The 122,047-nt window shown below is 47.8% G+C and overlaps 1 protein-coding gene and 1 long non-coding RNA gene across 2 annotated transcripts; both read right to left on the minus strand.

Moving 5' to 3' along the window:
* Positions 1-6,250: 6,250 nt before the first annotated feature.
* LOC103891270 (uncharacterized) lies at positions 6,251-11,130 on the minus strand. Its single transcript, XR_655518.3, has 3 exons — positions 10,337-11,130; positions 8,963-9,234; positions 6,251-7,133 (listed from the first exon to the last, which is right to left on the minus strand). It is a non-coding gene; the product is annotated as an uncharacterized LOC103891270 (long non-coding RNA).
* Positions 11,131-23,300: 12,170 nt separating this feature from the next.
* On the minus strand, positions 23,301-95,794 carry BLK (BLK proto-oncogene, Src family tyrosine kinase). The gene is made up of 13 exons (XM_002818802.4): positions 95,619-95,794; positions 44,578-44,701; positions 41,802-41,853; positions 39,754-39,847; positions 38,756-38,854; positions 37,625-37,728; positions 32,980-33,126; positions 32,381-32,533; positions 31,054-31,233; positions 29,869-29,945; positions 26,457-26,607; positions 24,799-24,930; positions 23,301-24,006 (listed from the first exon to the last, which is right to left on the minus strand). The coding sequence occupies exons 2-13, from the start codon at positions 44,698-44,700 to the stop codon at positions 23,801-23,803; spliced, it is 1,518 nt and encodes a 505-aa protein (XP_002818848.2). The 5' UTR covers position 44,701; positions 95,619-95,794; the 3' UTR covers positions 23,301-23,800.
* Between the last annotated feature and the right edge of the window lie 26,253 nt (positions 95,795-122,047).

The following is a 122,047-nucleotide window of genomic DNA, read 5'->3' on the forward strand; positions in this document are numbered from 1 at the left end:
ACAAGGAGATCAAAGCCCCTGGGGATGCATAAAACATGTCAGGGCGGGGAGTTTTACATCCATTAGAGCTGACAAATGCTTTGTCCAGCTGATGGGGTGGCCAGATAGCCACCCTGAGGACTGGAGGGCCGCGAGGAGGTGGCCTGGCTGGGAGACACTGGCTGTACGGATGCAGGTACAGAGAAGGCCAGGGAGTGGCGGGGGCTGAGAGAAGAGCGAGAGCTGGGCCCCCGGCCTTCATCAGCACCCTTATGTCTTTGATATGGACAATTGTTGTTTTCTCAATTTTTTTTTTTTTTTTTTTTTTTTTTTAAGACGGAGTCTCGCTCTGTCACCCAGGCTGGAGTGCAGTGGTACGATCTCAGCTCACTGCAAGCTCCGCCTCCCAGGTTCAAGCGATTCTCCTGCCTCAGCCTCCCAAGTAGCTGGCAAGAGCCTCAAGGCCCTTCTGTGTGGACATCCTGGAATCACCTCTGACAGAGAGAAAGCAGGCATGGAACAGGAACGAGAAAGCCTGAGAGAAAAGACGTAGAGAAAAGGAATGAGAACAAAGCAGGCAAGAAAAGAAACTGAATATCATCAATATTCTCCTTTGAAAGTCACAGGATTGTAGAATTCACCCGCAGCCTGGCCTGTCGCCATCATGGTTGCCATGGAGTGCCCCAATTCTTCCGGGACAGGCAGGAGTGTGCTCCCCGGATCCCGCTGGAGGGAGATCCATACACAGAGGAGCAAAGTGTCCCTGAGGCGGCCAGGAGCTCTCCTGATCCCAGGAAGGCAGAGACCATTGTTCATCCCCAAATAAGGGGAGGGCTTAAGTGAGAATGTTGGGGGGGGTGTGTGTGTGTGCGCACACACGCATGGGGGGTGGGGGTGCGGCACCCAGGAGCCATGCCTGCTGCTTCTCCTGGGAGCAGTAGCACAGACAGCACCTCTCGTAGGTCCAAGAGCCTGCAATGTGAGTCAGTGATATTCTTGTAGTTTCATAACTTGAGTGCATTCCCGTGGAGCCTCACGGTGACTGCAGGGCCTCATTGGATAGTCACATCTGGCTTCATGTTGCAAGTCTCACTTGGAAATGGCAAGTGCCTGGAAGTCTGTTGAATTGCCAGGGAAACCTTGCCTTCAGTTCTGTAAGCTGTCCTGCCCGGGGCTGTGAGCACAGCATGGTTGCTGTAGAGGTCACTGGGCCTCACAGTGGCTTGGGCTCTTGGCTCCTCTGTTGCTGTGTCCCTCAGTGTCCCAGTACAGGGTCCATGGTACTATTTCTAGAACCAGAAGCTCAGTCAGCGAGTCCTCTGTCTTCGTCACGTGAAAGAGCCATGCAGGCCGGATCCATTGGTCGGCTGTAATCCATCCATCTCTCCTGGTGGGCCCGTTTCAACCTTAAAGCTAAGGAAGTGATGATGTGGGGAGTGCCTTCATATGGATGGGTTCATTTGGAGCTAGTCACACACTTCCCTGTGGAAACAATGTAATGCTTCCAAATCCAAAAATCTCCCAAACCCATTTCCTAAAATGCCATATATTTCCAGCAAAAAATACATTTTGTTGCAAACTTGTATGTAATTTGAATCAGCAGTTCCCCAACCTTTTTGGCACCAGGGACCAGTTTTGTGGAAGACAATTTTTCCACAGACTGGGGAGAAGGGATGGTTTCAGGATGATTCCAGCACTTTACACTTACTGTGCACTTTACTTCTGTTTTTATTACATTGTAATATATAATGAAATAATTATACCACTCACCATGATGTAGAAACAGTGGGAGCCCTGAGCTTGTTTTCCTGTAACTAGACACTCCCATCTGGGGGTGATGGGAGACAGTGACAGATCATCAGGCATTAGATTATCATAAGGAGCATGCAACCCAGATCCTTTGCACGCACAGTTCACAATAGGGGCTTTCGGCAACCCTGCTGCTTCTCACTCCTATGAGAATCTAATCCCATCGCTGATCTGACAGGAGGCGGAGCTCAGGCAGTAATGCATGCGATGGGGAGAGCTATAAATACAGATGAAGCTTCACTCGCTCACCTGCCGCTCACCTCCTGCTGAGCGACCCAACTGGCCACAGAATGGTACCAGTCCGTGGCCCAGGGGTTGGGAACCTTTAATTTAAAAAAAATAAAACAATTTGATGAACCTATCATTTCCTTTCCCCAAATACTAGTTCTTGAGGAAAATTTAATTTAATCAAAAGAATGCAGAGGTACATACAGAGACTTATGCATTCATCCAAGAGTGCTTCCAAGAACCTGCAGGTGTTGTACTGTGAAGATGGATTGCTTTTTGTTTGTTTGCTTTTGAGATGGAGTCTTGCTCTGTCACCCAGGCTGAAGCGCAGTGTCGCCAACTTGGCTCACTGCAACCTCTGCCTCCTGGGTTCAAGTAATTCTCCTGCCTCAGCCTCCAAATAGCTGGGACTACAGGTGTGCACCACCACACCTGGCTAATTTTTGTATATTTAGTAGAGATGGGGTATCATCATGTTGGCCAGGCTGGTCTCAAACTCCTGACCTCAAGTGATCCACCCACCTCGGCCTCCCAAAGTGCTGGGATTACAGGCCGGAGCCACTGTGCCTGGTGTTGCTTGTTTTTTTTTATACTGCTCCACTTCAAACAGAATACATTTTCCTTTCATTAATACAGACCCTTCACTATCTCTTATCATTTATGATTGAGGTCATTAAAAAATCTCCCTCTACTCCAAAACAAAATGATGAAAAAAGCAAGAGAAAGCAAGGTAGGGTGGGGGGAGCCCTTCTCTGAGACAACTGGGTGAGAGGTCAGAGGAGACACAGGAGTAAGAGAGGATGCCCATATGGGAGCAAAGGTCTGATCTGAAGTTCAATGTGTTTTTTTGTTTGTTTGTTTTTGAGATGGAGTCTCGCTTTGTCACCCAGGCTGGAGTGCAGTGGTGCAATCTTGGTTCACTGCAACCTCTGCCTCCCAGGTTCAAGTGATTCTCCTGCCTCAGCCTCCCGTGTAGCTGGGATTACAGGCAAGTGCCACTATACCCAGCTAGTTTTTTGTATTTTTAGTAGAGACAGGGTTTCACTGTGTTGGCCAGGCTTGTCTTGAACTCCTGATGTCAAGTGATCTGCCCATCTGGCAGTGTCATGTAGAGTAACAGTGACAATTACACATTTAGAACCTCCATTGATATTGCATTGTCTTTAGGATGGAGTCTAAACTCCCAAAGGTGGTGGGTTCCTTGACCTCTCCCCGGTCCTCTCTGGCCTCTCCTCTTCACGTTCTTTTAATGTGCACCCTTCCTTGTAGCCTCTTTTAGCTCATGTTTCTGAGCCCTTGCATGAGCTTCTTCCTAGAATGTCCCTCTCCCAGCATCAGCTTGGCAAGACCCTCTACTTGATCTCAAAGCTCAGCTCAAGCACCATGTCCTATCGGAAGCCTTCCCTGATTGTCTGGCCTGGGAGGCAGGTGACTTCCTGTGTCCTTCCCTCCATTCCAACTCCTATCCAATTGTTAGGTTGCATTCCACAGCCCCTGCTAAACCAGTTGCCCATGGCATCCCCTAGACACTGAGTTTCTGGTGGGCATAGACCATGTCTCACCCATCTCTGTATTCCTAGTGCCGGACAGCACAGCCAGTCTCAGTGAATGAGCACAGTTTAATGAATCATTGAGTAATTCATGTGCATTCGAGTGATGTACTTAAGTGCTTCCCAAATATGTCCCAAGAAATTCCATTTCCACAGAATGGTAGATATTGTCGGACAAATGTTTTTTGTACAAAATTAATCTGACAAAATGCTAGATGAAGCAAATAAAACAGACATCTTTATTGCAGTGTTTTAAAAATCTTTTACTATGCTAACATGTATTAATGTCTAAGGGGCAGATATAAATTTAAGCATTTCCCAAACTCATTTGATCACTGCCATCTTTTCTTTTTTGTAAAGAAGTCCATCTTCACATAGGGTTCGAGGGTGCACGCTTTTGGGAAATTTCTTTATCAGTTCTCCTATGAAGCACGCTTGCTGGAAGACAGCAGCGGGATGGCACTTGGAAGAATGTCATCATCGCCACGGTGATGTGTGTTCTGCTTGCATATTTAATTAACCATGCATCTGCTGCACTTACATTGCCTTCTTACACTAATCATACTAGTTATTCATAATCTCTAAGATGTGTAGGAAACTCACTGAACCTCAAGCGAGGCCTTCTCTTAGGTGGGGATTCTCTTCTTTCTGGTTAGCAGATTGGATTCATTTTCCTAATTTGTGAGTTTTGCATTATTTGTTAATATTTTCCCTCTGTGCCCTTTTGCTGTACAATTATTTCTCTGGGTTTTCCATGAGTGACTCGGCAGTCACTAACTGGCCTCCTTTCCTTTTTAGGAACACACTCACCAGGGAAAGCTCCCGAGTGGCCGCTCACGCAGCCTGGCCCTGGAGCATCTCCAGGTAGCCTCACAGACTCCAGGAATCCCTGCAACTTGGGAAGGGCACCTCCCAAGGTCACATAACCCATCTCCTGCCTCCAGGAGTGGCCCCTTACTACCGTTAACATAGTGCCTGGGCTGACAGTCTTTGAGAGGTAGCTGAGTCCCACTCTCATCACTTCCCTCACCCTAGCCCTGGTGGCAGTCCCCGTCTGCTCTCAGAGCTCCCTCTCCCATTTCTCATGGGGAAAGAATTGGACAGTGGATGTGGGAGGTTTCAATCACAGTGAAAGAAACCGGGATTACTCACGGAGCAATGTCCCATCAATCACAGAGCATTAAAAACACGACCCAGAGGGATTTAAGAGCGCAGACACTGATTGTCTGCCACATTTATTCCTGGGGGAGGAGGATGAACAACATGAGTCCTGAAGGTCTTTGCCACTTGGGGCATCAGAGCTGAGTCTGCTCTGTGATGGCGATGGGGAAGGGAAGACAGTGGGTGGAGTGGGAGGTAGAAATAAGGTCAAGCAGGGGTTTTCCACTTGACCTTCTCAATTCATTCCCTCCTCAAACATCTGCTGAGCACCTACCATGTGCCAGGCACCGCCTCGGACACAGGGGACTCAGCTGCAAGTGACATGCCAGCTCTCTCCAGGCATCCACATGGCTGTCCCAGAGTCCAAAACAAAAATAACTTGTTCAGTGAACACTTTTGAGGGCTACTAATTTGCCAAGTTAGGCACCAACTTTCATTTTTTTAAAGTTTTGTTTTATTGTGATAAAATACACCTAAAATTTACCACCTTAACCATTTTTATGTGTACACTTCTGTGGCATTAAGAACATTCACATTGTTGTATCATCACCGCCATCCATCTCCAGAACTTTTCCATCTTTCCACACTGAAGCTCTGCACCCGTTAAACACTAACTTCCCATTCCCCTTCCCCCAGACCCTGGCAACCTCGACTTTGTCTTTGGATTTGACTCCTCTAGGGACCTCCTATAAGTGGAATCATGCAGTATTTGTCCTTTTGTGGCTGGCTTATTGTACTTAGCATGATGTCCTCAAGGTTTATCCATGTTATAGCATGGGTCAGAATTTCCTTCCTTCTTTTGTTTTTGTTTGTTTGTTTGTTTTTTGAGACAGTGTTTCACTCTTTTTGCCCAGACTGGAGTGCAATGGCATGATCTCGGCTCACTGCAACCTCCGCCTCCAGTGTTCAAGTGTTCTCCTGCCTCAGCCCCCTGAGTAGCTGGGATTACATGTGCCTGCCACCATGCCTGGCTGATTTTGTATTTTTAGTAGATACAGGGTTTCACCACATTGGCCAAGCTAGTCTCAAACTCCTGACCTCAAGTGATCTGCCCACCTCAGCCTCCCAAACTGCTGGGATTACAGGCATGAGCCACTGCACCCAGCCCCAATTTCCTTCCTTTTTAAGGTTAAATAATATTCCACTGACGGATAGACCATGTTTTGCTTATTCATTCATCTGCCAATGCACACTTGGGTTGTGATATGGTTTGGCTGTGTCCCCACCCAAATCTCATCTTGAATTGTAGCTCCCATAATCCCCACATGTCATGGGAGACCCAGTGGGAGGTAATTGAATCGTGGGGGGGCAGGTTTTTCCCATACTTTTCTCATGATAGTGAATAAGTCTCTCAAGATCTGATCGTTTTATAAAGGGGGGTTCCCCTGCACACTCTCTTGCCTGCTGCCATGTAAGATGTGCCTTGGCTACACCTTCACCTTCTGCCGTGATTATGAGGACTCCCCAGCCACGTGGAACTGTGAGTCCATTAAACCTATTTTTTTTTTTAATAAATGACCTAGTCTCAGGTATGTCTTTATTAGCAGCTTGAGAACGGACTAATACAGATTGCTTCTACATTTGGCTATTGTGAGTCATGCTGCTATGAACATGGGTGTACAACCAACATTAATTTTACTTTAACATTTACAACAGCTGCAGGCATTCGTCACTTCTAGGGGGAGGGGGGACATCCCTGAATTGCATGTCACATGTCAGCAAAAGGGACCGACTATATACGTGCTTTGTGGCTATAGCCTTGTTCTAGTAGATCTGAGAGACAGGGAATGGAAAGTGAGAGACCCAGGTGAGCCTTGCAAGTTCACGGAGTAGAGAGGTGACATGTGAAGGACATGTGAAGGACATGTGAAGCACAGAGTGAACCAACCTCGGGCTCTCCGCCCACCTCACTTGGTGAGGCCGGGTGAGCATGTTTTAAAAAGTGAGCTGATGGGGCAGGTAGGAGCCTCTCCTGTTTCCTTCCTTCCTGCAGAGACTGCCCCATAAATGGACAGCCAGGCTAATGAAAGGCAAACCTCAGGGTCTCATCCCATTTCAGAATTCTGCAAACTCGCTAGACTAGCCATGGTGAGCATGTGAAACCCAGCTTCTGATTGCTCAGTCAGGGACTTTCCAGATCCCTCATGTTCCCATCCTAGCATCTCTGGTCACCTCTGTTTGCTGCTTACTCTAGAATGTGTGTGCAGAGGAAAAGAAATGGCAGCAAATATCGATCCTGCAATGGAGATTCTTATGAGCAGTTCTGACCAAGGAGAGGAGATCCAAACCTCCTCCAGACATCCAGATGGGTTGCCTTCTCCTTCTATGGACCTGGAGGCAGGAGCATGGGCATTAGTCCAGGATGAGTCTAATCCCAGATTAAGTAGGGGAAACACCTACCTACGCCTTAAAAACAATGCAAATAACTAGTGAGAACTTTTTAAATTCATGAAGCATTTTCTTGTATTTCATCTCATTTGTGTGAGGTTGGTGGAGCAGGTGTTATTTTTCCAATGCCCACATGAAGACCAGGACACAGGCTCAGGGCGGTTGAGTGCCTGCTCCACAGCCACACGGCTGGTGAAATCCAACCTGGGCTCTTTAACTGAGGCCTGTTTCATTGAAATTGAATGTCTGTGTCCCCCTATAATTTACACATTGAATTCTGAATTCATATGGGGCCTTTGGGAGGTGATGAGGATATGAGGGTGGAGCCCTCACAAATGGGATTAGTGCCCTTATAAAAGGGACCCCAATGTGCTCTCTTGCCCTCTTTCTGCCAGTTGAGGGCACAGCCAGAAGTCAGCAGTGTGCAGCCACCCAAACACGCCAGCAGCTGACCTCAGACTTCTAGCTTCAGAGCTGCAAGAAGTAAATTTCCATGGCTCATAAGCTGCCCAGCCTCTGGCACTTCATTATAGCAGCCCATACTGATTGACCCACCCGGAGTCCTTTATAAAGTAGAGGACTGGACTGAGGACTGGACCAGCTCAGTTCTACAGCAGTCTTTCAGCTTCAAAGTTCTGGGACACCATTGTGACACTCTCCTCACTGGCAGATGCCACAGGCTGGACTGCCCCTGTGGCTCATCCTAGGGACCTTAGCATCTTGGAAAAAGACTATCAGAGAGGGCAAAACTTCTGGGTGCTCACTGGTATTGAGTGCTTCTCTGTGCCTGGGCACTGCGTTGTGCACTGTGCAACTAACCGAATGCTCATGACCGTTCCAGGCCATGGTAGGGAGGTAGGAGGTATTATTCTCTGTTTGTAGAAGAGAAGACTAAGGTTCGTAGAGGTTCCATGAAATTCAAAGGATAATATGGGAGCATGCCAGGAGTAAGTAGAAAGCCAGATGGGTAGCGTTCAGAGAACATCCCTGAACATGCCACATGCACAAGGTGTGTTAACACACCTGTGAGGCCCTGGGTCCTTGGATCAGGCCCTCCTAGGCTGGGATGTTGCCATTCTCAGCCAGGCCTGAGGCTCCCAGCCCAGGGAGACATGCCCAGCTCATCCAGATAGGCTGCGGATGCCTGGTGTTTACACCATCTTCACTGAGGTGACAGCCCCGAGGTTCCAACACAGCCCCTCCCAGCTGCAGGGAGAGTGGACATACCGGACCAGCTGCTGGCCCCGGGCTGACCCCCCTGACCCCAAAGCTGTCCCAGGGAGACAGTTATGCGGTGGGCCCAGACCACCAACGATGCAGCCAGACAAGGCGGAGTTGAAGCAAAGGGGGAGCCAGAGGGAAGGACCCCTCAGGCTTGATCCATTCTTGGCTCCACACGGGTGTGTATGAATGCCCACTGCTTGAGTGGACAGCAACCAAAACGCTGGCCAACCTCGACTGAACACTTCACAAACACCATCTCGAGTGTCCTCACCACAGCCCAGCAGGGTGGGCCTGTTACTATCCAGATTGTGCAGCTGTGGAAACTGAGGCACAGCAGAGCGGGTCAGCCACATGCCTGAGGTTACTACGCCCTGGGGAGGGGCAGAGCCAGGACCTGCATCCAGGCGTGGCTGCATCCAGGGACCCCTGGAGCCCTGCCTCACTCCACTGCCCGGGACGGGAGCCCACTGAAATTCCCTCTGGCGCCTTTCCAGCTGCCTCTGCGGTGGGAATGCCGGTGTGACACAGGCACTTGGAACACCAAGGGGGAAGATTGTGGAGTGTTTCATGGTCAGTGGGTAGAGGGCCCACCACCCATCCCACCCCAGCCCCGCCCCCCTCACGTGGCTTCCTCGACAGAACGCAGCTGTCGCCTGAGGGCTCATCCAGCCACGTGGGAGGGAACTTGTCCAAGACCACAAGTGGCCTTCCCAGGGTAGGGCGGCAGTGGTTGTAGTAACTCCTGAGTTCCCACCCTTGTCCCAGGAAGGCTGGGCACAATTGCAATTCAGCTCAAGAAACAAAGCATAGCATCCTTAGCTGCACAGAGGTCATTTCCATCAGCTCCCTGCCTCCATCCACAGGCCTGGCCTTTCTGATGAAGCCCTGTCTCATACTGCAAGAAAAGGGCAAGTCATGCATTTCGTGGGCTTCCCCCCAAGCACTATTAGGCTGAACTGTATGAAATTGCTAATATTCAATGATTTTTGATCTACAAAATTGCAGTTTTATATGGTCCAACTTCATTCTTGAGAGGTCCACAGTGGCCCAGCAGAATTTGCTGGGAAGTCCCGATTAGAACCCTTAAATCCTAAAGTATGCCAACTCCTTTCTCACATGGCTGACTCTGTCCCTGCAAAGTGCTCTCCAGGGCCAGCTGTGCTGGGAGCAGCTGGGCCCACCCTGTCGGCAAACCTTGCCAATGGGGGAACGCAGGAAGGACGCTGGACTGGAGGTCAAAAGCCTTGTGACCTGGGGCAATTCACGCAACTTCCCTGAGCCTTGGTTTCCTCATCCGTACTTTCCCACAGTGTTATCATACCATCCAGTGACCTGAGGCTTGGTTTCCTCATCCGTACCTTCCCACAGCATTATCATGCCATCCAGTGAAAGGATCTAAGTGAAGTGTCTCCCTCCAGGCCTGCACTCAGTGCCGTATAAGTCTGTGGGGAGTGAGTTGGAATCACCGAGAACCAAGTTCAGCTCAGAAAGTCTCCATGAAGATGCACGGCCAGAACAGAACGCTTCGGAATCAGCCACCCCTACCCCAGCTCCACTGCTGGGCCCTAGAGATGCCTAGGCCACCGCCAGCCACTGCAGTGGCCATGTTCACCTCTCTCCAACCAGCGCTCGGCCTGCTCCAACTCTTCTGCCCGTCTGCCTGGCTGTTATTTTGCCAGAGGCCCCACACACTTGTTCAGGCTTGCTGGGTTGAGGGTGCTCTGGACTTGGAAGATTGCTGCCCTCAACTCTAGTCCTATTCCTCTTGGACAGACCCCCACAGCCCACCCAGCCCTCTGAAACCCCACTTCTTATAACACACCTGCACTTTCACAGCACTTCCCATAACTCCCACCCTCATGGTACCATAGCCACCCGCCTTCATGACACCCCACTCCCCATGACCCACCCACCCCAGGACACACTCACTCCTGGGGAACACACGCATCCATCTTTGCGTCTTTCCTGGCCTCCCGGGGAGGGGTCCCACCACTTACCTGCCCTGGGAAATGATCCAGGCAGAATGGAGCAGCGTCTCCACCGGCCTCCGAGAGAACCAAGAAAGTGGTGAAGTTCCCCCAAATCATTTCCTCTAAGTCTTGGTCATTGTCTCCAAGAGTTAGAGGACATTTGATGAGAGCTTTCTAAGTGCCAGGTCTTGCCCTAGGTATTCACCATAACCCTAGGAGATAAAAACTATTATAATTTTCATAAAAGAAACCTGAGGCACAGAGAATTTCAGTAACTTGCCAGAAATCACAGAGGTTGAGCCCAGGCAGAGACCACTCTGCACACCTCCAGCTCTGAAGGTCTAAGGGTTCTTTCTGTGTTGAGGCCTGGAACAGCTTCCGGCACTCACCAATGGCATCAGAGCCCGGAGGGAGCTAGGAACAGATGCTCAGTCTCTGAAAACCGAGGAGACTTCTCCAAAGATCAGAGATTCCTGCTATCTAAGTTCAGTAAGGGATTTTATCCAGGATTCTCCAAAGCTCCCAAAATCTCAGACTTCAGGTGAGCCTGGACTCACAGACTAGGCTCTTGCAAAGGTGAAGGTTTGGAAAGTAAGGCTGTCCTGCTACTTTCAGGGGTATGAAGGAGCTCAAGAGAGATTAATAGAGTATTGTCAGGGAATTTCTTTGAAAGAGATTAGTGGTAAGTACATCCAGTAGGTTTCTGGAGGTTCTTGGAAGCCTTTACAAGGTTTTTCTTCCCCACTCAGGTGAAATATATTTCTCCATTTGCATTGGTTTGGCAAATCCTATTTCCTCAAAGAGTGTGCCAAAGAAACTCCACCTTGCTTTTTCAGAGTTACAAAGTTGGAAGAGACCTAACAGGGCTTCTAACCTTTCCTGTTAATGATGAGGAAGCCAGGGTCCAGAGGTTGACCCTGGTGCTGATGACGACAGTACCCGGTTCCTAACACTGGGGCCGGCTGGGTTCGAGGTGCCTGGTTTCCATGACGACAGTGCCCGGTTCCTGGCACTGGGGCCAACTGGGTTCGAGGTGCTTTGGTTTCCATGACGACAGTGCCTGGTTGCTGACACTGGGGCTGGTTGGGTTCTAGGTGCTTGGTTTCCATGACAACAGTGTCCAGTTCCTGGCACTTGGGCCAGCTGGGTTCGAGGTGCTTGGTTTACGTGACGACAGTGCCTGGTTCCTGACACTGGGGCCAACTGGGTTCAAGGTGCTTGGTTTCCATGACGACAGTGCCTGGTTGCTGGCACTGGGGCCGGTTGGGTTCTAGGTGCTTGGTTTCCATGACAACAGTGTCCAGTTCCTGGCACTTGGGCCAGCTGGGTTCAAGGTGCTTGGTTTATGTGACGACAGTGCCCGGTTCCTGACACTTGGACCAGCTGGGTTCGAGGTGCTTGGTTTACGTGACAACAGGGCCCGGTTCCTGACACTGGGGCCAACTGGGTTCGAGGTGCTTGGTTTCCATGATGACAGTGCCCAGTTCCTGGCACTCGGGCCAGCTGGGTTCGAGGTGCTTGGTGTTCATGTACTTGGCATCTCAGGGCTTGGCATACATCTGACATCTCCTTTACTCCCATTGGGACTTCTGCTGTACCTGCTTTACAGATGAAAAAAGTGAGGCTGGGAAACCGGACAGCTGAGCTCCAGAGGCCGTGGGCCCTCCCAGGGCTCTGACTCCATAAAGGGCTCTTTCCACCTGCCCCATTGCCGGGAAAGCCGGGAAGACTCCCATTCTCTGTTACTGGGCTCAAGTTAGTGATGCCTTTGCAAGCACCACTTCTCACCACCCGCAATGGAGAGGGTCCCTCGCTCACTGCCAAGGATAAGGGGGCAGAGTGTGTCACCACTTATCAGGAGGGATACTGTGGGAGAGCCAGGGTGGCACTAACTAGGTTCACCAGGACCCCTGCTTTCCGGGCAGAAGACTCTGCAGTGACCTGTCCCTGTGTTTGCAGTCACAGCACAAACCTGAGTTCTGGTGACCTGGTCCCGGTTCTGCTGTGTATCGTCTGGTGACCTGGGTTACTTACTATCTCTGAGTGTTTCCCCATCTCTGGAGCTAGTTAGGATTGTGTAAAGATGAAAAGGAGCTGGGCACGGTGGCTCACGCCTGTAATCCTAGCACTTTGGGAGGCCGAGGTCGGCGGATCACCTGAGGTCACGAGTTCGAGACCATCCTGGCCAACATGGTGAAACCCCGTCTCTACTAAGAATACAAAAATTAGCCGGGCGTGGTGGTGAGCGCCTGTAATCCCAGCTACTCAGGAGGCTGAGGCAGGAGAATCACTTGAACCCAGGAGGTGGAGGTTACAGTGAGCTGAGATTGCACCACTGCACTCCAGCTTGGGCAACAAGACCGAAACCCTGTCTCAAAAAAAAAAAAAGATGAAAAGGAACAAAAAGCACATCCCTTGACAGGCACAGTGGTTGGCCCTAGTAGGCAGCCATCAATGCCAGGCACCATGACTGTAATTGTAGGAAGTGGGGGTTCTGAAGAATGCTCTCCTTGGGATGTCATAGCCATGGAGTTGTCCCTAGTGGCCAGAAGTCTCCTCCCCCAAATTAGGATGCTGGCCTGGGTGGAGGGGAGGGACCAGTCCTCTCGGCTGGTGAGTGCACAGCCTGGGCCCCCCAGCAGCCTCTCTGGCGCAGGGACAGGGACGATAAGCAGTGATGGACTGTTCTGAGGGCTCTGCGGCAGGTACAGGGAAGGCAGTGTGGTGTGGGGTGGCCTCCCCACTGATAACCTGGGGGAGGGTGCTATCGGGAGAGGAAATGGGCAGGGACGGGCCAGAGGGGGCCACTAGAGCCCCGGGGCGGGACCCAACCCCAGGGGTCGCGTCATCCATTCTCTGCCACCAGGCACAATTGCACCGGACCATCCATCACTGCCTGCTGGCCTGGCTTTTTTCTTCTCTGAATGCATTAATGCACTCTCACTACAGAAGACTCCAGCAATGCGGGTAAAATGCCAGCGCCCTTCCTTATCCCTCTGCGCTGACAGCCCCAGCCGCTCCCTCCTCGGAGGTCACGGGGCTCTCTTTGGTTGGTATCTCTGGGATCCCTTTGCTGCACATTTACACAAATACGCATGTGTGCGATGAACATAAAATTGTGTGTGTCTGTGTACATCATGCTGTATGTGTTTTCTGCACCCTTTCCCCTCACTTGATAGTCTTGGCTATTTGTCAAAATCAGAACCTATGGACGTGCCCATTCATTTTTTTAAGTTCTTTTTTTTTTTTTAAATATTTTCTGTAGAGATAGGGTCTTGCTATGTTTTCCAGGGGCTGGCCTCAAACTCCTGGCTTCAAGAGACCCTCCTGCCTTGGCCTCTCAAAGTGCTGGGATTATAGGCATGAGCCACCATCCCTGGGCTGCCCATTCATTTTAATGGCAGAATAGTAGTTTATAAAATAATTATGCCCTTCTAGCTGGCCCTTCGGACAATTAAAAAAGGAAAAAAAAACTGTCCCCCATTTCTTTCAGCTACCCTCTTGTTGTACCATTAAGTTGTTCCATTGTAATTACAAACAAGTTGCAGTAAACAATATCGTATGTTTATCTTTGGGAATAAGGGCATATCTTACCGTAGGATAGTTTTCTAGAAATGTGGTAGCTTCATCAGTGTGTGTATGCATCAACATTTTGGAAGCCAAAAATGTCCCCCAAAAGGCTTTATCGGATTACACTGCCATTAATCTTTATGACAGCAAGAGTTTTCCATATCTTTACCAATATTATTGGATATTAGCAGTATTGCCATTTTGCCACCTGATGGTAAAAGTATCCGGCACTACTATTTCAATTGCATTTTTCCATGGACTGGTGTGGCTGGGCACTGTTTGCTTTATTTATTAGCTGTACTAGTTCTCTTTCTGTGCAATGCCCATTCTTATCGTTGGTTCATTTGTCTTTGGGTTGTTTAAGAACAGGAAGAACTTCTTCAGTTTTCTTTGCAGTAATCCTTTGTTATACAAGCACTGCAAATATTATCTTCCTGCCTGACACTTGCTTTAACTTTGTTCACAACGTCCTTCATCAGGTTTCCCTCTGCAGGATTAGCAACAATGCTATCCTCTGTTTCTAAGGGTTTAATCCACATTTTTTTTTTTCGCTGACATCCAGTAAAAATACTAACAACTTCCTTCTGTTGTATACCTAACTGTGCCAGGCATTCTGCTGAGCACCAGAGAGGTACTGTCTCGTCCACTCTGGGCAAGGCTGCTGCTTAGCAAATGTGCTTGACAAGTGAGGAAACAGGCTTAGGGAGGTGACTGCTTGCAGAAGGCCATGTGGCTGGGCAGGACTTGAGCCCACATCCATCTGGCCCCAGAGCCTTGACCACTGTGCTTCTCTTCCTTTCAACCTCAGCTGGCTTTTCTTCCAGCTCAAATCATCCTTGCCTGAGCCCTGACTGAGTGTGTAGTTTTGGATTAAGATGTTACCAGGTATGGGATATGGACAAAGAATAAGATAGTGACTTGTCCCTATTCCTTTGTGTATTTGACAAATATCCTTTGAGAGCACTTTCTTAATCTCAAGGGTGATGTGTGGGTGGAGTTGGGCCAAGTGTTCAATGCTTGGGGCTAGAAATGAGTAAGCTGAGGCCATCAGCCATTACATGGGAGCCTTGGAGATAAGCAAGAAACAACACAACCTAGGAATGATGCTGATGATGAAATGCTTGCACAATTCCACAACTGTTTCCTTCCTAGACACCCTGGTTTGGTTAGTTACACTTGTAGGCATACCCACCACAGGCACAGGTACACATGTGCATGCACACACCCCTCCCTGCTCCAGCCTCCAAGGCGCCGGGCATGTACTGTATCTGCTCTTTGGAGAGCCGAGGGCATGTAGCCCAGCCCTGCCTGTGCAAGACCAGGTCCTATTGGTCATGGGGAAAGGCCACTCGGTCCAGAGCAGTGAGCATGAGGCTAATTTTAACCAAGAGCAGTGGAGTGACCTTGGCACAGAAAAGAAGGCACCAACAGAGATGCCCCTAGATGGACCCCTGGCCCTTCCAGAGATGTCAGGCTGAGACTGGAGTGTTCTCCTTGCCCTCCTGCCTGTCCTTCCTCCCAGGCAAGGCTGTCAGCTCTGGGCAGCAGTCCCTCTTCACCTCATCAGTCCTCGGTAATCAGCCTTCAAACCCCCTGGGGCTGGCTCCCATCAGCCCCTGTCAGCCTCTGCAGCCCACAGGGGCCTGGTGGCCCAGGGGCCAAGCTGCTGATTGGAAATGGAGGAGGATGGGACCAGACTGGGAAGGGAGACCAGGAGACTGGCAGGCCGGGCTCCTGGGTGCCCCCAGGGAAGGTGCTGTCTGGCCTGGGCCTCTGTTGTCAAGGGTGTATGGGGAAAGGGAGTGTGCATATATTGACATCCTGCTGTGTGCACCCCATTGTGGCCAAAGCTTTATGACAGGACCTGCAACTGGCAAGGGGGCCAGGCCAGAGGGGAGTGGGCGGGACACAAGCCTGGCAGTGCCTGGGGCCAGCTCCAGCTCTGGCTCTTGCTCGCTGTGTGACCTGCAGCCTCAGAGCCTTGTTCCCCACCCCTCCCAAGAAGCTCTGGCTGGAGGCGGCTCTGCTGAGGCCCAGAAGGAGGCCAGGCTGACCTGGGCTTGTGTCCCAGCTGTGTGGGCTTGGCAGATGGCCTCAATTTTTGGATCCTCCATTTTTTCATCTACAAAATGGGATCAGTAACGATCTACTCCTAAGGGCGGTCGTGCTGGCTCAATGGGATCATGCACCTGCTGTGTGAGCATAGTCCCCAGCACATCACACAGCTCGGTGGCATGAACGGCAGGGGAAGTGACATCAGCATCTGTGTCTGTGAGCATGGGGAGGCCTTTGCTTCCGTCAACCAGGGTGCATGGTAGAGCTCCCTGGGAGTGGGGGTCTGCTATCTCCGCAGGGTCAAGTGAAAGCCTCAGAGGACACGAAGTCCCCAGGGTGCCAGTTGGAAATTTTCTGTGTGCACCCACAAATTTTAACATCTCCCCATGATCTCCTGAATACTCGCCCAGGGCTATTTTTTGGTCTCCGACTGATGTCAGGTGGAGCTGCCTCTCTCTGAATCATCAGTAGAGCGCCTGGCCTCCTGCATGGGGACTGGTCAATTCACCCCACCAGGGGCTGCCATACTGAGATGAGAATGCAGATCCATTAAGCCTGGTGGCCCCATCCGCACCAGATGTTTCTCTTCCTGGAACCTTTTCCACCAGGCTTTCACGAACCTTCCTGTCATCCTCTCAGCAGTTTGCTTAACCTTATTAAAAGGATTGCCCCCTGAGGGCCACTGGACAGGCCCTGTGGGTTATGTCTGCCCTGTTCCTCAAGTGCTCAAGAGCACGTTTAATCTCACTGCCCTTTGGGTCCCCTCAAGTGCTGGCCATGGAGCTGAGCTCAGGATGCAAGGACTGCCCCCCAACATTTCTAGGGATGTGATGTGGGAAACAGGCTCAGCATCTCTGCCTTTCTTCTGTCCAGACTGAACAGAATGAAGATGCCACACCTTCAAGAGGCTGCTGTGAGGAGCCCCTGAGGCAAGGCACGGGAAACCCCTTTGTAAAATGTGGAGGGCGGTGGCTATGCCATTCTGGAAGAATGGCTGGGAGCAGTGGGTCCCTGCTCTGCTATTTATCAGCTGTGTGGCCTTGGGCCAGTTACTTACCCTCTCTGGGCCCTAGCTTCCTCGTCTGTAAAATGAGGATCAGAAGGCTACCTCTTGGGATTGCTCAGGTCATCAGCACTTTACACTCAATACACGGTGACTGAGTATGAAGGTCTCTTTAGCTGTCTAAAGATTCTAAGCATGGTATGAAGTTTCAACCTTTGAGTCGGGTGACTGTGCAACCCCAGCGATGCTGTGGGGAGTGCCCACAGCCCAGGTCGGGGGCCCGGTGCTTCTGCTTTCCCTGATCTGCTCGTGGATCGTGGTGGCGCTGCCTTCTGCTCTCTGTCCTTGCCACCTGAGACTGAGTGCCCGGAGCTACGCATGGTTCTTGCCTGCTTTGCCTGAGATGCTGTGTGTCCAGCCAGTCTTTGTGAACATTTTGGGGTGGGGGTCTGAGCACGTGCCCACCAGGATGCGGACCTGTCTGGAGATGTCTGGATTTTGGGGTGGGGGTTCTGAGCATGTGCCCACTGGGATGCAGACCCGCCTGGAGATGTCTGGTGAGGATATCGACCAAGTTCCCCTTGACCCTGAAGCAGCACAGGGCAGACCTGCCCAGGGGGAGAAAGAAAAAGGTTCTTTCCCAAGAACAGAGCCAGGGGCTCTTCTAGAGGGAAGGACCCTGCCCCCAGTGTGAGCGGGCTCCTCCCAGCCAGGCCCTGAAGCGAACATCCCTGAACCCCCAAAACACGTGAGGGCATTTCAAAGAGGGCTGAGGTCCCGTGGGGACCAAAGTTAAAAACATGCGGTTATTGCTCTTAAAACAACACCACACGCCTCACACCCACTAGGATGGCAACTATTTCAAGCAACAGAGAATAACAGAGGAGCCAGAGAAACTGGAAGCTGTAAACAGCTGATGGGAATGCGGAATGGTGCAGCTGATGGGAAAAGCAGTGTGCGGCTCCTCAAAACATTCAACCTAAAGTTGCCATCTGGTCCAGCAGGTTCACGGAGACATTAGTACACCAGGCTCACAGCAGCATTATTCCCAACAGCCAAAGGGGGAAAACGACCCAAGTGTCCATCGACTGATGAATGGATACGCAAAACATGATGTATCCATAAAGGGGAGTCTTATTCAGCCTTAAAAAGGCAGGAAACTCTGACATGTTACAACATAGATGAACCTTGAAGACGCTATGCTAAGAGCAATGACCCAGTCACAAAAGGACAAATACTGCACGATTCTTGAGGTCCCTAGAGAATCAAATTCTTACAGACAGAAAGTAGAGTGGGGGTTGCCAGGCTGGGGGTGGGAAGGAGTGGGGAGTTAGCATTTAATGGAGACAGAGTTTCAGTTTGGGAAGATGAGAAAGTCCTGGAGATAATGGTGTGGCAGCTACACAGCAGTGTGAATGTACCACTGCATGGAACACTCAGCAAATGCCTATGCTGGCAAATTTTATGTTATGTGTATATATTTTACTACCTTAAAAAAAAAAACAAACAGAAATGACATCATGAGTCCTTGGGAAACTCGAGTCCTGGTCTTTTAGTATCTAATGGAATACGTGGTGGAAACTTTTATATAATATTTCATTAAAGGCAATTTTATCTTTGGAGGAAATCCAGATTTTCATATGTGAATTTGCTTAAGGCTGCTCTGCTGGTGTTCCAGCTTAGCTTTGGGCCTTTCTTATTTGTAGATGGGACATTTATTCACACCAAATATTCTTGATTTTGAAACTAATCAATGAGTCACAAGAATACATGGATACCTACCACAGGGCAGGTAGAGTGAAAGATACAAAAGCAGAAATAACACATATGCTTATGTGTTATGGTTCAAAGGCTGAACTGTATCTCCTCTTCTCCACGTTCCTATGTTGAAGCCCTAACCCGACTGCCTCAGAATGTGATGGTATTTCAAGATAGGCTTTTTAAAAATCGATGAGTAAAGTGAGGTCGTATGGGTGGGCCCTAGTCCAATATAACTGGTGTTCTTGAAGAGGCAACGAGGACATAGACACACACAGAGGGACAACCACATGAGGACACAGGGAGAAGGTGGCCATCTATGAGCCCAGGAGAGAGACCTCAGGAGGAACCGACCCTGCCTGCACCTTGATCTTAGACTTCCAGCCTCCAGAACTGTGAGGCAATCAACTTTTAAGTTTTCAGCCACTCGCCTGTGGTATTTGTTCCAGTAGCCCTAGCAAACGAATACACTATTCCATTTCCAAAATACTCCTTAAATCCTTAAAGCAACCCTGCAAGGAAGGCCTCACTGCCCTCTGTTTATAGACAAGGAAATCAGGGTTCAGAAGAATGGAGTCACTCACTCAAAGTCACACAGCTGGAGAGTGCCAGGCTGCCTAGGTCCTTGGCTTCTGACCCTATGTGCTCTTTTGGAAGTTCTGCCCCGAGGGTGGGAAGAGCATGAAAGTACAGGAGTCCCCCTTATCCACAGGGAATACATTCCAAGACCCCCAAACTATCTAGATGCTCCGAACTACAGATAGTACCGAACCTTGTATACACTGTTTTTCCTATACACACATCTCTATGATGCGGTTTATGAATTAGGCACAGTAAGAGACTAACAACAATAACTAATAATAAAATAGAAAATTACAACAATATACTAGAATAAAAGTTCTGTGAATCTGGCCTCCTTCTCTCTCTCTTTCTCAAAATATCTTATTGCATGTAATATTTTGGGACTGCAGTTGACCGCTGGTAACTGAAACCTTAGATAAGGGGCCACTGCTGTAGACAAAACAGATCACAGCAGCAAGGAGAGAACAAAGCTCTGAACAGCACAGCTAGAAGCCCAAGGCAGGGGAGGTATGGCAGAGGCCAGGCAAGCCTGGCTAAGGGGGCTTAGCTGGGATCGGGGTCTCTGGAAGCCCTTCCTCGGGGGTTATTATAGCCCTAATAAGAGCTAACATTTCTGAGCATTTAGCATAAGACAGGCACTCTGGTAAATGCCTCCTGTGTGCTGCTTTGTGTAAACCTCACAGCAAGCCTACAATGCAGGTGTCAGCATTGTGCCCATTGCACGGATGAGGAAACCAAGGCTCAGAGAAATGAAACAAAGTCTCCGAGGTCAAACATCCCAGGAGAGGAAGTGCCTGATTTTGAAAGGTCTGTCTGACTCAGAGACCCTGCTGTTGCTCACTTCACAGCAACGCTGAGGGTGTGTCCTGGCTCTGGAATGGGGGAATGGAGGCAAAGGGAAAGGCACCAGCTCCTTTACAGGCAAGGAGAGTTCTGGGGTTCCCAGACCTGGGCTGCCCCCCGCCCCCCACCAGAGCTCTGGGTGTCGGGACAGCAATCATATGCCCCGGATGGCTCAGGCATGGGCCCCCCGGCAGTGTCCTCATGTGTGCAGATTTATGGTTGGGAGAAGGCCGACTGCACGCCATGAAATACCCTCCCTCCCACGAGGAAGGCAAAGCCCCAGAGCAGGAAATGATGCTTTCGTCCATTCATGCGCTCTCTGCCTCCTGTCTCCATCTCTCTTCCGCCTTACACTCTCACATTTCACTTTCTGGCTGGAAATTGACTGGGCTTCTCATCCTTAACAGACATATTTATGTCCCGAACAAGAACACATTACGACAGGGGTTCAGCTCCGGGCACCAGTCGGGCAAGTGCGACCCCTAGTGGAGAAACTCTCCGTCGTCCTTCAAGAGCTTCTCCAGCCTCACCTTTCCCAGGAAAACCAAGCCGGAGGAGAGGTGGGTGTCCGCCTTGCCTGAGAAGGTGCCTCTGAGAATGTGCTGGTCTTCTGGGTTTCTTTTCTAATTTCCGCAGGTTGTCACTTCCATGCCAGAGCTGGAAAAAGCCACAGGCATCTGCTGGTCCTGGAGTTTCAGGACCTGAACAGCAGCCTGGCCCCCAGGTACTTGGAGCCAGCCCTGCTGGGATGGAGCACTTCCAACCTCACACAGCCCTGTCCAGGGCTTCCCAATCCGGGATAGACATTAGCACCAGCTGGGGATGTTTAAAGTATGCTGAGGCCCTGGATAAAATATGCTCACCTGGAACCCTGGCACTGGCACTTTTTAAGGTGCCTCCCCCCACTTCCAACCCCATTCTATCCAAGGTGACCCTAGTGAGTAGCCAGGGCTGAGAACTGCTGCTCCAAGCCAGAAATGCTTGCACAGGAATCACTCAGGGTGCGTATAAAAGAGGACGTTTCCAGATCCACACTTCAACCCACTGAATCAGAAGCTCCGTGGGAGAGGAAGAGGCTGTCGGCCTGCATTTTATTTTATTATTTATTATTACTTTCGTTTTTTGAGACTGAGTTTCATGCTTGTCACCCAGGCTGGAGTGCAATGGCACAATCTTAGCTCACTGCAACCTCTGCCTCCCAGGTTTAAGCGATTCTCCTGCCTCAGCCTCCTGAGTAGCTGGGATTACAGGCACCTGCCACCACGCCCAGCTAATTTTTGTATTTTTAGTAGACACAGGTTTCACCATGTTGGCCAGGATGGTCTCAAACTCCTGACCTCAGGTGATCCACCTGCCTTGGCCTCCCAAAGTGCTGGGATTACAGGCGTGAGCCACCGTGCCCAGCCTGCATTTTAAAACAAAAACCTGAGGTGACGTTGGCAAAGCACTGGGTGACTCTTTCATCTTTAGGGGATGACAGTGGGGTCCAGGGAGGTGAGGAAACAGACTCAAGCCTTGCAGCTTGAGGACAGCTCCCGAGTCATGGCAGCCACTTCAGAGGGGCTGTAGGGGCCGGGGAGGTGGTGCCCTGGCCTATGGTCCCTGCTCATGAGGTGAAGGAAGGGCTCATTCCTCATCCCGTGATCTTAGCTCCCTCCTCAGCCCCACCCCACAGGAGCCCCAGCAGGTCAGCTTGGCCCTCCCATTTATGAGTCCCGGTGGCCCCCACTGGCAGGAGCCCCCACTGACCCTGTTGTCCCACGCTCCTGTTTACCCCCCACCAGCCACGTCCCCTGGCACCAGGTTCTTGGCCAGGCAGTTTCCTCCTTCCAGCACCCTGGTGTGACCAGGTCCTGGGGGAGGTCAGAGGCCCCAAAATTTCTGGAGCCCCCACTGTCTGGGACTGACTTCCACCTCTAGGTTCCTCCACTTCCAGCATCCTGGAGCAGCTGGGGGACACCTGTCCCTCTAGGCTCCTCAGCGAGGCCCCAGGCCTGCCCCCACCTGCCCTTGCAGACCTCTTCCTTAAAGTGCTGTGCTCCCATCCAGTGCTTGCCCACGGCCAGTGGCGGCTGTGAGGGCCAAGAACTGGCTGAGAGGAGCCTGGTGGCATGGAGTCTGTCCGTTTCACCATCTGCAGAAACAGCTTCGTGGTAGTAATGGTGACGCACCCACCCCAGGCTGCTGGAGAATCCACACACTGTAGGTGATCACGCTATGTGAACTGCGTCCTTCCTGGCTGGTGGCTGTCACCCAGCACCCCTGCAGCGACTGCCCCCTTTCCGGGGGTTCTCCCACCAAGTCCCCACTCTCATCCTCTGCTGCCCAGACCTGCAGTTTCCCCCACCTACACCCCCGTCCTGCCGCTTAAGAGGTGTGTGTGAGCACTTTGTGCCTCAGTTTCCACCTCTGTACTCCGGGTGGCTATAGTCCCACCTCGGGGTGTTCTCACAGTCAGAGGAGTCAACGCTGACAAGCTGGATGGCAAGGGTTCAAGGGGAAGGAAGGGGGTGCACAGTGGAGCCAGGGGGCTTTCAAGTGGGGGACCCAAAACGGTAGGTACAAGTCTCTGCACTTTCCTCTACACCCACGGCATGTACAACAGGCAGCGAGAACCTGGATGCACAAGGTGGGCTTCGGTTAATGATATTTTATCAGTATTGGCTCATCAATGATAACAAATGCACCACCATTGTATGATGTTAGCAATAGGGGAAATGGACGAGATATGGAGACTGTCTACTTAATTCCCACTTTTTTTTTTCTGTAAACCTAACTGCTAAAAAAAAAAAAATCGGTCTATTAAAAAGAAAACAAAAACATGCCAAGTGAAGAGCCTCCATGCAGTGGGAGCCGCCGACGTTCCTCGCTTTTACGCCCCATCGTCACCCGATCCTTGTTTATGCACCTGGCCTGGGAATTCGGAGCCTGTGGAGCTGGGCTCTCGTCCCAGCCGTCCCCAAAGCGCCGGCTCCCAGCGTCAGCCCCTGGCTTTTCCCGGCCCAGAGCTCCCGGCGCGGGCCCGAGCCACGGATTTATGAGGCCACAGCGCCCCCTGCTGGCCCCGCTCAACCGCCGGGAGCCCAGACCACGCGGGACTCCGTGGCTGCCCCACGCCTGCGCCCCGTGCTCGTCCTGCACGCGATGTCCAGTTTGTCACAGGTAACGACACGGAAAAGCTCGAACACTCGTGACTTTATTGCGGAAAAGCCCCGCAGTGCTGGAGCGCAGCCTAGGCTGGGGCTGCCCCTGCTGGCGTCCGGGAGACCCAGTCTGGTTTCTGCAGCGGGGCAGGGCGGGGTCCACGCAGGGCGCAGCGGCGGGGACGCGGCCAGCACCGGGGGCGCCCAGCACGGGGGCCTTACTTGATGACAGTCGCTTACCAGTCCTGAACACCTTACTGGGGCTAACTGAAAACTCCGGGTGACCGTGCGAGGTCACTGTTACAGCCCTCTTTACAAATGAGGCGGCACAGAGAGGCCGCGTAACTCGCCCGAGGGTTCACAGTCGGTGAAGGAGTCCGTCCGGGGACCCCCTGCGAAGCTGCCTCTGCCCACTGGTTTCCGGGTCTGAGAAAAGGGCACAGCCGACACCCCGCCTTCGCGGCCCTTCTGGGCTGGCACGGAAGCCGGGGATCGTCCGCGCAGAGGTGGGTACGGGGCGCAGGCGGGCGCGGCCGGCTAGGGCTGCAGCTCGTACTGCCGCTCGGTGGCCGTGTAGAAGTCCTCCAGCACCGACTGCAGGAACTCGAAGGTGGGCCGCTCCTCGGGCCGGCTGCGCCAGCACTCGGCGATGACGCCGCGGTACAGCTCCGGCGGGCATGTGTCGGGGCGCGGCATGCGGTAGCCGCGCTCCAGGTTGCGGATGACCTCGGGGTTGCTCATCCCTGCGGCAGAGGGGACCGTAAGCGGGGGTGAGGGGCTGGGGGTCCTCGGTGGGTGGGGGGCCCTGAGCGTCCCGCGGGGCACAGTGGGCCCAGGCAGGGGACAGTAGTGCCCACAGTCCGAGACCACTTCTCCAGCCTTGTGCGTTGCCTGGCCTCCCAGTCTCTAAACAGCCCTTTATTTACTTTTTATTGCCTGGGGAACGACTAGAAATGAGGCTGTAGATTTTCTCCTGAGTGCGGGGCAGGTCTTCTGAGGATGGGACCCTCCCTCTCTTGATTACCTGTGACCACCAGGGGCACAGCCAAGCCCATCACTCATGGGCAGCTGCCAGGTGCACACAGCAGCAGGTGACCCGGAGCCTGCCCACCTGCGGGGGCCAAGCGGCCGGAGCCCTTCGATTGGGGCTGGGGGCTGTCGTCCACGATTCTGGCCACACAGGAAGGGGCTTTGGGGAATCCACTATGGTGCAATGCCAGGGTAGGCACAACCTGTCCTCAAGTGAGAACAAGCCATTGGGAGTAAACTTGAGTTCGGATTTGCCCTTTGTCTTGATTCCAGTTTGTGGGACTCATTTGACCTCTGCTGGAGGAAGGGGACACAGCCCTGTGTCCCAGAGCAATAGTGATGCAGGGGGCAGAGCTCCACCCCAGATGCCATGCCTGGGTCTCCGTCTTGGCTCTGGGACTCACTCTGAAAAGAACAGGGCAGCCGCAGGCACCAAGGAAAGGCGACCTGCTGTCAGGGCCGGCCGGGAAAGCAGGGAGTCACGAGCTGCGGGGTGAGCCACCTACCTGGGTATGGCACCCGCCCATAAGTGACAACTTCCATCAGGAGGACGCCAAATGACCACACGTCTGCTTTGATGGTGAAGACCCCGAAGTGGATGGCTTCCGGGGCTGTCCACTTGATGGGGAACTTGGCCCCTGCGGGAAAAGCCATGTAAGCTTTGGGAGGCCACGGCCGGTGGCCCCTACCCTCCATCCTCATCCCTACCCCTGCTCCTGCTGTCCTTCCGTCAAGCCCCCACTACGGGTCCTCGCAGGGCGGGGTGGCCAGGCATGGCAGGGGAGCCACTACCACACACCAGGACACATGACCAGGTGAGTGCAGACACGGCATCTGCAGTACAGAAAGACGACATGGACACCAACACCACGCAGTCACCCACTTTGGTTCTTTAAAAAGAGAGCGATGGCCTCAATGGGCAGCCACCACGTTTCCGTGTAGGATGGAAGGGGCCCGTTTCACCTTACAGGGGCCTTGTTTAATTAAAAAACCATGGCCTGGGTAAGCCATTTAAACCTGCCCGCCTCCGTTAGTCCCTTCCTGCAAAATGGAAATGGTGACACTTGTACCTCCGAGGGCCGCTATGAGGAAGAACTCACATCCGGCTGCCCTGTGAAGCACCTCAATGGCTGCAGCCCCAGCCAGCATTTGGAGCAGACCTCAGGGCTTGGCACTTCACAGCCTCCTCTGGCCTCCATTTCTCGGTCTCCCCAGCCAGCCTGAAGTTCCCGAGAGAACAAGCCATATCCTGTCTGCTTGTCATCTGACTCGTAGGCTCAGTGGACACTGCTTGCTAGCTTGATAAATGTATGTGATCCCTTCAGATTCTCTTGTGATATAGATTTCCCCCTCAGTTATATTCACAGAGTAAAACAGTGTGCTCTGTGGACACTCTAATACAGGTTGGTTTGCTGCTGGCACATGAGAGCTGTGTTTCCCACAGTGTGCTCTGTGAAAGCCTAATTCCGTGGAAGGTTAATAGGGGCTATATAAAGATAGTATTTGGGCGTGGCTTACGCCTGTCATCCCAGCACTTTGGGAGGTCAAGTCAGGCAGATCACCTAAATTCAGGAGTTCGAGAGACCAGCCTGGCCAACATGGTGAAACTCCATCTCTACTAAACATACAAAAATTAGCCAGGTGTAGTGGTACATGCCTGTAATCCCAACTACTTGGGAGGCTGAGGCAGAAGAATTGCTTGAACCCAGGAGGTGGAGGTTGCAGTGGGCCAAGATTGTGCCACTGCACTCCAGCCTAGGTGACAGAGACTCCATCTTTAAAAAAAAAAATAGTATTTGGAGCTCAAATTAGTTTGGGAGGCACTAGGTGAGGCAAACATAAACTGTTTCTTTGCTGCAGGACTTCTCAGTGCCTTTAATATGTTGATGTGCACTGGGAATCTCCAAGACAGGGAGTAGGGTGGACTGCTGTTTCTCCAAACCTACCTTATCCTAAAGCTGTTCCTCCATGGGAGGTCTCAGGGCACTACCATTCTGCTGAACACATTTGGGGAAATGAAGGAAATGCTGATCTAGGGTTGTAGAAACCATATAGCCCTCAGGTGTCTTCCCTCAGGGCTGTGCTGGGAGAAGTTAAAGGGGGCTTTGGGGAGCTGGGGAAGATAAGGCCCTAGGTTTCCCTTGTGGTTGGGGGCTGTGCTTACCCTCTTGGGCCGTGTATTCACTGTCGATGATTCGAGCCAAGCCAAAATCAGCAATTTTGCAGCACAAGGCCTCAGACACCAGGATGTTGGCCGCCCGCAGGTCACGGTGGATGGAATTCATGCGCTCAATGTATGCCATCCCTTCAGCAATCTGAGGGAACAGGCACATGGTGAAGGACAGCCTGGAGGCCTCCACTCCAGGACCGAGCCCACACTGTGTCCCCTGCACAGCCCCTGTGGGCTGCTGGGGAAGAAGCTATTTCTTGGACGGAGTAGAAAGGTGGCTGTGTTGCTCCTCAGCTGAATAAACTCCTCTCCTAGAAGCCCAGAACAGCAGGACAGCGACATGGGCATCAGAGACACAGGGGCTACCTGTGCCCCTCCCCCTCCTCGTTCTCCCTCCACACAGCTGTGCCCAAGGGTCTGCAGAGACAGAAGATAGAAGAACACAGGCAGGAGAAAAGGTGAGGGAAGGAGAAGAGAAGAAAGGGTAAGGAAGGAGGGGGAGGGGGAGCAGGAGGCAGGGACAGGCAGCTCTCCGTGGCTGGCTGGAAGCACAGCTTCTGGAGCTGGGGGCCCTCGGCTGGAGTCTCTGACCTCTAGCAAGCTGCTTAACCTCCCAGAGGGGCCACAGTCCTGACCTGGAATGTGAGGGATGTGGTCTCCAGGGCGGGGGGTTGAAGCAAGCATTAGATGAGGTGATTTGTGACCGAGGACCTCACCCAGCGCCTGCCCCATGGGGGCACCCAGGGAGCACTGGCAGATCCAGGTGGACAGAGGCTGTGAAGAAGAAGAGCCTCGTCTCTCCTCCCCTGATCACCAGCCTGGGCCAGGGATAGCAGCTGGTGCTGCTCGGCACCTTTTAGCTGAGGAAACTAAGGCTTTATTCACCCAATCAATGGATGAAGAAACTGAGGCAGAAAGCAGAGACCCCATTTACCTCTTCAGATATGCGACTTCAAGAAGCCAGCACTAGAATTGATTCCACTTCTCCTTATGCTTGCATTTCGTTGGTTTATCTATGAATCCATCCATCCATGCATCCATCCATCCACCCACCCACCCATCCATCCATCCACACATCCATGCATCCATCCATGTATCCATCCATCCATGCATCCATCCATCCATGCATCCATCCATCCATCCATCCATCCACCCATTCATCCATCCATGCATCCATCCATCTATCCATCCATGCATCCATCCATGCATCCATCCATTCATCCATCCATCCATCCACCCACCCACCCACCCATCCATCCGTCCGTCCATCCATCCATCCATCTATCCCCTTGCTACACCATTCAGTCAATACACATTTACTAGTATGGCACTGTGGGGAATATAACACTGAGTACTAAATATATCTTGGCAGCATCTAACAGTACTCGTTTTGATAACTAATATTTATTGAGCAGTACCAGAAATATATAAAAAAAAAATGTTGAGTAGGGCCCATATCTGCTTAGCAAGAACAGTGCTTCCAGGAACACCTGAGCTAAGGGCTCTCTAGCAGTTTCTTGTCCAGGGAAATCATCACAGAAATGACATTACACTTGAGCCATGGATGATAATAAGGATTCTGCCAGGTGGGAAGAGTTCAAGGCTTCCTGGGAAGAGGAGGCAGAGGGGTGGCGAGGCATGGGGCATGGGAACCGGTGGCATCTGACTGCAAAGTGGGGCCCGAGGGATTGTGATTGCAGGGTTCTTGTGGGGTTGGCCAGATCTGGCCTTGGAGGAAACGTCTGGTGGGACTTTGCATTGCTTCCTATGGAGTAAGAAAAGAAGAGCCCAGAAGGGCCAGGTGTGTGTCTGCTCATGTGTGAGTTTGCGTGTTTGTGTGTGAGTCTGTATGTCTGTGTGTTTGTGTTTGTGTGAGTTTGTGTTTGTGAGTTTGTGTGCTTGTGAGTTTGCGTATATGTCTTTGTGTGTTTGTGAGTCTGAGTCTGTGTATTTGTGTGTGTGTGTCTGTGAGTTTGTGTGAGTCTGTGTGTGTGTGTGTGTCTGTGTATGTGTTTGTGTGTGTGTCTGTGTGAGTCTGTGTGTGTGTCTGTGTATGTGTTTGTGTGTGTGTCTGTGTGTGAGTCTGTGTGTTTGTGTGTGAGTCTGTGTGCGTTTGTGTGTGTGCGAGAGTGTGTGTGTGTGCGTTTGTGTGTGTGCGAGAGTGTGTGTGTGTGTGTGTGTGTGTGTGTGCCTGGAGAGCCGTTGGCATAGTCAGCATGTGGTTAGAGGCTGCCCTTCTGGGAGGTTCTGATTTTCTGGCTCCTCACCCCCAACCCTGTGGCTACATCCAGGTATTAAACTCAGATGGCTTTTCACATCCTTTGCCCCTGGGTCACACAAGATTCCCCAAGGGGGTGTAGTGGGGATTGAGTAGGAGACAGTGGAGGGTGAGAGAAGGAAGAGGAAAGGAAGCAGCAGCACTGCCCTGGGGTTTGAAGCCGGTTACCAGCACTCATTTTCCAAAACCAGCCTGCCCGGATGGCCCTGCCACCTCAGCAGAAAAAGGCGTTGTGGCATCAGTTCCTGCAGCGGCGCTACTGGGTAAGGCTGGGCGAGGGGGGAGGGCTGATGTGGGCGGTGGGTGGGAGGGTTTCCTCTCGGTGGCAGCTGTGTGTGTGTGTGTGTACGCACGTGTGTGCCTCACAGGCTGACCACAGACCAAAACTTTTCTGCTGAGAGTTCCAGTTTTAACAGGGCCACCAGATGTGCTTCCTGCCAGCTAGAGCTCTCGGCTTAAACCCTCCTCTCCACTCTGCTCTTCACCTCACGGAGTCCAGAAGGTTCTGCATGTGAACATGAAGGACACTGAGGATCAGTTCAGGGTAGCCGAGGAGGTCCAGCACTCGCAATTCCCTGGTGGCAGAAGGTGGGGCTGTTCTCCAGGGCTCAGAGAAGACATGTCCCTGGCATCTGTGTGTAGCTCAGGCCTGCCCATCAGCCTGGGGTCGACGCCAGGGCTGTGCAAAGGCTGAGGGCCCCTGGGATGGGAAGTCCTACAGGAGATGTCTGTGGGCATCATCTAAGGAAGAGATGAGGTCACAACAGAACACACTTGCCTGCCGGGTTCAGTGGAACTCTCACTAATTCTGTGTGTCTCCCGTGACATCCATTCGCCCTCTCTTCCTTCGGAACAGAATAGCCTCATTCCAATACAGCTGCCTGGGCCTAAGGCTCCATTCCCTGGGCTCCCTCACAGCTGTGTGGGGCAGGAGGCACAGTGGCCAGGGTTTGCAAGTCCAAGTGCAGTGGGTGACCTTGGGGATATCTGCCTAGAGGAAGGTGGCCTTCCGTACCCCCTGACTTCTCCTGCTGGCTGAGGAGAGGATGGGGTGGTAAGGAACGAGCGGCCATTGTGGGCAGCAGGTGGCACATGCCGCCCCTCCTCTGCACCTGGTACTTCACCAACCTGCGCCGACATGTCAATCAGCCTTGGGAGTGACAATCTGCTCCCTTCATCCGTCTTCAGGAAATCCAGCAGGCATCCTAAGAAAAGAGAAGTTGCAAGTGCCCTTCTGCAAAGTGACCCGCCCCTGGTGGTGCCAGCCTCTCTCTGGTGCGAGTGGCTCCCCACTGGGGGCGGGAAGTGGGAATTTGTGCCCTCAGATCTCTCGGTGTATCAGGAAGGATCTACCTACTGCTGCCAAGTGCCTTCCACTTTACAAAATGCCAGTCCTAGCACCCCGGGAGGCAGCCAATATACCAGCAGTTGCCCAGAAGTTAGGTTTCAGCCAGGTGCAGGGACCTGTCTGAAGTCACCCAGCCAGGAGCTGGGAGTAGGACCCCAGTTCTGACTCGAAGTTTCATGCCCCTTCTTGTCTTTCCCCCTGTGTCAGCCTCGCTCCCTTGATCCCTGCTGGCAGACACCCTCTGCCTCTGAGGACCAGGCATCAGCAAGAAAGCACCAGAATGGAGAGAACTGTCCCCCAGGTTTGGTGCAGGGGACAAATGCAGCTTCCCCTGGAATCAGAAAGCTGGGAGGGATGGATGCTTGCCCTAGGGGCAGGCTAGAGGCGCCCCCAGCACAGCCTCCGCCCGGGGCCCCCTTGGTGACAGTTGTTAGGGAGCTATATCAACATCGGCATGTTAGGATCCTATAGGAGCAGTGTGTGATCAGGGTCATAGCAGGAGTGAGAAAGTGGCATGAGAACTTGGCCATGCCGTGGACCTCAGAGGCCATCAAGCCCAACCTCTCTGGCCATCCTTGTAAAATATTCACACAGTTGTAAATGGTTGCATGACCAGGAAGCAGGAGACCTGGATCTAGTACTGCCCCTCCACGCCTGGCCTGGTGCTCGTTTGACTTTGCAATGCTCTGTCCCTCCCAGCAGGCATCAAAGAGTGCTAGGCACAGAAGATGCACTCCAGAAATGCTGTCTGAACTGTTCCTGCGCTGAGAACATGGGTCTGTCAGAACCACTTCACCCTCCTGTTTCTCACCCTCCCTCGGTCCCTCCCCGCCCCCACACCGCACCATGCCCTAGATCTGCAGGACCCCCTGGCCTGGTGAACCCACCACAGCGGACCCTCCTCCTCCTGCTAAGCCCAGCCCTCCCGCCTCGCTCTGAGGATGCAGCTCTGCGGGGGGCACCACCTCTGGCCATGTACTCGGTGACAATGTAGATGGGCTCCTTGGTGACCACGGCGTAGAGTCGGACCAGCCGCTCGTGCTGCAGAGCTTTCATCACGTTGGCCTCGCCCAGGAAGGCTTCCGGAGACATGGTTCCCTCCTTCAGCGTCTTAACGGCCACCTTCATGTTGTTTTTGTAGTAACCTGAGCCCGGAGCAGTGAAGAAGCCACTCAGAAGACAGCTTGCTCAGAGGTGATCCCTTAACCAAAATCGGGGTAAGTGCCCAGGTGCCACCCCATTCCAGGTGCCAGAGCTGGAACATGCAGCTCCGGAGGCCATGGTTGTATGGTGCCTACCTTGTGTCCCAGGTCCCTTCTATATGGGGCCTCAGGCAGTGGAGGAATATACCCCGCCTGGGGGGCATTTCACCTATTTGCCCCACACCCAGGGCCTGTGTCCTTCCATCCTGCATGGAACCTGCCTCCTTCCCCCACCCCTCCCCTACATAATCAGTCTCTTCTATCACACAATGGCTCCTTGGTGGAAATAAGCACACAGCCTGGGGTACACTGGGCAGGAGGACCAGGCATGGGGGTCTCCTTCCCTCCTTCTGAAGTCTCGTGGCAGTCCTGTCCCACTCCTTAAACTACGTGTATCTCCACACTCTCCCCGCACTCCATGAAGTCCCCTGAAGGGCAAAAGACAACTCTACTTGCCTTTCTAGAGGACATGGGCCTTGGTAGGGACCTGGGTGCAGCTCCTGCCAAAGGCACCTTGGGCATTAGCCCCAGGTAAGGGAGGACTCATGGACCAGTCCAGGGATAAAATGGAACACGAGTTTTATATCCTGGTGGGTGGGGCGGGGCGGGGGGAAGGGGGCAGGTGTCAGCAGCAATGGAAATGTGAGGACACCAGGCCTGGAGCTTCAGTGACTTGGCCAAAGTCCCACGGCTGCCCTCGGTGTGCACTCAGGCTCTGGAACGTCATGGCTCATCACGTTTAACCTCCTGTTTCCATCTGGGTGATGAAAAGCTAAGGGGAGTTAACGCACCGCTGCAGCTCAATGTCAAAGCCAGCTTCAGGCAGAGAACGAAGGAGGGAGCGACTTGGGGGCTGGGTGAACTGGATTCTGTTCCTGCTCTGCCACCACCATAAGCGGCCCCAGCTGTTACAACGCGGCTCTGTACCTCCACTGCCTTCTCTGTAAAATGGGTGTCCTCGCCTCTGTCCTCGCTCCCTCTCAAGACTTCTGGGGGAGGGATGACACGCTATGAAAATGCTGAACCTGGACTCAGGATGCGGCACAGGTGGAATGGGGGAAGAAAGGCTCCCACATGTGCCCACACTCACCCATCCAGACTTCGCCGAATTGTCCAGACCCGAGTTTCCTGACCAGCCTGAGAGACTGCCGGGGGATCTCCCATTCATCCTGGGCCCAGGGGTTCTGCGGGGCCGGGCTTACACAGGGTAGGGTCAGCCTCTGGCACAGACCATCCCCCTTCTCTGCATTAGGGAAGAAAAGACAGGGCTGGGGGTTACCAGAGCAGCCAGGCTCTACCTTGCGAGCTGTATCATTCCTAGCTGGGCCCCCTCACTCCCCAGCCACCCCACCCTCCTGCATGGGTGTGTGCACACGCCTGCACGTGCACACACACTCAACTCTTTCTCTTCGTTTGCGCAAAGTAGGGCATGCTATCTGTAAAATCAACCTGCTCACTCTAAGACTGAAAATGCTGGCTACTCTCTAAGGGGTTCCCTGCTGAGCCAGGAGAGGGGATTAGGGGCACCAATTCCTGGTGCTCAGAGTTGCTACCTCCCTTAGGTCTAACTTTGGGATAATCTTTCCATCCCCCAAAGTGGCACCAATGATTCACACAATTGGGAATCTTAGCGAGAGATCCAGGGGCTCTTGGCACAAGTCCCTGCCCCCATTGCACGCCCCCTCTTACTAGAATAGTGCTGCACCAGGGCCTGGAGCGAGGGGAAGGTGATCCGGGGGGAGATGTAGTAGCCCCCTCCATCCAGGGAGCGGATCTTATAGTGCTTGATCAGCTCCCCCTGGGTGGTGACGTCCTTCACAGACAGGGAGAAGGCACCTGGAGGGTTCATGGAGACACACGCACGAGAAGTAAGGCACAAAGACAAAAAACGGGACTGGGATTTGGGCCTCATTTTAAAGCTTTGAAAAAAGTTCCCCAATTCTGTTCTTCATTATCACCACTCCCTCCACAAGTTCCCTTTCCCTGCATCTCAACCTCCACCCTTTTGGAAGCCTCCCCTGTAAGTTCCATCTGACTCTGACCTTGACATCCCCCCACTGTCCCCCAAAACTCAGCCAGGGAATCACAGAGCCCTGCGGCAGGCAGGACAGTTTCTCAGCAATCATATCGTCCGCCACTTGGGCACCTGATCACTCGGGGACCCTTTGCCATGGACTATTGAGAAATCTAGGCTCGTTGGAGGGGCTAGGGGCTTTATTTTCTGGCTAAAGAGGGTATCTCTTACTCCTACAAGCAGATAGCCAATCACAGCTGCAAGTACCCATGTCCATGGCGGACAGCGTAATAAGCGATTGCCGGGGGCTCTGTTCAAAGTCATTTGCTGCCTGTTACATACACCTGCTATTTTGTCTTCTAGGTTAATGTTTTCCCACAGGCAAGTGGTAGCAGATGTCAAGGGTTAAGGACAATTTAGGAGGTAAGAGTTTCCAGGTAAGAAACGCTTTTCCATGAACTTGATGTTTTTATAAAATGCGTCTGTCCAGCTACCTGGGTAGCATGACCGCACTCCGCCCCTTACCCATTATTTGGGAGATGGGGACGCTGGGGCCCAGAAGAGTTCGCGGCAGGCTGGGGGGGCTTCCGGTTCCCCGAGTCTGCGCCTACCACGAGCAGTACCACGCCTCCCCGCCAGGGGTCAGGCACGGACCCCTCGTTCTTTGTGTGGACGCTTGGTTTTCCGCGGTCCCTGTTTGACTTAAGGCTCGTTCCTCTCCTGTCCATTCCCCTGCCTCAACCCCCTTCTACCCTCCAGTTTCCCTCAGCCAATGTGCCTCTCTCATCACCTACTTGCAAAAGGACGCCCAGAGGCGTACGCCTTGCTATTGCCACAGCCCCTCCACACCCCCACCCCAGCCTCAGCCCAGACGCTGCAAACTGTCTCCCCGACCCTGCCCGGGTGCAGCTGTGCCCCCAGTCTCTAAGGAACCCAAGCCTGGCCTTAGGGAGTTCATTCATCAAGGGCTTTTCTCTCCATTTGGTAGGCTGCACTTGTGTCAGGTGCCTCGGGTGATGAGCCCAGGAGCCCGCTGGCCACGCAGTGACGCTTCCCAAGCTGGTGCCTTAGGCCCCTCACTTGCCTGGCTGCTCTAAGGCCCTGTCCCTGATGGCTTCTGACAATTTGGTGTCCTTTGTAAAGACGACCTCAGATCCTATCAGCTTCAGTTTCACAAAACCTGGATCCCCTGCCTCTGTGGTATGTCTGGACTGCCCTGGGCAGGCAGGGCCTGGCTCTGAGATGAAGATTTCTCAGCACTGAAGGACCGCCTGCCTTTGAGCTGTGAAACTAGTCTGTCCTCACATAGACATCAATAAACTGAGGCTTGAGAGGCTCAGGGACACCCTGGAGGCCACGAGGGGTAGAACTCACTCCCCTGCTTCCATCCCTGTCTTGCATTCACTGCTGTGGCTCCCAGAAGCAAAGGGGTCTTGCTTTGGAGTTGTGTGTGTGTGCATATGTATGTGTAAGGTGTGTACATGTGTTGCACACTTGTGTATTGCATCTGTGCATATGTGCACATGTATACATGTGTGCATATGTGTCGTGTGTGTATATGTGCATGTGTGGACATGTGTATGTGTGTGCATGTGTATATGTGTGCACACATGCCTGTGTATGCACATGTGTGTATATGTGTGCATTTGTGCATATGTGCATGTGTGTTCATGTGTGCATGTGTATGTGCGTGTGGTGGTGATGATGGTTGCACAGTCCTGCAGCCCTGGTCCCATCTGGCCAATTCCCAGCTTGGACTGGCTCCCTGGGGTGGACATGGACAGGAAAAGATGCCAGACTCATAGAGAACCCCTTCTTCCTCCACACCAGATTGGGCGGGGGGCGGGGAGGCTTTCACCTTAGCAATAGGCAATGGTTGAAGTACCATTTCCAGGGTGACATGACATGATGTTTGGGATTTGCTTCAAAAGAATAGGGGTGGAGCGGGGGATACAGATGAAACAAGACTGGCTCAGTTGATAATTGTTGAAGCTGGCTGTTGGGTACCAGGGATTCCACTAAACTATTTTCTTTACTTCTGTGTATGTTTGAAATGTCTTGGAGCAACAATAAAACACTTATATCATCTCCAGTGATTCCCAAATTGTTTCTTGTACAGAGGTGCTCTGCCACAAAAATGGAATAGTGACAATATCCAATATGAATATAAATATAAAATTTATATATCTATGTGTATGTATATGTACGTATATGCATTCATTGGCATATTCCAAGAAATCCTGCATAGAGCACCCCAGCTTTCCAATGCACCCTTCCTGCTCGCCAACCTGGTCCTGCCCCTTTGTGGGGCAGCAAGGCCTCGTGATGTCCCCAGAGAGTCACAGGGTGCTATGACAGCTTTTCATACTCTGGGTTTCCACTCTGGCTGCTGTTCTTGAGCCACAGATGGAACCAATGGGCAGCCCAAGGGTGCTCCCACCAGGTGACACCTCTGTCCATTCTCACCGCCCCAACCACGGGGAACCAGACTCATATTCCAGACACTCTCTCTCCCTTTCCTCCTCTGATGTCACTGTCACCATCTCCTCTCCAGTTAAAATTGGCCACGAGGCTGTAGCCGGTCCCTGTGGACAGCTTCCTGATGAGCAAAGCATTCTTCATACTGCGTGGGAAGTCCCTGGGTCACCCTAGCTTGCCACATTGTAGAGCTTGGGAAGCCTCTCAGCCTCTTAGATGATGTGGTCACTGGTGCTTTGGGCGCTGATGCTTACTGTTGGCCTCCGGCAAGCCACTTCCTGTTTCAGGGGCTCCCTTTCGTCATCTGTCAAGTGGATTAGTATCTTACAGATGAAAAGCTAGTGGCCAGTGAGCACTAGGGACCATAATAGGGTTCGGTGCAACACATGCATTAACGGCCCCAAACTGGAAACAACTCAATGCCCACAACATGAGAATGGCTAACTTGACTCTGGAACGGTCACACCCGGGGTTCTGTATAGCAATGAACATGAACAGGCTTACCATCCTCAACCACATGAATGAATCTGTTATGGGCTGAATCACGTACGCTCCCAATTCCTGTGTTAAAGTCCTAACCCTCAGTCCTGAGAATGTGGCTATATGTGGAGACGGAGCCTTTAAAGGGGTGATTAAGTTAAAATGAGGTCATACGGGTGGGCCCTAATCCAATATGACAGGTGTCCTCATAAGAAGAGATTAGGACACAGACACGCATGGAGGGACGGCCACGTGAGGACACAGAGAAGATGGCCGTCGGCAAGCCAAGGAGAGAGCTCTCGGGAGGAGCCAACGCTGCTGACACTTTGGTCTTGGACTTCCAGCCTCCAGAGCTGTGAGATAATAAGCTTCTGTGGTGGAAGCCACCCAGTCTGTGCCACTTTGTTACGACAGCCCAGGAAACTAACACAGAATCCCACAAAGACTGCTGAGTGACAGGAGCAAGACACACAGAAACAAAAACAGTGATTCTATCTGCATAAAGCTGAGAAAACAGACAAGACATGGTGGCAAAACCATAGAGAAAAGCAAGGAAGGATTTCCATCCAAGTCAGGACAGTGGGTAGCTCTTGGGGGTGAGGGTTGAATCAGGAAGGAGCCCAAGTGGGGGAGTAAGGGGGCTCCTGGTGGTCTGGGATGCTCTTTGTCTTGGCTGTGATTGCACAGGGATTTGTTTATTATTACCCTATATGATTTAGAATTACGCACTCATACTTCATGCAAGCTTTATATGTGTTTTATATTTTACACCAAAAAACATTAAGAAGGAAAGAAAGCCGAATGACAGAGAAAGAGAGAAAACCCCTGAGGGTGATGGCAGCTGTTTTGCTCAGTCAGTGGATTTGAACTCATGAGTGTCTAGACTGGCATGGGCTCCCCTCAATCACCACCCCCTTCTCTTACATCACGGCACAGGCCACTTCCTAACATATGCTACCTGCAGCCTCTGACTGAGATGATCTTGAAGGATTCTTTGAGCTCCCCCTAATCCTTGATTCCAAAGAGGCTGGTGGTTAAGGGCTCAGGGTTCCCCCTTCCCTGGCCCCCACTGGCCTCGGTGTTCCTGCTGACTGGGCAGCAGGGCCAGTCTGGCGTGGGACCACCCCCGTCCACCCGGCTTCCCGTGCCCGGGTGGTTTCCAGCCTGGACAGGGAGGACTGTTTGTGTGGACAGCCCCCATGTCAACCCCTGGGCAGGGACTGAATTGGGAGGGACACAAGCCTGGAAGCTGCTGGTTCTCCTGGCAGTCACCCCTTCCCCTCTCACTCCATGGCCAGGCCTCTGGAGGGGCCTTCCCGGGACGAGCAGGGCAAGGAAGGCAGGCAAGGCCACCAAGCCTACCTTTGTTGGTTTCACTCTCTCTGATAAGAAAGGAGCCGGCCTTGTTGATTGGAGCAAGAAGCTGCCTCTCGGCCTCCTTCCGGCCCAGTGATCTAAAGAACCACCTGCAAAATGGCAGGAACAGGTGAACCTCAGAGCTACCCTGCTCCTCGGTGTATTCCCACCGAGACTCCCTCCTGCACTGCCTGTCCCCAAGAAATAAAAATCTAGCATTTCTGCTCCCAGTCGGCCCTGAGCTGCTGCTCCTCACACCGTGATGGAGTCAGTGCCCTCTGCCCCGCTGCCCTTCCAGTTCTGCTTCCTGTCAGCCCTGGACTCACTGTTTTCCTAGAATGAAACAAGAACACTAGTTGGTTGACCTTTGTTAGTTTTGCTTTGGAAAAATGCACCTGATCACTCTCCCCAAAACACAGCTGCATATCATGGGCACACGCCTCATCCTTGTGGTCTGAGATCTGAATTAGGCAAACTGCCGAGACTCTCTGAGCAGGGACCCCAGTATGTCCCCTTCAGTATGGGGTTGTTCTGTGTAGGAGAGCCCCATGGTTCCCCACACTGTTCCAGGGAAAGAAGCGGGGCCCACAGTGCCCAGAGAAGACTCTTTGCTGGGCCTCTGAACTCAGGCAGAGCTAGTCCCTGTGAGCAGATTTGTGGGGGCTCTGGCTGGCCGAGTCCGACATTCCCAGTGCCATGGGGACATGGGGGATGAGGGGGCTGGGGGATCTTGCTTTTATGTTAGTTCTGAACAAGGCCACCATCCTGGGAGCCCCCGAGGGCAGAGCCCTGAGTCCCGCCCATGGAGGCTGTAGGGGAGGGGTTGCTGGTCATAGTGCCTCCCCAGTAGCCTTCGAGGCCATCAGACACTGGGGACGGTTCCATCCAGGGAAGCCAGGAGAAGGACCGCTCTTGTTTAGCTGGGAGGAGTGGCTTGCTCAGTGTCACACAGCGGTCTGAATGTCGTCTGGAGCCAGCAGAGAGGCCTTTTCCAGCAGAGCTCATTTCCTGTCCCCTCTTTGCCAGTGCCTGCAGGCTCCCTGGTCAGTCCCATTCTGGCCCTGCCCTGCCTAGCAGCCCAGGGAGCAGAAACAGTGACTGCATCTTGGCTCAAGGGATGTTCCCGTGCCCACCTACCTTTCCACTTCCAGGCTTTCCACTCGGGCCACAAAGTTGCTGGGCACATAGCCTTCTCTTCCCGTGACGAGTGACTTGGCCAGCCACCAGTCTCCAGTTCTAACGGGAGCAGGGGAAACAGAGATGAGATCATGGCTCCTGTAGGCCTGTCACTGGGCAGCTCTCAGGCCTCCTCAAAGTCGTCTCTCCGTGGAGGGCAGAGAATCCGCAGAGGCAGACAGTACGGCAGGCAGGAAGGGGCTTGTGCCCACTGCTCAGTGGTACAGTGGCTATCTGGGCAAGTTCTAGGGGGAAGAGCTTATCTACACAGCCTGACCAGCCAAGAGGGCACAAGGATCCAGCCAGCAGCCTTCCTCTTGATGAATGGGACGTGTTCGGAGCTTGGTGAGTGACTGGGGACAGGCTTGAGAAAAACACGGTTGGCGTGGACTGCATAGAATCAGCAGTCAGGACTTTCGTGAGCTTGGCTTAAGGCCATTGCAGAACTTCAAGAACCACATCAGACCCTCAGAGCTCCACAGGACAAGCCTGGCCACTGAGAGAGAGCTGACCTAGAAGGAGTTTCTGAGAAGGACATGGGAAATGAGCTAAAGCAGGATTCGTGTGTGTAATCATTGTGGGCTCCTGTCTTGAGAAGGAGACAAATATGGACACAACTGGCTTAAATGCAAGGCTGTCATGGAACAGCCAGACCAGCCTGCATAAAGGACAAGGTCCACATGCCCAAAAGAGTCAGGAGGGCTGCATGGAGATGGTGGCATGGAACGTGGGCTTTGAAGGATGAGCAGGAGGTTGTGAATGGAAATCACTTCACCGGAAAGATTTTGGAGAGGAAGACAAAAGGGCCAAGTTCAAGAAAATGCTGGGGGCCAGGGCTGGGGGCAGGGCAATGGAGAAGACTTCCGGGGTCAGCCATGGAGGATGTGGTGGGTGGAGAAAGGAGAGATGTGGGGGAGGGGGGTCCTGCAGGGACAGAGGATGGCGTCCTGGAACCTCACCCCTTCAGGACCTGTAGCTTCTCCCCCTTCAGCATCTGCAGGTCCCGATCATTCATAGCGGCGTAGTCATACAGAGCCACCACGAGATGCTCGTCTAAAATGAACAAGGGAGAGACGACCACCACTCAGGCCCACAAGCGGGAAGGTGGGGCTGGGGTGAGCCTGGCTACCAAGGAGGACAGGCTTCTGCTTGCCCATGATGGAAATGATGTTCTCATCCAGCACAGGCCCCCACCCCCGGCCCTGTGACCCCACCAGGGATGGGCTGCCCCCCAGAGCCCATCCTGTCCTCCTTTCTGGACCCACTAAGAAGCCCTATGACCTGGACACAGCATATGTGAGGAAGCTGATGGCCAGAGGTCAGCCACAGGGAGGCGGCCACTGCCGGGCTGCTGGTGGCCTCAGGCCCACATTCGGACATAGTGCTGGGAGCCCTCATCTTCTTATTCTACACCTGGCCTCGGAGGCCCATAAGCCTCCTCTTGTCCTTTTCCTCCTCTGCCCCGCCTGCCTCTATCCCCAATAGGAGTGGTCTTGCCATGTGGCAGCTGGAGCCCTGGCCTCTCCACTGTCTATGCCCAGAGCCCTGGCCACACTGTCTGTGGCTGCCAGTGACCCTGCCGGGCCCCCCAACTTGCTGACGGTCCCTGGATGGAAGGCAGGAAGAGGGCTCAGGAGCTTGGAGCACCATCTTCAAGTGAGCCCTGCTGTGACGCGGGCTCTCTGCACAGCTCTGGGAGCCACAGGACCCACCTGGTGAAGGTCACCTGGAGAGCGCTTAGCTTCCCCAGGTGAGGTGGCTCCACTCTGTCACTGAGCTGAGTGTTGTGACCTTGGGCTGGTCACCTCTTCTCAGCAGGAAAGAGGGGGTCAGAATGGGTGACAGTGGTTCCCTGAAGTTTTAAGATTCAGGTTCTGCTCACAAGTGTGACAGATTCTGAGCTTTTCCAGGGAAGGGGTCGCATCTACCTGTTGTCACCCCTTCGTCATTCCTGGGACAGAGCTGGGCTCTGTGTGCTGAATGCCCAGTGCACATGGTACGAGCAGGTTAATGGGTGGGGCCCGGCTGGCCGAGGCATCCCTTCCTCATGCTGTGTGGACATGGATGATGAGGAGGCTTCGGGAAGTCACTTTGAATGAGGCCACCCTCTTGGGAGTCCCCAGGGGTGGAGCCTCTGGCCCAGAAAGGCTGAGCTCATTCTCTGTGGTACCCAGCAGGCCAGGCCACCAGAGCAGAAGGGGAGTCTGGGGGCCAGGAACAGTGGCTCATGCCTATAATCCCAGCACTTTGAGAGGCTGAGGCGGGAGGACCACCTGAGGTCAGGAGTTCGAGACCAATCTGGCCAACATGGTGAAACCCCCTCTCTACTAAAAATATAAAAATTAGCCCACTGTGGTTGTGTGCACCTGTAATCCCAGCTACTTGAGAGGCTGAGGCAAGAGAATCACTTGAACCCGGGAGGTGGAGGTTGCAGTGAGCCGAGGTTGGGTCACTGCACTCCAGCCTGGGTGACAAGAGTGAGACTCTGTCTCAAAAAAAAAAAAAAAAAAAAGAAGTGGAGTCTGGGGACAAGGGAGGGGGCGTGGGTGGTTAGGTGGTCGGCAGCGGGACTCTCGAAGTGGCTGGGAGCGGGAAACAAGAAGGTGCCCTCCACACAGAGCGGAATGGGGCTGGAGGCGAGGGGCTGGAGGCGAGGGCCTGGAGCCACTGGCCTAGCCCTTTGCATTTGGGAGTTAACGTATTTGAAAACTTGGGTTTGATGATGCTGTGTGTCTTCCCTGGGACTCTTGTTTTTGTTGTTGTTTACAGTTTGTAAAGTCTTTCATTTTTCAAAAGTCCCACCCAAGCTCAGGCATACTGAAGAAACTTGTTCTTGGTTCCTGAAGAGACCCCCCAAGAGGCACAGAGTCGAGGCCTCTCTCAGCTTCCCCGTTTTCTCTTCTCCAGCCCTCAAGCTGCTCCCGACTCAACCTTTTTCCAACTCCACAAAGCTGCGATCTAGGGGAGAGGGCTGTGGAGCCTCAGCTTCCCAAACCACCCTTCTTACCTTCATCCAGGTGTTCATCGGGCGGTGGAGGAGTAAGGTGGTTGAAGACAACCTTGGGTAGAAAACACACGCTTGAGTTATTTCAGTCCCTGCTGCGTGGGTGGGGCCTGGGGGTTGATACTGCTGAGTGGGGCAGCCAGGGTATCTCCAGGGACCTACTGTAGGAGGAGAGGCAGCTGCCTGTGGGGGCTGCTTAGGGACATTCTGTACCCAGGGACCAGCACCACCCTCAGACAGACCCCCGCCCTCTGCTGCCTTGGCCCTGACTGCACTGGGGGATGCTCCAATGTGGATAAGAGGCAGCTGTGGACAATGAGGGAAAGCCCAACCACTTGGGCTTAACATCCTGGCTCCACCATTACAAGATCAAACTGCAAACGGGTATTTGTTGACAAGAAAAAATATTTAAAAAGCCTATTTCCCCAAAACTCGACAAACATATTTGTAGGTATATATCCTGTAGAGAAACTTTTGTGTATGTATACCAGGGAATGTGTACAAGAGTGCTCCTAGCAAAAATCATAATACATAAACAATTTTTTTTTTAGATGGAGTCTCGCTCTGTTGCCCAGGCTGGAGTGCAGTGGCACAATCTCGGATCACTGCAATCTCCGCCTCCTGGGTTCAAGCAATTCTCCTGCCTCAGCCTCCCAAGTAGCTGGGATTACAGGTGCCCGCCATCATGCCCAGCTAATTTTTGTATTTTTAGTAGAGACGGGTTTTTGCCATGTTGGCCAGGCTGATCTTGAACTCCTGGCCTCAAGTGATCCGCCCACCTCGGCCTCCCAAAGTGCTGGGATTACAGGCGTGAGCCATCATGCCCAGCCAATATATAAACAATTTTAAAATGTGGAACTAACCCTCATGACAGAAGAATAAACAAATTACAGTATACTCATGCAATGAAATTAATGAGCTATAGCCACATCCATCAACGTCGATATATTTTACATGTATAACACAGAGCCACAACCCCAGTCTCAGAAGCATATGTGCTGTTTGATGTAGTTGATTTAAAGTTTACAACATGAATAATGAAACTAAATATTGTTTAGGGGTAATACATATGTGATAATATTAAAAAGCAAAGCTAAGGAATGATAAACAGATTCTGGGTATTGGGGCCTGGGGTGAAGGATACAAACAGGGGAGGGAGGAGGGAGATTCAAAGGAACGAGTCTCTTTCCGCGTCTGAAGTTGGGAGGTGGCTATACAAGTGTGCGTTTTGCTGTATTCTTTCAACCCGACATATGTTATAAATATTGTTTTCTTAATTCCATATTTATTGAACACAATTTTGAAGTAGCTTTTTGCAAAATGATATGCATGTATGTTTCTATTAAAAATAGGAACACATGAAATAAAGACCATACAGAAGAAGGGTCTCGAGGCAAGAGCTCTGAAGAGCTAACTCTGGTGACTCTACATAGTGGAATAATGAGTAATTATAATTTTTTCCATACACATATTATGTGACTCTTTTAAGTTAAAAAAATTCCAGGTGCTACTACTTATTATCATATAATTTTGGGGAAATTACTGAATGAGTCTAAGTCCAAGTTTCCCCATTTGATCAATTATTTATTCAATAAACATCTTGTGGTTGTGTGCTGAGCCCGGCACTAAACTGGGACACAGATAGGTAAAATGCCTGGGTTCATCTAGGAAGTGGGATTAGTAATCCCCGTCTCCCCATCAGGTCCCTGTTAGGATAAAGAGATGATCACGTGGACATGCGGACAGCGCAGGAGAGGGGGTCCAGGCGTGGCTCCCAACTGCCCCAAACCAAAAGGGGAATCACTGGGCAGGGAGTGGGGGGCATAAATAATCATCTAAAAATGTATCTTCAGGCCAGGCACAGTTACTCAAACCTGTAATCCCACCACTTTGGGAGGCCAAGGCAGGTGGATCACCTGAGGTCAGGAGTTCAAGACCAATCTAGCCAACATGGTGAAACTCTCTCTACTAAAAATACAAAAATTGGCCAGGTGTGGTGGCATGTGTGCCTGTAATTCCAGCTACTCGAGAGGCTGAGGCACAAGAATCACTTGAATCCAGGAGACAGAGGTTGCAGTGAGCTAAGGTCCCACCACTGCACTCCAGCCTGGGCAGCAGAGTGAGACTCTGTCTCAAAAAAAAAAAAAAAAAAAAAAAAAAATGCATCTTCAGACATGCTGTAGCCATCAAAGGGCACTAACTGTTTATAAACAAATCAAACTGCACGACTAGGAAAATGCATTCCCCAGCAATAAGACCTTTTCACTTGAAATTTCACTTTTCTTTTCCTTTGGAAAGTTTTCCTCATTTAAAATGCCCATGGGGTTCCAGGAAAACTTGAGAGCCTGCTCGGGAGGTGAGGACAGGCACCCTCCTGTTTCATGATACTTATCCCAGGAAAGCAGGCTCTTTGGAATGCCAGTGGCAATGCCACTCAGGGGACAAGGGTCTCCAGGAGCTGCTGGGGAGAAGAGAGGCAGTAGTTGCAGCTAGATACCTGGATCCTTCCTTATGACACCCTCTCCCCAAGCTGACCTTTTTACATTTCTTTTTCTCTTCAAGGCTGCCCTTGAGAAATGAGCTCTGGCTAAGAATTATTGGGAGCTAACTAGGCCAGGTCCTGTGCGTGTTATATTGCATGGCACACCTGCTTATACATTGCAGATCATTACATCCCTATCAGGAAGGCACTTTTGCTATACCCATTTTACAGATGTGGACATTAAGGCATAGGGGAAGTAAGTAACCTGCTCTTGGTGGGTGGTGGGCAATCACTCACCAGGGGCGGCAGTGGCGGGGGGTCCTTGTCTTGGGCGCTGACCTTCAGGGGGCTCCATCGGCCCTTGTCCTTCTCCTTGATCGGCTTTTCCTTGTCCGGCTTTTTGCTGCTCACCAGCCCCATCCTGTCAGAGACACACAGCAGACGGAGGACATGAGAGAGCAGGGCCTCAGATCCTCTGCACAGAGGGGGTCCCTGGCCCCTTCCGGGAGGCTGGTTAGAAAGGTGGGGTGGAAGTGGGTGCAGCAAAGACCTCAAAGTCAGAAGGTGGGTAGAAGCCGGTGGGTGAGCTAAATGGGTGTCCATCTTTTTTCGGGGGCCCATAGAGCAGAAAGCACTGCATTTAGGACACAGAAATCATCTGGCTGGAGATAACTGCCAGAAACCGCTGGGGTGGATCACGGTCCTCAGGTGACAGGAGCCTGAGCGGGAGGCCACGTGGTGTTCTAGAAAGAGCCCACCAACGTGTCTGGGGCTCTGGGTTTAGTCTTCATTTTGTCGCTGGCTGTGTCACTTGGGAAAGTGACATTTTCTCTCCGACCCATTAGCTCTTTGGTAAACAGCAGGGGCTTTGTTAGAAGATGACTAAGGTTCTCTCCCACTCAGATTTTTGGGTGAGACACTCTATACATTTAGGACAGATTGATAGCACAGGCATCGAGGCCCAGCTGCGGCCTCACAGTAACAGCGGGAGTCTCCTTAAAGGGGGGAAGATGTGGTCAGGTTTTTTTCTTTGGTAAAGAATTTCAGGGTGGCAGATGCGGGACAGGCCCTTTTGACATCAACACCACCATGTTGTCACCATCCTCATTCCAGGGGCTGCTATTTATATGTTAAGGAGCTTGCTTAAAGACAAACAACTGGCCCATGAGAGCCAGCTCTGGAGTCCAGTCTGACCTGACACCACTGCACTCCTGCGCTTACATCGGGCTCTTCCCCGAGATGTAGACATCATAGAGAGGAAGCACCCAAGTCCCCACGCGTGTCGGAAGGGTGTGTTGTTAGTGGTGATTTCCTTTGGATGTACACACCATATTTCATCAATTCTAAGATACACCTTTCTTCACGTTTCAGTATCTCTGAATTGGGAGGTGTCTCACAATGGAGGATGCTTTGCAGTATAATTAGTAGCAGCATTTTTTTTCTCTTTTAGTGATACATAATTAAATGCTAGCCTTCCTATCAGTGGCGTCTTCAATTAAGTGAAACACAGTCATGCATTTCTTCCAGAGAGTTGAAAGCACATTCCTCATGTCATTGCTCCTCAAACCCACCTTGAAAAAGAAAACACTATAATAAATTTGGATATAGGACAGCAAGCCACAGAAGCAAAAAATTCACAAGTATGTTTTTTTAAGTATGCCTTGCATACAGAACACATAATAATTCACAGTTTTAAAGAACGACACTTTTTATATGGAAGTATTTCTTTATGTGAGCTCAGATCAGCTTTACCACCCAGTGAATTATAGTGCCAGGGTTACAAGTATCACTTCAGTTTTCAGAGATTTAGGGTTTCAGAAGTTTGGATAAGAGATTATGGGTTTGGCTGGGCATGGTGGCTCACACCTGTAATCCCAGCACTTTGGAAGGTCGAGGCAGGCAGATCCCTTGAGGTCAGGAGTTCGAGACCAGCCTGGCTAACACAGTGAATCCCCATCTCTAGTAAAAATACAAAAATTAGCCAGGTGTGGTGGCGCAGGCCTGTAATCCCAGCTACTCAGGCGGCTGAGGCAAAAGCATCACTTGAACCCGGGAGGCGGAGGTTGTAGTGAGCCAAGATCATGCCATTGCACTCTAGCCTGGGAAACAGAGTGAGACTCCATCTCAAAAAAAAAAAAAAAAAAAAAAAGAGAGACAATGGGTTTGTATTGGGGATGGCTACTGAATTTTACCAGGTGCCTATACAATATCTATCAATATGATATATGTTCACCTTTAATTTGTCAATGTAATAAATTATGTTGATAAATTTTCTGTTATTGAAACATCTGTACATTCCTGGAAAAATGCTATTTGATTACAGCATATTAGTCTATTTGGCACATGGATGGATTCTTATTTGCTAATTATTTTGTTTTATTTTATTTTTTTTTGAGACAGTGTCTCACTCTGTTGCCTATGCTGGAGTGCCATGACCTAATCTTGGCTCACTGCAACATCCGCCTCCCAGGCTAAGGTGATCCTCCCACCTCAGCCTCCCAAGTAGCTGGGATGACAGGCATGTGCTACCATGCCCTACTAAATTTTTTATTTTTTGGTAGAGACAGGGTTTTGCCATGTCATGCAGGCTGGTCTCAAACTCCAGAGCTCAAGTGACCTGCCCACCTCAGCCTCCCAAAGTACTGGGATTGCAGGTGTCAGCCATCACACTCGGCCCTATTTGCTAATATTTTATTTAGAATGAGAATTTATATTCCCAAGGGAGATTTGTCTATGAGGCATTAGCATTAAGGTGCGCTGGCTTTGTAACAGATATTGAGGAGCTCTCTTTTTTTTTTTCCTATGGTCTTGAGTGGTTTCATAACAGTGGGGTTATCTGTTCTTCACAGGCTAAATAGAACTCAGTTGTGAAGCCATCTGTGTCTGGGGCCCTTTCAAATAGTAAATCTTTAAAGACGTTTCCAATTTCTTCTATAGGAATGATCTATTCCCATTTTTTCTCCTCCTTTTGCCATTTTGGTGATTTATATGATTTATAGGAGATATTTAATTTCATCTACATTTTCCAATCTGTTGCCATAGTTTTATGTAGCATTGTCTTGTAATTATTATACTCTGTTCTCTTTTTTGATTGTGATGTTTTTCTTGTTCCTAATATAAATTGAATGTTCTTTTAATTAAAATTATAATTTGTAATTGGATAAAATCATCTGAAGCTTTACATGACTAAATTAAGTCTTAACCTAGCTTTATAATTATGAAATAGAAGATTGTAATCAAAACTGCATAAAATTGGAATAATAAAAGTAGACAACAATCATCAGAGCAGAATAAAAAACATACAAACAGATTTTGGTAAATACAGGAACCGCATATGTGAAAAAGATAGCATTTTAATTCAGTAGAAAATGGATAGTTTATTTTAATAAATAGTATTAGGAAAATGGCTATTTACCTTAAGGAAAATACAATTGAACCCCTACCTCACATGATATTAAAAAATAAATTCTAGGTGTATGACTGAAAAAAATAAAAAACAAAAATGTAATTAAAAGAAATGGAAGAAACTGTATATAACCCAGAGTTTGGAGACAACTACTAACAAAGATAAAATAGCCAGAAGCGAAGAGAGAACAAAAAAAGTACAAATTCATAAACATTAAAAATATTAGATGGTATAAGAAACTACTCATGAAGTTCGTAGATAAGCAATAGATTGGGTAAGAGATTGCAAAGCATCAGATAAATGTCTGTTCATAATATATACAAAGCTCGTAAAATTTTGACAGGAAGCATATTGCAGCATGTAATTCATTCAATAGAAAAAAGTGTAAAGATAAGAAATAGGAAGTTAGTGCAACACAAATCCAAATAGTAAAGTGTTTATTATAATTATTGTTTCATTTGTTCCTTCACACTCCATTTCTAGGATTAATCTTCTGTGAGGGCTGGAATCTTTGTTTTATTCATTGCTGAATCCAAATTGCTAAACCAATGTCTGGCACAGAGTGTGGGCTTAATAAATATTTATTAGCCAAAACATGAAATATTATTGGAAGAAGCAATCTTTTAAATTCTTTTAAAGGGCAATCTTTTAAATTCTGTTAAAATTAAAAAGCACACATACCTTTTGATTTTCAGTCCCACTCTGGACTATCTCAGGTTAATAAAACATCATTTTATAGACATATGTTAGAGATGAAAATGTTTGTTGTAGTAATAGTTGGAAAAACAATCCCCTCCCCCGGAAAAAAATCCCAAACCAAAAACAACAATGTAACTGCCCAGCAATTAAAGACTTGTTGAATAAATCTACACGCTACAAATCTCTCATACAACTACTAAAAAAAATGTGCTGGATCTTCACCAATGAGGTCAAGAGGAATTTCAGTACCATGTTGTTACAAGAGAAAAGCAAGACCCAAAGAGGTGCATAAGGGAATCCCATATTTGCAAACACCAAATGAAAAGAAACCTCTATTCAGGCGTGTAAATATGTTTGCATATTACACAGAAAGAGGCTGGGGAGGATGAACACCAAGTTGTTTACTGTGGTTATTGTTAGAGGAAGGGAGAGTACAAAACAGAGGTGTGGTGTAAGGCGAAGAAAAAAAAAAAGCGGACTTAAAAAACTGTGTGTGTGCTAATGCAAAGCAGTGCCCCCCAGAATTGTCTAAATGGTAAATACTGTTTTACTTTGGATTATAAGACTTCATGTGACTTTGACTTTCTTTCTTGTAATTGTATATATTTCTTAAATTCTTTAATACTAAGCATATATTATTGATACAAGCAGAAATATAAAAGGAGGATGTGAGTGATTTGCCCGGCAACAGAGGGGCATAAGGCCTGGAGCCAGAGCCAGCCTGCAGTTCTTGACAATGACCATTAAGAGGCCAGCCAGGGCTGCCTGAACCTCAGGCCTTTCGTAGCCTCTCTCAGCCTCCCTGGCTCAATGAAGGGCCAGTGGTCAGCAGCTCCTAGTATATTTCCCAGACTTGGACTCATACTTCTGCATCTGCCCAGGTGACCAGCCCTCTTGTCTTTCTTAGTCCGGCCAGCCATATTGCCATTGACTTTAAGCTTCCTGGCAAACACCTGTGTCCACTGAGACAACATAGTTGAACATTGGTTGTTCAATTTATTGAACAAAGAACCGGACAGAAAGGAAAATTCCTAAGATTAAGTGACCTACTACTTACACTTCCATGGCCTTTGACTCCTTAGCAGTGTGTGTGCAGATGATTTTCCATGGCTCTCATGAGTACCTAAGATCTCTACGGGTCCCCTACTCCAGTGGCTTTGACTGGAGACCTGGGTTACTCAAGAGGCCATGTGACAATCAGGGCTGTCACTGGTGCTCGGGCTGCACCCAGCAGTTTCAGGTTGGGTGAAGCCAGGAAGTACAGAAGTCCAGACAGAGGCAAAATGCATCCCACACTGGCCAGGGCTCCAGGTGGCTTTGCTGCATTGTGGGGAGGGTGTGAGTCTGTGTGTGTTTGTGACAGAGTGGGAGAGGAAGCATACACACTTATGTGCACCTGTGTGTGTGTGAGAGAGAGCATGCGTGTGAATACACACATGTGTATGTGCTTGAATATGTGTGTGTATATATGTGTGTGTGTCTGTGTGTGCACATGTATATGCATGTGTGAGACAGCATGCATGTGCACCGTGTGCGTGTGTGTCTAGTCGGGGGAGTTAGCAAGAGGAGGGGAAGTGGGGAAGGGGAGTTGTTTGTTTATTTGAAACCAGTTAGGCCCTCTAATGCAGACTTTCACCAGAGCAGGGCAGTCAATGTTTGCCTTGGGAGATGCTCAAAGCCTGAAACACAGCTTCAGTCAAACAAGGGGTGTGGTGGAGGCAACAACTAAAAATAGAGAAACTAGAAACCCCTTATTTGCACTTGGCTAGCATGTCATGGTTGAAAAGCACTTGACAGATAACGAGTTTTTTTTTTTTTTCTAATTCATGGTAGCCTTGATAAATTGGTTACAGTTATCCTTATTTTACCACCGAAGAAGGCGAGGCGAGGTGGCTTGCTAAGGTCATGCTGAAGATGGCAGAGCTGGCAGCTGGAGGGTGTTGCTGTCTCCAGGGCTGCTCGAGCCCTCTGCACAAAACAGGTGCACCTGTGGCCCTGCCTGAGGCTCTGTGTCCCTTGGAGGGGACAATTTAGATTCCCTTTCATCTCCCCTGTAGCAAAATAGTTTCTCTATTTTGTATCTGGAAGCCTTGCCATGTTATGTGCTGGAAGCTTTGCCTTTCTGATTTGACCTGCCAGACATAGGTGGGTAGCATCCAGGTAGAACAGGGGAATCTACTGGCAAAGCTGGGGCTCACCCTGGGTGTCACGATCACAATGCCATGCCAGCTGCCCACGTGAGATCCCATGTGGAGCATCTCACCAACCTCCAGGATTCCAAGTCCTCCCGGTATAAACCACCAGTGCTATACCCGTCTTGTAAATGAAGAAAGTACAGTGATTGGCCTATGCCTCTGAATTAAAGAAGGGGCCAAAGAATTTGAGTTAAAATTCATGTTTCCTGTCTCAACTCAGGACAACACCACTGAAATGAGGCTGCCTCACCTTTGCCCCAATACTGACCTCTCCACATGTGAACCTGAAACAGCCCCGATAACAGCTTTTAGCACCGAGGTTCTTCTGTTCATTCAGCCACAGACATTCAGTTGCTGTCAACCATGAACTATGTCAGGCATAGTGGAAGGTTCAGGCATGAAACAAGGATGGAGCCCGCTCTCACAGGAAAATAAGGAGGAAAGGCATGCACCCTATTCCATCAGTTCAGAGTGGGCACGATTCTGTACCAAACAGAGGCCTGGGTAAAGTGTTTTGTGAGCTCAGCAAAAAGAAATTACTTCTACCTGGGAGAAAACGCTAGCCAGACCTGAGAAGGATGGCTACAATAGATTTTTTTAGATGACAACTATTTTTTATGAAACATTCCAAAATATACTAAAGTCAAGAATATTGGCCAGGCACAGTGGCTCACGCCTGTAATCCCAGCACTCGGGAGGTTGAGGTGGGAGATCATTTGAGGTCAGGGGTTTGAGACCAACCTAGACAACATGGTGAAACCCCGTCTCTACCACAAATACAAAAATTAGCCAGGCACATGCCTGTAAAAATTAGCCAGGCACATGCCTGTAAGCCCAGCTACTCGGGAGGTTGAGGTGGGAGAATCGCTTGAACCCAGGAGGTGGAGGTTGCAGTGAGCCAAGATCCTGCCACTGCACTCCAGCCTAGTTGAGAGAGCAAGAGTGTCTCAAAAATAAAAAAATAAATAAAACAATAATAATAATAATAATAATAAAACTCCTCTACACTCATCACCCAGATTCAATAATTATCTTTAAAATTGTTTTCTGGGTTGAAGTATTTTACATCATATCATTTTGTTTCCTCTAAATGAATGAAACTTGGAAACAACATGAAATCAATGTAGTAATGCAAGTCATTTCACCACCCCATATTTTGCATTTGTTTCTAAAGCATGGAGACATTGGCTCACATAACCCCAATGTTACTTCATCACATCTAACAAAACTAGCAATATTTCCACGGTATCATCTAACCATCTAGCCATTGAACCTAATTCATAATCACATTTTAACAATTGTCTTAAAAATAGCTTCTTGCTTAGTTTGTCCTACTCAGGATTCAAACAAGGTTCATATATAACTCAACCTCTTAGATTTCCTTTAAACAGGAGTCTCTTCTGCTCTGACTTTGGTTAGTTTCAAGCCATTGATTTGTAAAGGCCAGTCCTATAGAATGTTCTCCATTTTGGATCTTGCATCCTTGTGATGGTTCATGACTTGCTCTTCCCTCCCGCATTTCTTATACATAAAGTTACCTCTGTAGGCTCCATTAGATTCAAGCTCAGCCCCTCTTGGTAGACATGCTGTCGAGGGGGTGATCTGTGCCCCATGTTGCATCCTACCAGGAGGCTCACAGTGTCTACCTGCACCATTTTCGTGATGCTAACATAGGTCCAGGCTCAGGTGTCCCTATTCCTCCACTGACAAGTTCTTCACCGACATTTAAAAGTCCCATTAGGGGTTACAAAATGGGCGTGCTCTGATTCCATCACTCCTTCCACATTTGTGAGTTGGGAGTTGAAAGAGCAAAGGATGAGAAACTGGGAACACCAGAAAAAAATACCAGGCATACTCCCTCCAGGGTTGGGTAGTATTTGAGAAATAGGTGTTTTACCAAACACATGAAGATAGAAAACACGTTCAGAAAACAAAGCTTTTCCATTGCTGGATTGTAGAGTGTGTGCTACAATCATTCACAGCTAATGCCTTGTGCAATATATCCCTTCCTTTGCTTTCCTTCCTTCCCTTCCTTCCCTTCCCTTTTCTTTCTTTCCTTCCTTCCTTTCTTTCTTTCTCTTTCTTTCCTTCCTTCCTTCCTTCTTTCTTTCTTTCTTTCTTTGTTTCTTTCTCTTTCTTTCTTTCTTTCTTTCTTTCTTTCTTTCTTTCTTTCTTTCTTTCTTTCTTTCTTTCTTTCTTTCTTTCTTTCTTTCTTTCTTTCTTTCTTTCTTTCTTTCTTTCTTTCTTTCTTTCTTTCTTTCTTTCTTTCTTTCTTTCTTTCTTTCTTTCTTTCTTTCTTTCTTTCTTTCTTTCTTTCTTTCTTTCTTTCTTTCTTTCTTTCTTTCTTTCTTTCTTTCTTTCTCTGTCTGTCTCTGTCACCCAGGCTGGAGTGCAGAGGCGTGATCATGGCTCACTGCAGCCTTGAACTCCTGGGCTCAAGTGACCCTCCCACCTCAACCTCCCGAGTAGCTAGGACCACAGGCACGCGCCACCATGCCCGGTTAATTTTTTAAACAATTTTGTGTAGAGATGGGGTTTCATCATGTTGCACAGGCTGGTCTTGAATGCCTGGACTCAAGCAATCCTCCTGCTTCAGCCTCCCGAAGTGCTGGGTTGGATACAGGCATGAGCCACTGCATCTGGCCTCCTTGTGCAATACTTTTAAATGTCAGCAGAATCTTTTCCCAGCACTAGCACAGAGCCTGATGGTGAGAGGCTGCTCTGTAACACCTGGCTGGGTGTGTGAGGGCCTTGGACGCGTGTGGCCCCTGCAAAAGACTGACCTAGCAATGCCAACCTGTGACTTTTAGGTACTTCGGCCCAGTTAGGAGGAGAAATTATGTGGCCATTTCAATTTTTTAAAGTGAAAAGATCTTTTGTGGAAATTCACCTCCCCCCATTGTGGTAAAATTGATAGAAAAGATTTTCAGGTGGTAAAAAGTTTGAGGGTGCTGAGCAGAACTTCAAGAAGGAAGGAAGAAGGCATTTTTATAAAGCTGTGTTAAGTCAAAGACAGACACTTGTTTATCGAGTCACCTACATTTGATTCTGCTAACAGAGAAGCTTGAAATTCATTAGGTAATTCTGGGGACAGATAAAATTCCTTTATGTGAGTGAATTTTTTTTGGGGGGAACACCATGTAAATTTATGTTTTAAAAAACTCTCACAGTAGTGATTATTAAAATATGTCAGTGATATGCCAAAATGTTAATCCAACTACAGTTGTGTCTTGTATTGATGAGACTATGGGCCTTAATGTATTTTTCAATTTTTAACTTTTTGCATTGTTTGCATTTTGAAAAATTAAATGAGAAATCAAATCATGGGTCATTACTTCCCAATGGAGTCAGTTATGATTCTTTGGCACAATAGTTCTGAAACCTCAGTTTGCATTTTAACCAGCAGGGGAGTTTGCAGACTCCCGGCCCCGGCCCCAGCAGTGCTGGTATCTGCATTTTAAAAAAATGCCCCCAGTGATGCTGATGCAGGCAGGTCATGAACTGCACTTCATGGAGACCCTTTCTTCAATTGGCCGAGCTTCTGGAGCACGACTTGTGACAAGGATTGAAAGGCAGGGCCGCCAACATGGGGCGTTCTCTCCTTTGAGTCTCCCATAAATAATGCCTGCAGTTTTACTGCCAGTGATCCTCTTGTCTCTCCATGAAATGAATTATTTCTGTCCTTCATACAAACATTTCTTACATATTAGTATATTTCTGCATAGCTTTTTGACAGAGGGAGATAACTTCCCTTTTTATAATAACTCACGCCTCTGTGGTACTTTCCAGCCTGCAAAGCATTTTCCCACATGCGCCTCACAAGGACCCTGTAAACTAGACAGATCCTCCCCCTCCCCCTCTCCCTCCCTCTCTCCCTCCCCTTCCTCCCCCTCCCCCTCCCCCTCCTCCCCCCCTCCACCTCCTCCTACTCCTCTCCTCCTCCTCCCCCTCTGGCAGACAGGGAAGAAACTGAAGCACAGGACAGAGATTTGAGCCACGTCTCTGACTTCAAAGCCTTGATCTTTCCCACGGAGGTTCACACGTATCTTACCCAGATACACATGTGGTCACGACTTGAACCTCTCTTAAAAGGCTCTGGACATCATTCAATCCTTTGGAGCTGTTTCTCCAATGTTTCCTTGGCAGAACCCAGAGATGGAATGTGTAGGAAGGGAGCGTGCACTGAGAAGCACCTCCATCGGGTTTGAGGGTGCAGGAGAACATTTAGACTGAAAGATTCTCTTTTATGCTTTCAAACATGAGATTGGAAAATGTTAAAGAAAGAAAAAGAAAAGAAAAAGGTCTCAGGCCTTTAACATGCTTGGGTTGATTGTAATTACTGAGTGGATCTAGAGACACAGATGTCCTGCTAGAGAGGCAGAGATTTAAAATTAACTCATAAAACTGTTGCAGGATTTGCCCATCACATGAAAACATGAATACTAATGATGCTGGCACAGTGCCTAGTACAGCTTCTGACTCAAGGCTGGGCATTATACTGCATGCTTTTCATGTATTATATGTAGCCCTGACAGCAGACATATACCTTCCCATTTTATAGATGAAGAAACTCAGGCTCCTTGAGGCTTAAGGAATTGCTCAAGGTACAGTAAGTCACAGAACTGTTATTCAAAAACCAATTTTATCCACAGGTAACTTAACAGTGTGCCACATGCAAGTCTGACACTCCCTAAAGAAACACGGTAATATTCAGCACTCACTAATCATATTCAGCACTCACAGTGCCTGTCATCCAATAACAATTGCCAGGCATGCAAAGAAACAGAAAAACATGACTCTCAACTAGGAGAAAATTTAATTGATAGGAACATAAGCAGAAATTGCACACATTTTGTAATTAGTAGACTAGAGCCTTAAAACAGAAATGACAAAGTATATAAACTAGTTCAAATATATAACTGAAAGCAATAAGACAATGAAGAGAGAAAATGAAGATTAAAAAAATTAAATGGGTCTGCTAGGGATTAAAAAAAAATACAATATCTGAAATTAAGAAAAAAGAGAGGCCAGAAGTAGCGGCTCACGCCTGTAATCCCAGCACTTTGGGAGGCTGAGGCAGGAGGATCATTTGAGCTCAGGAGTTCGAGACTAGCCTGGCCAACATGGTAAAACCCTGTCTCTACTAAAAAATTAGCTGGGCATGGTGGTGCGTGCCTGTAATCCCAGCTACTCAGGAGCCAGAGGCAGGAGAGTTGCTTGAGCCTGGGAGGCAGAGGTTGCATTGAGCCAAGATCACACCACTGCACTCTAGCCTGGGCAACAGAGCGAGATTTTGTCTCAAATAAATAAATAAATAAATATTAAAATTTTTTATAAAAGGAAAAAAAAAAAAACATGACCAGGTACAGTGGCTCATGCCTGTAATCCCAGCACTTTGGGAGGCCAAAGCAGGTGAATTACTTGAGGTCAGGAGTTTGAGACCAGCCTGGCCAACGTGGTGAAACCCCATCTCTACTAAAAATGCAAAAATTAGCTGGGTGTGGTGGCAGGCGCCTGTAATCACAGCTACTCAGGAGGCTGAGGCAGGAGAATCACTTGAACTCGAGAGACTGTGGTTGCAGTGAGCCGAGATGGTGCCACTGCACTCCATCCTGGGCAACAGGGCGAGACTCTGTCTCAAAAACAAACAAACAAACAAACAAACAAACAAACCTCTAGATGGGATGAATAGTACATTAGGTTCTGCAGAAGGAAGGTCAGTGGGCTTGGAGACAGTGCAATTGAAATTACCCACAGTGAAGCACAGGGAGAAAAAGGTGAACAGCAACAACAGAGCATTAGTGACTGGGAAGAAATTAGCACGCAGTCAGAAGACATGTACTTGGGTTACCAGAAAGACTATGAAACTTAAACCAAAAATGGAAATTCCAAATTTGATAGAAACTATAGACCCGAAGACTCAAGAATATCAACCCCAAGTATGAAGAAAACCACACCAACGTACATTATAATCGTATTGTTGAAAACCAATGATAAATAAAAACAATCTTAAAAGCTGCTTTAAAGAGGTACATTATATTCTTAGAAGAAAATATAGAAGGAAATCTTTGTGACCTTGGTGTCACAAAGGATATAAAGAATATGAGTCACAAGAATACAAATGTGATCTTCTATTCCCTTAGAATAGAACATCATAAAGTATAAAAGAAAAATTGATAAATTAGACTTTTCAAAATTAAGAACTTTTGCACTTTAAAAACACCATTAAGAAAAGAAATAGCTAAACCAGAGATAGGCAGGACATTTTTGAAAAACATGTATCTGATATGAGAATATATAATTAACTTTTAAACTCTATAAAAGAAGCCAAAAATTCAATTTAACAAACAGTTGAACAAAGAAGACAGCTGAGCGGCAAACAAACCCATGAACAGGTGTTCGGTATCATCAGTCATTAGGGGAACGGCAACTAAAACCACAGTGAAATGCCACCACACAACCACCCAGATGCTAAAATTAGATGACCGATCATACCAAGTGTTGACAAGGATATGGAGAAACTGGAATGCTCACACGATGCTGATGGTAAGGTGAAACGAAACAACTTTAGGAAACAATTTGGGAGCTTCTTAACCTGTGACCCAGAGATTTCACTTCTTGTTGCTTATCAAAGAGAAATAAAAACATATGACCACAGAAAGACTTGACATATATGTTCTTAGCATTCTTACTCATATTAATTCGCTCCCGGCTGGAAACAACCAAAATGTTCAGTAACTGGAAAAATCTTTTTGCTTAAAATGTTGCTGATTCTTTTTGTTTTGTTTTTCAGAGTAAAGAAAACTTCTATTGAGCTATTTACAACTTTTAACAATTGAGCAAAATATACTCCGGTAAACAAAATTTAGAGCATATTTCTTTCTCTCTACCTGCCTTCTCCAGAATTTGGAAATTATTTGTGAGTGTTTTTAACACATGGCAACATAGTTATTTGAGCAAGTTCAATATGAATCAGTTTTCTTTTGTAGCAAGACACAGTTGGAGACGCTGCTTATTTTACCAGGGCTTTGACTGAAATGACATGTTTTCAGACTGCTTTAAGAAATTAAGGCTGACCTATAGAGCTGATGAAAGCCCCTTGGAGAAACTGGCCTCCTACCTTGTCCTGTACAGGATTCCCGACCTGGGGCAAATAAAGAATGTCACTTTCTGACAGGCCCAGGAACTCCAAGCTATGTTGGGACCTCAAGAAGAAAGGAATTCACCCAATTCATACAAGTATCTACAGGCACAAATAAATCTTGGCTGGGCTCAAGAGACTTTTAAAAGGTCTAATCTGAGATTCCTTATGAAAAAAATTCCAGCAAAGCCAGTTAAAAAAAAAAGAGCCTATATGGCCAATAATTATTCTTGCTGCACTTTATGTAAATAATTAGGCAAAGTATAATAAGGCAAACTTATTTTGCAAATAAATTGGTCTTGTCTTTAGTAAAAATAAACTGGAGAGAGAAAAATTATGTTTCAGAACAGCTACAGCACACCTGTTACTAGATTCCAGCCTCATCCATTGTTCTTGAGCCTCTGCTGATGACCCCATATTTGACTGGTTTTCGGGGTCATTCATCTGGATTCCTTGAGGCTTCAGGTCAGTTCTACAGGGACTCTTGAAGCTAGGACTTTTGAAAGTGCCGCTGCAAAATTACAACTGAGACAGTGAAAGAGATATAACCTAACCAACTCCATCTTGCTTCTGACCTCCAAGCTGTCCTTGTTCATTCCTGGGCATAGGCTGAACTAATTTTGGGAAGAACTTAGTTTACAGTTTGTAGTTAAAAGCGAAGACAATAACAGCCCATTCCCAGAAGAACCCTCCTTCTTTCCTGAGAACTAGACCGCCTTTGTAGGACTAACAAATTAGCCACAGGATTAGAAATTATGATTTAGGAGTCATGCGGCTGGAGGCTACAAGATTCTGATCTTCTGCCCCCCAAACTGCTCCTAAGATCAGTGCTTGAGATATTTTGCAGACCTGGCACTTGATGGATCAGCTGGCACCACCCAGATCAAGAAACCGGCTCATCTGATCTGTGGCTCCCACCCAGGAATTGACTCAGTGCAGGAAGACAGCTTTGACTCCCTGTGATTTCATCTCTGACCCAACCAATCTCAACCCACTGGCTTCCTCCACTGACCAAATTATTCTTAAAAACTCTGATCCCCAAATGCTCAAGAAGGCTGATTTGAGTAATAATAAGGCTCCAGTCTTCCACACAGCTGTCTCTGCGTGAATTACTCTTTCTCTATTGCAATTCCTCTGTCTTGGTAAATTGGCTTTGTCCAGGCAGCGGACAAGGTGAACCCCCTGGGCGATTTACACTTTCACTCCTTATATTAGGGCTAATTATTATTATTATTATTATTGATTTAAATTTTAAGTTATGGGGTACATGTGCAGAATGTGCAGGTTTGTTACATAGGTAAATGTGTGCCATGGTGGTTTGCTGCACCTATCAACCCATCACGTAAGTATTAAGTTCAGCATCCATTAGCTACTTTTCCTGATGCTCTCCTTCCCGCTCCCCAACAGTCCCCAGTGTGTTATTCCCCTCTGTGTGTCCATATGTTCTCACCGTTCAGCTCCCACTTATAATTGAGAACATACAGTGTTTGGTTTTCTGTTCCTGTGTTAGTTTGCTGAGGATAATGGCTTCCACCTCCATCCACTTCCCTGCAAAGGACATAATCTTGTTCCTTTTTACAGCTCATTATTTTTCTTCTTTAAGTGCTGTGCTAAAGCTGTGGATAAGAGCACCAATGTTTTCATTATACACATCTTGGACCCCAACCAGTTGCACGTGAATACATATAGACAACTGCAAGACACTTCCACTCCTTTTACCCTGGGGTCAACCCCTCCCCCAAATACGTCTCCTGTCAGCAGGAAGAAGTTAGAGCAGCCATTAGCCTTTTCTCATCTCCATAGCTAACACCTCAGGATTGAGGGGTGCTGAAGCCCTAGTGTGTGTGAGGGGGATTGAAACTACCTTTGCAAAATTATGACAGTAAGAGAAATCTGACATGGCTGACTCCATCCTGCCTCTGACCTCCAAGCTCTCCTTGGTCATTGCTGGGCATAGACCAAAGTAACTTTGGAAGAAATTTAGTTTATAGTTTAACTTAAAAGCAAGGATAATCATCAAGTGCAGTGGCTCATGCCTGTAATTCCAGCACTTTGGGAGGCCAAGGTGGGAGATCACTTGAGCTCAGGAGTTCAAGACCAGCCTGGACAACATAGCAAGACTCCATCTCTACAAAAAATACAAAAATTAGCCAGGCATGGAGGCGTGTGCTTGCAGTGCCAACGACTTGGGAGGCTGAGGTGGGAGGATCACCTGAGCCTGGGAGGCAGAGATTGCAGTGAGCTGAGATCACGCCATTGAACTCCAGCCGGGGTGACAGAGTGAGACTCTGTCTCAAAGAAAAAGCAAGGATGATAATAGTCCCTCCCTAAAACTAACTCCCTCCTTGCTCAGGGACCAAAAATCACCCTTGTAAGACTAAGAAAGGCCACAAGAATAGGATTATGGGGGGACCTGAATTCTGCTAAAATGTAGGCGTAGTTTCTATAATCCCTTACTGCTCAGGAGTCATGTGGCCAGAGGTCACAAGATTTCTGACTCCCCCAGTTGCTCCTGTAGATAACATCACTTTTGTAGAACCTAAGATTGGTCTTTTGAGATTTTTTTTTTTTACACCCAGACTTTTGCATTCTGGTAACTGATGGACCCCACCCAAACTTATAACTCATGACTCAACTTGTCCTGTGGCCCCACCCAAAGGAGGACTCACTCACAAGGGCAATTTTCCACACCCCTCTGATTTCATTTACAAGCAACCAGCAACATCCGTTCTCTATTCCCCTGCCCAGCAAACTGTCCCTAAAAGTCCTGACCTTCACACCTTTGGGGAGACTAATTTGAGTGACAACTCCAGTTCTCCTGTGTGGGCTAGGCTTATGTCAATTAAATTCCTTCTCTACTAAAAAAAAAAAAAAAAAAAAAAAGAAAGAAAGAAAAATTCTAGATAAGGCAAAGCTATGGTTCTAGAAAGTAGATCAGTGGTTGGAGGTAGCATAAGGGGTATGAACAGAAAGGGCTAAAGGAAACTTATTAGGGTGGTGAAAATGTCCTCCATTTTGATTGTTGCGGAGTTTATACAAGAGTATATATTTGCAAAAATGTACAATTGTGCCCCAAACGGGTGAATTTTGTGGAATGTTATTTACACCCCCTTAGAGGTGACTTTTTGAAAAGAGCATTTGCAAGCCGTTGAAGGGTATTGAGTTTTGTATAGTCTTTGGTGTGTTGAGTTTTGTAAGCTGGTAGAAAAAGTTTATTCCTGTCTAAACATCCACATTAAACCTTAAGGACAATGAAAGGCCCCTTGCAAGCACGCACATACAGGAAAGAATGAGTGATACTAGGATGTCCTCTAGCAAAACTGCAAATAAGAATAACATCAGTTATAAGAAATAAGGATAGCTGAGTGTGACCCCCAAGCACATAAAAGAAAACAAAAGAGGCTTCGTAAAACCTTGATATTAGGGAAATTCTCCCTCAAATGGCAAATTTTAATGACATAGTATCAGATGGCCTTCTCTGTGTATCCAATTATCCCACTTGATTCTACAGAACAAAATTTACGTAGTTATATTATTGTAATGCCTGATTTTCAACTGAAAAAGTTTTGAGTACTAACCTACTGATGAAACAGTAAAATTATATAAGCACTGAACACAAAAGAATATGATTTTTTGTTTTTTTGAGGCAGAGTCTTGCTCTGTCACCCAGGCTGGAGTGCACGGGCACAATCTCAGCTCACTGCAACCGCCACCTCCCGGGTTCACGTGATCCTCCTGCCTCAGCCTCCCAAGTAGCTGGGACAACAGGCATGTGCCACAACGCCCAGCTAATTTTTGTATTTTTATCAGAGACGGGGTTTCATCATGTTGCCCAGGCTGGTCTCAAACTCCTGACCTCAGGTGATCCACCTGCCTTGGCCTCCCAAAGTGCTGGGATTACAGATGTGAGCCACCACGTCCGGCCAGAATATAAATATGATAAGCCTTAATATGTAAAAATAATAGTATAACAAAAAAGTAGGATGTGAATTTGAAAGCAGTGTTGGTGGGCAGGTGTTAACTTTAGATACTGCCTAAAGCTAATGAATTGAGACGTAAACATTTAAATATATTATTTAAAGTCATAAAGCCAATCACTAGGATACAAAATAGCTGATAAAAATCTAGGAAATGGAGAGGGGGGTGTGCAGGTGAAAGCCAGGTAAGAAAACAGACAGCGTGATGAAGTATGTTCTGCATCTGTCAGTGTATTTAGCTCAGAGATATTGGCATTAGTATTTCTTGAAGTTGTAACTGTAATGAAAATAATGTTTAAAAACAAAAGCTGCGGCTGGGTGCACTGGCTCACACCTGTAATCCCAGCACTTTGGGAGGCCGAGGCGGGCAGATCACCTGAGGATAGGAGTTCGAGACCAGCCTGGGCAACACGGTGAAACCCTGTCTCTAATAAAAACAGGATGAAACCCCATCTCTGCTAAAAATACAAAAATCAGCCAGGCATAGTGGTGGGTGCCTGTAATTCCAGCTACTCAGGAGGCTAAGGCAGGAGAATCGCTTGAACCAGGGAGGCAGAGGTTACAGTGAGCCGAGATCATGCCACTGTACTCCAGCCTGGGTGACAGAATGAGACTGTGTCTCAGAAAAAAAAAAACAAAAAACCCCACAAAAGCTGCTCCATCGCTTGCCTCTGAGGAGGGCACATCAGTGGTGGCAGGGAAGGTGAACTTTTGAGTTTTCAGTATATACCTTTTCTGACTGTTCAAATTTTTGAAAACAATATTCAGATAACTTGTATAATAATAAAATCTAGTTAAGCAAATGAATAGATAGGTAAATAAATTAGTAAAAGGATAAAAGAGATCTGAACTGGCAAAGAAAAATACCCAGGATACATTATTGTTACATGAAGAAGTAAATTGCAGAATGTTTTGTATAATATAATCTTGGTTGTGTGAAATTTAAAAAAAGGAGTCTATTAACACATTTGCAGATGAAAAGAAAATGCCTGGATATTTTTGGTAAAAATCAAACTGCTAACAGTGAAATTTCTGGGGACTGAAATTGACAAAGGGATAAGAGGACTTTACATTTTGCTTTAAGTACCTCTGAAGGATTTGGGTTAAACACAAAGTAACAAACTCATGTTGTCTAAATACCTTTTCAAAATGTGATATTAAAAACAGACAAGCAATTACTTAAAGCAAATACATCTGCATGCTGCTGAGCAACATTAGAAAAGGCAAGGATCAGGACGAAAGAGGTGACAGAACCCTCTTCTTCCAGTGCTCAATCCATGCAGGGCGGGCTGAGCCTTTTAGGAATCACATTAAATATGCTTTCCCCTTCACACCATCAATTTGCTTTTGATATAGGAAATTCAGAAAATAGAGAGAAAGATAAAAATTAACTCCAACACCATCATCCAGAGAGAGCCACTCTGAACACTCGTGATATGTAATTTTCCACGGCCATTTTTTTTTTTGTAAAAAAGCAAAATGGGGATCATTATCTACATCCTGTTTTGTGACCCACTTTTAGCAGAGCGTATCATGGTCATCTTTTTCCTGTCGTTCCCTGTTTTGTCTGCAGCAACCTGTAAGGGGCTGTCAGCATCCGATCGTGAGGTTTAATGAAACGTTGTCATTTTCCCCACTTCTTCTGCCTCACACCCCAGCTGTTTCCATTTTCTCAAGATCATAAACATACTGCAAAAATGTCCTTTGCTCATGCCCTTTCTCTTTCCTCATATCTTCCCTTAATTTTTGTTGAGGTTAAAAATCCCACAAGTGGAATTCCTAGGCTCAAGAGCGTACATAACCTTTCTAAGTCTTCTGATATATTTTGGCAAATTGTCCTTCAGACATTTCATACAGCAGTATGGCAGTATGTAGTTCCCTGCACTTTCTTTAATAAGGGTTATTATTCTTTTCATCCTTTCTGAGCTGGCTTACAAAAAAGTGGTCTTTTACTTTTCAATCTCATTTTGTATTAAGCAAGTATTGCACATGTAGAAAATCAGAAAATTCTCGTCTACGCAAAGGAAAAAAATCAGTTACAACCCTACCACCAATGGAAAATCATTGTGAATATTCAGTGTATGCATTTTCAAAGGTGTTACATATACATATACTCTTGAAAAATGGGCCAAACTGTTTATATTGTGTCATAACTTGGTTATTTCTGTGAACAGTACAGTATAAATTATATATAAATAAATGTAATTTTGAACCATATTAATAACTGCATGCTATTGTACAAATTTACCATTAATTTATTTAACCACTATTGGTCAAATAAGTTATTTTCGACCTTTGGCTGTTATAAATAAACCCATAGTAAACATTCTCGTAAGGTAAATATTCAGTTGTCCAATATTTTTAAGCTATGTTTCCATAACTGGAATTATGGTGTTTAAGAATATGCACATTTTTAAAGATCTTGATCTATGAAGCTAAATTAATGTTTATAAAGGTAAGATTGGTTTACATTCTCACCGTGATGAAGGAAGCCATTTCTCCAGTCCCTGGACAATGGTTTATAACAAATTAAAAAAAAAAACCAACTTTGTCAATCTGCTCAGTGAAAACTGATGAACAACATAGTATTAATTTACTTTTCTATTGATTTTATCATGTACTTATTAGCCACTTGTGTTTCTCATATTATGATTTGATCATCCACATCTTCTACCACTGTTTACAGTAAGGTATTTATAATTTTCTCAATGATATGGAAGACCTCTTTATTTGATAAATATATTTAATTTTTATGTTAGTGTCATAAATGTAAATATTTTTCTTAATTTAGCTTTTGCTTTTTAACTTACTAATGTTTTTGGTTTGTTTTGAGATGGAGTCTTGCTCTGCCATCCAGGCTGGACTGTAGTGGCGCCATCTCAGCTCACTGCTATCTCCTTCTCCGGGGTTCAAGTGATTCTCCTGCCTCAGCCTCCCTAGTAACTGGGACTACAGGCGCCCACCACCATGCTAGCTAATTTTTGTCTTTTTAGTCGAGATGGGGTTTCACCATGTTTGCCACGCTGGACTCAAACACCTGACTTCAAGTGATCCTCCTGCCTTGGCCTCTCAAAGTGCTGGGATTACAGGTGTGAGCCACCATGCCCAACTGAACTTTGTGTTTGTATTATATATTACAACACGGTATGTATTATGTATTACAAACATGGTATGTATTATGCAGAAAAAGCTATCATTTCTACCTAGTCAATTTATTAATCTTTCCTATTAATCTTTCCTTTGTTGTTCACACTTACAAATGTCTTCCTCAGTCCAAGATGATAGAAATATACAACTATTTAAAAATTTTTTTCACCACTAGCTATGAATATTTTAAATGTATAAAAAAACACAGAAAGTAATGTGACACTGCTAAGATCAAACAGATATTCATATTTTGGTACACTTTCTTCCTTCTCTTTCTTTCTTCTCTCTTTTTATGTTCCAGATACGAAGATACAACTAAAGATTGGTCATTATTTTCTCCTCTCTTTCTCTCCAAAATTAATAATTATCATGGAGTTACTAGGTGTTAACCATGTATGATTTTGGACATTTACGACATGTATAAGCAATTATGAACAATATATATTGCTGCTCTGTATGTTTTAGACTTTTAAAAAATGGCTACATAATGTATGTAACCTTTTTGCAACTTGCTTTTTTTTTCAAAAATATGTGTTTTTGAGATTTGTTCATTGTAATACATAGATTCCCAGTGCTTTTTTTTTTCCTGTATCCTTTTCTATTAAGTTAATAAACTTCCTTTTATTCATTCATTTTCTAAGGGACACTGTTTCAAAATGATGAAATGCATTGCGATGGACATCCTCATGCATTCCCCCTTTTGCATGTATGTGAGAGTTTCTCTGAACAACATATGGAATTTAGATATTTAATTTACCTACGGACTTACAGGGCAGTGGGCTGTGTTCCTTCAGTGGCACTAGGGATTCCCAAAACACTCCCCAAAGCAATCGAACCCATTTATCATCCCACCAGCAATACCTGAGAGTTTTCATTTTCCCCATATTCTCACCAAAGCTCATATTGTCAAACATTAGTTTTATTAGTGGAATAGATAATAGATGAAATCTTTTTGTTTTGTTTTCCCTTGATTCTATTTGAGATGGTAATGGGTTATATGGATTCTTTGCCTCTGTGTATGGCCTATTCATATATTTTGACCATTTAGAAAAATGTAGTTTTTTTAAAAGCTCATTTCCAATGCCAGCTAAACACATAACTTACCTAGAAATGGACCTAATAAAATATGTGCAAACTTGTATGGAGACGTAAACTTTACTGAAAGATGTTAAAGAAGGGCTTAAACCAAAGGAAAGATGGATTTACCATGATTAGGAGGACTCATCATTAAGAGGCATATTCTCTCCAAATTACCTAAAAATCAAATGTATTTCCAATCTATATTCCAAAGGGTGTTTTTGAGGAACTTTACAAGCTGGTTCTCAAAATTTTATGGATAAGAAAAGGCTCAAAAATAGAAAAGAGTGAACCTAGGAGGCAGAGCCTGCAGTGAGCTGAGATCACACCACTGCACTCCAGCCTGGGCGACAGCAAGACTCCGTCTCAAAAAAAAAAAAAAAAAAAATAGAAAAGATATCTATGAAGAAAAAACACCAAGATAGAGAGGAGTCCCCTCCTAGATGTCCACACTTACTAAAAGCTGCAGTGATGAAGATGGAGTGCACCAGGGAGTGTAAAAATAGAACAGGAAGTGAATGGAGGGTCTCAGACGGACCCTCATGCACATGCCAGGGAGGCACTGTGGGTCTCCAGGGCGGTATGAGCTACTCGATAAATGAGGCTGAGAAAACTTTTTTCTTCACATAAAACTGTGGCCTTACTGCACAACCATTCTCGACTACTGAATCCAAATTGATTAAAGAAATAAATATGGTCCAGGTGCCGTGGCTCCCACCTGCAATCCCAGCACTTTGGGAGGCTAAGGTGGGCAGACCACTTAAGCCCAGGAATTCGAGACCAGCCTGAGCAACAGAGTGGGACCTCACCTCTACAAAAATTAGAAGAATTAGCTGGATATGATGATGTACGCCTGTAGTCCCAGCTACTCAGGAGGCTTAGATGGGAGGATTGCTTGAGCCTGGGAGGTCAAGGCTGCAGTGAGACGTAATGGTGCCATTGCACGCCAGCCTTGGTGACAGAGTGAGGCTCTGTCTCAAGAAAAAATTTTCATAATTGTAAATCAAAGGCAAAAATTAAACCTTTTAGAAAAAATACAGGATATCTTTAGGATATAGATAATTAATCACTTGACAAATCAAATATTAGATAATAAATTTTTTAAAAGCCATCTTTCTTACTGATTTGAATTGCCTTCCTTATGACTTACTCAATTCCCACATAATCATGGGCCTATTGCTGGACTCTGTCTTTTTCTGCATAGAACCACATAAATTAATTACTCCAGTTTAATGACACAGTTTCAGTTCTTTCTAAAAGATTTTTCTTCATTATTCTTTCTCAATCATTTTTCTGATTTAACTTAAGGCTATAATTTTGACCAGCTATAAATTCCTGTATTCATTTTTATTGGCATTAAATTTAAATTCATATACAATTTTTGGGGAATTGGCATTGCTAATGTTATTGTTGAAAAAAAGAAAGCTATTGATTTTTGTATATTTCAGTTCTCTTATTAGCTCTAATAGCTTTTCAGTTTCTTGTCTTAGATTTCCCTGGAAGACAAACAGATCATCTGTTATGCCTTTTTTCTAAATGTGTAGATGTTGTATTACCTTTTCTTGTTGTATTACACTGGCAAGAATTCCCAAAACAAAGTTAAATTATCTCAATGTTAGCAGGCGTCTCTCACTTCTGAATTTGGCTATAGGCTTGCAGAAGATATCTAGGAAGTTTCCTTTTCTTTAGGTTACAACAAGATTTACAGGGATGCCTTTGATTATGTTTCCTTTTTTTCTTTTTTCTCTTCCTTTTCTTTTCTTTTCTTTCTTTTTTTTTTTTTTTTTTTTTTTTTTGAGACAAGGTCTTGCTCCATTGCCCAGGCTGGAAGTGTGGCATGATCACGGCTCACTGCAGCCTCAACCTCCTGGGCTCAAGTGATCCTCCCACCTCAGCCTCCCAAGTAGCTGGGACTACAGGCATGCACCACCACACCCAGCTAGTTCTTGTATTTTTTATAGAGACAGGGTTTCACCATGTTGACCAGGCTGGTCTTGAAATGCTGGGCCCAAGCGATCCTCCTACCTTAGCTTCCCAAAGTGCTGGGATTATCCATGTGAGCCACCGTGCCCGGCTATATGGTTCTTAATGCTAAGTTGTCTTTTCACAGTGGAATGAGCCCTCCTTAATCATATTAAACATCATGCTTGATTGAAATTGCTTGTATTTTAGAAGTATTTTTGATTCTATATTAATTAGCCAAAGTTACCTGTGGTTTGTGTGTGACTACTTATCTTTTGATAAAACTCAAAACTTTACATGAAAATGATGTGTGCTCATTACAGAAAAATATTTAAATACAGGCAATTATAAAGAAAATGTTTCCCAGAACCCCAATACCCAGAGGCAATCTCTGTGAATATTTTGGTGTATTTCTTCTTAGTCTTTCTGGTAGTGGGGGCAGCAAGGGATATGCACATTTTCAAGTTGTCTATGAAACCCAAATCAGCATACAGTAGAGTTTAAATGGAGTGCTTGGAGTGAGAGGCTCCAGATTCAAATCCTCACATTACAATTTACAAACTACGCCATATTTGTCAGCTTCCTTGATCTGTTCATGTCTCATTTTCTCAGTCAATAAAATTGAGATAATAATAACTACCTCACATGGTTGTTCAGAGAATTAGAAAATGTAAATAAAGGTCTCGGTGTGGTGCCTGGCACAAGGCCTCTAAATAAGTATGAACTGTTACGATGCTGTACATAAACTTTTGTATGTTTCATATTACTTAATACTGTACCATAAACCTTTTTATATCATTCAAGCTTATAGTAAATACCACTTTTGACATTTCCCTACTACATGCGAATGTATGTATATAGCTTCATCTAATATTTGTGTATGAATTATTGCCTACATTTTAGAATTTTTCTCTCAGTTTAGGCTTTCAGAAGAAAAATTGCTTTGGCCCAATACCGTGGGACTGTTTCGGGGCTCCTGGTCTAGGCTGCCAAATTGCTGTCCAGAAAGGGTGTGACAGTGTTGGCTCCCAGCAGCCCCATATGAAGGTAGCGAGGTCCTCTAGCACCCAGGGGAGCCCCAGAGAGGGTCTGATTCCTTCCCTTGAGGAATCCATTATCCCCTGAACAAGAACTTTTGAGATAGATCTTGCACCATGCTGGAGGCCACAGCGGGCAGCTCCTGCTCCGTGGAGCCCACATTCTAGTTGACGCAGGGAGGAGAGCGGAGGCGAAGGCAAACGGCAGACTAGCAAAGTAAACGGCCACTGATGTCTAGGAGAGGCAAGTGCCGCAAAGAAATTCAAACAGGATGACGGGATAGAATCATCGCACAGGCCCAGGGCTATTTAGATAAGAGAAAGACCTCTCCCAGAAAGTGCGACGTATGCTGGAGTCTTCAGTGGCAAGGAGAGGCTTTGCAAAGCACAGAGGGCAGAGCAGAGAGACGGCTCTAAAAGCGCACAGGCTTGGCAGGTTCCCGGAGCAAGGAAGAGGCTCCCTGCACTTGGAGCAGAGCAGCCAGGGATGGGGAGAGGAGGGCAGGGCCGAGAGACCGGCTGGGGAAGGGTTGGGATTTCTTTCCAAATGCCATGTTGGACCATTGTATGGTTTTTTTTTTGGTTTTTTTTTGTTTTTTTTTTTGTTTTCTGACTTACCTTTAAAGGGATCACTGCAGCTGTTGTGTGGAGGAGATTGTGGGATGCCAGCGAAGCAGGACCCTAGATGGGAGGCCACCGCAGGAGACTGGTGAGAGGTGGCCATGGCAGAGCTAGGGCATTGTTAGTGGAAATGGAGAAGTGGATGGAAATGCTGAGATGCCAGCAACAGCGTGACAGTGACCTTCAGAGGTGCAAGGGAGAGAGACACCCCTCAATCCTCCCAAAGATTAAAATCTTCTGCCCCCGACCAATCCACTCACAGTGGGGTGTCTGTGTTCAGAATCAGAACCCAGTATCTAGCGGGCATCTACAGGGAAGTTTTCTAAAAAAGTGAATGCATTGCAAAAACTCACACGAAAGTGCGTGTTCGCTCTGGGAAGCCTAAGCTCTAACAGGATGCACCGTCTAAAAAGCAATCCAGCTGGTGCTTCATCTCAGCTGGGGTCTGATTCTGAGAGTCCATGCTTTGTGGGGAAAGACCCCCAAGCCAAGGCCACTTTGTGCAGGCTGCCAGCACACCTGGGACCCAGGAGAACTGGGGTGTCTACCTGACACACTTATTCATCCACCATGTACCCTGCACACTCTCTCACCCCTCCCAGCCTCGGTTCCCTCTTCTGCAGAGTGAGCTCTGAGTGCTGGCATCTGTGGCAGGCCCTGACAGTGAGGTTGAAGCAAAGCCGCCTCACATCTTGCTCTGATGATGCCTCTAGAAGCCTCCTTCCCTCCCTCAGTGGGCACAGGGATGGGGTGCTCTCAATGCTATGGGAAAATGCATTTCTCCGGCTTTCCAGAAGTCAGTCTGAGCTCTGAAAGGTGACCGTTGACTCAGGTTCAAGCTGTCAGGGCCTTCGGGCAGAGACTTTCTCCCTGCGACAGGACCAAGAGCTTTGCCTGCAGTACCAGGGCTGCACAATGGGCGCTGCCTCAGGTGCGTTCAGCAGCCTGTAAGCCTCTGGCTTGGCTGGGAAGGCAAGAGGGTCTTCGGGAGCTGAAGCCGTCCCCTGCCTTGTCAAGGGCTGGGCGGCTCTCTCCTGGCCCCCCAACATGCTGTTTCCTCCCACACACCTGAGAAAAGCTCTCTCTCAAACATCACGGGGAAAGCAGATGAGGCCGGGGAGGAAGGCTTGAGCTGCCACAGCAGGAGGCTCTGGGAACCTGAAAACATCTGGAGCATCCAGCGTGCTTGGCAGCTGGGAGGCTCATGCCAAAAAGGGGCCAGGGAAAGTGGCTGGTAGAAGTCAGAGAACCAGGTGACAATGTCACCAAGTGATGTGGCCACTTGGACTCCTAGTAAATGTCTCAGACTTAAAATGGCCAGAGCTGAGTTCCTGGTCAATTTTCATCCCTGTGAATGGCAGCTCCATCTTCTCTTCCTCATGCTCTTTCTCTCCTATTCTGCACATACAAAACCACATGCAACCCCGATTTCTGTTGGCTCTCCTGTCCACAGGCAGCCAGGAATGGACATCTCTCTGCCTCGGCCGAGAGCCAGGTCTAAGCCACCTTCACTCTCTCCAGGATACACACAGCAACTCCTCCCTGCTCTCCTCTTCCCTGTCCTCCCACCTGCCTATTCCCAAAGGCAGCCCACTGTGACCTTATAAAAATGTTAGGTCCCATCACGTCACTTCCCTACTCAGAACTCCCCAGTGTCACCCATCTCATTCAGAGTAAAATCCAAAGTCCTGTATGGAGTCTCCTCGACAAATTAAACATAGAATTACCATGTGATCCAGCAATGCCACTTCTGGGTGTGTACCCAAAATGACAGAAAGCAGGGACTTGAGCAGGTATTTGTACACTCATGTCCACAACAGTGTTGCTCAGTGGCTAAAATGTGGCAGCAGCCAGTGTCCATGGACAGATGAATGGATAAGCCCAGTGTGCTCTATATGTACAATGGAATTCAGTCTTACAAAGGAAGGAAATTCTGGCCCATGCTACAACATGGGTGAGCCTTGAAGGCATTGTGCTAAGTGAAATGAGCCAGACACAAAAGGACAAACACTGTATGATTTCACCTAAATGAAGTCCCTAAAGTAGCCCAATTCATCGATACAGGTGGTAGAGTAACAGGCGTCAGGGGCTGGGGGCTGGGTCGGGGAGTTAGTTTAATAGGGCTGCTATAACAAATATGGTTCATGGAAAAATGGGAGAAGATAGAAAATGCATAGGACCTACTAGATTGTCTTTCTCTCAATAGATTATTAATAAATGTTCCTTGAGTAGGTCAGAAAGATCCTCTGGGAGAGACAGCAATAGGGCAGCCACTGCCCTTCTGAACTTTCTTTGCACCGCAAGGGGGAAGAGCGGTCGTGAGACCCACCTGCCAAGTGCAGGACTCGGGGTCTGTGAAGTCCCCACTGTGCGGTGTGGTCTGAAAGCGTCCACGACAGTGTCTGTCGGGCTTTCTGTTCTTTGTTACTGTCGCCGTCAGTGAGAAAGACATCAGGCCCTGGCACCCCCGTTCTGCTTTCTGTTCTCCCAATGGGACTACTCTGGGGACTCATTTAAATAGAATTACAGTGTTTCTCCTTTGTGTCTGACTCTTTCCTCTTAGCGTCATGTCTTCGGGGTTCACCCATGTAGCAGTATGTGAAGGAATTTCCTTCCTTTCAAAGGCTGAGTGATATTCCATGGAATGTACAGGCCACGATCGGCTTATCAGTTCATCTGGGCATGAACATTCGTTCCATCTACAGTGCCTGACATCCCAGGCACGCGAGTGCACACGCATCCCCACACCAGGATGCAAAAGCCTCCCAAAGCCTTTCCTACAGGCAATGCCCCTGGGTATTCTCTATTCTATATGATTTTGTTTTTAAAATGGCAGCAGGAGCCCACTTGATTTCATGAACAACTAAAGCAATTCCCTGTTTGATTTCCTGTTTGAAGCCACTGTTCTGAAGAACACAGACTGCAGGAAGCTGCTCTGGGCTATCCCCGCGTGCAGCGCAGCGCATATGACATGAGGCACTACAGTGGCGGGGAAAATCGCATTTTAAGCGCTGATACAATATTAGAAAAGACAAAACTTTGAAAATTAAGGAGGTAAGCGACTGGCCTCTAAAGACAGAAAAATAATGCAGTTAAAGAAAATGGAAGGAAGGGGAAATAGAGGCGGGCACCCAGATGAGGGCAGCAGCAAAGGAAGAAGCCAAAGACAGTAGGAGAATGCCCCCAGAGAGACGCAAGCAATTAAAGGGGAGCAGGGAGGAACCCCGTGCGCCGGCTGCTTACTTCGTCTCAGACACTCCCCCAGGCCCTGCGGACTCAGGTGGAGCCACTGACATGCCTGACCCTTGGTACTACCTCTCAGCTCCTGTTCATCCTCAAAGCTTCCCAGGAGGCCAGCTTCCAGGCCTCCACTCTACAGGTAAAGAAATGAAGACTGACGGAGGTCAAGCTTGCTCGAGGTCCCTCAGCTGGGAGTGGGGCGAGAAGTATGCAAGCCCAGACCACCTGGACTTCCAGGACCCATCTTCCTTCTCTGCTGTGGCCATCTCCACCCAGCCCAGGGGCAGCACACCCCACTCGAGAGCTTCCATCTCATGGCACCAACCAGCAAAACAGGGCAAAACCCTGAAAGTTCTTGGTGCATTGCGACTGGGCGTTTGCAGTGACTGCTGGCCTGTGTGGAGAGACTAGGGGAAGAATCCCAGAGCAGCAGCTTGTTGGGGAATGTGGGGGGAAGGACGTGAAAGTCATGTGCGTGCATTGACCCTGGAGTGGGAGCTCCCCAGGAAGGGGAGGGGGCTGAGGTCAGCGACTCCTAGATTTGAGCAGGTAGAGCTGGCTGGTGGGTTGCATCAGAAATGATCTGGGACTGTAACAGCTTCCTGGGCTCCTGCATATGATACAGAAAGTCTGAAACAGGGCCAGGAATCAGTTTTTTTTTACCTCTCACCCCCGTTCTGATGCTCAGCCAGGGCTGGAATGGAGCCCTCCTAAGTCGGCAGTGGCCCTGCTGCATAGGCGTATCCACCAGCAACTTGCCAGGATGGGTCCAGAGAGCAGGCTCACGGGCTACTCGAGCCCAGAGGTGGGCGCAGTGCAGTCACAGGGGCTGGGTGGACGGAGAAGGCCCACAGTGGCAACTTCGGCTGGGAGCAGCATCTCTGCACAGTGTCACTTGCACCCCAGCCTCTCTCCCAGCTATTCCCCTCACTGCTCAGAGCTCAGCGTACAAGAAGGGTCCTCCACTCTGCTCTTACAAGGCTTCTGAGACCTGGGATGGCCTGCTGGGCCTCAGATCCCTCGGGGAGGCCATTGCGGGGCTCTTGCCTATAGACCGCAGACACCCTTGTCTCCATGTTTAGCATCCTTCTGCCTTTAGGATGGGACTAAGACACCAATGCCCCTCTTGCAAAGGACAAGCGGGTTTTCTCACATTTGCTGGGACAGTGGACAGGAGTACCCCATGGACAGATCAAGGCTCTATTTGCTGAGTCCCGTCTTTCAGCTGAATTGGAGCAACCGTTAGACTCAGTGACAGGTAGCACATGGTCAAGGTGACCAGGGACAGAGGCCTTGCCCAGACCCTGTTCACTTGAAATAACAAGGATTTTCCTCTGCTCATTTCCTGAGATACCGAAACAGAATGGTTCCTTGTGCCAGAAGGGAAGGTCCAATCCCCTTGGCAGATCCTGTGTCATTACGAGTTTTATTGGGTTCAACATCATAAAACACCATAGCCATGGAGACCTATAAAACGCCCCAAACTTTTCCCTCACAAAAGTCAGGCCAAGGAGTTGAATTATTTCCAAGGTGCAGGCTTCTCCGAGTGATGGGAGACTCTGAATCCACCTGGGTCGGGCCCAGCTGCTCCGTTACCCCAAGCCCCCTTCACACAGGGTCCTCATGCAGCACGCGGCGGTGGTGTGGACTGCCTGCCAACCACCCTTAAATCACATGGAATTCAATAAACGTCCGCAACCTGTTCTGAGCACCACTCTGTAACTCTGGCTGACTATTTAGAAGGCATTTTGGGAATGCAATACCTCAAAAGCCTCTCTGGATCACTTGGTATGAATTTTGCAGCCCAAGGTGCAATCTTGTACGAGTCACTTCATCTCATGGCTTCTGTCTCTGTGCAGTGAGGGCTGTGGGTGGATGATCTCTGAGTTGCCTCCAGCCCAAACATTCAGGGGCTATGATTGCACCGCAGATTCAGGAGATGCTGAGGGACAGACAGCCTGGGCTCTTCTCACAGCTGCGGAGAAAGAGTGTGGAGCCTAGAGATGGTCCAGCTCCAGCACTCTCATGCCCTAAAGGAGCCCGGGGTAACACGGGGCTCCATCAGGAATGATGCTCTGGTTTCTCTTCGCCTCTCCACTCCCTCTCAGTCTCCACTATGGTCCACGAATCACCAATGTCTTAATTGCTGCCAGCATCAGCCTTGTACCCCCGCTTTTCCACCTCCCCCTCCCTATCACCCACACCCACTTCAAGACACAGAGGTCCTAGTTCATGAGCCAACTGCGTGTGGTGCATTGAGGACAAGCCCTGGGACCCAGCGTGCTCTGCTAAGGCTCAAGGCCAGAGACCAATCTAGGCTGTGGGCATGGACAGGAGTGATCTCGTAGGAGGATAAAACAAGAAAAGTAAATATTTTATCAAGGACAAAAAAGAACTTCAAGAGAATCTTGCTTCAGACTTCCATGAATAAATAATTCTTTTAGAAAGGCAATCATGTTATGTGGCCCATAAGACCTTAAAATTGAATAATCTGGCCAGCCGTAGTGGCTCACGCCTGTAATCCCAGCAGTCTGGGAGGCCGAAGCGGGCAGATCACTTGAGGTCAGGAGTTTGAGTCCAGCCTGGCCAACACAGTGAAACCCCATCTGTACTAAAAATACAGTAATTAGCTGGGCATGGTGGTGGGTGGCGCCTGTAGTCCCAGCTACTCAAGAGGCTGAGGCAGGAGAATCACTTGAACCCAGGAGGGGGAGGTTGCAGTGAGCCGAGATTGTGCCACTGCACTCCAGCCTGGGTGACAGAGCAAGACTCTGTCTCAAACAAAAAAACAAACAAACAAACCAGAAGCCTGTGTAATTTGCAGTAAAATTTTAAAATCTCTCTGAGCCTCAATGGCTTTATCTATAAAGTAGAGGGTGGAAATATCTTTTCTGTCTGCCTTAAACGATCAAATTGATAATACTAAAATAATTTGTAAAACATGAAGTCTCATATAAAAATCTCTGTTGAGACCAAATTGTAAAACCTAAATGATTAGAACTGTTGGGCTTTCAGACTATCCACATCTGTGTCGGATGGCTGACATGTCAGAGTGATTTCAGGGTGGGGTTTAGGATGAGGAATTTTACGTGCTTATAATGATATTGGCTAGACCTTGTTAAGAGATCATAACAAGTTCTGGAAAAGAGCTAAACAAACAACACAGTTTTCTTTAGTGTCCTCCATGGGTCTGCTTGAAGAACGAGTCTTCGTTCAAGAGGTCATCCACACATCACCAACTCTGTACCCGTTAAGTCATCCCTTCTTCTGATCCCACAGCACTTCTTCCTGACCAGTAGCATAGAACTTGCGTGTCTGCCTTCTAAACTAGACTCCTCCTGAGCTCTTCAAGGAAAAGCCATTTTGTTTGTTTGGTTGTTTATTTTTGTATTTTCAGGCCCCATCTTACCACTTGATACATTGTAGACATGCAGTAAATCTTTCTCTTCTTTGAACGAATAAATTAAATAATCAAACAATCATAGAAAACCCAAACGTAAGAAAATGCTTACTTTTCCACCTCCCGACAGCATCCCACTGCCAGAAAGAGTAAATAGTTTAATTTACCAAGACAATGGTGGAAAGATGTCATTCATACCCCCAACCAGTATTATCCTAAATATTGATTATGGATCATTAGCCAATACTTTGGGGTCAAGAGGGCACATTGATCTCATGTTGAATGTTGCACTACATCTAAGATGCCCAAAATGAAAATATAATTTTCTCCTTTTTGTTGCATGACTGTTTGCCATATTTCAGGAAGTCCATCCCCTTTAATGACTGCCAGTTTTCAACAATAATAAGTGGGAAACCTAGCAGAGATTCCCAGAGGAAAAAAGGAGAAGAGAAATTGAATTACACCCCATGTTCTTTGCTCCAGGTATACACACTTGCGTTTAAGGAAATTTAAGACAGAATTTCTAAGAGAGAAGGAAATCAAACTTATTTAGGAAATCAAAGCCACTTACTGGTGCCAGACAGTTTGTTGTTAATAGAAACTGCTTTTTTTTAAAATTATACTTTAAGTTTTAGGGTACATGTGCACAACGTGCAGGTTTGTTACATATGTATACATGTGCCATGTTGGTGTGCTGCACCCATTAACTCGTCATTTAGCATTAGGTATCTCTCCTAATGCTATCCCTCCCCCCTCCCCCCACCCCACAACCGTCCCCGGTGTGTGATGTTCCCCTTCCTGTGTCCATGTGTTCTCATTTCTGTGTGAAGAGAAAAGGCCGAGCTGTATTCAGGAAGTCAATGGGCTGAAGTCTCCCACTCCGTTGGGTGGAACTTTTGGGTTTGGTCTCTTGAATTTCAAGGTTTCTTTGGCTCCTTCGGCCTCAAGTAGTAACATTTCAGTTTGGTAAATACAGCTCACCTCCTATGGCGAGTGCTTGTAGCAGGAAAGAACAATTAACCAACCACAAATATTTCTGTGTCAGTCTGACTCCCTGGTGAGAAATGCAAAGCTTGTGGGGATCCATCTGTTTTAAAATGCCAAAGCATTTCCTTTAGTTAAGAACCACGGACGTCCATAATCAAGGCAGAATCTCGTACTTTAACACATTAGCAATTAGCTTTGGTTAAAAAAGTAGAAATAGAAGCAACTGCCTTAACAAAGAGGCACTTTACTTATTTATTTATTTGTTTATTTATTTATTTATTTGAGATGGAGTCTCTGTCATCCTGACTGGAGTGCAGTGGCGCGATCCCGGCTCACCATAACCTCCACCTCCCAGGTTCAAGTAATTCTCCAGCCTCAGTCTCCCAAGTAGCTGGTGCTACAGGCGTGTGTCACCACGCCTGGCTAATTTTTGTATTTTCAGTAGAGACGGGGTTTCACCATATTGACCAGGCTGGTCTCGAACTCCTGACCTCAAGTAATCAGCCCGCCTCAGCCTTTCAAATTGCTGGGATTACAGGCATGAGTCACCTCGCCTGGCCCACAAAGAGGCACTTTAGCAAAGTGCGTGCATGCACACAGACTTGACAGCAAGACAGATTGGGTTCAAATCCAAGGTTCCCCACATGCTTGCTATGTGCTTTTTGGTGAGTACTTCTGAACTTCAGTTTCCTCATTTTTGAAATGGGGATAATATATTCCCCATCCCATTACTGGACCTCTGTATGTAGGCAAAGATCTTTCGATTTCTTTCATTTCAATCTCGGATTCCCAGAAAGGGGGAAAGAGACAGAGAGAGAAAGTTGGGTTTTTAAAAAAACATTTTTGGGGCCACAGCCCCCGTTGAGAACCTGATGGAACTACAGACACTATCCCTATAAAATATACTTATCAGAAACATGCCAAATTTTGTGCCCAGCTTCAGGACCTCTCCCCCGACAAAGCCCCACAATCATTCGTGGACTTCTGATTAGAAACCCTGGTTTAGATGATGGGACAAATGCAGCCAAAGCCTTGGGGTTTGTTTCCTTATGAGTCATTTCATTTCACAGAGAGGAAAGTCTGCTCTCCGGCCAAAGACCACATCAGTAACCCTGGCCAGCAAATATGGCTGTCAAGGAGCTGGAGAAGAGAGACGAAAAACTCAAGTCACTATCACACTGACTTTAAACACAATTCAAAGCTTACCCCACTCCAGCCCCCAAATGAATGTTTCATCTCCCCATATCATCGTAATTCCTTGAAGGGATTAGGAAAGAACACTCTCCAGCTCCACGATGTAATTCAGAATGACTTTGCAAGCTGCATGTTATTTTTTCAATCATCACCTGCTATAGTGATAAAAAAATATGCAAGCAAACGAAACACCCGATTGAAATGGTGATAGAGAGTTCACACAATGAAATATTATGCAGGCCCCAAAATGATCATTTTGAGTCTTCAAAAGTGATCAAAAGTAGCAGTGGGAAAGATGCTTATGTTATGATAAAAAGAAAGAAAAAGAAAAGAATCTAATGTGCTATGTCTTTATGATTCCAGCAATGAAAACTGCGCATCAGATAAATCAAGATGAGTAGCTCTTAGGTAAAAGTGTCAGGCTGGCAGTGTTATTGGTGTTATTGATGGTTTATATCTGTTTTCAAAATTTTCTAGGGTATTATGTAATATTTACAGTTTAAAAGTCAGGAGAAAATGACACATCTATACAAAATCAGCCTGTTCTTCCAAGTGGCTGTGGCCAGCCTGCCCCCCTAAGTGGTCCAGCTCTTTGTGTGGCTTCTCTGGTGATTAGGCTGAAAAGGCAGCCGGGCCGCCACAGACCCGGCAGAGCACCCCCCCGCCAGGCTTAGACAACCAAAGAAGCCAAGCTGGGTGGCTGGAAACAGTGGCAAGGGCACAGTCACATCCCAGCACCCACCGTGCTTCCTGTGTGCCCCTGTGCAGTTCAAGTCTGCCGCATGGAGACTGGCTCACGGAAGCAGGTGAGGCGTTTCCATGTCTAAAGCCACGTGGGCCTCTGATTTTTGGATTCATGTCATCCATGAATTGGCTGTGAGTCAGATATCAATGACCTGTCCAGGGCAACAGCCCTGTGGGTGGTGGGTGGTAAAGTCCCTGGGCTGCCAAGCCCCAGGCCTGGCTGGCTTCCTGCTGGCATCGGCTGATGCTGGAAACAGACCTGGGGTCCCCATGACATCCCTTCGGGTGCTGTGAGGTTAGCTGCTCCCACAGCAGCCACCGAGAGGATTGCCAACTTTTCGTTCAGTGTAACCTGAAGGAGGGGTAGCAGCTTCAACAGTCAGGCGGCCGCTGTGACCTGGTTAAGGGTTATGGTCAGCACCTGAGTCATTGTTGTGACGCCTCCTAAGTAATAGCAGCGCCAGCTGCACGCAGCTCATGGCCTGCTTGCTCCCCACAGGCTGGGCTGCTAACGACCTCCCTTGCCTGCAGCTGCGGGGAGGTGATGAGTAGGAGGCACAAAAGGCCCCCAGCATTTCCTTCCCAAAGCTCTCAGTGGATGGGCAGGCGCTTCCCTCCAGCCCTGAGAAAACCCCTCCACCATGGCTCCTCTGGCCTCTGCAAAAGTGAGCTGCTCCCTCGTCTGATGGCCCCAAAGGGCAGGACCGGCCTCCATCACAGTTGCATTTGGGTCAGAAGGAGAGATGGGTGCACACAGCTGACACTACAGTGGCTGTCTTATTTCTGCCCCCCTGAGGCCCAGCACGGTGTCTGGCTTTCTGCATATCCCTGTAAGTAATGATTGACTAGTGACAGTTCCAATTCCAGGAGACCCGAAGGCAGAGGGAATGTGGGAGAGGACTGACATGAAGGACCTTCTGGTATAGGGTGGACAGAAGCAGAAAGCAAGGAAGAAGTGAAAAGCCACGGGTGGGGGCTGGAGCTACTGAGTGGACAGGAATGTGGCTCACCAAGAGGGGGCCAAGGAAGGTCCCACACATGATGGCTTCACCATAGGGCCATGTTTTCAGGCAAACTTGTGCCAGAGCCTCCTAGCAGAGGAGAGCTGTTCTGGATCCCAGGTTTTCCGAGGCCTGCAGTCACCTAGCACGCGCCCTGTGTGAACACAGCTTGAGCTCACCCGTTCTTGGCTCTTGATCTCCCCAGAGTAGCTGTGCGTGTGTCTGCAAGCCACGGGTGATTTCCCAGCATGTGCTTAGCCTTTGCGCCGTGACACACTTCTTTTGCCTTACAGTAGTGGCAGAGGCGGTGGTTAATGAAGACAGATGGAGGGTTCAGAGCACTGGCTTTGGGGTCAAACAGTCCTGAGCCTGCACTTTGGCTCTGGTCCTTCCCAGCCCTGGGCCACTGGGCAGGTTCCTGATGACATCACGGGCTGTTGTGAGAACCACATGACTTTAGGTTTGAGAAGCACCCAAGGCCTGGTGATGACCCCCTACTTGACCAGTGTGCCTGATGTGCCACACAGAGCCACCAAAGGGCGCACTGGAAGGCCATTGACTCTACCCTCGATTAGCAATGCTGGGCCTTTAAGCCCAGAGAGAGGAAGTCACCCAGCCAGACAGCAAGGCCAGTGCTCAGGTGTAGAAATGCTGGCTCGGGGAGAAAACTAGCTTGCCATGGGCTGACTGTCTTTAGCAATCTCTTCCCTGCTCTCCTGGCCTCAGGTTCCCCCTCCAGTCCTAATCCAGGTCACCATCCTGTCTCACTGTCATCTGCACCCTAGGCCTGGCTGATCTTTGGCACCCACTGAGCTGTATGTTGACATGGACCCAGTAACCCCCAAACCTCCAAGCTGGTCCACTGGGACTTTCTGATTGGCATCTCCTAAATTCCAAGTGCTTGGCCACTCCTTACCTGGACCTTTTATCTCCACTGGGTCCACTAAGCTCCTGTCTCTTCAAAGTTCTTTTAAAGCATTGACTTGCCTTCTTTTAAAAGCTCCCAAAAGCCCTGCAGGGTGGGTGGTGTCTTCCCCTGCAGTTGGGGTGGCCATCCCTGCCTTTCTTGGGGGCCATGACAGGACCGTCCCCTGGCAGGATCCATTAGTGACACCTACATGGTGGTCCAGGCCGGGGCCACTGCAAATCCAGGACCATTCCCAGGGGCAGGGTTTGCCAAGGTAGGAAGGTAGGACATTCTGCCTTATTCTTTTACAATCCCAGTCCATCGTCCTTCCAATTCTAACGAGTTGTCAAGCTGTCCATCCTCCCTAGCCTGCCTCAGTTTCCTTCCCCACTTCACTCTTCTTCTGCCAGGGGCGTTGTTACTTGGCTCCTGGCTTTGTAAAATCACAGTGTACATTTATACTGCATGTTGGGAAAAACATCAATGTCACAAGCTCAGTGATGCTTACACACTGCTCTGTCAGCAGATGGGACAGGCTACCTGCTTTTCTGAGATTGTTCTTCCTCCTATTTATTATTTTCTCTACCCGCACCTGAATCCATTCACGATGGTTCTGCACCCATTGTCACAGGAAAGCAGAAAGAGAGACAAAAGAACTTTCCTGCTTTCAGCCCATGATGCAGATGTGACTGACTGAGAGATCTTGTTGAGTCAGTTTGGGCAACCGGGGCTCAAGTGGCCTCCCTGAGAGTCCCCCTGGGGGGCCCCAGAGTGGGAGGATGCATCCCTCAACCTGGGACGTGGCCCGGAATCTCTGAGAGGGGGCTCGGCCAGGGCCAGAGGCTGACATGACATCCTAGCAGCCCCCTGCACGGACTGATGACAAAGAACAAATAGGCCACCCCAGAATTCCTGAGACTCATGAGGCTCCCAGAACTTAGACCCCACCCTGGAGAAAGGGGAGAAGACCCTGAATTGAGAGGTCAGTTTCCTCTCCCCAACAGAGACGTAGATATTACCAGATAGATTTTCTATTTTTGCACACCAAGCTGTGGACTGAGATTCACACTCAACATACGTAAATCCAGTCTGTCAGTCATTCACCTGAGCCCACCCACACCCCTCCAGAGGCCAGGAACGCCCTCATAAGAAGCTTAACCCACCCTTCCACCTTCCATGAAACTAGTGACATTGCCAACAATTGCAAGGATTCAGCACATTCTGTTGTTTTCTTTTTTTCTAAAAAATGATATATGAGCCAAATACATCTTCCTGAGTGTCTTCAGGCTGTGACCTTGGGAAGGCAAAAAGCCCTGGCATTGTCCTCCCCTAGGTCTGCAAACAGGACATAAAACAGCTTCAAGCACATTCAAGGTCACCTTAAAGATACCCCATGATGTGGCAAAGAGACAGCTCTGGAGCCAGGCTGGTCACCTTCTGCGTGACCTCAGGAAAAGCACTCAGCTCTCCAGGTGTGCGGTGGGGAACCAGGATGAAAAGCCACGTGCACCTGGCCCAAAACCTGTTCTACCATCTGCCTCCCTGTTGGGCCCACTGTGGGAAGAGATTCGTCATGCCTGGTGGGGACAGGGGCAGGGCGAGAGGAAGATGGGGAGAGGTCTTATCGGAGGCAGGGACATTAGGACTGGACTTCCAAGGATACATAGAAGCTCTCTGAAGGAGATGGGCATTTCAGGCAGGGAGTGGAATTGGCAAAAGCTCTGAAGTGTCATGTGTGCCTGGGAGTCCTCAGGGACAGGACAGATGGGCCCAGCGTGCTTGGAGAAGAAAGGAGACCCAGACTGTCCACTCTGGAGGCCTCAATGGGAGACTTGGCCCTTGTTCTCAAACATAGAGGAGTTTATGGTAGCTTTACCCTGGGGGGTGATAGGGCCACATTTGAATTTTAAAAACACCTTGCCAGCCACACATGGGATGAATTGGAGCATCAGATTCTGAAGACAGAGAAATGAGCTCCAAGGATGCGGAACTGCCCAGTCTAGAAGGGGTGGGCCTGAACGAAAGCAATGGAGCTTGGGAGCAAATTTGAGAAAGGAGAGAACAGGTGTTATTGCAACTTTGCCGTCACTCAGGGATACCGGCCAGAGGCTACGGTTGGCCCTGCATTGAGATGTGAGTGTCCAGGTCACCTTCTGGCTTGGCAGGTCACCATGCTGGGCTCAGGGACAAGGGGTGGAGGGAGCAGGTGCTGTCTCCCTTCTCCAGGCCCATTCCAAGTAGAAAACAGAAATTTCTTGCTATTTGACAACAGAAAACTTTGTACAGTAGAAAGAATAGAAAGAACTTTGTGAAGGATGGTACTCCAGTGACTAGATTTCTACAAAATAGATGAGGTTTGGGAAACTTTATGGCACAGATTTTATTTGCTCACTTTTGCTGCAATAGTATTTGTTATGATAGGTGGTTTTGCTGTTGTTTTTGACAAGCGTGTAGATGTACCTGTATGTGTGCCTGTGTATCTTTGTGTGTTCCTCTGTGTCTAGGTATTTCTACATGTCTGTGCATGTGTGTATATGTGTGGGTGTCTGTGTGTATTCTTATGCGTGTGTGTCTGTATCTGTGTGTCTGTGTGCATGTATGTGTCCGTACGTGTCTCTGTGCATGCGTGCTTGTCTGTGTGTGCATATGCTCTGTATCAACTACCCCCTTGCCTGAGACATGGCCACAGAGATGTCCTCACTTTGGTGTTTCTTGTTGTAAAATCCTTGAAACAAAGTCCACGTGGGCCAAACACCACATGCTGGAGAGCACCAGGGTGCCCAACACTAAATATGCAAGCACCCTTATCAGGCCTAATCTCAGGGCTGGGGACAGGGGGTACACTCCTCAGTCACTTAGACTGTCCTCAAACAGCAAGTCACCATACTGGAGACATTTTTTGAGCACGTGCTCCATGGAGCCTGAGCTAGCAGCCCCTCCCACCTGCAATTAACTAAAAGTATTTAGCTATGAAGATTGATAAAAGATCTTAAACGCACGTCCCTGTGATGGCACTACATACGGATAACCAGCTCCTGAAGACACCTACTTCTCTCCCTTCAGATTTATGCCTTCTTCCTCAGTCATATGTCAGCAGATCTTCAGTCAACAAAAGGAAGACAGAACATCAAGACGCCAATTTTCTTACATGCAGGCAGTCAAAATGGCCACAGAGAGGCCATTTTGACAGTCCAAAAATAAATAGGAGGAGGGAGGGAGAAGGATGGAGCTCCATCATGAGAGGGTGGCTTTATGGCAGGCAACAATTAGGGGAACCTCATTCGAAAACAGAAGGTTCTGTGCTGCCAAGATGAATAGTGTGGAGACATTCCGAGTGACTGCAATGAATGCATGGCCTGTGGCCCCCACTGCAATCCGTGCTATCCCTCTTCAAGGGGCCTTGTAGAGAAAGGTTTGAAACCCTTTCCTTGGCTACAAAGGAGTGTGGCTGTTGTGCAGGTGAATGGGATCTTCTTTCTTTCTTTCTTTCTTTTTTTTGAGATGGAATCTCGCTCTGTTGCTTAAACTGGAGTGCAATGGCACAATCTCAGCTCACTGCAATCTCTGCCTCCTTGGGTTCAAGCAATTCTCCTACCTCAGCCTCCCGAGTAGCTGGGATTACAGTCACGCACCACCACACCCAGCTAATTTTTGCATTTTTAGTAGAGACGGAGTTTCGCCGTGTTGGCCAGGCCGGTCTGAAACTCCTGACCTCAAACGATCCGCTTGCCTTGGCCTCCCAAAGTACTGAGATTACAGGTGTGTGCCACTGTGCCTGGCTGTGAATGAGATCTTTCTAAAGCCAGGACCTAAGCTCCAAGAAAGGCTGGGGAGACTTTAGCCCCAGGGTAGATCCCTTCATCTCCCGGCCAGGAACCTCTCTGGGGGTAGTTTTGATTCCCACTTGCTAGTTCCCACAGGACACTTGTCTTGGTGGCAACGTGGGGTGCTGGAGCCTGGGAAGATGCCCTTGACCAGCAGGGGAGGGTGGGAGCCGGCCCCTTTCACTGCGAGCCCAGGGCAGCCAGCAGCCTCAGCAGAGGTGAGGCCCTGGCAGGAAAGAGGGCAGAGTGACCCATTCCATCCTCTACACCTGCACATAGGAACCTCCAGTCTGGTGACCAAGAGAGCAGGTGTCTCCTTGCCAGTCTCAGCCCTCAGACGTTGCCAAGGAAAAGCACCCTTTCTTACTTCAGACAGCACACAGATCCCTGGTCCACGGCAGGAAATCACCCAGCCACATGCTCACACTGACCTGGCGGCAAAGGCCTCTCTGAAAAGGGTCACGTTCCATGAGGCTTGGGCACAGGATGGCACATTAAATAGGGAATGGGGAAAGGATTCCCTATTTAATAAATGGTGCTGGGAAAACTGGCTAGCCATATGTAGAAAGCTGAAACTGGATCCCTTCCTTACACCTTATACAAAAATCAATTCAAGATGGATTAAAGACTTAAATGTTAGACCTAAACCCATAAAAACCCTAGAAGAAAACCTAGGCGTTACCATTCAGGACATAGGCATGGGCAAGGACTTCATGTCTAAAACACCAAAAGCAATGGCAACAAAAGCCAAAATTGACAAATGGGATCTAATTAAACTAAAGAGCTTCTGCACAGCAAAGGAAACTACCATCAGAGTGAACAGGCAACCTACAAAATGGGAGAAAATTTTCGCAACCTACTCATCTGACAAAGGGCTAATATCCAGAATCTACAATGAACTCAAACAAATTTACAAGAAAAAAACAAACAACCCCATCAAAAAGTGGGCGAAGGACATGAACAGACACTTCTCAAAAGAAGACATTTATGCAGCCAAAAAACACACGAAAAAATGCTCACCATCACTGGCCATCAGAGAAATGCAAATCAAAACCACAATGAGATACCATCTCACACCAGTTAGAATGGCAATCATTAAAAAGTCAGGAAACAACAGGTGCTGGAGAGGATGTGGAGAAATAGGAACACTTTTACACTGTTGGTGGGACTGTAAACTAGTTCAACCCTTGTGGAAGTCAGTGTGGCGATTCCTCAGGGATCTAGAACTAGAAATTCCATTTGACCCAGCCATCCCATTACTGGGTATATACCCAAAGGACTATAAATCATGCTGCTATAAAGACACATGCACACATATGTTTATTGCAGCATTATTCACAATAGCAAAGACTTGGAACCAACCCAAATGTCCAACAATGATAGACTGGATTAAGAAAATGTGGCACATATACACCATGGAATACTATGCAGCCATAAAAAATGATGAGTTCATGTCCTTTGTAGGGACATGGATGAAATTGGAAATCATCATTCTCAGTAAACTATCGCAAGAACAGAAAACCAAACACCGCATATTCTCACTCATAGGTGGGAACAGAACAATGAGAACACATGGACACAGGAAGGGGAACATCACACTTCGGGGACTGTTGTGGGGTGGGGGAAGGGGGGAGGGATAGCATTGGGAGATATACCTAATGCTAGATGACGAGTTGGTGGGTGCAGCGCACCAGCATGGCACATGTATACATATGTAACTTACCTGCACGTTGCACACATGTACCATAGAGCCTAAAGTATAATAATGATAATAATAATAATAATAATAAAAAGAAAAAAAAACAAACATAAAAAGAGAGAGAAAAAAAAAAAAAGAAAAGAAAAAATAGAGCATCCCACATCCCACCTGACACAGGGGCAGGTGACAAAGCTGCACCTCTCCCTTTGGGAGTTACCAGTCGTCAGTCCCTCCTGTGCCAGCACCCGCAGATCTTTCTGATCTGAAGAAGCCAGACAAAAGCTATAAACACACTTTTCAGAAGAGTGCCCACCTACATACAAGCTCGCATCCAAGATCAGGAGCTGACAGGCTACCAGGAGACTCATCAGAAGCCCAGGGCCTAGAAGATCAGAACCACCTTAATCTATTAAGTGCAGAACATCAAATGTCCTTTTAGACGCTACATGTGGTTGTGTGCTTCACACATACACAAACATTCTCTGCACTTGAACAACCTCAAGCATCAGGGCCTCCTTCAGTTTTGCACCCCAGGTGTGTCTTTACCTCCCCCTGGTCCCGGCTCAGCATCCCAGGTATCAATGTGTGCAAAGCGGCCAGCAGAGAGTGGGGATGAGAAGGCACCCAAAAGGACATCCTTGTATCCCACAGTTGTGGAAAACAGCAGCCGTTTTACAAGTGGGGACTTGTGAGCCCCACAGAGGCTGGCAGCAGCTGGTGTAGGGACATGACAGCCATGGGGACAGGTTCTCCATCCAGGCCCACAGGCCCACTCCCCTTTCCCTGCCACTGAGCACAAAGCAGGGTCACCCGCCCGCACCTCTGCTGTCAGGCTCGGGACTCAGGAGAGCCCAGGAGGCAAGTTATTCTCCACTTGTCCCCACTCGGCTGCAGGCAGGACCCTGATCTGCAGTGTGGCCTCAAGACACTCGGCCTCCCTGTCAGTGACACACTGGGGGCCAGCTTGTGCCGGTATGCAAGAGCCTATTGTTAAATTCTCGTGAATTTTGTGAGCTGAATTATTCAAATCATTATGCAAGATTAAGGTATAAAAACTACATGGGCCGGGCGTGGTGGCTCATGTCTGTAATCCCAGCAGTTTGGGAGGCCGAAGCAGGCAGAGCACTTGAGGTCAGGAGTTCAAGATCAGCCTGGCCAACTCTACTAGAAATACAAAAATTAGCCAGGCATAGTTGCAGGTGCCTGTAATCCCAGCTACTTGGGAGGCTGAGGCAGGAGAATCCCTTGAACCCGGGAGGCGGAGGTTGCAGTGAGCCAAGATCGTGCCACTGCACTCCAGCCTGGACAACAGAGTAAGACTCCTTCTCAAAGAAAAAAAAAAGGAAAGAAAGAAAAAGACAAAAAAAGACATTAAAATGATAAAAAAAATTAATGTTAAATTATACAAGATATAACTAAATGAATTCTATTAAAACAAAGGTTATAAATACTTAAACCTCATCACTCCCTAATTATTTTTACTACATCTTAATAATAGCTATGCTTTGAGGTTCTGTAATTGACTGTGTCTGTAAGGCAGAAGTACTCTATCGTGCTGTGCTACTGCGCATCTCAAACCCATGTTCACGCAAGTCATGTTGGCAACTTGAAATTGGTCCTGGTGGGAGTATTTACACAACAGGAACAGGAAAATGCTACAGGTCAGCATTGATTTGTTTCATGGATTTTCTATACTTAAAAGAGCATCTTGTCTGTAGCTAGAACACTGTGAGTAGCACAAAACATTGAGGAAATTTTTTTGAATATTGAAAAACTATTATCCAATGCAGCAAAGAAGCTGCTCATGGCACTAAGGCTGCAGCCTGCCCCACGTCTTTGTTGTTTCACTTTGATCTGCTCCTTAACATGAATGAACATTTCAGTGTTTGTGCCAACACCACACTTGCTCATCCGCTGCAACCATTGCTTGGCTACGGATACGACAGTGCAAAATCACGAAAGCTTTCTATGAGACTCAATCGCCTATGCGGTATTTAGGATAGGGACTATTGCGTATTTTGTTATTATTTGTAAATTAAGTGCTATGCATCCTTTATATCAGTACATGTTACTATAAACTTATGTATGTATACAATACATTTGTTTCTCAGAAAGCTGGTTGTTAAACGTTTACCAGCATGCCATGCTCTTCATCTACAAGATGCCTATCTTGACCTCACATTTCCCCCAGTGTGCCGGCAGGTGCCGGGGATCCCATCAGATAGACAGACAGACACCACAAAGTCGAAATGATTCCTTTCCATGCTAATGTGTTAAAAAAAAAAAAAAAGGAGAGTTTAACCTTTCCTATAAAGCACCAAATAAAATCAAGAAAATGGACTATGACTTTTGAGCCTATTTTCGTGTGTAATACTTTAAAAGGTATCCTTTTATTTATTCAAATAAAATAATAAAATTAAAAGTATCATTTAATTTTTTATTTTTTTCACTCTGTCGCCCACGCTGGAGTGCAGTGGTGCAATCTCAGCTCACTGCTGAGATGTCCTGGCTGGGTTCAAGCAATTCTCCTGCCTCAGCCTTCTGAGTAGCTAGGATTACAGGCGCCTGCCACCATGCCCAGCTAATTTTTATATTTTTGGTAGAGACGGGGTTTCACCATGTTGGCCAGGCTGGTCTTGAACCCCTGACCTCAAGCAATCCTTCCACCTTGGGCTCCCGAAGTGCTGGGATTACAGGTGTGAGCCTCCACACCCAGCCAAAATAAAGAGTATTATTTAACTTTATGTAAAAATCCAATTGCACCACAGAAATGGCAGGAATAAAGAATCTTAAAATGAAATAATTTTATATAACCTTTAACAATAAAAGGTAGAGCCAGGCATGGTGACTCATGCCTGTAATCCCAGCACTTGGGAGGTTGAGGCAGGCGGATTGCTTGAGCTCAGGAGTTTGAGACCAGCCTAGCCAAGACGGTGAAAACCCATCTCTACAAAAAACAAAAATTAGCCAGGCGTGGAGGTGCACACCTGTGGTCCCAACTACTTGAGAGGCTGAGGTGGGAGGATTGCCTGAGCTGGGGAAGTGGAGGCTGCAGAGAGCCATGATTGCACCAGTGCACTCCAGCCTGGGAGACAGAGCAAGACCCTATTTCAAACAAACAAAAACAAAATAAAACAAAACAAAAAAACAGGCCAGGTGCAGTGGCTCATGCCTGTAATCCCAACACTTTGGGAGGCCAAGGCAGGCAGGTCACTTGAGGTCCAGAGTTTGAGACCAGCCTGGCCAACATGATGAAACCCTGTCTCTATCAAAAAAATACAAAAATTAGCTGGGCCTGGTGGTGCACACCCGTAGTCCTAGCTACTCGGGAGGGTTAGTTGGGAGAATCGCTTGAACCCAGGAGGCGGAGGATGCAGTGAGCCAAGATCAAACCACTGCACTCCAGCCTGGGCAACAGAGTGAGACCTTGTCTCAAACAACAACAACAAAAACAAAAACCCCCCAAATCAATCTAAGGTGGAATATGTGTAGAAATAAGCTCTTTCTATAACTGTAACAGACTCACAGCTGGACATTTGAGTGCAGGTTGGCTCCCTCAGTGAATTTTTCTGTTTTGTGCACAGATAGGGAACTAATCCTTAGTGAGCACCCTCACTGTATATCAGGCTCTTTCAGAGATGCTGTCCTGCTTGTATTTGTTTGTTTCCAAACATCATTTCCTGGAAACATCATTTCCTGGTGTTTCCAGAAAAGATTTGAGACCGCTTATAAAAATACATACAATACAACAGGATAGAAAAACAGACAAAGAAATTAGACCAAAGGGTAATTTAGGGCAGGAAAAAAAAATTGTGTATAAAGCTGGTGCACGGAAATACAGACTGTGACATGCTGTTACCAAACTGCTAGTGGTTAGATGCAAATTGGGTTCTAAGTGTCCTGGAGTCCAAAGCACAGAGAAGAAAATAATCAGTTTGAAGAGTCACAGTGTCTGTAAGACATCCATTGCTCCAGAGAGGCATGGATTTCCTGGATCTGGAGTCTGAGAATCATCCTCTCCAGGCTTCTTCTATGGAGGTCCCAGGTGGAATGCGAACAGCTTAGCATCATCTCAGCAATAAATGCCACCATGAGTTTCCAACCTCCGTTTCTTATGCAGCTTTCAGCACAAGCCACGGCAATGTACCCATGCCAAGAAAGAATGCCCACATCTGACTCAGGAAATCAGATTCTCTCAGCCTCTCAAGCACTGTGAGATCCAAACACACAGCTCTTGGACTGACTATCTGGATACAGGGGAAGTTCCCAAAATACAGTTACGCATTGCTTAACTACGGGGATCTGTTCTGAAAAATGCGTCATTAGGTGATTTTGTTGTTGCGCGAACATCGTATACAAAACTTAGATGGTAGAGCCTACTCCACACCTAGGCTCTGTGGCATAGCCGGTTGCTTCTACGCTACACGTCTATACAGCCTGTGACTGTACTAAATACTGTAGGCAATAGTAACACAGTGGTGAGTATTTGTGTCTCTAAACATAGAACAGGTACAGGCAAAATACAGTGTCTTCATCTTATGAGACCACCATCATATATGCAGTCTGTCATTGACCGAAATCTTGTTATATGCCCCATGACTGTGTCTAGGTTCATGGCTCTCAATTTTATTAAAATTACTTTCTCTTTTGAGAAACAACACCACCATGCTCTCCTTTTTGAGATTTCAAAATGAATATCGGGCATAAAAGTAAATCAAAGAAGTTGTCATGTAAGATGTGTCTTTTTGAAGTACAAGGACCCCCTGGTGGTTCTGACATTGAGAATTGAGTGCACCCTGTAAGAAATGTTGTGTGTTCCTCAGCTTCAACTCACCTAAAAATTAGGGCTTTGTAATTTAATTCTGATAATCCTGTGATGTGCTATTATCAGTGAATGAAGAAATAAGACTGAGAGGGTATAATTAACCTACCTGAGATAGATAAGGCTGCTCGTATACAGTGGGGTCAAACTATTGTCATCTCAGGAAGGCACACAGTGACTTGCTCACATTGCCAGGGCTGAACCTTGCACCAGAGCCCTATGGTTGACAAGGCCAGCCATCTAACCACTACACTGTAGGACGGGACCGCTCAGATGTGGCTGCTTTTTCTGCCTTCTATGTCCGAGTCCTTTCCACTTCCTCTATCCACAACACACTGAGAGAGAAACTTAAAGTATCCTTCCTAGATATTTGGGTGATTCCAAATATTTTGGGGTTCACAGACCCCTTTGGGAATCTGATAAAAACTGTAAGTACCCACCTACACAAAACTTGCTTACAAGTTCAGGGAGCTGAGAGCACCAGGAAACCCATAGGAGTCCACGGACTCAATGCTCAGAACCCACTTCATTCGTTAAGCACAGAACCTCAAATGCCCTTATAGACACCACATGGCATTGTGCGTTTCACACATACACAAACCTTTCCTGCACTTGAACGACCTGAGCATGGGAGCCTCCTTACATTTTGCATCCCAGGTGTGTCTTGTTTGCCTCCCACTGGTCCAGGTTCAGCATCCTAGGTACCAAAGTGTGCAAAAACGCCAGCAGCGAGTGGTGATGAGAAGGAACGTGAGAAAACTTCCTTGAATACAATGTGGGAAGCACCAGCGCTTTGATGAAGGGGTTGCACAAGCCCCACAGTGGACAAGGAGGAGCCTCGTCTATATCTTAGGCTCTGGACCCCTATTCCGTGGTTCTGTTCAGTTCTCATGTCTGTGCTTGGGGGTGGGTGCAACTGCTCCCACTTCACACTCCCAGCTGGCAGGTGCAGAGCCAGACCGACCTGGCTGGCAGGAAGCCCCAATGCTTTCCTCTATACCACACTGTCTTGCAGGAAGTGGAATGTGCCAGAGGCCTCAGATGCCTCTTCTGTTTCTTCCAAGGGTCCTGTCAAAACCCCAGCATGCTGATGGCACTGGGGTGCACCACGGTTAGGGATGATCATTCAATTATCTTTGCTTTTCCTCTTTCAAGCTTTCATCCTCATGTCTTAACCTGGATTTTCATTCAAGGTTTTGCCCTTGTGTCTTTAACTCAAGAACCACTTTACCAGATACCCCTGGTGGGCCAGGCACTGTGCTGGGTGCTGGGACCTGGAGGCACATGTAGGGCCTGTCCTTGTCCTCAGGAGCTTTGGTCCAGAGAAACTGGCAGGCCTGCAAACCAGAACCCTGGGTGTGTGCTGGTGGTTGCTGGGGACTCACAAATGGGCTTGGGCACTGTGACTGGGAGGAGACATTCGCACCTGCCCTGGACATCAGAGCAAATGAAAGTTGCCTAGGTGGGAAGGTGGGGAAGGGATTCAGGCAAGCAGGAGCATGCCAGGGAACATTCCACAAATGTGAGGGCTGCTGTGGGGTAGCAGCAGGCTGGCAGTGGGGTAGCAGATGTGACAGGAAAGCACTTCAGGCCCACATGTAATCACCACCTTTTAGCTGTGATTTTCCTGTAAGAGTTTTGTGATTGATCTCCATCTCAGTGTGTTGAGATTTCCATCTACGTGCTGTCTTCCTGCAGCTTCATCATTTTTTTCTTCCTCCTCACCTGCTTTGGAAGCTTTTCTCTAATCAGGCGCAGCATCATCTTTGAGCAGGGCTCACCTGCTCTGCTGGGCCTGCAAGAGGGGCCAGGTTTCTCTGTCTTGCTGTTACCTCTCTACACACGTGAACCCTGCAAGCCAGGATGCTGGCCACCAGTGGCCAGTCCCCAAGGCGGCAGACCCCAGGCTGCAGGTGGGCTCACAAGGTCAGAATCCTCACTCAAACAGGAGCTGGCCCTTTGAGTCCCCTCTCTACATCCTAGAGGCCACAGTTTACTCTCGAGGAAGGGCTGTCCAGCCCAGCTCACAGCCACTTGGCCGACCAGATTCTGTGAGGCTGGTTGAGCCCAGAGGACAGCAGATTCCTGGCTGTAATGCTGTACTCCCCCAGGGGCCTGGGTCCTCACTCCCTCCATTCCTGGCTTTCTGCTTCCTTCCTGGAGAGGAGTCAGGTCTGGGTAGCTGGGCCTGTGCTTGGGGTGCCAGAAGCCTGCACCAGTGCAGTGAGCTTGGCTGGGCAGATGAGGGTGTATTCAGTCCTGCAGCCCCTGCCACGGAGCAAAGGTTCAAAAATGCGTGCTGGGCCAGTCACAGTGACTCGTGCCTGCAATCCCAGCACTGCGGGAGGCCAAAGTGGGAGGATGGCTTGAAGCCAGGGGTTGGAGGCCAGCCTAGGCAAAAAAGCAAGACCCCATCTCTTCAAAAAATAAGATTAAAAAATTAGCCAGGCACAGTGGCGTACCTGTGGTCCCAGCTACTCAGGAGGCTGAGGTGGGAGGATCGCTTGAGCCCAGGAGGTCAGTGCTGCAGTGAGCTATGATCTCTTGCCACTGCACTCCAGCCTGAGCGACAGAGGAAGACCCCATATCTGAAAAACAAAAAACATAAACGAAAAACAACCCCCACAAAACCCATTGGAAAACAACAACAACAACATAATCATCCATGAGAAATACTATGAAGAGAGGCAAATACAGAGCTATTCTGGAATAAGGTAGGGGTTGGGAGAGAGAATGATGGATGGTCAAATATGCAAAATGCCTGCTATATTCCAGAATGTTCAAAGAGAAGGTGTGACTGCCAGGCCATGAATGCCAGTTTTCCCAAGAATGCTCAGGATTTGGCTACTTCTGCTCTGGGGAAGAATGAGTCTAATTTTTTTTAACTCTTTATTTTGCAATAATTTTAGATTTGGAGAAAAATTACAAGGATAGTACAGAGAATTTCCATATTTCTTTCACCAGCTTCTTCTAATGTGAACACCTTACGTAACCATGGTACATTTGCCAGAACTAAGGAGTAATTGTTACCATAATATTAGCGAGACCCCAGGCCTTGTTTAGATTTCACCTATTTTTCCACTAATGACCTTTGTGGTGTTGCTTTAGGATCCAATGCAGGATGCGAATTCTGGGTTTGGGTGTCCTGACCATCATGTCTCCTCTGATCTGTGACACTTTGCCTGTCTTTCTTTGTTTTTCATGACCTTGACATTTTTGAAGGTGAAATATGTTGTGGAATCTTCCCCAGTTTGGATTTGTCTGATGTTTTCTCATGATTTGACTGGAGTTATGAGTTGGCGGGAAGAACTGCACTGTCGTGGCAGTTCACAATAGCAGCCCAGCTTATTCCCGGTGATGCTAAGTTTGGTCCCTTGGTGAAGCTGGCATCTGCAGGTTTCTCCACTACGGAGCTACTATTTCTCCCTTTCCATACTCTTAGTCCAAGCCTCACTCAAGGTGAGGGGAATTAAGTCTCACTCTCCCAAGGGAGGAGGATGTGCACATATCACAGCAATTTCTTCTCTGTTACTGCAAACACACAATTCCTTAGTTTCTTGGTCATGTGGGTAGATAAGGGTGAACTTCATCCACCCACATTACCAGTTAAATGGAAACGTTGTCAAAACCTTACAATTTAAACAAATCCTTTCAAAATATGTGATCAACTATGCTTTCCTTTTCACAGTTGGTGTTTCCCGGCGAAATAGGTCTCTTAACCAAGATCATCATTACATCTATTCAGTTACCCCATTCCCAAATGCCTGAAAAAATGAAACAACTTCATTCAGAAACAAACAAAATAAAACGAAAGCAACAACCAGTCATTTGCCTTGAGCCAGACGCTCCCCGTTTGTGACCACTAACCTCCGTCAGCTCTGCGCAGTCAATATCACCTCCTATCAAGAGGCCGAGTAACTCGCCGGGAGCGCAGCAGTGGCCTGTGTGTGCCCGCTCAACCCCCTCTCTATATCCCACGTCCCTTCTCTCCTCTGTGGCACATTCACTGCCTTTTCCAAAAAGCAGAATCTACCCTGGATGGGTGAACTTTTATAAATTAAAAATTCTCAAAACTGGAAATGCACAAACCATGGAGAAATCTATTCATAGCTGAGGCAGTGATCCTATTCATGCCTCTTCCTCCGTCTGTGGCACCCACAGCAATGTTCTTGCCTGCTTGCCCCACTACAGGCCTTAGAGCACCATTTGCACAATTTAAAGGGAGACGATAAAGAACCCGGAAGATGCAGGGCCTCACCTTGGCAATGCTTCAGTGGTGTTTCACCATAGCTCTTCAGATCCTGCCACCCTTACAGTGGAGCAGGCTTCTAGCGACAATGAGCAACTTCCAACACCATCCTAAAGCAAAAGCCAGTCCCAGATGAATTCTTCTCATCTCAATCAGTTTTCATGGCTTGTGGCTTCCTGCCGGCAGCAGACAGAGGTGGCAGCACCCCCGGTCTGTGATCAGAGCCTCCCCAGTCCCCAGTGAGCAAGTGCAACAGGGGCCCCGCCCTCCAGCCAAGCCCTTCTGAAGCTCTTGTGGGCTCCCTGGGCTTGGGGGTGTCCCTCTGCTCCAGGAAAACTCGTGAGGAAGGACCATGAGCAGCTACCCTTTCCCTGGCCCTGGGCAACGTGGGTCACAATGCCCCTCTGTCACCAGAAAGTTTTCTCATGGGGTTTTGGTTTAACAGCACGGCTGGTATTTTTCCTGCACCAAGTCCGGCAGAGTTAGCAAACCTCCACGCTGACTCTACAAGGTAATTTGCCCTGCCATGTGGACAAAGGCTGCAGAACTCATGGAGAGGGCTTGGGCTCTGCCACGTGCCATCTGTGTGCACCAGGGCAGCCATTCTTTCAGCCTCGCTGGTTTTGTTTTGTCTTTAAATGATGCTAATAATAGCTAGCTCACAGGATACTATCAACATTAAATGGTAGGTATGAATGGTGGGCATAGAACCGGTGCTTGGTAAAAGCTAATATCCTATGTGTTTTATAGTACCCTCGCCAGTTGACTTGGATCTCAGAGGCTCTTTGATGGTGGAAATTTACTTGGCTATGAAAACTCAGAGGAGTAGAGAACAAGAATAATGGAGGTAACAGGAGAAGGATCCCAACATCTAGAGTGGTGAGTGGTGTCTGGAGTGGTGGGTGGCATCCTGTACACAGCAGTCAAAGGACCAATGGGACCAAGAAGGCTTCTGTGATGACCTCAGAGTCCTGCTGGTCCAGCCAGACACAGTGAGCCACTGGTCAGCTGGCTCCTTTCCACTAGTGTCTTGATGTTGGCTTATAAGAGGAAGCCACTCGGTGGGCTCTCTCTTCTCCCTTCATAGTCTTAGATCCTTGAGAGCGGGTGTGGGAGGCAGACAGGGCAGCTTCTACTCCACAGTCCAGAATGTCAGCTTTCTCAAGGAGTTCATTTCCTTGGATTGGACTAAGATAATACTGAGCTATGAGTTGCAGGTTTGACAGGTGTTCATGTCAATAGAGGCAGCAACGCAGAGTTCTGGGGTTTTAAGACACTATGGAAATAATCTGTTTCACTTCCCCAGGGGGTTTTGTGAGAATAAATGGATTCATGCATAAAAAGCATCTATTACAGTATTTAGCACATAATAAACTCCAAATACCTGGAAGCTGATGTGAATGTGGCTAATTGCTTTAAGTCCCAAAGCTGATCTTCTCTACGTGGTAGCAAAGGGCTCACAACAATGTCCAGAACCCTGGGCCTGCTCAGTCCATGGCAGCTGTCCAGAACCCTGGGCCTGCTCAGTCCATGGCAGCTCCTGTTAATTTACTCTTACATTCACCTCCTGATACCTACTACATGGACCCAAACATGAAACATGAGTTCCAAACTCTGCGAGCTTCTGATTTAAAAAGTGACTGATTTGAGATGAGATAACTTAGTCTTCCTATTTCAATTCAATTAATGCAGCACTGTTTTTCTGAACACCTGCTCTGTGGTAAGCACCTGCTGGAGGCTGGGGATACCAACGTAGCTGCACTCCATCCTCCCCTGAGGGTCTCAGCCTAAGGAGCTTGGGGAAGGGGCCTGATAAGCAGATCACTGCAGTGGAGCATAGTAGATGTAGCCACAGAGGCCTCAATGGGGCACAGTGCTAGACCAGAGGCGGGGGCAATAATTCTATCAGGGGTCACTGGGGGAAGCTGCCAAGGGGAAGGCTTTGAACATGATTCGTGACTGAGACTCCTAGAGACTCTCAGAGACAATCCCTGGGCTGAGTCTTTTACTGAACCAGGATGTTGTGATGCTGCCTGAACTGCCTCTAACATTTTGTCAATAGGACCTAAATAGATGACTTTTGGACAACTTTTATATACTTGAACTTGAGGGTATAGAGAATGTAGTGGAGAGCAGGAAACCCAGTTTCCTATGAAGAACGTGTATTTTCTGTCTACCCAAGGTTAGAGTGGGAGGGGATGTGAGAGTTTGCAGGGAGGTGTGCTGGCCCTTATGTGATCTGTGATAAAACATCACCTTTCTGTCCACCCCAACAGACAGAGGTTGGAAAATAACAATACCAGACACACACACACATGATTCCAGCAGCCACTCAGAAAGAAAATAAGGAAATGACTTTGCTCATGGGTTCCAGATGTCTGAGCAGAAGTGAAAGTTAATTTCAGCCATTTTCACCCTCACAGTCACGGGCCCATGAGAAAGGCGGAAGAGAGGTGGGGAAAGGACCCCGGGGAGAAGATGGGAACAGTGACACTTGTTAGGGGAGGCTTGGGGAGTCTTTTGTTAGAAAATCTCAAAGAGGTTTTCTCAAGGCTGGACTGAGACTAGACCCCAGCTCTGAAACACCCAGTTCAGCGTTCAGCATCACTGGTTCTCCCGTTTATTTTTGTACATTTGAGGTGACTTATGCAAAATTCAGCTCTCCTTCCATGTGCCTTCACCAGCCTCCTAATATCAGTACATCTCTGATCAAAATCAAAAGCTGTAGGCAATAAAGTATTTAAGTGGAAGAAACATGAAACCAATCCAGTCCAAGATTCACCTCAGAAGAGTCTAAGAAGTTGGCCAATTTCTTTTTGAAGAGAACAAGTATAAAACTAGACAAAATTGTCTAAAACAACAATTTCTGGGTACTAGAAAATGACCAAAAGCAGACAATGATCTGATAAGTGTTTAATCTTAAAAGGCTGCTCCTGCCTCAGAATGGCCATGAGCCTACGGACATCCTGCCTGAAGCTCCCCAGCCCCTGGCCTAAGTGAGGAAAAGCACAGCTTACCTAATGGGAATGGTGGGCTTGGTTTGAGGGCTGTCATTGAAAACCAGTAGCTAGGTGGGGGGCGGTGGCTTATGCCTGCAATCACAACACTTTAGGAGGCTGGGGCGGGGGGGCAGATCACTTGAGGTCAGGAGTTCAAGACCAGCCTGGACAACATGGTGAAACCCCATCTCTAATAAAAATGCAAAAATTATTTGGGCATGGTGGTGGGCACCTGTAGTCCTAGCTACTTGGGAGGCTGAGGCACAGGAACTTCTTGAACCCGGGAGGCAGAGGTTGCAGTGAGCTGAGATCGCACCACTGCAATCCAGCCTGGGTGACAGAGCGAGACTCCACCTCAAAAATAAATTAAATAAATAAATAGATAAAAAGAAAACCAGCAGCTATACCAGCAGAAGTTGGCAGATTTGGTCTGGGATGGGGGAGATGAGAATCTGCAGTTTTATGGGTTAAAGTTCATGGGATCAGTTCTAGGGAGAAAATAAAAATCTGCAGCTTTACTGGCTTGAGATTATAGCTTCTGTTCATGGTAGACAGGAGATCAGCCAGAATTGTGACGAGAACTTGGAAGTAAGCAAGCCGTGAGAGGGCTGAGACAATAAACTCCCTGTGCATCTCTGACTGGGGAAGAAATACAAAAACTGGGCAGCAAAAAGTAAGAGCCAAGGGAGACCTGACGATGCACAAAAAATTTTTTGTTTAGTTTAAAATTATTTGTTTTTATGTATTTAGGGGGTACAAGTGCATGTTTCTTACATGCATATATTGCATAGCAGCGAAGTCTGGGCTTTTAGTGTGCCCATCATCTAAATGGTAAACATTGTACCCAATAGGTAGCTGTTTTTTCCTTCTTTGAGACAGGGTCTCACTCTGTCCCCCAAGCTGGAGTGCCATAGTGTGGTCACAGCTCATTACAGCCTTGACCTCCTGGACTCAAGTGATCCTGTCATCTCAGCCTCCAAATAGCTGGGACCTCAGGCATGTGCCACCATACCCAGCTAGTGTTTTGTATTTTTTTGTAGAGACAGGGTTTTGCCATGTTGTTCCAATAGGTACTTTTTCAACCCTCACCCCCGTCTCACCCTCCCACCTTGCGTGAGGACTTGTACATGTGAATGTGTTTCTCCAGCCATACACAGCTCTGGCAGCAGAGGGTGGGAGACTTAGTTGTTCAAGGTATCTGAGCATACCTTCTGTTCAAATAATTGTCTTATCATCATATAATACAGGAATAGAGGACACCTTTAGGGAGCCAGACTGAAAAATAAAGAAAAATATTATAATAAAAACTGCACTGTAGTATCAGTGTCTGCACACCACAGAGGAGATTAATTCTGCAATTTAAGTCCAGAGAAGTTACTAAAACAGAAAACCAACAACTTTTAGGAAAGTGAATGGAATCTAGAATCACTGCAATGTCTAGTTTTCAAACAGAAATTGCTAGACATGCAATGAAACAGGAAAGCATGACCAGAAAAACAAAAACAGACAGTAGATTAAGACATGACTTCAAAGCCGTTGTTATAGCTATGCTCATGGAATTAAAGAAAAATGTTCAAAGAATTAAAGAAAATTATGTTAATAGAGAACCAACAGATACTTTCAACAGATAAATGGAAATTATAAAAAAAGAATCACATGGGATTTCTACAGCTGAAAATTACAAAAATTCACTACATGGGTTCAAGAGCAGATCTGAGATGGCAGAAGAAAGAAGCTGTACATTTGAAGATAGAGCAGAAGTTATGCAATCCAAAGAACAGAGAACAAAAAATTAAGAAAAATGATCAGAGCCTTAGAGACCTGTCAGACAATATAAAGTGTTCGAACACAAATGTAATAGAAGTCCCAAAAGGAGAGGAAAGAGAGACACAGAACAATTATTACAAAAAAAAAAAGTTGAAAAGTCTGTATGTGAGTAAATACCATTAACTTACAGAGTCAAGAAGCTGAATAAACCCAAGGTAAAAAAAAAAAAAAAGAAAAAAAACTTAAAGAGAATCATACTTAGACATCATAGTCAAAATGCCAGAAGCCAAACAAAGGAGATAACATTGCAAGCAGTAAGAGAAAGAGAGAAACAGAGATATATCACATTCAAGACAATGTGATTGATGGTTGATTTCTCATCAGAAATAATGATGACTGGAAGGTGGTGGAATGACATGTTTAAAGTGCTGAAAGAACAATAAAAACAAGAACAAGGACTTTCACCTACAAATTTACTCTCTGATAAAACTACCCTTCAAAAATTGAGGTGAAATAAATATTTTCACAGATAAACAAAACAGGGAATTTAGTTTTGTTGGACTTACACTGTAAGAAAAATTAAAGGCAGTCCTTTAAAATGAAAGAAAATAATATCAGATAGCAACCCAGTTCACAGAAAGAAAAGAAGAGCACTGGGAATGGTAAGCATGTAGGTAAAGTGAAAATATATAATATAATATAATAATAAAAGTATAAAATGTGTGTGTATACATTATTTTTTCTTCTCTTAACTTTATAACACACACACAATTATTTAAATCAGAAATTATAATGCCATACTGTGGGTTTATAACACAGTATGGCATTATGTGTATAAATACAATATACATGACAATAACAGCACAGAGGAGGGAGGGTAAGAAATGAAGCTATAATTATGCAGTTTCTATTTTTCACCGAAAAAAGTAAATCAGTATGAATTTAAAGTAGATTATGATAAATTGAAGATGTATATTGTAATCCCTGCAGCAACTACTAAGGAAAAAAGAAACAGAGTTAAAAAATAGACAGAATAATTTAAATGCTATACTAAAAATATTTTAATATAAAAGTAGTTGGCCAAGCACAGTGGCTTACACATGTAATCCCAGCACTTTGGGAGGCTAACGTGGGAGGATTGCTTGAGCCAGGAGTGCAAGACCAGCCTGGGCAATACAGCAAAACCCTGTCTCTACAAAAAATACAAAAATTAGTCGGGCATGGTGGCATGCACCTGTGGTCCTAGCTACTGAGGTGTCTGAGATGGAAAGATCATTTGAGCCCGGGAGGTAGAGGTTACAGTGAGCCATGATTGTGCCACTGCACTCCAGCCTGAGTGACAGAGTGAGACCCTGTCTCAAAAATAAATTAAAAAATAAAATAATAAAAGTTGTCAATTAAAGAATAAGAGGAACAAAAAAGACATGACAAGTAGAAAAAAATAACAAAATTCTAAATCTAAATCCAAACATAAAAAACTTTATTAAATTTAAAAGAATTACACACTCCAATCAAAATGCAAAGACTGTTAGACTGAAAAGAAAGCAAGACCCAATTCTATGCTGGCTACAAAAAATAAACTTTAAATTCAAAGACACAAACAGATTAAAAGTAAAAGGATCCAAAAAAACTACATACCATGTGAACAATAAATAGATTACAACTGGAGTGCCTATATGAATATCAGAAAAATAGACTTTAAGATAACACATATTACTGGGGAAAAAGGATGACTTCATAAGAAGAAAAGGGCAAGCAATAACCAGAGATGTCAAAAATATGTTCATGTACCTTTTTAAAAAGCCCTAAAATATGTGAGGCAAAATCTGACTCAATTAAAAGGTTCAATACACAATATACCAATTATAGTTGAAGATTTTGATACTTTTCTTTCAGTAATTGATATAACAAGTGGAGAGAAAGTCAGAAAGGATAAAAAAGAACTGAAGAACATTATCAAACAATTTGATTAAACTGACATATGTAAGCAATCCACCCAGAATATCCATTATTTTCAAGCTTACATAAAACATCACCAGGATAGACCCTATGTAAGCCACAGGGTCTTAAAGAAAGTCTCAATGACTATAAAAGGAATAAAATTAAACAAAGTATCTTCTCCAACCATAATGGAATTAAATTAGAAATCAATAACAGAAATAATTTTGTTAAATTTATTCGGTATAAATTTGTTTGGTGTAAATTAAACAACACACTTCTAAATAACCCCAAAGAAGAAATTAAATGAAAAGTTAAGAAGTGTATTGACCTGAATCAAAATGAAAGTGTAGCACATAAAATTTTATGGCAGCAGCTAAAAAATTAGAGGGAAATTTATAGCTATAAATATTAATATTAGAAAAAATACAAGGTTGGTCTACAATCACTGAAAAAGAAGAACAAGTGAAACACAATGTAAGTAAAAGGAAGTTAATAAATTAGAGCAGAAATCAATGAAATAGAAGACAAATAAAAAAAGAGATAATCAGTGAAACCAAAGATGGGCTTGATAAATCTAGCTATCAGCAAAGAAAAGAGAAGATTCTATTTTCATCACAGAATCTCCAGAAATTTCAGGAATTAGAAGTGAGGGTAAGTTTTTACTTCTCTCTCTCGTCTTCTGGAACTTACAGAATGTGTATTTGGTTCACTTGATGCTATACCATAAATCTCATAGGATTTCTTTATTTTTTAAAATTCTTTTTCATGCCTCTGACTGTAATTTCAAATTACTTGTCTTCAAGTTAACTGATTCTTCTGTGCAAGTCTGCTGTTGAAGCTCTCTACTGTGTTTTTCATTTCATTGATTGTATCCTGCAACTCCAGAATTTCTGCTTGGTTCTTTTTTTTTTTTTTTTTTTTTTAATTATTTCTACCTCCTGAACATATCCTTTTGTTCATGTACTCTTTTCCTGAGTTCAGGAACTCTATTTTCTTATAACTCACTGAGCTTCTTTAAAATGATATTTTGAATTATTTGTCAGGAAATTCATAGATCTCAATTTTGAGGGGGTTATTTACTAGACATTTATTGTTTTAATTTCTTGCTCTCATGTTTCCTTGATTTTTTGTGTGTCCTTTTTAGCCTTGCCTTGGTGCCTTCACATAAAGGAGTAGCCACCTCTTCCAGACTTTACAAACCAGCTTTGGTAGGAAAAGGCCTTTACCTATGGGTGGGCACAAGGGCACTGGCTGGAAAGGGTGTGAGCAGTGCTGGGTTTGGCACAAGGTCCAGGGATGCTGATTCTAAGGCATGCAGAGGTGCCATTTCTGGGTGCACATGGTGATGCCAGGTCTGGCCAGTGGGCACATGGCCACCATTAGTGATGGGTCTGATTGGCGGGTAAACATACAATGGGATGGGGTGCAAGAATGCACATGGTGGTGACTCCAGCCCTGGGGGAGGTATAGTGGTGACTCAGGTCCCAGGAAAGGAGCAGTGATGGCTCTGGCTCTGGAGGGGCACAGTGCTATGGACTTTGGGCAGTTCTGTCAGCTAGGTTGAGCATTGGCGAAGACTGTGTGGTACTCAGTGGCAAAGTCTGCGGGTGCCTGTTGCAGCAAGCAGTAAGGGCTGTTAGTGTCCTCAGTTGTAAAGGCTTCCAGGGTCCTCCTGCTATCCTTTTTTCCCATTGGAGGAAGTTGTGACCAAGGATGTACCTTTCGGCATCCGAGCTGTGCCAGCGTGGGATTGGGGTGATGCAAATGAAATGCTTCCAGCAGTTTTCTACGTGGCTGTCCTCTGTTATTGCAATCCACTGGGGTGTTGCAGCTTTCTAATTATACTTTGGAGTTCTCTCAGAGCCATTTTCATACATGGGTAGTTGTTAAATCATTGTTTTTATGGGTGAACAGGGGTGGGACTGCCTAGTCTGCGTTTTTGCTGATACCACTTCATCTCTATTTCATTTTCTAAAGTTGGTTTTGACCAACTAAGTTGATTTTCACTACCACTCAGGCATCAAGCCTCACAGAGCAAAAAACAAAAATAAACCCCCAAAAACTACTGGTGTGGAGTGTTCAGAAGGAACTTTTTTCAGCCTCAGAAGCAACTGAGTCCAGCAGGATGAGCACTTTACCATCATGCATCTCAAAGTTGAAATTTTAGTTTCATAAACTTACCAGCTGTGAGATTCCAGCTGTGTCAATTCACCACTGAGCCTCAGTTTTCCCATCTCCAAAACTGAGATTACAAGAGTTCTTAGAGTTCTTGTGAGAGCAGGCTGTAAGGTGGCTAGCCCTCAAAAGGCACTCAGAAAATGTTCATTGCCTTTTCTTTTAAATTAAAGGCAAGATGCCTGAATAGTGTGGATCTTTACATGTGGGTCCTCATGTGTCTCTGAAAAAGCTTAATGGTTAACACCTTGGAGTCTAGAGCAAGACTCCCCGGACTCGAACCCTGCCACAGACATTCAACAGCTCCAAGAATTGGAAAAGTTGCCCAACCCAGCTGTGGTTTGTTTCCTTGCCTTAAAATGGGGATAGTAATAATACCTATCTCTTTCTGAGGATTCAACAAGCTGAAGTATACAAAGCATTTAGAATAGTTTGTAACATACAAGACATTTACTGTCATCACTGTAGCCATGGTGACTGAACACATGAAATGAATGACAGTCAGGAGGGAACCAAGGCTCCTTTATTCTGAACTGAGGTAAAGGAGGGACTCAGAGGGACTCAGTGATTTCCCTTCCCTTCCCTTCCCTTCCCTTCCTTCCTCCCTCTCCCTCTCTTTTTCTTTCTCCCTTCCTTCCTTCCCTCCCTCCCTCTCCCTCTCTCTTTCTTTCTCCCTTCCTTCCTTCCCTCCCTCCCTCCTTCCCTCTCTCCCTTCCTTCCCTCCATCCCTCTCCCTCTCTTTTTCTTTCTCCCTTCCCTCCCTCCCTCCCTTCCTTCCTTCTTTCCTTCCTTCCCTCCTTCCTTCTTTCTTTCGTTCTCACTCTGTTGCCCAGGCTGGAGTGCAGTGGTATGATCATAGCTCATCACAGCCTCGACCTCCCAGGCTCAAGTGACCCTGTCACCTCAGTCTCCCAAGTAGCTGGGGCTACAGCTGCATGTCACTTTGCCTGGCTTCTTTTTAAAAACTTTTCATAGAGACAGGGTCTTGTCATGTTGCCCAGGCTGGAAACTCAGTTATTTCTAAAGTCCTCCTAAAGTCTGTATTCTGCACATCTCGAAATTCTGTGGATAGAGTTTGTTATGAAGGGCATTGTGTTTCCCTGAAATTCATATGTTGAAGGTCTGACCCTGGTACCTCAGATGTAGAGCCCTAAAGGGTGATTACATTAAAATGAGTTATTTCAGGAGGGCCTGTGTCCAACCTGACTGGTGTCCTTACAAGACGAGGAAGCACACAGAGACACCAGGGATGTGTGTGCACAGAGGAGAGACAGTGTAAGAACACAGGGGGAAAGACAGCTGTCTGCAAGTCAAGGAGAGAGGCCTCAGAAGGAATCAAACCAGCAGGCACTTTGATCTTGGACTTCCAGCCTCCAGAACTGTGAGACAATAACCTTCTTTTGTTTAAGCCACCCAGTCTTGTGGCATTTTGTTATGGCAGCCTGAGCAGACTGATACAGAGTTCCATGGACAGCCATAGGCTGAGTACTTTAAGCTGACTGCCTATTCTCTGAGACCGTAGACAAAATAGTTTGGAGCAATCTGTAGAAGACTGTGGATGCTGTTGTTTTTAGTTTTGCCTCAGTGTTTTGTTTGGTTGGTGTTTTTGTCTACCTTTCAAAATTCTCCGTCCCCCTTCCTCTGGTAAGAACAGTGCTCCCTGGTCACAGGAGACAGTAATGACCTGACGCTTGCTGATTATAATGCCCCACTTCTCTGATGACAGGCATTGCTCCATGGAGTGGTTTTGTGGCCCCAGCATGGCCCCCTACAGCCGTTTGGGGGATTGCCATGCAGAGAATACTCATAACAGCTAACACTGATTGCACTCTTACTATGACCACCTCCTGTTTTAATTTCTTTTCAGGTATTATCTCCTCTAGTTCTCAGACAACTCTGTGAGATACTGTAGTTTCTTTTACTGTTCTCTGAGATGTTAAGTGACTTGTCCAAAATCACAAGGTTAGTAAAAGGGTGAGCCAGGGCAGCAAGCCAGAGAGCCCCACCTCACGGCCCAAGCCCTCGGTGGAGGTCAGTAAGCTCTGGCTGCTGGTGGGTGTTTTCCCGACGACACGGAGAAGTCCTGTGTGTAGTCATGGACAGATGCTGAGTGGTTCAGGGTGACAGCACTGGGAGAACGAGGCAACAGATCCATCCTATTTGATCGTGCCCTCCACAGAGTGATGCTGATGTCCTTTACTCTGCTTTCTAGTGGAAGCCACTGGTCTCATTTGGCAGCACTGAGATGGGGCTGGGCTATGAGGACCCATCAAAGTCCCTGAAGATGAGCCTGTGTCCTCCCAGGGCCTTGGACAGGTCGTAGCTCGCCTACCCAACTGCAGAGATCCCAGACACTGTCCTGAGATCAAGATCCTGATAGGATTCGGTTCTGTGTCACCACCCAAATCTCACATCTAATTGTCATCCCCAGTGTTGGAGGTGGGGCCTGGTGGGAGGTGATTGGATCCTGGGGGCAGATATCCCCTCATGACAGTAAGTGGGTTATCCTGAGATCTAGCTTAAAAGCATGTAGCACCTTCCCCGCTGTCTCTTCCTCCTGCTCCCCCCGCCATGTAAGACGTGCTTACTTCCCCTTTTGCCCTCCGCCATGATTGTAAGTTTTCTGAGGCTTCCCCAGCCAGGCTTCCTGTACAACCTGTGGAATCTTGTGCCAGTTAAACCTCTTTTCTTTATAAGTTACCTGGTCTCAGGTATTTCTTTATAGCAGCGCGAGAAAGGACTAATACAGATCCCAACTCAGCCAACAATCTGGAGCGCTTCCCTACTGACCTCCTGCCCTGTCAATTTGCAGTTAGAGACAGCAATCATCACCAGACAGAGTGACTGTGTGCGTGAACAATGAGCTGATCTAATATTGAGCAAGGCGCAGGTGCACACTAGGGGTCCTGATTATTTGGATCCCATTGTCACTTGGGGAAAATGGAGTTTGTCTCTGTGTATCTGGGGATTGCTAAGATGTTTCTTTATACCAGAGTTCACCAACCATGGCTGTATCACCAGAACCCAAACTTCTCATTTTCAAGCCCTGATATAAGTGTGAGAGCTGCCATGTGGAATCTTGGAGGCACCCATCCCAGGACCTGGCACCCTCTGTTGTCTTCCAAAGCTCCCTCAGGGAAAGGAGCCCTCCCTGCTGGAGGTGCTCCCACATCGAGCTATTCGGAGGCCTCCAGAGGTTTCCCAACTACTCAAAGCTGGGCCCCACTCTAAAAATATCCCAGGAACTTTGTCAATAGTGCCTGTGGATTGGGACATTGTTCTCTTGCTCCTACATAACAGCATCCCCTCAAAGAAAAAAAGGAAAGCAGAAATGCCCTATCAGAAAATAAGATGCCCAGTGTGGCTGAGCCCTTGGAGAAAATCCACTGGCTGCTTTCATATCTGCTTAACTGGAGCCGGCCCCTGGGCCCAGGACTTATGTGTGGATTTTGTGCAGAGAGCTGGGAATGGCCCCAGAGCCACCTGCAGGGGAAGTTAAGGGCCAGCACAGGCTCAGGCTCGAGGCGCTTGGGGCAGAGAGGAGTGTGAGTGTATTTGAAAGGGAATAGAGCAGAGAGGAGACAGTAAAGAGTTCTAGAGCCCTGCAGCCATGCCTCCGGTAGCCCGTCACCACCTGTGAGTCCCTGTATTGGCTATAGCTCTGCACCACGCTCACCAGTCATGTGCCTGCCTGTCTGCATCACATCTTCACTTGGTGTCTCTTGGTGCCACTTGGGTGTCAACTTAGGGCTTCAGACGTAACATGTCCAAGACCAAGCTCTCGATTTTTCCTCTTAGACCTACTTCTTCCCCAGCTCAATGACTCAGCAGCATCATTGACTATGTTGCTCAACCCTGAAACCCTGGTGGTCATCATCCTGGTGACTCTGTTCTCCCAGTCTGCAAATCCTAAGGGCTCTACCTCCACCATTATCTGCAGTCCGCCCACTTTTCCCCATCTCCGTTGCTATCAGCTGGGACGAGTCATCAGTTACCTGGACAATTGCCTTCTCTGATCACCTTTAACTCCCCTGCCCCCAGTACTCTCCCCTGAGTCACCCTATTTTGTTTCCTTAATGGTATTTATCAATACCTAAAGGTGCCTGGTGCATTGGTGGATTTGATTGCTACTGCCTTGCTGTTCTTTTCCACCACTGTACCCCCAGCAACCTCGAACACTCCTTAGTTCATTAAAGGTGCTTGGTCATAATTACTCAGTGATTAAAGGGATCCTCACACACAGGCCTTATTCTCCCCATTTTACAGGGTCAAGAGAAAGAAAGAGATTTGCTCAGGGTTGCAGTCCAGTGAGGAGTGACACCCAGACCAGATCCTAGGTCTCCCAACCGCAGTCCAGTCCTCTTTTCTCTCCAACACTTGGCCTTTTAGGAAACATTTCCCAGACTTCCATGCCACAATCCCACTAATGACTGGTTTGAGTCAACAGCAGATGTTCTGGGAACTTCAACCCCTGAAGGCTGAGCTGCCACATATCAAATTTTCTCAGTAATTTCAATAATTTAAATGGCAATGTTTATAGCTCAGAAACTCCAGGCCATCCCAAGACCCCTCAAGGGGCCACCCCACCCTGGTAGGGCCCACCCCTGGTGAGTCATGGCTGAGTCAAGGGAAGCTCTTTCAGGCCTGAATGCCTAGGAGAGTCCTGGCCTCGCCCAGGGCAGCACCAGAAGCCGAGGCTAAGCCAGCATCACTTGATGGACACAAACCAAACTCCAGGAGCAGGAGGGTGTGGCTGGAGCTGGGGTGGGCTGGGGAGGCATGGTGGCTGTGGACGTTGGCCTGGGCCGGCGGGGGGTTCTCTCTGGGGAGGTGAAAGAGGTTCTGGATGGGACAGGGAAGCCTGGAGGCCCCCAGAAGACCTTGGAATCTCCTAACTCACTGGGGTCAGGCCCAAAATAGCCCCCACTCTACCTGAAATGCTTCACTTTAACTTTTCATTCACAGAGTGCCTTACTACCTTGTTCTAAAAAAACACTGCACAACTATAATACACCAAATAAAACATTTTTAAAGAAGCTGGTGAGGGGAGGGGTGGAATGAGTCAAAGGGGAAGATAAGAGCAGAGGAGTAAGATGGAGCTGGGAGTGGGGACTGCAGGCACGAAGCCTGCCATGAGTGCCTCTCCACGTGATGCGGTGGTGGGTAAACAGTTTGCTGTTCACTCATATAGCCTCCAGTGGTATACTGAGTTGATCACGACCCTCACACTTTCAGCCTTCAACACCCCAACACTCCTTATCTAGGACCCAGGGTGAAGAGCACAGCCCCACCGTTCATGGATCCATGTCCAAGAGGGAAAAAACAGCCAGCTGTTCAAAGAAGCCCAGTTCTCCTGAGGCTGAGATCACACAAAGTTCACCCAAAGTTCCGGAATGTCTGATGAGTCCCCTTAGGGGGGATGCTGTGTAAGGTAGGACATGACCCCCCAGTGTGGCAGACTGTCACAATTACTACTTGAGACCATTTGAGACCATCACTATGACAGTTACTACTGTTACTAATTGAGACCGTCATTACGAGACTCAACGAAAGAGGACAAACACAGAAATGAAAACTTAAAACAAAAGAAACTATTTTAAAGAAAGTGGCCAGGGGAAGAAGAAAAGGACTCCCTACTTCTAGTGAGCAAAGGCAGTAGCCCTGAGCTTCTACAGCCCTTCATATCATTGGGGAGAGAAAGCAGGGAGGAGGAGGTAACGATTGGTCAGCTGCTTGATTGATCACAGGTTCACGTTATTGCTAACAGGCTTCAGATTTGCCTAATCACAAGAAACACTTGTGCCTGGGTTGTGACTGCCCTCAGCATTCCTTCTGGGCTGCAGACGCAGTTTGTCAGTTTGCCCAACATCCTGCTTTCATGAGAATAGTTTGCTGTTTACTCATATAGCCTCCAGTGGTAGACTGAGTTGATCACGAACCTCACACTTTCGGCCTTCAACACTCCAACACTCCTTACAGAAGCCCAGAACGAGGCTCATGGGCTGTTTCCTGTCCCACACTACATGCCAAGGGATGGGAAGGCCCAGGCAAAACAGAGTGGGCAGGAGAATCCATGGACCCCATTTGAAGCCCCTTTGGGCCTTGGGTCTTTTTTGAAGCAGGCCTTGGACAAATCATTTTAACTCTGGAGGCTCAATTTCCTCATCAATCAAAAGAACATGATACATTTACAGAATGACTACAAGGGTCCCAGCTACTCTGGAGGCTGAGGCAGGAGAATGGCGTGAACCTGAGAGGTGGAGCTTGCAGTGAGCCGAGATCGCACCACTGCACTCCAGCCTGGGCGACAGAGCAAGACTCTGTCTTAAAAACAAACAAACAAACAAAAAAAAAAAAAGAATAACTACAAGGAAAAGCAAAATTACAGATACCAATGCATTATAAAGCCATAATAATTAAAATAATGTGGTATCAATTAACTCAGGAATATACAGCTAGATCAGTATAATTGAATAGAATGCCCCATGCATATATTGAAATAAAGTGTATTAAAATGTTGGCATTTTCAACCATCAGAGAAAGGATAAATGATGCAATAAACAGCTCACTACATGATGTTGGAGTACTTGGGTACCCATACAAAAAAAAAAAATTACACGCTCACCTCAGTGGTAACAAGAGAAATGAAAAGTAACAGTGAGATACTGTTCTCCACCATCACACACAAAAATGTCAGTCACTATCAAGAGTTGGCTTGGTTCATAGGTAAACAGGTCCCTAGTGGTTGGCATATACATGGTTACATTGATATATAGAGTGAATTCTGTCAGTCTCTAGTAAAACAGAACATGTGCTGGCCCAGTCACCCAGGATGTCACCTCTGGGAGCCTGTGCTCGAGAAGCATGGGTGAACAGGATGCTATCTCAGTGCAGTGACTGAGAACAGCTGAAATGCCCAACAGGAAGGGAGTGGGTTGTTGACGTGGCTTAAATCTGTGTGTATCAATAGCAAATGCCAGGCTGGGTGAAGGGGCTCAGGCCTGTAATCCCAGCACTTTGGGAGGCCGAGGCAGGCAGATCACATGAGGCCAGGAGTTCAAGATCAGCCTGGCCGACATAGTGAAACCCCGTCTCTACTAAAAATACAAAAATTAGCTGTGTGTGGTGGTGTGTGCCTGTAATCCCAGCTACTCAGGAGGCTGAGGCAGGAGAATCACTTCAACCCAGGAGGTGGAGGTTGCAGTGAGCCAAGATCGCCCCACTACACTCTAGCCTGGGTGACAGAGCAAGACTCTGTCTCATAAAAATCAAACAAAAAAAATCAAAATGCCAATTGCAACAAACAAAAAAAAGCAAATTGCAGAGCAATGCATATAACTATAATGTTAAAACCATTAAAAAATACAAATAAACAAAATAAAACTGTATGTGCTTTATATACACCTGCATGTAGAAGTCATATCAATGGCTTAGAGAAATACACCCTTAACTCATAGTAGAGATTATTAGGGGGAGGAGGAGCCAGAAGCAGCATTGAGGGGTGGGGGTTTGTTAAAAAGGGCTTAGCCTTACCTATAATGTTAGAATTTTCTAGAAGAAGAATCAATTTACTTACATCTAGCATACTTTTAAAAATAATATGGGCTATGAAAAACATAGAGGAAATTATGCTGAAATGTCAATAGCAGTTCATTGTGGTTCATGGGAATATAGATGACTGATATTTTCTTTTGGGGAGAAATTTTTATTTTTCCTTTTTTTCAAATTTCCCACGTCCAAAAAGAAATGGGACCGAAACAAAAACTAAAGGCTCTATTTTAAAAAAAAATCTAAACATATGATTGAAAAACGATAAAGAAATACATGTGCTGAGTGCCAGGTGTGACTGGTGCATGCCAGCCACAGCCGCTGCTTCATGTGGTAGACTCTGGAGAAAACTGAGGGCTTGACTGTGTCCTGGGACCTGAAATTCCCCAGTTAGATGGCTCAGGGTAAAGGATCACTCTCTTTTAAAAAGCAAACATTCTAGAAGGATCTATCTAGGAAGCCAGTGCTTGGCCTCCCCTAACTGGGCTTCTTCCCTTTGTGGTAGCTAGAGTGGGTCTCCCTGAGGTAAGGAAGCCTCATAAGATGTCCAAGTGCGAGGAGTAGTAGGATTAGGTGGAAGAAAGAAGGATGAAGAATTCCCAAGCTGGAGACAGCCCTGTGGAATGGAGTGCAGCCTCCACGGGGTGAGGGCATTGGGGTGCAGAGCACAGGCTCCCAGACACCCCCCAACAAGGGCTAATTGAACAAGGCTATGGGAATTCGGGTGGGAGCTGAAAAGGGAACGGGAGGGGGCTTTGAGTGCTTCCCCCAGAAAGAAGGGGATGGGGGAGGACGGATGCCACCTTCAGAGAAGGGGCTGAGAGGAAGGAGGGGGTGGGTGGGCCTTGTCCCGGTCCCTTCCTGCCTAAGGCCTGCCCTTCTCCTCAGCCATGGACTTCAGCCACTTGCTCCTCCCTGGCGGGAAAAGCAGACCCTCAGCTCCCAGACCCTTATCTCCCCTCGGCTTCCCTCAGCTCCCAGAGGAGCTGCCTTTCCTCACCTTACTGCCTTGGGGACCAGCTCTTCGGTGAGCAAACAGGCCGGGCTGGGCAGGGCCAGGCCCAGGATAAGTCCAGGGAACGGAGGCCTCTTTGACTTTGCGGATCCAGGCCACTGTCGCCCTTGGCCTCGGTTCCTCTCCTCGGGGCCTCCCCAGGGGTGGGTGTCCCCAGCTTTGCTCAGACACACTCTCCCTTCCCATCACCCCGATTTCTTTCCCACAAACTCAGGCCCTGCCTCCGCCCTGGCACCCCCACTCCAGCCCAAAACACCGTCTCCCAAACAAGGCATACAGGAGAGCATTTTAGGTCTACACAGGGCTCTAAGCCGGAGGCTGCCTAAGTTCCCACCCTCTTGCTCAAGCCAAGGCAGTGATCCCCCCAGGAATGGTTTTAAGGCCCTGGGGCCCTGTGTTCCCTTCCTGGGCTCTATCCTCCCCCACCCCAGCTCACACGAATCTCCAGAAACCCAGGTGCAAACACCTGGGCTCCCGGAGGCTTTGGAGGGAGGTGGGGCAAGTCATAGAATTTTCCCAAGTTGTCCTATGTCTGAGCAGAAAACACTCGCACAGGCCTGGCTCCTGGCTCAGGGCGGAAGGCTGTGGGAGGATGAACGCCGCCATCAAGCCTGGGCAGGGACTCATATTTGCTACCAGCCCTGGGTGCTGGAGAGGATGGTAAGTCTACGCCCAGCTTCCCCTGTGGCCTGGGGGCACCTCGTGAAGGGATCTGAGCCTCTCTGTCTACAGAAAGGATGCGTCAAAGTTTGTCAAAGTTTGCCTTTTGCCGATTTCCCGAGAAAGAAGATGGAATCTTCTACAACTCCATTTTAGCTCCTTAGAAAAGAGGCGAGATCACAAGCCCATTAAAAACAGTGGGGAGATCCATGCCTGTCCTTCTGTCATTGATTGGGGATGGGGGAAAGCCGGGGGCGGGGGTGGGCACTGGTGGCCACATCATATCAGCGGTGAACTAAGGGCGCTGCTTCCTCTGGCCTCTCCTTTCTCTCTGCCTGCTTCATTCCTAGGGTTGGAGAGGACAAATGGCTTGGCTCACACAACACCCAGCCCGGCACCAACTACCCATCTGGAACATTCCTGGCTTCCCTGGGTTGGCTCATCTCCCACCCATTCCTTCTTCAAGAGAGGAAACTAAGCAGAAGGGTTATTGAGAATGCACACTCATTAATTCATCCATTTGTTCACTTGTAGAAGCATCACTGATTATGTAACCCACTGCATTCCAGCCCTGCACTAGGCACTGGGAACATCTCTTACTCAAAGATGAATAAGAAACCACCCCTGAGCTCATAGGACTCGTAGTCTACTGGGAGGATAAACGAGAGGTCTGCGGCCACAGGGGTGAGTGTGGGAGTGGCAGGTGTGCCGGGTGATAGGGAAACATAGGTGAGGGGCAGCAATTCTAGTCGGGGGAGGGGACATAGGGCAGGGGAAAGGAGCTAGAATCAATACATTTAGGGAAAGATTAGAGAATCTATGTGTTCTAGGACCTGCAAATAGGCACATCTGACCTGACTGAGTCAGATCATATAATTGGTACTGGATATATTTGTATGGGTGTGCTTGTGTGGGGTGGGTTTTTAAAACATAATGGCTCTTCTGATGGCAAGAAGGCTTTTGCAGGAGGTTCAGAAGGAGTATGATGTGTAAAAGTTGGATCTCAACTGTATTTTAATCTTGGCTTCTGCTTGATTTCTTTTTGGCCTCATCTGATTTCTTTTAGACCCTGAGATCCTACAAGCCTGAGTGACTTGCGCAGCTCAACATCAGGGTGAGAAGGCCCAGCTGAGGGATGGGGTGGGGTTGCGAGGCTTTTATGCAGACACTCTAAGGTATTTCCAATTGCCAACAGATCGTTTTTCCCCTTGGAAAACTTCAAAGAAAATCCAAGTCCTTCAACTCTGTGAGCGTGCACAAGGGTGCAGAGAGGCCCATAGGGAAACTGAGCAGGAAAACTGAGGCCAGGCTGGAGGGGCACAGGGAGGGGAGAGGGGAGGAGGTCCCAGAGGAAAAGCTGGGGAACCTGTCCTAAGGTGGGGGCACCATGGTGGGCCTTGGCTGCAGAACTGTTAGCCCCAGGCTGGCCTGGCCCTTCCTGCAACCACTGGACTGCCCAGTCTGCTGGATCAAGGCCTTTATGAGACAGTAAGAGGGGAAGAGTCCTGCTCATTTGCTTATTCTGACAGTGTCCAGGGGACTCCCACGGGCTCCTCACTCCAGGACACCTGGCTGCTGGACAGAGTGCAACCCACTCTGAACCTTTCTCTCTTCCCTTCCTTTCACCTCCCTTCTCCCTCTCCTCTCCCCTCTCCTTTATGTCACCTTCGCTGTTGATGTTATTGTGATTCTTCTTCTTCCTCCCCCTCCCCCTCTGCCTCCTCATCCTCCTCCTTACCCACTCCTTTTCCTCTCCCTTTCTCCTTCCTCCTCCCTGTCTCCTCCCCATAAGCCTATGGCATCAACCCACACAGCCATTTTTCCAGGAGGGCTGATTGTGAAACATTTTGATCAGACCATGAAACATCAGTGGGTTCTTGCAGAAATGATTTCTCTGTGCGTTCATCAGTCTGTCCTCTGCACCGTGGCTTCTCGCATCTTCCAGGACCCTAGGTAAGCCCATCTCTGGGTACCTGTACTGATTTTTCTCTTCCTTTCTGCCTTTAGTTCTCTCTGTGAAGCAGAAACCAAGTCTCGATCCTAAGATGTGAACCATAGCATGGCAGGTCCATAGGTTGGAGTGGCTTGCTGTGTTCCTGGGCCAGGAAGTGCTCTGGAGTCTGTACCCAAAAACTGTGGCTGAACCACAGGGCATGTTTTTCTGTTCCATGCGCCGTCCTGTTTTTCTGGTGTCAGATTCCAAACAGGGCTACCTCGTGCTCTGGGAAGACAAACAAGGCAGCTAAGATATCCAGGAATGCTGCCAGTTTGCTTGTTGAATATTTGTTCATGCTGTGCCTGGTACCAGAATGAGCGAAAGCCACACCCCTTTCCAGGTGGTGCACAAGCCAAGAGCAGTTGGCGTGCAGACGTGATAAAAAAAACACTGTTGGCTGGGCACGGTGGCTCGTGCCTGTAATCCCAGCACTTTGGGAGGCCAAGGCAGGCGGATCACCTGAGGTCAGGAGTTCAAGATCAGCCTGGCCAACATGGTGAAACCCCGTCTCTACTAAAAATACAAAAAATTAGCCGGGCATGGTGGTGCGTGCCTATAATCCCAGCTACTCAGGAGGCTAAGGCAGGAGAATCGCTTGAATCCAGGCGGCAAAGATGGGCAGTGAGCCGAGATTGCGTCACTGCACTCTAGCCTGGGTGACAGAGCGAGACTCTGTCTCAAAAAAAAGAAAGAAAGAAAAGAAAAAGAAAAAGAAACAAACAAAAAAACCACCATTCCCTGTGTGCTACCCCCTGTCTAAGATTGTCAGGCATTTTCTAGGCGTTAATTCTCATCCTCACAGTGACCTTCATGGTAGCTCTTGGTACTGCCGATGTGTACAGGAGGAAACTGAGGCTCAAGAGACTAAGGGATTTGCCCAAAGCAGCCTGACAGCAAAGGGCAGACCCAGGGATAGAACCGCACCCCACACCGCATACACTTCCTCCCCACCTCCCTGGCCAGGATGGGGATGGGAAAGAAGGTGTGCATTCCTTTTGTTTGAACATCTACAGGGCAGTGAGTTAGAGCTGATTTTAGGAGAGAAGTTACGTATAAGGGAGGCTTTGTCCGCAGTATCTTTTCAGGGTACAATTCTTGAAAAGGGGTTGAATATTAAGAGCCAAAATCCCGTTTCCCCAAAAATCCCTCCCAGCACTGGTGAATGACAGGCCGTCCTTCTCTTTTACCACCTAGTCTCACTCCTGCCTCCAAAGCCTGCCTCATGTCTTGGCCTTCCTGATGACAGAATGATCATCCCTGTATGCAACAAGCTTCCCCCAACACCAGTGTTCATCAGTCTGTCCTCTGCACCTTGGTTTCTCAAGGTATCATCAGGGATTGGCCGGTGGAGATGAAATGAGCCCCTGTGTCCTCGCTCCTGCAGCACTGACGTTGCCGTGGGCTGTTGAGTTGGAGAAGACATTGGGCTTCTCTGTCCTGGCTTCCATAAGGGGCAGAGCTCTACTGCAGGTCCTGGTCTTGCCTGCAGGTCAAGGGCCACCTCACCCTGAGTTCAAGCAGGCTCTTCCCCAGGATGGGGGTGCCGCCTTGTTCCTGAGCATCCCGGGCTGGCTCTCATCCCAGCCTCAAAACCAGCCTGTTTCTTTTCTCTTGCTGGCCTTGATTTATGGTAACTGCCAGACCCCACTAATCCACAGTTCCTGGTCCGGCCTCCTGCCTCTGCCCAGCAGGATAGAGTCTATTCAGCAGGTGCAGAGTGTCATGGAATCAGGGGTCAGAGGATGGCAGAGCTGGAACCACTTGTTCCAGTGAAAAGAAAGCCATCCAACCAGAGGAAGTGATTTGACAAAGTTCCAGTTAGTAAAAGAGCCCACTCTGGAACCTGGAGCCCCTGGCTCCTACTCAGGGCTCTTTCCATTACTCAAAGCAGCCAGGCTCACTGGGTGAGAGGACTGCTTAGAATCATGTCTAGAAGACTCTCCCCTGCCCATCAGGGTCGCCGCTCTTCTGTTGTTAGTGGTGACATTTCTGGCGCCCTTCAAATGCTGTGCATTCAAGAATCGCTAGAACCCAGGAGACGGAGGTTGCAGTGAGCCGGGATCACGCCACTGCACTCCAGCCTGGACAACAGAGAGAGACTTTGTCTCAAAAAAAACCCCAAAAAACAAAAAACAAAACAAAACAAAAACAAATGCTGTGCATGTTCAGGAGGTCTCCTTCCAGGTGTCACCAAGGGTGTGCTGGTGCTGGGCCTGGAAACACATTCCACAGCATCTTCTAGAAAATGTTCTTACAAGTGTTCATAAGATAAAACAGCAAACTCCACAAACTCAAAGACATCACAATGGAGAGGGGCAGGATACGGAAGGTGATCACTCATGTCTGTGTGCAGTGTGCTGCGTCATTTGCTCCTTAAACAAACCAGCAAGAAAGGCTCAAATCAGTCCCTGCCTGACATTTGAGAGGCCCAAAGTGAATGCACAAAGGGAGGCCCACATGCCATGTCTCTAAATATTTGAAAGTTATAAATCAAGTTAATAAACAAGAAAATGGGTTTCATTCTTTCCTCCTGCCTTGACAAATGTACCTTTATAACAACTTCAAAAAAGGTATATATAAATATACCTTTAGAACAACTTCCAAGGCTCTGATTTGCATCCTTGGACCCTTGAACGTAGAAGGGAAGTGGGAGTGAGGCCTCGGGCCCCACCTGTGGCCCTCCTGTTACTTTTCCCACCCAGAGCTTGGACAGGGGAGCAGTTCAGCCTGAGAGCCCAGCCTTCATCCAAACTCCATAGAGCAGGAAGAGGCCACACAGGCCTGAACGTGGCCCATCTGAGCAGGAGATCCCCGGACCCTGGGTCCCAGGTGGAAGGGAGGGAGTGGACTCTGAGAGGGCACCCCCTGACCCCCGGCCACCTTGCCTGGAGAAAGCGCAGGGCAGGGTTCTCTAAAACCCAGCCCAGGCAGCCCTCTTGCTCGTGGATCAAGACAGTACTATGAATAGTAAAATCATTTCCATCTTATTGATGATGTTACTATAGCTCAGAAAACTTAAGTGACTGCCCATGGTACATACTAATCACCAGAGGAGCTGGGATGTAACCCGGATCTGCCTGACTCCGGGTCCCCTGCTGTCACCACCTCTATTGCCGTCCCAATGTCATCATCACCTGGGACATGCAGGGGCCCCATCGCCTTGAGCCAGCAGAAACACAGAAACAACCTCTGTGTGGGCCTCCTGTCTCAACCCCTCACCTGCCCAGCTCTTCTGAGCTAGGAGAGCCGTGATGCGCTCCTTCCTTATCCCGTGCCTTTGCAGTCGCGCCGAGCCCTGCAGCTGTGTCCTTGTGCCTGCCACTCCTCACCTCCTGCTCTGCACACAGCCTCCGCACATGCCCTTCCAGATGCAGTTCCCTCTGCTGCCTCAGAGTGGGCACCTCTCCCAGCTGAGGCCCATTCCTCCTCCTCACCTAGGCTCAGGTGGAATCTGTCACCTCCCTGCTCCAGCGCTAAGGTGGATGCTCTGTGTGGACTGCTCTGTTAATTATCTTCCTACCAAAAAGCCGCATGCGCCACACTCCCAGGTCTAGCCCCCGGATGGCACACAGCCAGCCGCCCCTAAATGGAACTAACAGGTTCCCTAGAGGACAGAAAGCTGGCCCTCATTGTCCTTCTGAGCTTCAGCCTGAATCAGCCTCTTCTGAGAGATGAGAAAAGGGAGGAGCCATTGCAGCTGAACATGCCTAAGACAGTCACTTCCTGCTTCTTCTTGAAACCCTGGGCCCACGGATGGACAAGTCCCTTCACAGGCAAACAGCAGAGGCCAGTGGACTCTGGCCCTGGACTGAGAGTCTTCGTTGCTGTCTGGAGCAGGGCAGGGATGTCGCCACCCTTAGTGTCCTCCGTCCCACAGAGCCCAACAGAAATTTCATCCTTCCTTCTCTTGTATCCTTAGAACCCAGGAATCGCCTTCAAGTAGTTTATAGACTCAAAAGGGAACAGGAGAGACTGATTTAGAGAGGGCTTTGTGCCCTGAGAGTGCCAAGAGGGCAGAGTCTGCTTCCAGCTGTGCATTTGGAGCTCCCCTCGGGGGAAGGCCAGTCCTCACGAGGTCTGCCAGGCCCAGGGGCTCTGCCCCAGCACCTGCCCTGCCCTGCCCTGTCTCTGACGTCATCTCCCACCCATGCTCTACTCCCTGCCTGCTGCATTCTGGCCTCGGGGCACCCATGCTGGCCCCTGATTGTGGCAGGCATGTTTTTGGCCCAGGGCCTCTGCCCTGACCCTTTGCCTAGAACACCCTTCCCCGAGACACCACAAGACCCCCTCCGTCATCTCCCTCAAATCTTTGCTAGAAAACCACCTTATTAGCGAGGCCAGCCCTGCCCACCTTGCCTGAAAACGTGCACACTCTTCTCCTCCTCTGCCATTACTTCCAATCTGAGTCTATAGTTCTGTTTTTCTATCACTCACAATATTACTTGTTTACTTAGCGTATTTGTCGGTCATAGTCTGCCTGCTTTTCTCTGCTAGATTATCAGTTCTCAAGGGCGAGGTCCTTCATCTAATTTGTTCACTAACATCTCCCAAGAGCCTAGAACAGTGTCCGGTATTTAGTGGTACTAATGTATATTTATTGAACAGATGAATAAATGAATTGGGAGAAATTCTGAAAGATAATATTTTAAGTTTAAATCTTTTATTTATTTATTTATTGATTTATTTTTGAGACAGAGTCTTGCTCTGTTGCCCAGGCTGGAGTGCGGTGGTGCAATCATGGCTGACTGCAACCTTCAACTCCTGGGCTCAAGCAGTCCCACCTCAGCCTCCCAAGTAGCTGGGACTTCGGGTGTGTACCACCATGCCCAGCTGAGTTTTCTTTCTTCTTCTTCATTTTTTTTTTTTTTGTAGAAGTGGGGTCTCACCATGTTGCCCAGGCTGGTCTCCAATTCCTGGGCTCAAGCAATCCCCCTGCCTCGGCCTTCCAAAGTGCTGGGATCACAGGTGTAAGCTACCATGCCTGGCTGGGCATTTTTCTTGACTCGTCTATTTCACAGCTTCCTGTAGGATTATAAGAGGCAATGTCTCATGCATCATGCACCAACTGAAAGAAAACTTCTCTGTAAGGAATCAAGGGGAAGGAAGAACCTCTAGGTGGCCTTGCCCTCTCTGGCCCACCCAGACCCTCCCACCATCACTGGGTTTCAGTGTTCCTGACCCAAAAGGAAGTGCCATCAGGAACACCAACACAGTGCCATCTTCCCTTTTGAGTAGTGTTTCTTGATGTTTCTCATTACAAAACGATGCATTGTAGAAAGCGAATGCAGGCTTACAGAAGACATTTGAAATCCTCCATTATCCTGCGGCCCAGAGATAACCACAGCTAATATTTGCATATACTCTTCCAATCTTTTTTCCATGCATACATATGAATTAGATATTAGAATGAGAAGTTTCATAATGTACACAGGATTTGGTGTCCCAGTCTTATTTACTTAGCGTTAAATCGTTAGTATTTTTCTATATGATCAAATAGTTTTTGAGAACATTATTTCTATGGCTACATACCATTCTGTGCTAACTCATTTATTTGACCACTCCATATGACTTGAGGTTGGAGTTGAGGCTACTCCAACCAAGGCTGCTCTTCCTCCTCCCCTTCCTCTTTCCTCTGGCCCACTCTCCTCCTGGTCCCCATCACTGATTACCCTCCGGCCCACAGGCACATACCAGGCAGAATGGGAGCCACAGGGCAAGACACCACCCTTGCCCTGGACGGGCTGCCTGTCCATTTGAGGCTTGCGACAATTCCTCCATGAGAAAGCATCTGCACTCCCAGAAATAGAAGCCACAGGTCAAACAGGGAGCCAGGAGGTAGAGGTGGGACAAAGCATTTCCAGATGGGGCTGAATGGCCCATCCAAAAAGACCTTGGAGCATTCACCACATGCCAGGGCCGTAGGCACACCAGTGAGCAATGCAGCCAACTAGGGCTCAGCACCAGGGCTGTGGTCAGAAACAGCCAGCACCCAGAAGGATGCTGCATCCCCAAGTCCAGATTGAGGATCCTGCCTGCAAACATGGTTCCTGCCCTTCCGGAGCCTACTGCCTCAGAGGGAGACAGACACTAATCAAATAACCTCACAGGTAAACTTGGAATTATAATTGGTCCATGAAGGAGACAAGGCAGGGGGCTGCCAGCACCTGTAACCTGGGGTTCCCTTGGGAGGCAGAGCTGCAGCAGCCTGTGGGGAGGAGCAGGTGGACAGTGGAACTGGAAGAGGGTCTGTTGTCTGGGGAGCAGGGTCTGTGCAAGACAAGGCCCTAGAGACGGACAGAGGCCAGTCAGGCCCCTGCAGCCAAGCTAGCTCTTAATC

The sequence above is a fragment of the Pongo abelii genome, chromosome 7, assembly GCF_028885655.2.
Source record: "Pongo abelii isolate AG06213 chromosome 7, NHGRI_mPonAbe1-v2.0_pri, whole genome shotgun sequence".
NCBI classification, from domain to species: domain Eukaryota; kingdom Metazoa; phylum Chordata; class Mammalia; order Primates; family Hominidae; genus Pongo; species Pongo abelii.

Excerpts from the sequence above, each read along its gene's own strand:
- BLK (XM_002818802.4), bottom strand. The coding sequence starts at position 44,700 with ATGGGGCTGGTGAGCAGCAAAAAGCCGGACAAGGAAAAGCCGATCAAG. Across the intron at positions 38,855-39,753 it reads AAGCTACAGGTCCTGAAGGG|AACTGGAGACTGGTGGCTGG; the intron begins GTGAGGTTCCAG and ends TGCTCCCGTTAG. Across the intron at positions 29,946-31,053 it reads CACCGAGTACATGGCCAGAG|GATGCCTGCTGGATTTCCTG; the intron begins GTGGTGCCCCCC and ends CTCTTTTCTTAG.